Below are 144,179 nucleotides of genomic sequence, written 5' to 3' on the forward strand. Positions count from 1 at the left end.
CTCTAAAACATTAAAGATTACATAATCTTTGCGGAGTATTTCGCTAATGTAATCGATACTTCATTATTTATTCTTATTCCTTGGTGAAGGATGTTGATGCTCGTGGAATTCTTATGAACTTCATAAGATATAAATGATGTTTTCTAGAAAGTTTCGAGTACATCGAAGATAAAAGTGTAAAATCAAATATGTAATTGATTAAGACACTAAGTTCATTATGAAATGGAATTCATTGAGTTGAAACAGATATTTGTAGTTAACGATGGTTAAGTTGTTAACGAAGGATGTACATCATAGCATATTAGTAATATGAATTAACCGAGTAGTATCTACCCCTTAAAATTCACACGTAATAGCTTAGTGCGAAAAGATTCATGATGGTTTTAAAATTTATATATATAAGATATACATATAAATTCTTTAGATGAATTGAGTTATTACTTCATAACTCATTGATACAATATACTCGTTGTTGACTCGTAATGATGTCCACGGTGCTTTCTTGAACTGACGGAGCTTGTGATGTTAGAGGTGCTGCTGATTCTGATGATGTTGACAGCGCTGACCGTGCTGGTGAGGCTAAGGGTACTGTTGATGCTGTTGGTAAAACAAGTCTAGCTTGTATCTTACACCATTCGGATAAGGGTTTCTACTCTATCTGATTTAAGGTTAAGGCTAGAATAGATAATCTCTAAACTTTAGAAATTACATAATTGCCGTAGAATGTTTCTCCGATGAAGTTATGAATCCATACTTCATCGTTTGTCGTTGCTGGTACTTCTTGGTACCTATGGTGCGTATGATGTTGATATCCGAGGTACAAATTGTGATGTTGAGGCATGTGAGGCGGATGTGGTTGTTGGTGGTGGTAATGATCCTGTTGGTGTGGATGATGGTGGTACCGGTTATGCTGCGGGTGCTGTTGCTGGTGTTCGTAACCCTTGTACCATATCCTCCAAAGCCACTTCCCGAGCACGAAGCTCGTTGACTTCTTCTATTATACTGGGATGATCGGTGGTTCGGATGATCGGATAAATAAGATTTATAATATGGGATAGTATATAATCATGATGAGATACTCTGGAAATGAGAGAGAAAATAATATTACGAATAGGTTCGCCGGTAAGTGCTTCAGGTTCTTCGCCAAAAGGTGAATGTGGTGGATGAAAGGGAACACCTTCTTCTTGTCTCCAATGATTAAGTAGGCTACGAACCCATCCCCAATTCATCCAGAATAGGTGATGGCTGATTGGTTGATCCATTCCGGTTACACTTTCTTCAGAGTTCAGGTGAATATCCATATCGGAATAGCTGTCGGAATTTAAGAAATTTGAACTAGATACGGGATCCATCTTGTATAATTAGAGAGATGATTTTTGATATAAAATAGATTATAGAATTTGATTGGTACTCTTCAATACATAATTTACATATGTATATATAATACCAAAATCCCGTAAATTACGGAGAAATTTTCGAAAGATGGCAGTCAAAGTTTACTGTAATAGATATGCCAAGATATGAATTTTGTCTATACACTATCTATGCAATCAATGCAATAAGACGCGTTTAGACTTAAGATGATAGACAGGTAATTTCTGACAAGAAATGATAAGCAAAACTTTTGACATGCAGACACAGTCGAAGTTCAGACTTACTAATGCATCCTAACAACTATCAGTTAGACACACTTATGCAAGACCTGGTTCACTAGGACCAACGCTCTGATACCAACTGTGATGATCGCTCCAAATCCATATGGACAATACGTCATTCATCGATTTCATCGCGAGGTATTTGACCTCTATATGATACGTTTTGTAATCATTGCATTCTTTTGAAAAGGCATACCATAAATGTATATTTAAATCAAAGGTTTTCAACATCTGATGATTTCTACATATAGACAATCACCGTAATAATAGTTTACAATAGTACTTCCGTTGACAATGCAGTCAAAATAAGATACATGATGATGATTTGGTGAATGCAACGTTTCCTTGAAAAAATATGCCATGTAAGACTCCATGCACATAGCTTGTCTAACATTTAAGCAAACAGCGGAAGACTTCTAGGGAACCTGAGAATAAACATGCTAACAAGTGTCAACACAAAGGTTGGTGAGTTCATAGTTTTAATGTTTTGCATAATCTGTACATAAAGGTGGATCACAAGATTTCAGTTGTTTCATCCAGAAACGTTTATCAAAATATTCTACAAGATTGAGCACCCTGGTAACTAAACTCTAACGTTATAATAAGTACCCCTATTTTAACATACATGCAACCAACATGCACAATACACGCAATCTAACGTGTACTAAACTCAAATAGCATACCTCTATTTTATAGTTCAGGCTAGGGTTTCTATACCTGAAACATACGGGGATGTCAAGCCCTATGGATCCATATACAACTACTTGCGCCCACCAGTTCTTATAACCGACAGTTACTAGTTACCAAAGCTAAGGGATTTTCGGTTCAAACTCAGTGTAGAATTTAGTATGTACTTGTATCCATTGCGTTTAAAATAAAGTGCATGTATTCTCAGCCCAAAAATATAGATTGCAAAAGCAATTAAAAAGGGAGCAAATGAAACTCACCTTAGCAGCATATAAAGTCGTTCACCAAAATGTGATCGAAACTCGGATTACCAAATAACCGTAGATCTCAACCTAGAGAACATATGTTTGTCAATAAATGTCTATCAAGCTAGGTCAGGTCATAGTGTATCACAATCCTAATGCTCGAGATCGACATACAAAAGTTATCCAATGTCATTTCAAAAAGTCAATTTTGACAGTTGTTTAACAAAACGAGACGTGCCTTATATAAGGATTCATTTACTCGGTTGGTAATATTCAAAAATCCAAATTATCAATCTCGTAAACGAGTTGTTTAAATCTTAATTGTAGATTCAAAAGCAATTTCAATTAAGGTCAATTATAATTTAGTTGATCATATCTTTTAATCCGTTCATCGAAATTATTCGATATCTAAATGAAATGTTATTGATTTTTCGCCAGCTTTCCAAAAACATGTATATCATATACTTTTTACCATTAATATATGTATTTAATTCGTGATTCATTATATCTATTTAATGACGAAATTTAGCATCAAAGCATATATAAATATATATATATACTTGAGCACTAGACATTGATACACAATTAATATATAAAAGATAAAATATGAGTGCTTACGTATCAATATTGAGATTCAATATTGTAGGAAAGTACGTAGACGTAACAGAGATGATAAACACTAGATTTGATTCATAAATATACCCCCAAACATTACCCATAACCTCCTTGGCAATAACCCATAATTTCCTTAACTCTATCCCGCTCGAAAACATATTTTGAAAGTGACACGCTCATGACCTCGTCGTAGTATTTTAGGTATATATACTACTAATAATAATATTATAATAAGATTAATAATAATAATATTAGTCTTAATAATAATAATAATAATAATAATAATAATAATAATAATAATAATAATAATAATAATAATAATAATAATAATAATAATAATAATATAAAAAAATAATAATACGGAGGAATGAATCGAGCTTTTATAGTATGTGGCCTGCTACAGTACCTCATGCGATCGCATGAGTTTTCAGTATTTTTGCCATGCGATCGCATGGCCGCCTTATCTGTTTTTGTTTTCTAGTTCGTCGACATCAAATAGTGTTTACTGTAGCAAATAGTGTTTACTTTAGCAAATAGTGTTTACTTTAGCAAATAGTGTACTGTAGCAAATCACTGTAGCACTGTAGCACTGTAGCAAAATAGTGTTTCACTGTAGCAAATAGTGTTTCACTGTAGCACTGTAGCAAATACGGTTTCACTGTAGCAAATAGTGTTTTACTGTAGCAAAGTCATTTTACTGTAGCAAATAGTGTTTTACTGTAGGAAAGTCGTTTTTACTTGTACATATATATATATATATACACATACATATAATTGTTCATGAATCATCGAGAGTAGTCAAATGTAATGAAACAGTTCTAAAATTTTGAGATTCAACTTCATAGACTTTGCTTATCGTGTCGAAAACGTTAAATCATTTAAAGATAAAGTTTAAATTTGGTCAAAAATTTCCGGGTTGTCACAAGTTGATTGTAAATCAATATGATAAATTAACAAGAGTTCTCTTTATTAATAACATATCAATTAACTAGATACAAATGATCTTTAACATCAATAAGCATGTTCTTGATTCAAGCATTAAAACTATCACACAAATTACATTCAATACATAAGATTACATCCAATACTTTGGTTATTAATCTAGACAAACATTATAGAACTAGCCAACAATCATGATAACAAGCAAAATAACAATCAAATGATAAGTAGAATTCGTTGTTTGAGAACAAGAAAACAACCTACTAGAAGAATGAATCTTGGATGGAGAAGGTTTTGATTCTTGATTCTTGGATGTTAAGCCTCTTCAAAGAGCTTGAAATTCTCCAATTTTGCTCTCCAAAACGTTCCTAGAACTCCTCTGATCGTATATGCACACTGGTCTCTCAATCATTCACTTTTAAAGTGGTAAAAGTGGGTCAAAAAGTCAAAAGTAGGCTGAAACCTACCCAAATTCTGGATGGCGTCCAGTTGTAAAGGGCTGGACGGCGTCCCACTTCCTTGGACGGCGTCCCGTTGTGAAGATCTGGACGACGTCCAGATTTCTGGACGGCGTCCAGATGTACTGAAGTTCACTGTCTCTTTTTTTCTTTCATATCCCTTAATTTGGACAGAGACCCAACAATTTTGGACGGAGTCCAACATATCTGAAGCCTTGTTTTATCATTTTAAAGCGCTAATTTTACTCTAACTTGTATCGGGATCTACTATGATGATATCACAACTTATAGAACGATCATAATTCATCAAAATTCTTTATAAACCACTTTCCGATACAATTTACATACCTTCGTGCATTACTTATAGAAACCTCCTTAACTATCTTTGATTCGAGAGTATTTCACACGATATTGCGAGAGATATATATGATGAAATCTAGCAATATCACCAGTCCCATGAAATTTCCGGTTCTTTTGCAGCCCAGGTAATTCGATCCTGGACCTGGCTGCTTGATTACGTTCCAGATGGTATACTCTAGCGAAAGTCGGTTTCAATGGTTGGTCTGTAAGCCACGCGTCTTCCCAAAAGCTGGTATCGCCTTCGTTGCCAATTACTCTGATAAACGATTTCCCAAAATTCAGCCCTGTTTTGAAAATGCTTGTACCTGCACGAAGTATATTGGGCCAAACATCCGTCTTTGTAATTGGGCTGGAAATACCCGGTGTGAAATTCAGCCCACTATTCCCATAGATACTTTTTACAATAGTCGCCCTAAGTGATGTAGGCTCGATTTTTACCCCCCAAAACCATTTTCCCAAAAGAGCAACATTTTTTCTCTGAATTGACCCGACGTTTAAACCCCCTTCATTGTACGGTAAAAGAGTATCCTCCCATCTAACCCATGACATTTTACTACACTCACCCGTTCCGCACCCAAAAAAAATTCTTCGAATACTCTCTAAATTATTTAAAACACACGACGGAGTACGAGAGTGAAAAATAATATAACGGTAAACTATTAAGGACCGATTTAACGAGCGTCAATCTTCCGCCAAAAGAAATTATTTTTGCTTTCCAATATGCAAGTTTGGAATTAAATTTATTTATCACAACTTTCCAACTTTCTGCTCGATTCATGTTGCGCCCGATAGGGAGGCCCAAATGAGTGAAAGGGAATTCTCCCACTTTGCATCCAACACGGAGAGAAAGACGATCAATCTCTTCCTTTGTCACCCCTAGCCCGAAAAGGGAACTTTTACTATATTTTATTTTAAGTCCCGACACCCTTTCAAAATAATTTAGGAGTTTCATGAGGTTTGAGAAATTATGTCTACTCCATTCCCTGAAAAACGGTATCATCCGCATATTCACCCGGATTTCGACACCTCTAAAAAGACCAATATGTACAGCTTGTTTTGTGAGAGTATTCAATCCTTTCACCTCTATGATAAAGAGAAAAAGAGATAGAGTAACCCCTTGTCGAATTCCTCTTTCAAGCCTAAATTCATGTGTTGGAGAACCATTTACAAGAACGGATACCGAAGCCGACTTAAGACAAGTTGGTATCCACTTTCGTCATTTTTCACCAAACCTCATTTTCTTCATGATTTCAAGAAGGTATTCTCAACTTATACTATCGAAAGCTTATCGAAGTCGACTTTAAATATGAGACTTTTTCTTTTATTTTTCTTTAGGAATTCAATAGGCTCATTTGCAACTCGTACGTCGTTAAGGATGTATCGCACCTTAATAAACACACTTCGAACTTCATTGATAAGGTCGGGAATCACCTTCCGGATACGATTAGATAGGATCTTTGCTAATATCTTATAGTAAGAACCTATTAAATTAATAGGTCAGAATTCGTTTAGGTGTAACGACCCAACCCTCGTTATACCCAAAAACACGCCTTAAAAAAAATTCTGGGTCAGTACATCTGGACGGCGTCCAGCTCTGAAGACCATGACGGCGTTCAGCCTTTTGGGACGGCGTCCCAATGAACTACCAGAAACTGATCACGGGGTCCAACTTACATGAGCGGAAAACCCGCTTCCCGACACTTTCAAACAAAACCCTTTTTACAACACGACAATATAAGTAAAATTAAAAGATTTCTACAATGAAACCAAGTTTTACAACATCGGGCCCACATCGGCCGTTTTACGACTTTCTTCAAAATTACGAGTTTCGACCTTAAGAGTTTAAATTAAAAACGACACCTAGAACATGGTGTTTGGGGTTAAACTACCCACATCTTGGTCAAACTTCAATAACTAAACTTTCCAAAAGCGTCCCCTATCCAAAACGAGCGGGAGGCCTCTAATCCAATCGCACACCCTTACCCTTGTCCACGCCGGAGCCTAAAAAGAGTAAACAACGAGATGGTAAGCAAAACGCTTAGTGAATGCAATAATTATACACATACATATATAATATACCTACTTGAAAACACTTACACACATACCGCATACACGCTAGCAACATAATTAGCTTATCATCTCAAATACAAAGCTATTAACCTCCGATACCACAAGCTAGCATAACAATAACATATATATAACTCGAACAATGTAATATGCTTACGCTACAACACAATAACCATGGTTAACCAATCGTACAAGGGAATGGCACTCGGGTGGCATCTTAACACCTCGATGCTTCACCCCTTATCTTACGGAGTGGTACCTTAACACCTCGGCACTTCACTCCTAGGTGGCATCTTAACACCTCGATGCTCCACCCCGAGTGGCATCTTAACACCTCGACGCTTCACTCGTCACGTGAAACGTGGTGTCTTAACACTTCGACACTTCACATCTCACGCTACAACAAATAAATACATTATATACCTACGCATATAATTATTCCACTCACCTTATAGTCTTTTGTGAAAGTTAGCCGAACTTGCAACCTTCAACATAACGTACCTATTACATTAGGCACATAATTAAACACACAATCAAGTTGGTCAACCAACTCACTCACCAATCTAGCATCATTTCGGCCCTTGGTGCAATTCCGACCCGTTTGCACACTTAACCCTAAAATTGGGTCAACTTCGACAAAACCCTAACGCTAGCCAATTATGGTCTTAATACCCATATAATCACAAATTTAGTGTGTTAACATACTTATTTAACAACTTAGGTCATCAAAGACCCGTTTGACCCATTTCGAGGTTTACACCCCCATTCGGGTCACCACATACCCATATAACACCCACATACATAACATCTAGGCGTGCTAGTAGTTAACTAACCAATTTAAGGTTCATAAACACATTTAACATTTCAAAACCCTAGGTTAGTCAAATATTTGAGTCCTCATGACTCAAACTTACCCAAAAACCCCCCAAATTACTAACAAATGGGTTTTATGTTCATCACTAACCCAAACCCTAACCCCTAACCAATTAAATTAAGGAAATCAAGGTTAAGACTTACCACTATACTCAAAATGTAGCTAGGGACTAGATGAACAACTTTAAAGCACGCGCCTTGACCCGAAACAAGCTTTTTCCTCCTCGATTTGAGCTTTCTCACACAAGAATCACTCTCTCTCTCTAGAATTGAAGTGGATATGAAGTGGTGGTTGAAAATGGAGTAATGGCACTCCATGAACTGATCTTGTGGCCTTAGATTCGTCTCACAATTGAAAAGACCAAACTAACCCCATTTAATATCTAAAAGAACACAGGTGGCCCGCCAGTTCAACTGGACGGTGTCCAGATTTCAGGACGGCGTCCAGTCCTTCACATTGGGATGGCGTCCTACCTGTTTGGACAGCGTCTCACACTACTGGAAAACAGGATCTTACAACTCTCCCCCACTTGAACCGGATTGCGTCCTCGCAATCCAAGCCTCATGACAAGCAGGAAGATAGACCAAAACAAACTCCTCGGATTCCCATGTAAATTCGGAACATTTACTACGATGCCATTGAACTTTAAAAGTTCTCATCGCTTTATTTCTCAACATTTTCACCTTTTCATCAAGAATTGCCATTGGTTCCTCAACATATTCTAATTTGTTGTTTAAGGAAATCTCGTCCATCGGTACCCACGCTGTGTCATCCGCAAGATACTTACGGAGATGGGAAACATGAAATGTATTATGGATCCCCGCAAGCTCTTCGGGTAACTCCAAACGATACGCAACTTCACCAACCCGAGCTAAAATTTTAAATGGCCCAATAAATCGAGAAGCTAACTTTCCCAGTTTTCGAAACCGAATAATACCCTTCCATGGCGAAACCTTAAGCATTACCATGTCACCTTCTTGGAATTCGATCGGTCGCCTACGTTTATCTGCATACGGATTTTGTCTATCTTGAGCCTTTTTCAAATGAGCCCGAATCATATCAATCTTGCTATTAGTCTCTAAAACCAAATCGGTACTCCCAATTTCTCTTTGACCCACTTCACCCCAACAAATCGGAGTTCGAAACCTCCGCCCATAAAGCATCTCATAAGGTGGCATCCCGATACTAGTATGATAACTATTATTGTACGAGAATTTTACCAATGGTAAGTGCTCATCCCAACTACTGCCGAAATCAATAATACACGCCCGTAATATATCCTCCAAAGTTTAATTCGTACGTTCGGTTTGACCGTCCATTTGAGGATGGTAGGCCATGCTCAATTTCAATTGTGTACCCATATCTTCATGAAACTTTTCCCAAAACCGAGATGTGAAACGAGTATCTCGATCAGAAATAATAGATATAGGAACCCCGTGTCTCGATATCACCTCCTTGATAAACAACTTAGCCAAGGTCTCCGATGATATCGCTTCCCGAATGGGAAGAAATAAAGTACTTTTCGTCAATCGATCAACTATCACCCAAATCGAGTCAAATTGGGTTCTCGCCGTCTTTGGTAACTTTGTGACGAAATCCATGGTAATGTGCTCCCATTTCCATTTCGGAATTTCTAACGGTTGCAACTTACCATACGGCTTTTGGTGCTCAGCCTTAACTTGCAAACACGTGACACATTGTTCAACATACTTTATAACATCACGTCTCATATCCGGCCACCAATACTCTTTCTTCAACTCAAGATACATTTTCGTCGCGCCCGGGTGAATGGAATACTTTGACTTATGTGCTTCATCAAGTAGCACTAGTCGGTAATCACCCATTTTAGGCACCCACACTCTTCCTTGAAAAGACAACAAACCGTGCGGGCCTAAGGTAATAGACTTCGTTTGCCCCACGATTCGTTCCTCATGTTTATTGTTAATAAAAGCTTCAATTTGTATCTCACCGAGCTTTACAAGAAAATCGTTAGTAATAATCATGCGTAACGATCCTACTCGTATCGCCGGATTTTGACTCTTCCTACTTAATGCATCCGCGACCACATTCGCCTTGCCCGGATGATATAAGATTTCACAATCATAGTCTTTCACCACATCCATCCATCTACGTTGACGATAATTCAAATCTCTTTGATCAAAAAGATGTTTCAAACTCTTGTGATCCGAATATATCGTACACTTGACACCATACAAATAGTGGCGCCAAATTTTCAACGCATGAACAACCGCAGCCAACTCGAGATCATGAGTCGGATATCTAGTTTCGTGTTCCTTTAATTGTCGAGAGGCATAAGCGATGACTTTACCTCTTTGCATTAGAACACACCCGAGCCCATTTAAATATGCATCAGAATAAACCGTCATGTCTTCTACACCTTTCGGCAATACTAACACCAGATCTTGACATAACTTTTCTTTTAACAATTGAAAATCAATTTCTTGCTCGTTCTCCCAATTAAATCTCGCGTTCTTTCTCGCCAACTTCGTCAAAGGAGAAGCAATTTTAGAAAAGTCTTGGATAAACCGACGATAATAACCGGCCAATTCGAGAAAACTTCGGATTTCCGTAGACGTAGTCGGTCATTCCCAACTTTTCACCGTCTCAATCTTCCCCGGATCTACTTGAATACCATCCTTGTTCACAATATGGCCAAGGAATTGAACTTCTCTTAGCCAAAATTCACATTTGGAGAATTTTGCATACAATTTCTCCTTCTGCAACGTCTTCAACACACCACGCAAATGATGTTCATGTTCTTTCACACTCTTCGAATAGACAAGTATGTCGTCAATGAACACAATCACTGACTTGTCCAACATAGGTTGGCACACTCGGTTCATAAGATCCATGAATGTCGCCGGTGCATTCGTAAGACCAAAAGGCATAACTACAAACTCAAAATGCCCATAACGCGTTCGAAAGTCCGTTTTCTCAATATCTTCCTCGCGGACCCGCATTTGGTGATAGTCGGACCGTTAGTCGATTTTAGAAAAGTAAGTCGCACCTTGGAGTTGATCAAATAAATTGTCAATCCAAGGCAATGGATAACGATTCTTGATTGTCACCTTGTTCAACTCATGATAATCAATGCACATCCGCATACTACCATCCTTCTTCTTCACGCATAAAACCGAAGTGCCCCATGGAGAAGCACTCGGTAGAATAAAACCCTTTTTAAGTAATTCTTGGGTTTGATTTAACAACTCTTGCATTTCCGTTGGTGCTAAACGATAAGGTGTTTTAGCAATGGGAGTAGCACCCGGAACCAACTCAATGCAAAATTCAACTTGTCTTTCCGCAGGAACACCCGGTAATTCATCCGGAAAAACGTCTTCGAATTCACTAACCACCGGAATTTCATGAATGGATGGTGGCTCTTCAAGAGTATCAACTACATGAACAAGGAAAGCCATGCCACCACTAACAAGAAAACGACGTGCCCGTGCGTAAGTGCATAACGGCACAAGTATTCTCCGTCTCTCGCCATGAATAATTAACTCTCCCCCACTTGGGGTCTTCACATGAATAGATTTTTCATGGCATGCAATATCGGCTCTATAACGATCGAGCCAATCCATACCAACGACAATATCAAATTCACCCAAGGTCATCGGGATAAGATCAATTTTAAACATTTCGGAACCAAACACAATATCACAATCATTACACACATCAACCTCTAGCACCGTCTTACCAACCGCTATTTCGACCTCCACCGGATGACTTAACTTAGCTAGCGGTTTATCAAGCTTAGACACAAAACTTGGAGAAACAAACGATAAATTAGCACCGCTATCAAATAGGATCCTTGCCGGATTAGAGTTAACCATGAAAGTACCTGAGACAACTTTATTTGATTGCTTGGCCTCATCATGGGTCATCAAGTAATTTCATCCCCGAGCCGTACCCGCCGCCTTTTCTAACCGTTTAACATGATCGGTGTTCAAATCGGGACACTCTGACTTTCGGTGTCCTTGCTTTTGGCAATTGAAACATGTAAGGTTGTTTCCGGAAGATGGGTTCGGACAATCACTTGCCATATGGCCCATTTGTCCACAATTGTAGCATGTATAAGAAAAACCCCCGGAAGCACTTTTCTTCACGCTATTGACACTTCCGGAACCCTTCTTGCTCTTGCTCTTTTTGCTTGAAAAGCTCGAATGACTCGAACCTTCAAATTTTCTCTTGGAAAAAGAGAAATCACTTCTTTTTGGAACCTCCTGCTCGAAACCCCGGGCTAACTCAAACAATTCATCAAAAGACTTAGCCATTCCCCGACTAATCTTACACTTCAACTCGTCGCTTAGTGTACGATAAAAATCTAGCATCAACATTCGGTCATCACCTACATACTCCGGACAAAAACGAGTCTTTGACAAGAAGGTAGACTTGAGAGTGACGAAGTCCATTGAACCTTGTCGCAAATCGCGCAACTCGTCCTGGATTTTGTTAAGATCGGATGGAGTCTGATATTCATCAAAGAACTCCTTTTTAAACTCATCCCACGTCAAGCTCATACATTGCTCTTCACCATACAACTTAATCTTATCGTCCCACCACGTCAAGCTCATACATTGCCCCTCACCCCCTTCGCCCCGAGGATGAATGTTTCTAGCTTCTAATGCCTCTTCAATTGCGGCATTCATTCGCTCATTTATTAACTCGGTTACTTGCCCATCAACCGATTCTTGGAAAACCTTTCGGACATCCTCAAGAAATTACGCTCTTTGCTTTTTAATAATGGCCTCAACCTTGGCCGTAAACTCAAGGTCCTCGCTCGTACCTCCTTCATGGTTCTCGGGTCCGTTTCTCGTCTTCATACTATAAAACGGAAATCGGTTAAACAATGAAACGAAAGGACATAACACAAAGTATATATATATATATATATATATATATATATATATATATATATATATATATATATATATATATATATTCACACCGCCCCATCTTGCTCAACAATCGTCGTACATCGCTTGTGTGACACGATTTGAACCCGTAACAATGGTAGCTAATCATTTTTACACGAGCACATCGCATAACTCGCTAGTACAACATCTATCTCGCTTGATGATTGCAAAACAAAACACAAAATAATTAGCGCATAGTTAGTTAACCTAATCCTAGGCACTAACCAATCTCCGGTCCTACCCGTCTCCTACAAGTCCCGCATAAGGCGCATACACAATAAAGTCTAAGTCTAGGCACCTATCTCAAGTCGCCTAAATCCCTTAGACCATGCTCTGATACCACTTGTAACGACCCAACCCTCGTTATACCCAAAAACACGCCTTAAAAAAAATTCTGGGTCAGTACATCTGGATGGCGTCCAGCATTCTGGACGGCGTCCAGCTCTGAAGGCCCGGATGGCGTCCAGCCTTTTGGGACGGCGTCCCAATGAACTACCAAAAACTGATCATGGGGTCCAACTTACATGAGCGAAAAACCCGCTTCCCGACACTTTCAAACGAAACCCTTTTTACAACACGACAATATAAGTAAAATTAAAAGATTTCTACAATGAAACCAAGTTTTACAACATCGGGCCCACATCGACCTTTTTACGACTTTCGTTCAAAATTATGAGTTTCGACCTTAAGAGTTTAAATTCCAAACGACACCTAGAGCATGGTGTTTGGGGTTAAACTACCCACATCTTGGTCAAACTTCAACAACTAAACTTTTCAAAAGCGTCCCCTATCCAAAACGAGCGGGAGGCCTCTAATCCAATCGCACACCCTTACCCTTGTCCACGCCGGAGCCTAAAAAGAGTAAACAACGAGAGGGTAAGCAAAACCCTTAATGAATGCAATAATTATACACATACATAGTTAATATACCTACTTGCAAACACATACACACATACCGCATACATGCTAGAAACACAATTAGCTTATCATCTCAAATACAAAGCTATTAAACTCCGATACCACAAGCTCGCACAACAATAGCATATATATAACTCGAACAATGTAATATGCTTACGCTACAACACAATAACCATGGTTAACCAATCGTACAAGGGAATGGCAGTCGCGAAAGGCCATCGATGTTCATAACATCCATTAGTGTACTTAACACCTCGTATCACTAAACCATCGGGTGGCATCTTAACACCTCGATGTTTCACCCCTTATCTTACGGAGTGGTGCCTTAACACCTTGGCACTTCACTCCTAGGTGGCATCTTAACACCTCGATGCTCCACCCCGAGTGGTATCTTAACACCTCGACGCTTCACTCATCACATGAAACGTGGTATCTTAACACTTTGACACTTCACATCTCACGCTACAACAAATAAATACATTATATACCTACGCATATAATTATTCCACTCACCTTATAGTCTTTTGTGAAAGTTAGCCAAACTTGCAACCTTCAACGTAACGTACCTATTACATTAGGCACATAATCAAACACACAATCAAGTTGGTCAACCAACTCACTCACCAATCTAGCGTCATTTCGGCCCTTGGTGCAATTCTGACCCGTTTGCACACTTAACCCTAAAATTGGGTCAACTTTGACAAAACCCTAACGCTAGCCACTTATGGTCTTAATACCTATATAATCACAAGTTTAGTGTGTTAACATACTTATTTAACAACTTAGGTCATCAAAGACCCGTTTGACCCATTTCGAGGTTTACACCCCCATTCGGGTCACCACATACCCAAATAACACCCACATACATAACATCTAGGCGTGCTAGTAGTTAACTAACCAATTTAAGGTTCATAAACACATTTAACATTTCAAAACCCTAGGTTAATCAAATCTTTGAGTCCTCATGACTCAAACTTACCCAAAAACCCCTCAAATTACTAACAAATGGGTTTTATGTTCATCACTAACCCAAACCCTAACCCCTAACCAATTAAAATAAGGAAATCAAGGTTAAGACTTACCACTACACTCAAAATGTAGCTAGGGACTAGATGAACAACTTTAAAGCACGCGCCTTGACCCGTAACAAGCTTTTTCCTCCTCGATTTGAGCTTTCTCACACAAGAATCACTCTCTCTCTAGAATTGAAGTGGATATGAAGTGGTGGTTGAAAATGGAGTAATGGCACTCCATGAACTGATCTTGTGGCCTTAGATTTATCCCACAAGTGAAAAGACCAAACTACCCCCATTTAATATCTAAAAGAACACAGGTGGCCCGCCAGTTCAACTGGACAGCATCCAGATTTCAGGATGGCGTCCAGTCCTTCACATTGGGATGGTGTCCCACCTGTTTGGACAGCGTCCCACACTACTGGAAAACAGGATCTTACATTAGGCATAAAGGGTCCGCTTTCTTTGGTACAAGGGTGATGAAAGAGGTGTTGCAACCCGGTGATATTTCACCCGTTTCCTAAAACCATCTAAGGGATGCAATGAGATCTGTTTTTATTAGTTCCCAATGGATTTTTAAAAATTTAAATTTATATCCATCCGGGCCAAGGGCTTTTGACACGCCACAATCTTTAATGGCGTCAAGGATTTCGGATTCGCTGAAAAGCATTTCAAGTGCATCAGCTTGGGGTTGAGAGATCTTTTTGGTTGCTGACTCATTGGTATCCCTTGCGAATACCAGTCTATGTGTATCACATTTTTTAAAAAGGGATTCGAAGTGATTGTAAACGGCATTTTTAATATCAATAGGGTCTTCGCACCAATTGCTATCAATACTTAGGCATCGAATGTTGTTTTATGAATATATCCTTCGTATGGATGAATGAAAAAACATGGTGTTTTCATCCCCGTCCATAACCCATTTGATTCGCGCTTTTTCTCTTGCCATATTAGCCCTGAATGGCATGCTTTCAGCAAGGCATTCCCATTCATGCTTCAGTTTCAGACAATGGCCTGCTTTCGGTAAGGAATTCCCATTCATAGGCCTGTTTCCTTAATTCGTTCACTTCGGTATCAAGGTTCCCATGGGATTTCTGACTTAATTCTTTCAATGCCATTTTAGTGTTCTTCATCTTTTTTTCTCAGCTTGGAGTCGAGCTGTTTGGTATTCTCGGCATATTGGTTCCAACAATTTTTTATTACATTGTTTGCATCATCTAAATCCAACCACTCGTCGAACACTTTTGTTGGTTTGGGGCCAAAGTCGATGGCCATGTTACGCAAAATAATCGGGCAATGATCCGACATTTTACGTTCCAAAGCTAAAACTGAAATTTCACCCCACGTGTCCCTAAATTTTTCAGAGACTAGAAACCTATCAAGTTTTCTAAACTTCATTCCGTTTTCACAAAATCGAGTAAACCGTTTGCCACCCATGGGAACATCAATGAATTTTGTGTTGTTTATGAACTCATTAAACCAATCCGCCCTTTTTTTGATGCATTCAAAATTTTGCCTTTCCGAGCTATAGCGAACCTCGTTAAAATCTCCGCAAAGCACCCAATCAATGTCATGAGATCCTGACTATCTTCTCGTTCAAGGCCTAGTTGCTTAGAAAATTCGTCAAGGGGATGCTACTTTCAGAATTTGAATTTGGGTCCGCACCCCCCGTTATGCCTGCAAGACCAAGGGGATTTGAATGCTTTGCCCGACTATCTCTTTTCATAGAGCTCTTCTTGGGGTTACTTCGGTCTGAATTATCGGAATTTGATTTCACCTTCTTCTGATTTGATCTTGCGTGACATTTAAGTCTCATAATTTTTGAGGAACTACCCACAATTGTCCACAGATCCTTCCCTGTATTTACACTCGTCGACTGTCGGGATTTATTAGGCATTTCGATATTGATCCCGTCATCACAAATACCTGCATCCATTGATTCAAAATCCTTATCCGAGATAGTATCGATTGACACGTTTACTAAGTTCGCATTTCTTTTTTTCTACCCGAACTGTTCTTTTTCTTTTTCTTCTTTACTTCTATTTCTTGGTCTGGATTACTGTCGTGGACTCGATTACTTTATTTTGGGCTACTTTCATTAAACATATTCTTTTCATCATTATTTTTGAGCCCATCTGCTGGCTCGGTTTTCGAGACCTGAGTGGATTCTTGGGCTTCTGGGCAGTACCCATCGACACCATTTAACTCTTCACGTGGGCTTTTTTTAGGCCCAAGTATTTCCTTGTTTAGGGTTATGACAATATTAGCATCTGGTTTGGGCCCAACATCTACGTTGATGGGCTCTTCTTCCACCGTATTGGGCTTGGTCTAGTTATCTTCTTCATCTGGATTACCCATCATGTTATTGCTATATCCGATATTGGTGGGCTGGTAGTTTTGGGCCCTCATATTAGCACGTTGCTCAGCTGTACCATATTTAGGGTTATTTGATTTACTTTCTGTAGGAGATCTGACAAGTCTTTTTGAGTTACCCGTGCAATTAATGTCTATTTCTTCATCATTGATTTTGGAATTGCAAGAGCCGCCGACACAATTACTGTTACTCTCATCCCTTACGTAGTTCCCCATGCAGCCTGATCTTTCGTCTACCACGTCCACATGTTCCCGTGAAAATTTTCCTGCCGGTAGGTTAGTTTCAGAATGGTGTTGGTTATCGTCATCGTCGCTGGAACAGTACACCGAATTTGGCTTCTCAGAATTTTTATCATCCTCATCATCACCCCAATCGCTTATATCTGGATCTTGTAGATCAATTTCAACAATATCCCTCACCTCTTCCGCTGCAGTGACATAGAATAGGTTCATGCTTAACCTAAGCATGATTATCTCATTTATCAATTTGGGTCCCCAGACCCTGACTAGAACACTGCCATAAACTAAGTTCCGATCACCTTCTATCGAACAATTTTTCGTCTCGTAAATTTGACCCCACCATTGTGCATTTTTATGGAACGTGGATTTCGACCAATGTTTTAACGGTACTCCTAAGATGTTAATCCATGTGAGACGTCCCATCGATTTGTATGGACTATCACCCGATCTAATATTCTTTAACCAGTTCTTTAGTGGGTGATTGTCCCTGTTAAGGACCTCCTCTACCTGTTTGGATCTTCAAAAGTTGCCATTACCTCAATTCCCCCTAGATATTTGATTTCCACGTTAGTTATACCTTCAGCGTTGCAGATTGACCTGAAATTCTCGAGGTGTTCTAACTTTGTAACTTCACCAATTAAGGATCTCTCCAGGATTTTTTTGGTTATCATCTTCTTTGGAAGAAATGAATACCGTCCGTTCATTGGTGAATCCTTCATGTATCACCTTCTTCGGAAGAGATGAATACCATCCGTTCATTGGTAAATCCTTCGTGTGTATGAGACCCAGGTTTCCTATTAGGAATTGTTTCTCTTACATCCTCTTGGTTACCCTTATTATTTGGTGCATCTCTCAGGTTATTAACCACATGACAGAACCTACGTTCATCATTGAAAGAATGCAGTGTTTGGTGTTTGTTCATGTGGGTGTTAGCATCGCTTGTGACTTTAGGTTTTCTTGCAACGGTATCTGACTTGTCTTCACCTTCATTTGATGGCTTTCTCTCCTTTTCCTTGTAAATTAACAGCATCTTGCCATCAATACGAATTCCTCTCATCTTTGCTAGCAGGATGTCCTCATCAACTACATCCTGGAAACAAGCAAAGGCAAATGGTTTCCCATTTTGCAGTTTCTTTTTCGCAATATAGATATCCTTTACTGTGACGATCCTTCCAAATCCCTTTGGACGAATACATCATTCATTGATTTCATCGTGAGGTTTTGACCTCTATATGATACGTTTTGTAAACATTGCATTCTTTTGAAAAGGCGCACCATAAATGAATATATAAATCCAAGGTTTTCGATGTCTGATGATTTCTACGTATAGACAATCACGGTATATAAAAGTTTACAATACTACATCCGTTTACAATACTGTCAAAATAAGATACATGGTGATGATTTTGTGAATGCAAAGTTTTCTTGAATAAAGCATGTATGACTCCATGCACATAGCTTGTATAACGTATAAGCGAACAGCGAAAGACTTCTAGGAACCTGAGAATAAACATGCTTAAAAGTGTCAACACAAAGGTTGGTGAGTTCATAGTTTAATGTTTCGCATAATTCGTATATAAAGGTGGATCACAAGATTTCAGTTGTTTCATCCGAAACATTTATCAAAATATTCTACGAAATTGGGCATCCTGGTAACTAAACTTAACGTATATATAATTTATACCCTTTATATAATCATCTTAATAAAACATGCAAACCAACGTGTACGCTTCTCAAATAGCATACGTCCGTTAAAAGGCTAGTGCTCTAGCTCGGACGGGGATATCAAGCCCTATGGATTCATATACTACTACTCGCGCCCACCTGTTCTTATAACTGGCAGTTACTAGTTACCAAAGCTAAGGGATTTTCGGTTTAAACTCAGTGTAGAATTTAGTATGTACTTGTATCCATTGCGTTTAAAATAAAGTGCATGTATTCTCAGCCCAAAAATATAGATTGCAAAAGCAATTAAAAGGGGAGCAAATGAAACTCACCTTAGCGGCACATAAGGTCATTCACCGAAATGTGACCGAAACTCGGAATGCAAAATAACCGTAGATCTCAACCTAGAGAACATATGTTGGTCAATACATGTCTAATAAACTAGGTCAGGTCATAGTGTATCACAATCTTAATGCTCGAGACCGACATGTGAAATTTAACAAAAGTCATTTCAAAAGTCAACCTGACCCAATTTGATCTTTAAATCTATACATATTTATTATATTAACATAGTATAAGTCTTGATAGTTGAACGAATTTATAGTTTATCAAACTCAAAACATTATTTATTTCAAGAGTTATATTGTATTTGAATGATCATGGAAATTGGATATATTTTAACATTTCATATAGTTTCCCAATACTCGTAAAACCAGATTTAGTATTTATAAAGCTTTAAAATATGATAAGACAGTCAACTTTGATAATTGGTCAACAAAACGAGACTTGCCTTACATAGAAATTCATTTACTCGATTAGTAATATATAAAAATTTCATTTATCAATCTCTTAGACAAGTTGTTTAAATATTAATTTACAGTTTCAAACATAATTTCAATTAACGTTAACCATGATTCAGTTGACCATATCTTTTAATCTGTACCTCGAAAACACACGATTTCTAAATGAAAAGTTAATAATTTTTCGCCAGCTTTCTAAAAACATGCATATCATATACTTTATATCAGTAGCATATGTATCAAATTCGTAAATCATCATAAACTATCTATCGACAAAATTAAAGCATACAAGCATGCATAAACATATATACTCGAGCACTAGACATGGATACACTATTAATATATAAAAATTAAATTAAGAGTACTCACGTATCAATATTGAGATTCAATATTGCAGGAAAGGTACGTAGACACAACGGAGATGATAAACACTAAATTGACCTCACGAGCATACCCATGAACCATACTCATCACCTCCATAGCTATAACCCATAATTTCCTTAGCCCTATCCTACCCGAAAAATCTATTTTTAAAATTACTCCATCAACACTCCGTCGTAGTATTTTATGTATATACTAATAATAATACTAATACTACTAATAATAATATTAATAATAATCTTTAATAATAATAATAATAATAATAATAATAATAATAATAATAATAATAATAATAATAATAATAATAATAATAATAATAATAATAATATATAGAACAGAGAGATTGAGAGATGTGTGTGTTCTCTCGAGCCAAAAACTGTCGAATTTATAGATGTTGCCAGTAATCTCACCCCATGCGATCGCATGGGTATTGTGAGTGTGTGCCATGCGATTGCATGGACAGTTGTTATGCACCCTATCTCTTTTGTTTTCATTCTGCCGACGCCCAATTCTCATTTCTCATTTGATTAGTATAAATAATATTATTTAATATATAATATATTTAATCTTTAGAATTAATTAAATATTATATTATATTTACGTGCGTAGTAAAAATGTAATTTTTGTTCAAATGACTCGTACGTTGTCACTCGACTCATGTACCACTTTCGGTTTTTCGAGCGCACTTTCGTACGTTTAGAAAACTGGTACTTTACGTTTCGTGTAATGTACCTTTATCAATAACAAGACTCAAATCAATGAAAAATTATCCCACTCAAAGTGTAACTTATTCATTTGAGTGTTTTGGTCATTTGCTTCTATAAATCGACGTCTCATTATTTACCAATATATATTATAATAATACTATTTTAAATCCAAACGTTTTATGACTAAATTATCATTATATTTTATCACATTATAAAATATATATATATATTTTTATTCATGCCTAATATTTGTTCGTGAATCGTCGGTCAAAATCATATAAATTTTAAATTTAAATTTGGTCAGAAATTTCCCGGTTGTCACAGTACCTACCCGTTAAAGAAATTTCGCCCCGAAATTTGAGTGAGGTCATCATGGCTAACAATAAAAATGTTTTCATGACATATATGTGTCGGTAAATAGAGTTTTATCACCGTTTGAATAATATGGATAAAACAATCCAATTACTTGAAGCGTATGAGAGAAGTTATCGTAAAAGTGTGAAATGAAGAATAGAGATTCGTCTTAACTCTTGACGTATTAACGATTGATTTCCGTACTTTAAGGAATAGTAAATCTTCATAAATCTTCATAATCTAAATAAGATTTGATTCTTCAGATTTTATGGAAATTAAGATTTCCTTTGATTAAATGCGTAACCTGCTTCGATTGCTATGTCTGATATTTCGTTATAAATTGACCCCTTCCGTTTCATTTATTTTTCAACACTCATATAATCTTCTTCCTTGTTTCATACTTTCAAAAGATTGTGAAAAATGCTTAATCCAGTTCTGATCCTTGTCCTTATCCTTACTATCGCAACCATCATTCTCCTTTTTCAACTTCCACCGGAGGAATCTGTTTTCTTCTACTTCGCTCTTGGGGTTGTAGTGTTTTTAATTCTCCCGTGTCTTTATGTTGCAATAAACATTGATATATACACGGTTTGTAATTTTTGTGTTGTTATTGGGCTTTATATTCTCCCTTATATTTCGGAGTTCCATACTTTTGTTTTCTCTTCCCGACTTTAAGTCAAGCGAGTAATGGTCCAAAATTTGTAGGTATGAAGTTTCGAATGATCATAACTAAGGTTTTTAAGAAATTGTAATAACATGATCTTGATTGGTTAAATTACCAGAAGTTACGGGAAAAGATAGAACTATCAAAAATATACGTTCTTGATTTGTTTGGAGATTAAGTAAAATGTAAGAGTCGTGTAACATGGCACATGATGACGTTATGATCTGTGAATCATCACGTTCCATTTAGAAACTCAGCATGACTTACTGTAATATAATCACGTTGATCAAGTGTCATTATATTATACTAACTCATGCTTCAGCTCCTAACACCACTTCAAAAATATTCATATTTTAATTTCGAAGGTTTCAGAATTTAGAAACTAAAATAGTTTCTTTTATGATGTAACACAAATATCGCAAGGACAAAATTGATTTCCGATAAGAATGATTATGGAATTATCTCCAGAAATATGGAGGATATTTATAATGAAACATACGATGATATCTTAGAATTTCTAATATCATAGGATAATGAAGAATATTGTCCGCAAGGGTTTAGATTCGGAAGCAAGGTATTCGTTAATGGCTTCAGCAGATACTGAATCATTTGGATTATTTGAAGGCAGGTTTCGTCCTTGTGATTTATCCACAGCCTCCTTCATACTTTGCTCAATCCGTTTTCCAGTTCCAAACTTTCTCTTTTTCTGAGCTTTGCCAGCACACTATCCTTTATCATCAAACTTTTTACTGTTAAGGTCGTTTACAGTTTTTGCTGCTTCATCAGCATTTTTTAAGATTTCGAGATCTAGTTCGTAGTTTAGGGTGTTTTTCAAAAACTTCACATTCGAAGTCTGTAAGTCTTGAAGGTAAACGTTATATGTATATATATAACTGTTGGCGAAAAATTGCTACGAAATTCAAAATACTGATATGCTAATTCCCAGTAGTTGGTATGACAATTATTGTTACAAGTTGTTTATGAGTACTTGATAGAGTTTCAATGAATAATTATCGTGATTTTTCGGAGAGGCTTAATGATCAATGAAGTTGTTGATAAGTTTACTGCTAATGTGGTGGAATATGAAAGGTTCCCCGGTAACAATGATGAAGGGGTAATCGTTATAATAAGGCTTATTCGAATGAACAATTGAAGGTGATTTGCTAGAGTGGTGACAAAATTGTCTATTTTGAAAAGGGATTGAAAAGTTATTTTAGCTAATAAATGCCAAAGGGTCTGACACGGATACGTGTTAAACTATGTCTTTGATTTCGAGGGTTTTTCAGGTACAAGACTGCGGTAACATGTGGTTGGATCATCATCTCGATGATTCATTATTTGAAGTGTCTTCGGGAATTTTGAGGGATTTGAACATAGATTGTAATCGTTAATATTCATATGATGTTCTAGGAATTTGAATGATACAAATACTTTTCTGGGTTCTATGATATTCTAGCACAGTTTTGAAGTCAAAGTATAGCTTCGAAAGATGTAGGAATCTAAGAATGATGTCTTTTGTTAAATCTTGACTTGGATTTTGAATTGTCAAAATCAAAATATGTAATCAAATTTGGATGAGGATGGTTGCTTTGATTTTTATAAAAGAATATATATTGTTGTGAAAGTAGTGAGTATAGTTGATGATTTGTTAAATCAGAATCGAATAATGTAACATATTAATTGTGAATTTATATATCTCTCGGGTATTACCTACCCGTTAAAATATTCTCACCATTAACAGTTTGTACAAAAGAATTTTCTTAATTACAATCTTTATGAAAATATACCTACATATATATTTTCCTTAGATGTAATCATGGATTTAATGAGTTAACATAATATTAATCTCATCTGGTTTTCGACTAGGACTAGAATATATAACCTCTAAAACTTTTAGAAACTACATATTCTCTGCAAAATATTTGTTCGATGAAGTTATGAATCAATACTTCATCGTTTGTTGTTGTTGGTATTCCTTGGTATCTATGGTGCGTATGACGTTGATGTTTGAGGTACAGATTGTGATATTGAGGTGTGGGATGCGGATGTTGTTGTTGGTGGTGGTGATGGTACTATTGGTGTTGCTGATGGTGGTACTGTTGCTGCCGGTGCTGCTGCTAGTGCTTGTAATCTTTGCACCACATTCTCCAAAACCACTACCCGAGCGCGAAGCTCGTTGACTTCTTCTATTACACCTGGGCGATTGTCGGTTCGGACGAGTGGACGAATAAGATCTAGAATTTGAGATAATATATAATCGTGACGAGACACTCTGGAAATGAGAGAGAAAATGGTGTCTCGAATAGGTTCGCCGGTAAGTGCTTCAGGTTCTTCGCCAAGAGGGCAATGTGGTGGATGGAAGGGATCACCTTCTTTTTGTCTCCAATGACTAAGTAGGCTATGAACTGATCCCCAATTCATCCAGAATAGGTGATGGCTAATTGGTTGATCCATTCCGATCACACTGCTTTCGGAGCTCGAGTGAAACTCTAAATCGGAATAGTTGTCGAAATCTAAGGAATTTGAACTAGATACGTGATCCATCTTGTATAATCAGGGAATTGATTTTGATTTGAGATAGATTATAGGATTTAGTTTGGTATAGTCCGATACATAATTTACATATGTATATATAATACCAAAATCCCATAAGTTACGAAGAAATTTTCGGAAAGTGTAAGACAGAGTTTAATGTAATAGATATGCTTAAGATACAAAATTTGTCCATACACTATCTATGCAATCAATGCAGTAAAACGTGTCTAGACTTAGGAATGATAAGCAAAACTCAGTAAAAACAGATACTGTCATAGTCCAGACTCACTAATGCATCCTAACAATTACCAGTTAAACACACTAATGCAAATTCTGGTTCCCTATGACCTCAAGCTCTGATACCAACTGTGACGATCCTTCCAAATCCCTTTGGACGAATACATCATTCATTGATTTCATCGTGAGGTTTTGACCTATATATGATACGTTTTGTAAACATTACATTCTTTTGAAAAGGCGCACCATAAATAAATATATAAATCCAAGGTTTTCGACGTCTAATGATTTCTACGTATAGACAATCACCGTATATAATAGTTTACAATACTATATCCGTTGACAATACTGTCAAAATAAGATACATGGTGATGATTTTGTGAATACAAAGTTTTCTTGAATAAAGCATATATGACTCCATGCACATAGCCTATATAACGTATAAGCGAACAGCGGAAGACTTCTAGGAACCTGAGAATAAACATGCTTAAAAGTGTCAATACAAAGGTTAGTGAGTTCATAGTTTTAATGTTTCGCATAATTCGTATATAAAGGTGGATCACAAGATTTCAGTTGTTTCATCCGAAACATTTATCAAAATATTCTACGAAATTGAGCACCCTGGTAACTAAACTTAAAATATATATAATTTATACCCTTTGTATAATCATCTTAATAATACACGCAAACTAACGTGTACACTTCTCAAATAGCATACGTCTGTTAAAAGGCTAATGCTCTAGCTCGGACGGGGATATCAAGCCCTATGGATCCATATACTACTACTCGCGCCCACCAGTTCTTATAACTAGCAGTTACTAGTTACCAAAGCTAAGGGATTTTCGGTTTAAACTCAGTGTAGAATTCGGTATGTACTTGTATCCATTGCGTTTAAAATAAAGTGCATGTATTCTCAGCCCAAAAATATAGATTGCAAAAGCAATTAAAAAGGGAGCAAATGAAACTCACCTTAGCAGCACATAAGGTCATTCACCGAAATGTGACCTAAACTAGGAATGCAAAATAACCGTAGATCTCAACCTAGAGAACATATGTTGGTCAATACATGTATAATAAACTAGGTCAGGTCATAGTGTATCACACTCCTAATGCTCGAGACTGACATGTGAAAGTTAACAAAAGTCATTTCAAAAGTCAACCTGACCCAATTTGATCTTTAAATCTATACATGTTTATTATATTAACATAGTATAAGTCTTGATAGTTGAACGAATTTATAGTTTATCAAACTCAAAATATTATTTATTTCAAGAGTTATATTGTATATGAATGATCATGGCAATTGGATATATTTTAACATTTCATATAGTTTCCCAATACTCGTAAAACCAGATTTAGTATTTATAAAGTTTTAAAATATGATAAGACAGTCAACTTTGACAATTGATCAACAAAATGAGACGTGCCTTACATAGAAATTCATTTACTCGATTAGTAATATATAAAAATTCCATTTATCAATCTCTTAGACAAGTTGTTTAAATATTAATTTACAGTTTCAAACATAATTTCAATTAACGTTAACCATGATTCAGTTGACCATATCTTTTAATCTGTTCCTCGAAAACACACGATTTCTAAATGAAAAGTTAATAATTTTTCGCCAGCTTTCCAAAAACATGCATATCATATACTTTATATCTGTAGCATATGTATCAAATTCGTAAATCATCATAAACTATCTATCGACAAAATTAAAGCATACAAGCATGCATAAACATATATACTCGAGCACTAGACATGGATACACTATTAATATATAAAAATTAAATTACTAGTAATCACGTATCAATATTGAGATTCAATATTGCAGGAAATGTACGTAGACGCAACGGAGATGATAAACACTAAATTGACCTCACGAGCATACCCATGAACCATACTCATCACCTCAATAGCTATAACCCATAATTTCCTTAGCCCTATCCTACCCGAAAAATCTATTTTTAAAATTACTCCATCAACACTCCGTCGTAGTATTTTATGTATATACTAATAATAATACTAATACTACTAATAATAATATTAATAATAATCTTTAATAATAATAATAATAATAATAATAATATATATATATATATATATATATATATATATATATATATATATATATATATATATATATAGAACAGAGAGATTGAGAGATGTGTGTGTTCTCTCGAGCCAAAAACTGTCGAATTTATAGATGTTACCAGGAATCTCACCCCATGCGATCGCATGGGTATTGTGAGTGTGTGCCATGCGATCTCATGGACAGTTGTTATGCACCCTATCTCTTTTGTTTTCATTCTGTCGACGCCCAATTCTCATTTCTCATTTGATTAGTATAAATAATATTATTTAATATATAATATATTTAATCTTTAGAATTAATTAAATATTATATTATATTTACATGCGTAGTAAAAATGTAATTTTTGTTCAAATGACTCGTACGTTGTCACTCGACTCATGTACCACTTTCGGTTTTTCGAGCGCACTTTCGTACGTTTAGAAAACTGGTACTTTACGTTTCGTGTAATGTACCTTTATCAATAACAAGACTCAAATCAATGAAAAATTATCCCACTCAAATTGTAACTTATTCATTTGAGTGTTTTGGTCATTTGCTTCTATAAATCGACGTCTCATTATTTACCAATATCTATATATATATATATATATATATATATATATATATATATATATATATATATATATATATATATATATATATATATATATATATATATATATATATATATATATATATATATATATATATATATATATATATATATATATATATTATAATAATACTATTTTAAATCCAAACGTTTTATGACTAAATTATCATTATATTTTATCACATTATAAAAAATATATATTTATATATATTTTTATTCATGCCTAATATTTGTTCGTGAATCGTCGGTCAAAATCATATAAATTTTAAATTTAAATTTGGTCAGAAATTTCCGGGTTGTCACATTTACCCATCCATATTGTTTGAAAAGTTTCCATAGATTAACTACCTTCCATTCTTCCGGATAGTTATAAAACATAAACGATTTCAATTGAGATTCCGATTAACGCTAGTTAAGATTCCTAATGTTACCGCTATATGATCATGTCATTGTGTTGACCTTATTGGATCTTATGTCTGTGCGCTCGCAAATGTTTTAACTACAAACTGTTTATTTCTTGAAGACACAAGATAAAATAATGTCTTATTTTGTCTGTAAGCCTGCAGATTTTGGTGTTATTCGTCTTATTATGCCTTATGTTTGCGCACCTGCAAATGTTTTACTGCAGATTGTTAGTTTTCCTTAAAAAAATAAGATAAAAATAATGCCTTATTCTGTCTGCAAACTCTCTGACTTAGAAATATGCTTTTTAGTTATTTTACAGACACAAAAACAAACAATCTTCATTATTTAGTATATATATATTTATGCAACATCTTCTCTACAGACACAGTCCGCAGATATTCAGATGAAAACATTTCAAAATGAAAACACTACCTTAGAAATATTCTTCTCACAGTTGTAGACAAGGTTACAAAATTCAATATTCTGGGATTAATAGGTCGAGACTATGAAAGGAGTAATCTACGACTCAGGGATTATGTAGTGACCCGAACTTTTCCATGTTTATATATATATTAAATGAAATTGTTATTTACATGATTAAGTGTTTCCAACATGTTAAGCAATCAAACTTGTTAAGACTTGATTAATTGAAATAGGTTTCATATAGACAATTGACTACCCAAGTTGACCGGTGATTCACGAACGTTAAAACTTGTAAAAACTATACGATGAAATATATATGGTTATATATATAGTTAACATGATTTTATTATAAGTATGTATCTCATTAGGTATTTTTACAATGAGTTATATACATAAAAATGAGACTATTAATTTAAAAAACTCGAAAACGATATATATAACGATTATCGTTATAACAACGTCTTACTAGGTACATATGAATCATATTAAGATATTGATACACTTGGTTAATTATGTTAAATGATAATTAAATATATTATTAAGTGTATTAACAATGAAATACATATGTAAAAATAAGACTACTAGCTTAATGATTTCGAAACGAGACATATATGTAACGATTATCGTTGTAACGGCATTTAACTGTATATATATCATACTAAGATATATTATATATCATAATATCATGATAATATAACAATTTAACATCTCATTTGTTATAATAAACAATGACTTAACAACATTCAACAAGATCGTTAACCTAATGGTTTCAAAACAACATTTACATGTAACGACTAACGATGACTTAACGACTCAGTTAAAATGTATATACATGTAGTGTTTTAATATGTATTCATACACTTTTAAAAGACTTCAAGACTCTTATCAAAATACTTCTACTTAACAAAAATGCTTACAATTACATCCTCGTTCAGTTTCATCAACAATTCTACTCGTATGCACCCGTATTCGTACTCATACAATACACAGCTTTTAGATGTATGTACTATTAGTATATACACTCCAATGATCAGCTCTTAGCAGCCCATGTGAGTCACCTAACACATGTGGGAACCATCATTTGGCAACTAGCATGAAATATATCATAAAATTACAAAAATATGAGTAATCATTCACGACTTATTTACATGAAAACAAAATTACATATCCTTTATATCTAATCCATACACCAACGACCAAAAACACCTACAAACACTTTCATTCTTCAATTTTCTTCATCTAATTGATCTATCTCAAGTTCTATCTTCAAGTTCTAAGTGTTCTTCATAAATTCCAAAAGTTCTAGTTTCATAAAATCAAGAATACTTCCAAGATTGCAAGTTTACTTCCAAGTTTTCTAAATCCATTCCAAGTAATCATCCACGATCAAGAAACCTTTGTTACTTACAGTAGGGTATATTTCTAATACAAGGTAATAATCATATTCAAACTTTAATTCAATTTCTATAACTATAACAATCTTATTTCAAGTGAAAATCTTACTTGAAATTATTTTCGTGTCATGATTCTGCTTCAAGAACTTTCAAGCCATCCAAGGATCCTTTGAAGCTAGATCTATTTTACTCATTTCCAGTAGGTTTATCCAAGGAACTTGATTTAGTAATGATATTCGTAACATCATTCAATTCATACATAAAAAGCTGTCTTATTCAACGTTATAAACTTGTAATCACTAGAACATAGTTTAGTTAATTCTAAACTTGTTCGCAAATAAAGTTAATCCTTCTAACTAGACTTTTAAAATCAACTAAACACATGTTCTATATCTATATGATATGCTAACTTAATGATTTAAAACCCGAAAACACGATAAACACCATAAAACTGGATATACGCCGTCGTAGTAAAACCGGGGGCTGTTTTGGTTGGGATAATTAAAAGCTAAGAAGAAATTTGATTTAAAAGCTATACATCTGGAAAAATTATTTTTCTTATGAACATGAAACTATATCCAAAAATCATGGTTAAACTCAAAGTGAAAGTATGTTTTTCAAAATGGTCATCAAGATGTCGTTCTTTCGACGGAAATGACTACCTCTTTCAAAAACGACTTGTAACTTGTATTTCCAACTATAAACTTATACATTTTCTATTTAGATTCATAAAGTTAAGTTCAATACGAAACCGTGGCCACCGGAATCACTCAAAACGGATTAGAAACGAAGAAATGGCGAGTAAAACAAGATTGATAAAAACTACTCATTTTACCTACGTGAAAGTTAGTAATAAATCTATTCCAACCATAACATAATCAACTTATATTGTATATTATGTAATCTTGAGATACCATATACACGTATACAATGTTTCGACCTATCATGTTGACCCATCTATATATATATTGCGGAACAACCATAGACACTCTATATGTGAATGTTGGAGTTAGCTATACAGGATTGAGGTTGATTCCAAAATATATATATAGTTTGAGTTGTGATCAATACTGAGATACGTGTACACTGGGTCGTGGATTGATTCAAGATAATATTTATCGATTTATTTCTGTACATCTAACTGTGGACAACTAGTTGTAGGTTACTAACGAGGACAGCTGACTTAATAAACTTAAAACATCAAAATGTATTAAAAGTATTGTAAATATATTTTGAACATACTTTGATATATATGTATATATTGTTATAGGTTCGTGAATCAACCAGTGGCCAAGTCTTACTTCCCGACGAAGTAAAAATCTGTGAAAGTGAGTTATAGTCCCACTTTTAAAATCTAATATTTTTGGGATGAGAATACATGCAGGTTTTATAAATGATTTACAAAATAGACACAAGTACGTGAAACTACATTCTATGGTTGAATTATCGAAATCGAATATGCCCCTTTTTATTAAGTCTGGTAATCTAAGAATTATGGAACAGACACCCTAATTGACGCGAATCCTAAAGATAGATCTATTGGGCCTAACAAACCCCATCCAAAGTACTGGATGCTTTAGTACTTCGAAATTTATATCATATCCGAAGGGTGTCCCGGAATGATGGGGATATTCTTATATATGCATCTTGTTAATGTCGGTTACCAGGTGTTCACCATATGAATGATTTTTATTTCTATGTATGGGATGTGTATTGAAATATGAAATCTTGTGGTCTATTGTTACGATTTGATATATATAGGTTAAACCTATAACTCACCAACATTTTTGTTGACGTTTAAAGCATGTTTATTCTCAGGTGAATACTAAGAGCTTCCGCTGTTGCATACTAAAATAAGGACAAAATTTGGAGTCCATGTTTGTATGATATTGTGTAAAAACTGCATTCAAGAAACGGATTTCGATGTAACATATTTGTATTGTAAACCATTATGTAATGGTCGTGTGTAAACAGGATATTTTAGATTATCATTATTTTTATAATCTACGTAAAGCTTTTTAAACCTTTATTTATGAAATAAAGGTTATGGTTTGTTTTAAAAATGAATGCAGTCTTTGAAAAACGTCTCATATAGAGGTCAAAACCTCGCAACGAAATCAATTAATATGGAACGTTTTTAATCAATAAGAACGGGACATTTCAGTTGGTATCCGAGCGTTGGTCTTAGAGAACCAGAATTTTGCATTAGTGTGTCTTATCGAGTTTGTTAGGATGCATTAGTGAGTCTGGACTTCGACCGTGTTTACTTGAAAAATGATTGCTTAACAAATTTTGTTGGAAACTATATATTTTTAACATGTGAATATTATGTGATATATTAATCTCTTAACGCGTTTGATATTATGTGATAGATGTCTACCTCTAGAATAAGTCCCATTGACTCACCTAATAATAATGAAGAGTCAAATGTAAATTGGAATGATTCGTGGACTGATTCACAAGTTCCCGAAGAGGAACCGGAAGAAGAGTCGGAACCGGAAGAAGAATCAGAACCGGAAGAGGAGGAACCGGAGGAGGAAATAGAACCGGTGGGGGAAATAATAAAACGGTTAAGTAAAAAAAAAATCCTCAACCAACCGACCAAGGTTAATTATGGTCAATGGTGTTTCCGCCAAGGAAGCAAAATATTGGGAGGATTACCAATTCTCCGATGAATCTGATTCCGATGAGAATTCCGATGATGTTATAGAAATTACCCCAACTGAATTTAAAAAGGCAAAAGAAAATAATAAGGGAAAGGGCATAAAAATAGAGAAATCTAATTCCAACCCCGATGAACTTTATATGTATCGTCAACCCCCGAAGCCCTTAAGTTGTAACAATGACCCGGGAACCTCTAAACCACCAGGTTTTTCTAAACCGTTGTGGAAAACGACAGCTAGTATTAGGGGAACATCATATATCCCTAGAAACTTGGCAAAATGAACCAAAACCGAAGAAAAAGAAACGAGCGAGTCGGAATAAGATAGTTGTATTCGTATGGTGTAATATATAATATAGTGTGCTTATGCTTTATGATATATGTAAAAATTGCTTGTATTAATAAGTATTTTTTTTATGAATCTAACTCTTGTCTATTTTACAGTATAAAAACACAAAATGGGTAGACAACCCAATATTTTAAGAGACCTACCCGGAGACATGATTGATGAAATCTTGTCTAGAGTCGGTCAGAATTCTTCGGCACAACTATTTACGGCGAAATCAGTTTGTAAGACATTCGAAGAATGTTCCAAGAATGCCTTGGTTTATAAGAGACTTTCGTTTGAAAGATGGGGGATATCACATTGGGAAACCCATAAGTTACGATGTGTTTACTTTGACGCATATATTGTGCGAAACCCAAATGCTATTTTACGCAACGGGTTAAGAAATTATTTTGACTCAATATATCCGAATATAGGACTTCATGATTTAGAAAAAGCGGCTAACATGCAACATAAAGAAGCATGCTATGCTTACGGGTTAGTAATGTTCGCTTCTCACCAAAGTGAGAAAAAGAACATCGGGCTACAACTATTAAACAAAACATTCCCACAAGTGACGGAGTCGGTAATTGGGGTAAGAAATGAGGTTTTTAGGTTATTACGAGACTGTTGGTCAATACGTAACCCTCGTCCCTTTGACGATCTTACAACACGCTGTCTTATCAACGGCCATAACGGTTATGTTCCACAAGACCAAGGATGGGAAGTAGTCCTAGTAAAACCAGAATGCATGACTTGTTTCTAGACGTATGAATTACGTGTCTTTATTGCCTTTGCTGAACGACTTGTGTACTAGCTAGAATTATCTTCACAACTATCTTGTATCAAAGTTATTGTGTGCTATATTTCATGCTTTATGTAAAATAAGCGGTATTGTAAGTTTGTAAAATATTGTATAAAAGTTTGAACGCGAAATATTATTATAATCAGTTTTTCATATAGAATTGTAGTAGTTGAATTGTATATTAGCTACTAAGAATGAACTTAACGGGTAGGTACTACCCGAATTTAAACTTATAAAATGCTAATGTGAAGAAAAAGCTTTTATAAATGAGTTCATATTATGCTACGAAATACTATTAACTACTCTTAATATTCTGTATGATTAACTTGTTCCATTTGACTATTTGAAGGAAATGGCACCGACTACTCGACACACCGTAAATATGAATGAAGAGGAATTCCGTACTTTTCTAGCTTCAAACATAGCCGCAGTACAGGCTGCGCTACATACCAACAATAACCTTGGATCTAGCAGTACAGGAAATCGTGTAGGATGCACCTACAAAGAATTCACTGCCTGCAAACCTTTGGAATTTGATGGAACCGAAGGACCGATCGGATTGAAACGGTGGACCGAGAAGGTCGAATCGGTGTTTGCCATAAGTAAGTGTACTGACGAGGACAAAGTGAAGTACGCTACGCATGCCTTCACAGGTTCTGCATTAACATGGTGGAATACCTATCTAGAGCAAGTGGGACAAGATGATGCGTACGCACTACCGTGGTCAGCATTCAAGCACTTGATGAACGAAAAGTACCGTCCCAGAACCAAGGTCAATAAGCTCAAGACAGAACTTAGAGGGTTACGAACCCAAGGATTTGATATTACCACGTACGAAAGACGATTCACGGAATTATGCCTATTGTGTCCGGGAGCATTCGAAGATAAGGAAGAGAATATCGACGCGTTTGTGAAAGGATTATCGGAAAGAATCCAAGAAGATATAATTTCACACGAGCCCGCATCCATACAACAGGCATGTAGAATGGCTCACAAACTAGTGAACCAGATTGAGGAAAGAATTAAAGAACAGACGGCTGAAGAGGCCAATGTGAAGCAAGTCAAAAGAAAGTGGGAGGAAAACGGTGATAAGAATCACCAATACAACAACAACAGCAATTACAATAATAATCGCAACAATTATCCCAACAATTCCAACATCAATCGCAACTACAACAAACGGCCCAACAACAACAACAACAACAACAACAACAGCAACTACAACAATCATCCCAACAACAATAACAACCGCAACAACAACAACAATCAGAAGCAGCTATGCCAAAGGTGTGAAAAGTATCACTCGGGGTTCTGCACCAAAATTTGCAACAAGTGTAAAAGAAATGGTCATAGCGCGGCGAAGTGTGAGGTCTACGGACCAGGAGTTAACAGAACAAAAGGAACAAATGGTGTCAGAACGAGTAATGGCGGAGCAAGTAGTGTCGGAGCAAGTTATGCCAATGTAGTTTGTTATAAATGTGGAAAATTGGGCCACATTATTAGAAATTGCCCAAACCAGGAGAACACGAATGGACAAGGCCGCGGAAGAGTTTTCAATATTAATGCAGCAGAGGCGCAGGAAGACCCGAAGCTTGTTACGGGTACGTTTCTTATTGACAATAAATCTGCTTACGTTTTATTTGATTCGGGTGCGGATAGAAGCTATATGAGTAGAGATTTTTGTGCTAAATTAAGTTGTCCATTGACGCCGTTGGATAGTAAATTTTTACTCGAATTAGCAAACGGTAAATTAATTTCAGCAGATAATATATGTCGGAATCGAGAAATTAAACTGGTTAGCGAAACATTTAAGATTGACTTGATACCAGTAGAGTTAGGGAGTTTTGATGTGATAATATGTATGGACTGGTTGAAAGAAGTGAAAGCAGAGATCGTTTGTTACAAAAATGCAATTCGCATTATACGAGAAAAAGGAAAACCCTTAATGGTGTACGGAGAAAAGGGCAATATGAAGCTACATCTTATTAGTAATTTGAAGGCACAAAAACTAATAAGAAAAGGTTGCTATGCTATTCTAGCACACGTCGAGAAAGTACAAACTGAAGAAAAGAGCATCAATGATGTTCCCGTCGCAAAAGAATTTCCCGATGTATTTTTGAAAGAATTACCGGGACTACCTCCACATCGATCTGTTGAATTTCAAATAGATCTTGTACCAGGAGCTGCACCAATAGCTCGTGCTCCTTATAGACTCGCACCCAGCGAGATGAAAGAACTGTAAAGCCAACTGCAAGAACTATTAGAACGTGGTTTCATTCGACCAAGCACATCACCATGGGGAGCTCCTGTTTTGTTTGTCAAGAAGAAGGATGGTACATTTAGGTTGTGTATTGACTACAGAGAGTTGAACAAACTTACCATCAAAAACCGTTATCCACTACCGAGAATTGACGACTTATTTGATCAACTACAAGGCTCGTCGGTTTATTCGAAGATCGATTTACGTTCTGGATATCACCAAATACGAGTAAAGGAGGATGATATTCCAAAAATTGCTTTTAGGACGCGTTATGGTCATTACGAGTTTATGGTTATGCCGTTTGGATTGACTAACGCACCAGCTGTGTTCATGGACCTTATGAACCTAGTGTGTGGGCCATATCTTGACAAGTTTGTCATTGTTTTCATCGATGACATACTTATTTACTCAAAGAATGATCAAGAGCACGAAGAACATTTGAGAAAAGTGCTAGAAGTATTGAGGAAAGAAAAACTGTACGCTAAGTTTTCAAAGTGTGCATTTTGGTTGGAAGAAGTTCAATTCCTCGGTCACATAGTGAACAAAGAAGGTATCCAGGTGGACCCGGCAAAGATCGAAATCGTTGAAAAGTGGGAAACCCCAAAAACTCCGAAGCATATACGTCAATTTTTAGGATTGGCTGGTTACTACAGAAGATTCATCCAAGATTTCTCCAAAATAGCAAAACCCTTGACTGCATTAACGCATAAGGGGAAGAAATTTGAATGGAAGGATGAACAAGAAAAGGCGTTTCAATTATTGAAGAAAAAGCTAACTACGGCACCTATATTGTCATTGCCTGAAGGGAATGATGATTTTGTGATTTATTGTGACGCATCAAAGCAAGGTCTCGGTTGTGTATTAATGCAACGAACGAAGGTGATTGCTTATGCGTCTAGACAATTGAAGATTTACGAGCAAAATTATACGACGCATGATTTAGAATTAGGCGCGGTTGTTTTTGCATTAAAGACTTGGAGGCACTACTTATATGGGGTCAAAAGTATTATATATACCGACCACAAAAGTCTTCAACACATATTTAATCAGAAACAACTGAATATGAGGCAGCGTAGGTGGATTGAATTGTTGAATGATTACGACTTTGAGATTCGTTACCATCCGGGGAAGGCAAATGTGGTAGCCGATGCCTTGAGCAGAAAGGACAGAGAACCCATTCGAGTAAAATCTATGAATATAATGATTCACACTAACCTTACTACTCAAATAAAGGAGGCGCAACAAGGAGTTTTAAAAGAGGGAAATTTAAAGGATGAAATACCCAAAGGATCGGAGAAGCATCTTAATATTCAGAAAGACGGAACCCGGTATAGGGCTGAAAGGATTTGGGTACCAAAATTTGGAGATATGAGAGAAATGGTACTTAGAGAAGCTCATAAAACCAGATACTCAATACATCCTGGAACGGGGAAGATGTACAAGGATCTCAAGAAACATTTTGGTGGCCGGGTATGAAAGCCGATGTTGCTAAATACGTAGGAGAATGTTTGACGTGTTCTAAGGTCAAAGCTGAGCATCAGAAACCATCAGGTCTACTTCAACAACCCGAAATTCCGAAATGGAAATGAGAAAACATTACCATGGATTTCATCACTAAATTGCCAAGGACTGCAAGTGGTTTTGATACTATTTGGGTAATAGTTGATCGTCTCACCAAATCAGCACACTTCCTGCCAATAAGAGAAGATGACAAGATGGAGAAGTTAGCACAACTGTATTTGAAGGAAGTCGTCTCCAGACATGGAATACCAATCTCTATTATCTCTGATAGGGATGGCAGATTTATTTCAAGATTCTGGCAGACATTACAGCAAGCATTAGGAACTCGTCTAGACATGAGTACTGCCTATCATCTACAAACTAATGGACAGAGCAAAAGGACGATACAAACGCTTGAAGACATGCTACGAGCATGTGTTATTGATTTCGGAAACAGTTGGGATCGACATCTACCGTTAGCAGAATTTTCCTACAACAACAGCTACCATTCAAGCATTGAGATGGCGCCGTTTGAAGCACTTTATGGTAGAAAGTGCAGGTGTCCGATTTGTTGGAGTGGAGTGGGGGATAGATAGATTACGGGTCCAGAGATAATACAAGAAACTACCGAGAAGATCATCCAAATTCAACAACGGTTGAAAACCGCCCAAAGTCGACAAAAGAGCTACGCTGACATTAAAAGAAAAGATATAGAATTTGAAATTGGAGAGATGGTCATGCTTAAAGTTGCACCTTGGAAAGGCGTTGTTCGATTTGGTAAACGAGGGAAATTAAATCCAAGGTATATTGGACCATTCAAGATTATTGATCGTGTCGGACCAGTAGCTTACCGACTTGAATTACCTCAACAACTCGCGGCTGTACATAACACTTTCCACGTCTCGAATTTGAAGAAATGTTTTGCTAAAGAAGATCTCACTATTCCATTAGATGAAATCCAAATCAACGAAAAACTTCAATTCATCGAAGAACCCGTCGAAATAATGGATAGTGAGGTTAAAAGACTTAAGCAAAACAAGATACCAATTGTTAAGGTTCGATGGAATGCTCGTAGAGGACCCGAGTTCACCTGGGAATGAGAAGATCAGATGAAGAAGAAATACCCGCATTTATTTCCAGAAGATACGTCAACACCTCCAACTGCTTAAAATTTCGGGACAAAATTTATTTAACGGGTAGGTACTGTAGTGACCCGAACTTTTCCATGTTTATATATATATTAAATGAAATTGTTATTTACATGATTAAGTGTTTCCAACATGTTAAGCAATCAAACTTGTTAAGACTTGATTAATTGAAATAGGTTTCATATAGACAATTGACCACCCAAGTTGATCGGTGATTCACGAACGTTAAAACTTGTAAAAACTACACGATGACATATATATGGTTATATATATAGTTAACATGATTTTATTATAAGTATGTATCTCATTAGGTATTTTAACAATGAGTTATATACATAAAAATGAGACTATTAATTTAAGAAACTCGAAAACGATATATATAACGATTATCGTTATAACAACGTCTTACTAGGTACATATGAATCATATTAAGATATTGATACACTTGGTTAATTATGTTAAATGATAAGTAAATATATTATTAAGTGTATTAACAATGAAATACATATGTAAAAATAAGACTACTAACTTAATGATTACGAAACGAGACATATATGTAACGATTATCGTTGTAACGGCATTTAACTGTATATATATCATACTAAGATATATTATATATCATAATATCATGATAATATAACAATTTAACATCTCATTTGTTATAATAAACAATGGGTTAACAACATTCAACAAGATCGTTAACCTAATGGTTTCAAAACAACATTTACATGTAACGACTAACGATGACTTAACGACTCAGTTAAAATGTATATACATGTAGTGTTTTAATATGTATTCATACACTTTTGAAAGACATCAATACACTTATCAAAATACTTCTACTTAACAAAAATGCTTACAATTACATCCTTGTTCAGTTTCATCAACAATTCTACTCGTATGCACCCGTATTCGTACTCGTACAATACACAGCTTTTAGATGTATGTACTATTGGTATATACACTCCAATGATCAGCTCTTAGCAGCCCATGTGAGTCACCTAATACATGTGGGAACCATCATTTGGCAACTAGCATGAAATATCTCATAAAATTACAAAAATATGAGTAATCATTCATGACTTATTTACATGAAAACAAAATTACATATCCTTTATATCTAATCCATACACCAATGACCAAAAACACCTACAAACACTTTCATTCTTCAATTTTCTTCATCTAATTGATCTCTCTCAAGTTCTATCTTCAAGTTCTAAGTGTTCTTCATAAATTCCAAAAGTTCTAGTTTCATAAAATCAAGAATACTTCCAAGATTGCAAGTTTACTTCCAAGTTTTCTAAATCCATTCCAAGTAATCATCTAAGATCAAGAAACCTTGTTACATACAGTAGGTTATCTTTCTAATACAAGGTAATAATCATATTCAAACTTTAATTCAATTTCTATAACTATAACAATCTTATTTCGAGTGGAAATCTTACTTGAAATTGTTTTCGTGTCATGATTCTGCTTCAAGAACTTTCAAGCCATCCAAGGATCCTTTGAAGTTAGATCCATTTTACTCATTTCCAGTAGGTTTATCCAAGGAACTTGAAGTAGTAATGATGTTCATAACATCATTCGATTCATACATAAAAAGCTATCTTATTCAACGTTATAAACTTGTAATCACTAGAACATAGTTTAGTTAATTCTAAACTTGTTCACAAATAAAGTTAATTGTGATGACCCAGAAAATTCTGACCAAATTTAAACTTAATCTTGTATGATTAACGTTTCCGATACGATAAACAAAGTCTATGAAGTTAAATCTCAAAATTTTGAACTGTTCAATTAACCTTCGATTGTTCTCAACGAAACGTGAACAATTATATATAGATACATATACTATAAGTTGAAAAAGTAACAAAGTGTTGAGGATATGATACTGTGCATTAAACTTATTGGTTTGATTATCTGATTGATATATTTAACTACAGAGTTAAAAGATTATGCCAAACGATTTAAGTAAAAGATATTTACTGAGTCTCTTAAGAATTATGATATTATTACGTGTCTCTGTTGGGAGGTCCACGTTGATTTGAGAAATCATTCATTTTTAACGGTATTCGGAATAAATGGTGAATTATTTGTTTAAATAACGTAATTTGGACACATACAATAATTAGGAATATTAACTGTTAAGAATTTATTTTATGAATAACTTGCGATACGTATTTTAAAACGTGTTTATAAATATTGAGAATAGATATTAACTTGGTTATGAAACGTTTGATAAATACTATTATATTAATAAATAATGAGACAATGATTTATAGAAGTAAATGACCAAAATACTCGAAAATTTAAGATATACTTTGGGTGGTATAATTTAGGGATAATTTAAGGCTATATTTTGACAAAGGTACGTGTCCCAGAATGAAAATTACAAGTTTTCTCAGCGTACGAAGGGACACTCGAAAAACCGGAACCGGGACATAAGTCGCGTAACAACGTACGACTTATCGGAACAAAAATTACAAGTTAACTATGCATGTGAATTTAATATAATATATAATTAATTATATAAATTAATTATATTATATATATTATTAATTATTATGTCGACAAACAAAAATACAAAAAAAATGTGAGCTGGATTTTGGGGCCATGCGATCGCATGGAAAATAGGCATAAAACCCATGTGATCGCATGGGGTCAGATTTCAGGAAAGGTCTATAAATTGAATTCGTTTTTGCTCAGTTTACACACAGTTATTACTCCGTATTTATTTTATTTAAATTATTATTACTATTATTATTATTATTATTATTATTATTATAATTATATTATTATTATTAAATTATTATTAATCTTAATATTTTTAGTAATATTATACATAAAATATTACGACGAGGTTATGAGCATGTCACTTTTAAAAATGAGTTTTACGAGCGGGATAGAGCTAAGGAAATTATGGGTTATTGCCAAGGAGGTTATGGGTAATGTTCGAGGATATATTTATGAATCAAATCTAGTGTTTATCATCTCGTTACGTCTACGTACTTTCCTACAATATTGAATCTCAATATTAATACGTAAGTACTTATATTTTATCTATTATATATTAATAGTGTATCCATGTCTAGTACTCGAGTATATATATTTATAAATGCTTGTATGCTAAATTTCGTCGTTAAACAGTTTATAATGAATCACGAATTAAATCCATATATTACTGGTAAAAGGTATATGATATACATGTTTTTGGAAAGCTGGCGAAAAATCGATAACTTTTCATTTAGACACCGAATAGTTTCGATGAACGGATTAAAAGATATGATCAACTGAATTATGATTAACGTTAATTGAAATTGCTTTTGAATCTACAATTAAGATTTAAACAACTTGCTTACGAGATTGATAAAGTGAATTTTTAAATATTGCCAATCGAATAAATGAATCTTTATATAAGGCACGTCTCATTTTGTTAAACTATTGTCAAAATTGACTTTTTGAAACGACTTTGGATAAATTTTGTATGTCGATCTTGAGCATTAGGATTGTGATACACTATTACCTGACCTAGCTTGATAGACATTTATTGACCAACATATGTTCTCTAGGTTGAGATCTACGATTCTTTGATATACCGAGTTTCGGTCACATTATGATGAACAACTGTATGTGCTGCTAAGGTGAGTTTCATATGATCCCTTTTACTCAATATATTTTTGGGCTGAGAATACATGCGACTGTTTATAAATACTGAAAATACTAGATTTATATGCGTGAGTTTCATTTGCTTCCTTTTTAAATGCTTTTGCAATATATATTTTTGGGCTGAGAATACATACACTTTATTTTAAACACAATGGATACAAGTACATACTTAATTCTACACTGAGTTTGAACCGAAAATCCCTTAGATTTGGTAACTAGTAACTACCGGTTATAAGAACTGGTGGGCGCGAGTAGTAGTATATGGATCCATAGGGCTTGATATCCCCGTCCGAGCTAGAGCACTAGCCTTTTAACGGACGTATGCTATTTGAGAAGCGTACACGTTGGTTTGCGTGTATTACTAAGATGATTATACAAAGAGTATAAATTATATATACGTTAAGTTTAGTTACCAAGGTGCTCAATTTCGTAGAATATTTTGATAAACGTTTCTGGATGAAACAACTGAAATCTTGTGATCCATCTTTATATACAGATTATGCGAAACATACAAACTATGAACTCACCAACCTTTGTGTTGACACTTGTTAGCATGTTTATTCTCAGGTTCCCTAGAAGTCTTCCGCTGTTTGCTTATATGATAGACAAGCTATGTGCATGGAGTCTTATATGCCATATTTTTCAAGAAAACGTTGCATTCACCAATTCATCATCATGTACCGTATTTTGACTGCATTGTCAACGGAAGTACTATTGTAAACTATTATATAAGGTGATTGTCTATATGTAGAAATCATCAGATGTCGAAAACCTTTGATTTAAATATTCATTTATGGTGTGCCTTTTCAAAAGAATGCAATGTTTACAAAACGTATCATATAGAGGTCAAATACCTCGCAATGAAATCAATGAATGACGTGTTCGTCCATATGGATTTGGAGCGATCGTCACAGTTGGTATCAGAGCGTTGGTCCTAGTGAACCAGGTCTTGCATAAGTGTGTCTAACTGATAGTTGTTAGGATGCATTAGTAAGTCTGGACTTCGACCGTGTCTGCATGTTAAAAGTTTTGCTTATCATTTCTTGTCGGAAATTACATGCTTATCATTCTTAAGTCTAGACACGTTTTCCTGCATTTATTGCATAAATAGTGTATAGACAAAAATTCATATCTTAGCGTATCTGTTACTGTAAACTTTTCCTGATATCTTCCGAAAATTTCTCCGTGATTTATGGAATTTGGTATTATATATACATATGAAATTATGTATTGAATAATACCAAACTAAATTCTATAATCTAATTCATATCAAAAATCATCTCCCTAATTATACAAGATGGATCCCGTATCTAGTTCAAACTCTGACAGCTATTCCGATATGGATATTCACCTGAATTCCGAAGACAGTGTAACCGGAATGGATCAACCAATTAGCCATCATCTATTCTGGATGAATTGGGGATGGGTTCGTAGCCTACTTAATTATTGGAGACAAGAAGAAGGCGATCCCTTTCACCCACCACATTGCCCTCTTGGCGAAGAACCTGAAGCACTTACCGGCGAACCTGTTCGAGACACAATTTTCTCTCTCATTTCCAGAGTATCTCGTCACGATAATATACTATCTCAAATTCTGGATCTTATTCATCCGCTCTTCCGAACCGCCAATCATCCCGGTGTAGTAGAAGAAGTCAACGAGCTTCGCGCTCGGGTAGTGGCTTTGGAGAATATGGTGCAAAGGTTACAAGCACCAGCAGCATCACCGGCATTAACAGTACCACCGACAACAACACCAACAGTACCATTACCACCACCAACAACAACCGCATCGCAAACCTCAACTTCACAATCTATTCCACGAGCATCAACGTCATACGCACCGTAATTACGAAGAAATACCAGCAACAATAACCGATGAAGTATTAACTCATTTCCCCTGAAGAAATTTTATGTATATTTAATATATATAAATTTTAAAATCAAAATTAATATTTTCGTACCAAGTTATTACGTGTGAATCTTAACTGGTAGGTACTACTCGGTTAATTCATATTACTAATATGCTATGATGTACATCCTTCGTTAATGACTTAACCATCATTAACTACAATCTCTGTTTCCAACTCAATGAATTTCATTTCATAATAAACTAAGTATATTATTCAATTATATGGTTGGTTTTATATTTTCATTTTCGATGTACTCGAAACTTTCCAGAAAACATCATCTGTGCCTTGTAAGGTTCACAAAAATTCCACAAGCATCAACATCCTTCACCGAGAAATAAGAATAAATAATGAAGTATCGATTACATTAGCGAAATACTCTGCAAAGATTATGTAATCGTTAATGTTTTAGAGATTAATCATTTCTATGTCAAGCCGAAAATCAAATGAGTTTAATATGATATTAACTCATTAAATCTGTATTAGATCTGAAGAAAATATACATACATATATTTTCATAAAGACGGTAATAAAAATTCTTTTGTACAAAGTATTAATTGTGAAATCTTTAACGGGTAGGTACTACTCGAGAAATATTTAAGTTCACAATTAATATGTTACACTGTACATTCTTCAACTTTGATTCAAAAATTATTAACTATGCTCACAGCGATATACAATCATTTCCATACAAATTCAATTACATATTCTGATATTGACAGAGCAGAATCCAAGTCAAGATTTAACAAGTGACATCATTCTTAGATCTCTACATCTTTCAAACTATACTTTGACTTCAATACGGTGAAAGATCCTTTAGCATTGTTATTACCGAAAATAATCTTGCAATTTCTTTTCAAAGTATCCAGTTTTATCACACTTCCAACCAGTCAACTTCAACTTTTCAGATTAAGCCTTATTGTAACCTTGATATATACGTTTTGTTACTGGAGAACCTTTCATGTTCCTCCACATTCGCAGTAAATTTACCAACAACTTTATTAATCCTTGATCTTTCGAAAAATCCTTATACTCATTGAAACCCTATCATGTACTCATCCACATCTTGTAACAATAATTGCCATATCAACCACCGGGAATTAGCAATCAGTATTTTGAATCTCGCAGCATTTTCTACGACAACAGTTATATATAGATAACATCCAACTTCTAGACTTACATACTTCGAATGTGAAGTTTCTGAAAAACATCCCAAACTATGAACTAGTTCTCTGAATTTGGAAAAATGCTGATGAAGCAGCAAAAACTGTAAACGAACTTAACAGTCAAAAGTTTGATGATAAAGAATAGTATGGTGGTAAAGCTGAGAAAAAGAGAAGGTTTAGAACTGAAAAACAGATTGAGTAAAGGATGAAAGAGGCTGTGGATAAATCACAAAGACTAAACCTGCCTTCAAAGAATCCAAATGATTCAGTGACTACTGAAACCATTAGTAAGAACCTTACTTCTTATTCTAAACCTTCACAGACAGATTTTCTGCATCATCCTCTGATATTAGAAATTCTAAGATATCATCGTATCTTTCATTATAAATATCCTCGATATTTCTGGAGATATCTTCATACATATTCTTATCGAAAATCATTCATCTCTTCGCACTATCTGTGTTACATCATAAAAGAAACTATTTTAGTTTCTAAAATCTGAAAAATTCGAAAAAATGGATGTTTTGAAGTAATGTTGAGAACTGAAGCATGAGTTAGTATAATATAATGACACTTGATCAACGTGATTATATTACAGTAAGTCATGCTGAGTTTCTAATGGAACGTGATAAAGGTTCACAGATCACACCCTCATCATGAACCATGTTACATAACTCTTTCATTCTATTTAATCTCTAAATATATCAAGAAAATACTTTTCTTGATGATTCGGTCTTTTCCAGATATTCTGGTAATTTGACAAATCAAGATCATGTCATTACAATTTCTTTCTTAGAACATTAACTATGTTCATTCCCAAATGTATAGCTACGAATTCTGGACCATTATTCGCTTGACTTAAAGTCGGGAAGAGAAAACGAAAGCATGAAGCTCCGAAATATAATGGAAAATATAAAGCCCGAAAACAACCACGAAATTACAAACCGTGTATATCAATGCGTATAGCAATATAAAGACACGGGAGAATGAAAAACAATATAACCCCAAGGTAATAGTAGAAGAAAATAACCTCCTCTGGTGGCAGATGAAAAAGAAGAATGAATGATATGATAGCCAAGAAAATATCAAGAATCAGAACTTGATGAATCATTTTCACAAATCTTTTGTAAGTATGAAATAAGAAAGAAGATTATAGGAGTGGTGAAAATAAATGAAACGGAAGAGGTTAATTTATAGCAAAATATCAGACATAGCAATTGAGGCAGATTACGCATTTAATCAAAGGAAATCCTAATTTCCTTAAATTCTGAAGAATCAAATCTTATTTAGATAATGAAGATTTTCTATTCCTTAAATTACGGAAATCAATCGTTAATATGTCAAGAGTTAAGACGAATCTATATTCTTCATTTCACTCTTTTACGATAACTTCTCTCATACGCTTTAAGTAATTGGATTGTTTTATCCATATTATTCAACGGTGATAAAACTCTATTTATCGACTCATATTCGTCATAAAAACATTTTATTGTTAGCCATGACAACCTCACTCAAATTTCGGGACGAAATTTCTTTAACGGGTAGGTACTGTGATGACCCGAAAAATTCTGACCAAATTTAAACTTAATCTTGTATGATTAACGTTTTCGATACGATAAACAAAGTCTATGAAGTTAAATCTCAAAATTTTGAACTGTTCAATTAACCTTCGATTGTTCTCAACGAAACGCGAACAATTATATATAGATACATATACTATAACTTGAAAAAGTAACAAAGTGTTGAGGATATGATACTGTGCATTAAACTTATTGGTTTGATTATCTGATTGATATATTTAACTACAGAGTTAAAAGATTATGCCAAACGATTCAAGTAAAAGATATTTACTGAGTCTCTTAAGAATTATGATATTATTACGTGTCTCTGTTGGGAGGTCCACGTTGATTTGAGAAATCATTCATTTTTAACGGTATTCAGAATAAATGGTGAATTATTTGTTTAAATAACGTAATTTGGACACATACAATAATTAGGAATATTAACTGTTAAGAATTTATTTTATGAATAACTTGCGATACGTATTTTAAAACGTGTTTATAAATATTGAGAATAGATATTAACTTGGTTATGAAACGTTTGATAAATACTATTATATTAATAAATAACGAGACAATGATTTATAGAAGTAAATGACCAAAATACTCGAAAGTTTAAGATATATTTTGGGTGGTATAATTTAGGGATAATTTAAAGCTATATTTTGACAAAGGTACGTGTCCCAGAATGAAAATTACAAGTTTTCTCAGCGTACGAAGGGACACTCGGAAAACCGGAACCGGGACATAAGTCGCGTAACAACGTACGACTTATCGGAACAAAAATTACAAGTTAACTATGCATGTGAATTTAATATAATATATAATTAATTATATAAATTAAATATATTATATATATTATTAATTATTATGTCGACAAACAAAAATACAAAAAAATGTGAGCTGGATTTTGGGGCCATGCGATCGCATGGAAAATAGGCATAAAACCCATGTGATCGCATGGGGTCAGATTTCAGGAAAGGTCTATAAATTGAATTCGTTTTTGCTCAGTTTACACACAGTTATTACTCCGTATTTATTTTATTTAAATTATTATTATTATTATTATTATTATTATTATTATTATTATTATTATTATTATTATTATTATTATTATTATTATTATTATTATATTATTATTATTAAATTATTATTAATCTTAATATTTTTAGTAATATTATACATAAAATATTACGACGAGGTTATGAGCATGTCACTTTTAAAAATGAGTTTTACGAGCGGGATAGAGCTAAGGAAATTATGGGTTATTGCCAAGGAGGTTATGGGTAATGTTCGGGGATATATTTATGAATCAAACCTAGTGTTTATCATCTCGTTACGTCTACGTACTTTCCTACAATATTGAATCTCAATATTAATACGTAAGTACTTATATTTTATCTATTATATATTAATAGTGTATCCATGTCTAGTACTCGAGTATATATATTTATAAATGCTTGTATGCTAAATTTCGTCGTTAAACAGTTTATAATGAATCACGAATTAAATCCATATATTACTGGTAAAAGGTATATGATATACATGTTTTTGGAAAGCTGGCGAAAAATCGATAACTTTTCATTTAGACACCGAATAGTTTCGATGAACGGATTAAAAGATATGATCAACTGAATTATGATTAACGTTAATTGAAATTGCTTTTGAATCTACAATTAAGATTTAAACAACTTGTTTACGAGATTGATAAAGTGAATTTTTAAATATTGCCAATTGAGTAAATGAATCTTTATATAAGGCACGTCTCATTTTGTTAAACTATTGTCAAAATTGACTTTTTGAAACGACTTTGGATAACTTTTGTATGTCGATCTTGAGCATTAGGATTGTGATACACTATGACCTGACCTAGCTTGATAGACATTTATTGACCAACATATGTTCTCTAGGTTGAGATCTACGATTCTTTGATATACCGAGTTTCGGTCACATTACGATGAACAACTGTATGTGCTGCTAAGGTGAGTTTCATATGATCCCTTTTACTCAATATATTTTTGGTCTGAGAATACATGCAACTGTTTATAAATACTGAAAATACTAGATTTATATGCGTGAGTTTCATTTGCTCCCTTTTTAAATGCTTTTGCAATATATATTTTTGGGCTGAGAATACATACACTTTATTTTAAACACAATGGATACAAGTACATACTTAATTCTACACTGGGTTTGAACCGAAAATCCCTTAGATTTGGTAACTAGTAACTACCGGTTATAAGAACTGGTGGGCGCGAGTAGTAGTATATGGATCCATAGGGCTTGATATCCCCGTCCGAGCTAGAGCACTAGCCTTTTAACGGACGTATGCTATTTGAGAAGCGTACACGTTGGTTTGCGTGTATTATTAAGATGATTATACAAAGGGTATAAATTATATATACGTTAAGTTTAGTTACCAAGGTGCTCAATTTTGTAGAATATTTTGATAAACGTTTCTGGATGAAACAACTGAAATCTTGTGATCCATCTTTATATACAGATTATGCAAAACATACAAACTATGAACTCACCAACCTTTGTGTTGACACTTGTTAGCATGTTTATTCTCAGGTTCCCTAGAAGTCTTCCGCTGTTTGCTTATATGATAGACAAGCTATGTGCATGGAGTCTTATATGGCATATTTTTCAAGAAAACGTTGCATTCACCAATTCATCATCATGTACCGTATTTTGACTGCATTGTCAACGGAAGTACTATTGTAAACTATTATATACGGTGATTGTCTATATGTAGAAATTATCAGATGTCAAAAACCTTTGATTTAAATATTCATTTATGGTGTGCCTTTTCAAAAGAATGCAATGTTTACAAAACGTATCATATAGAGGTCAAATACCTCGCAATGAAATCAATGAATGACGTGTTCGTCCATATGGATTTGGAGCGATCGTCACATTAATCCTTCTAACTAGACTTTTAAAATCAACTAAACACATGTTCTATATCTATATGATATGCTAACTTAATGATTTAAAACCCGGAAACACGATAAACACCATAAAACTGGATATACGCCGTCGTAGTAAAACCGGGGGCTGTTTTGGTTGGGATAATTAAAAGATAAGAAGAACTTTGATTTAAAAGCTATACTTCTGGAAAAATGATTTTTCTTATGAACATGAAACTATATCCAAAAATCATGGTTAAACTCAAAGTGAAAGTATGTTTTTCAAAATGGTCATCAAGATGTCGTTCTTTCGACGAAAATGACTACCTCTTTCAAAAATGACTTGTAACTTGTATTTCCAACTATAAACTTATAATTTTTCTATTTAGATTCATAAAGTTAAGTTCAATACGAAACCGTGGCCACCGGAATCACTCAAAACGGATTAGAAACGAAGAAATGGCGAGTAAAACAAGATTGATAAAAACTACTCATTTTACCTACGTGAAAGTTAGTAATAAATCTATTCCAACCATAACCTAATCAACTTATATTATATATTATGTAATCTTGAGATACCATAGACACGTATACAATGTTTCGACCTATCATGTCGACCTATCTATATATATATTGCGGAACAACCATAGACACTCTATATGTGAATGTTGGAGTTAGCTATACAGGGTTGAGGTTGATTCCAAAATATATATATAGTTTGAGTTGTGATCAATGCTAAGATACGTATACACTGGGTCATGGATTGATTCAAGATAATATTTATCGATTTATTTCTGTACATCTAACTGTGGACAACTAGTTGTAGGTTACTAACGAGGACAGCTGACTTAATAAACTTAAAACATCAAAATGTATTAAAAGTATTGTAAATATATTTTGAACATACTTTTGTGAAAACCCGTCCTAATCCATCCGGACGAAGTCCATATTGATTATAAATGATTCACAACAATTGATTACATCGCGAGGTACTTGACCTCTATATGATACATTTTATAAACATTGCATTCGTTTTTAAAAAGACAATTGAAAGGACCCGTTCATATACATTATAAACGATTCACAATAGTTGATTACATCGCGAGGTATTTGACCTCTATATGATACATTTTGCAAACATTGCATTCGTTTTTAAAAGACAAACTTTCTTTACAACGAAAGTTGACGGCATGCACACCATTTTATAATACATCCAACTATAATTGGCTTAATAATAATCTTGATGAACCCAATGACTCGAATGCAACGTCTTTCAAAATATGCCATGAATGACTCCAAGTAATATCCTTAAAATGAGCTAATGCACAGCGGAAGATTTCTTTAATACCTGAGAATAAACATGCTTTAAAGTGTCAACCAAAAGGTTGGTGAGTTCATTAGTTTATCATAATCCATCATTTCTGTAATAGTAATAGACCACAAGATTTCAGTTTCTATAATTATCCGTACACTCGCAAGTGTATAAAAGTATTCTATAAGTTGTAGGCACCCGGTAATAAGCCTTAACGTTCATGTTTTACCCTCTAAAGTACACCAGATCAGGTGTGTTTAAAATAACCTCGAAGTACTAAAGCATCCCATAGTCAGGATGGGGTTTGTCAGGCCCAATAGATCTATCTTTAGGATTCGCGCCTACCGTACATAGACAAGTAGTTTAATGTTACCAAGCTAAGGGTATATTTCTGGTTTAAACCCACGTAGAATTAGTTTTAGTACTTGTGCCTATTTCGAAAAACATTTATAAAACAGCGCATGTATTCTCAGCCCAAAAATATATTGCAAAAGCAAATAAAAAGGGAGCAAATGAAACTCACAATACTGTATTTCGTAGCAATTATGTATATGACGGCACTGAACAAGTGCAGGGTTTGTCTCGGATTCACGAACGTATCAATATTGTGATTCAATATTGCAGGAAAGTACGTAGATGCAACGAAAATGATATACGTTTGGTTGACCTCACGAGCAATACCCTCGATCAATACCCATAACCTTCATAGCTATAACCCATAATTTCCTTAGCTCCATCTCATTTGAAAACTTATTTTGAAATCGTCTGAATATAACTCCGTCGTAGTATTTTATGTATACTAATTATATCTTGAAATAATACTAAGTAAATATATATATATATATGTAATTCGATTGAGAGAGTTTAGAGAAATATATTTTCAAGTTTCTATAAAATAATGAAACCTATTGAATTCTATTTATAATAGATTTTTGAATTATTAAAGTGAATTATTAAAGTATGAATTATTAAAGTGAATTATTAAAGTATGAATTATTAAAGTGAATTATTAAAGTTTGAATTATTAAAGTGAATTATTAAAGTATAAATTATTAAAGTGAATTATTAAAGTATGAATTATTAAAGTGAATTATTAAAGTATGAATTATTAAAGTGAATTATTAAAGTATGAATTATTAAAGTGAATTATTAAAGTTAAAGTTAAAGTATAATAAAAGTATAAAAACTATGTATGTATAATACGCGTATAAATATATATATAATATTAATTTAAATCATTATATATATTTAATGAAATAAAATATAAATATCGTTATATTTATTATACTGGTTAAGTAATGAGTTATCAAAAGTGATTCTAGATATTTATAAAAGTTATATACGTTTTAATAATAAAGTTCTTTTTAAACTGAAAACGTCTTTGTACGTTTGAAAATAGATTAATAGAATATTATGGAAACCAATTCTCCACTAACTTTTGTCTAACTTTCGTAAATGACACTTTTTGTTTTTATTTATAAATAGCGTTACAAATTATTCTGAATATCGTTAAGAGGAATAGATTTTCTCAAATTATAGTGGACCTCTCAACAGAGACTTGTAATCATAATTTAATGTTTCTGATAATTCAATCATTTAATATATTTTTTTTTAATTTCGTCGAAAATCATATTGAAACAAATACGTTCGTGTAAAGTATTATACGTTTAATACTTTATTAATATTCTCAAGTTATAATATAAATATACATATACATATCTATTTATATATAACGGTTCGTGAATCGTCAGAATTTGGTCGAGGTTATAATGAATGTATGAACACAGTTTAAAATTCTTGAGATTTAACTTAACAAACTTTGCTTATCATGTTGGAATAATATAAAGATTAAAGTTTAAATTTGGTCAGAAATTTCCGGGTCGTCACAGTACCTACCCGTTAAAGAAATTTCGTCCCTGAAATTTGATAGAGGTCGTCATGACTAACAATGAGAATGTTATTATAACGATTATAGAGTTTTATCATGTTCAAGAAGAATGGATAAAATAATTCGATTACTCGAAGCGTGTGAGTGAAGTTATCGTAAATGAATGAAATAAGATAATAGTGATTCGTCGTATCTTTTGACGTCATCACGATTGATCTCCGAAAAGAAAATCTTTGTAATCTATATTGGATTTGATTATTCGGCGATTAAGGAAATTATGATCCTCTTCGAATTAATACGATAATCCATTTTGATTTCTCTGTCGGATATTTCACTATAAATCCACCTCATTTGTTTTCTTACAACTCACACATTCTCAACTCATATTTTAAAGTATTTGTCAATATGCTTCATCCAGTGCTGATTCTTGATATACTCCTCACTTTCATATCTGTCGCTCTTCTTTTTCATCTGCCTCCGGAAGAATCTATTTACTTCTACTATACTCTTGGCTTTATAGTGTTTTTATTTCTCTCGTGTCTTTATATTGCTATATGCATTAATATATACGGTTTGTGATTTCTGGGTTGTTGTTGGGTTTTATATCTTCCCTTATATTTCAAAGTCCTTGCTTCTTCTATAATCATTGTCATTCACAGTTAATGCTCTCTTCTATTTGCTATGATTTATACTCCCATTTCTAGTTCGGAGCTTTGTCCTTTCATTTCTTCTTCTTGCGATTAAGCACCGCTTGTAATAGTCCAGAATTCGCAGATATAAATTTTGGAATGAACATTGTTATTGTTCTAGGAAGGAAATTGTAATGGCACGATCTTGACTTGTCAAATTACCAGAATACCTCGGAAAAGGCTGAATCATCAAGAAATATTTTCTTGATATTTAGAGATCAAAGAGATTACAAGAGTCGTGTAACATAGCACATGATGACGTTATGATCTGTGAATCATCATGTTCCATTTAAAAACTCAGCATGAATTACTGTAATATAATCACGTTGATCAAGTGTCATTATATTATACTAACTCATGCTTCAGCTCCCAACACTTCTTCAAGAATATTCCTATTTTAAATTCAAATTTTTTTTTAGAATTTAGAAACTAACACAGTTTATTTTTATGTTGTAACGCAGATATTGCGAAGAGATAAAAGATTTCGGATAAGAATAGTTGTGAAAATATCTTCAGGAATATCGAAGATATTATAATAAAAGATACGATAATATGGATGATGAAGAAGATTTGTCTGTGAAGGTTTAGAATAAGAAGTAAGGTGTTTGCTAACGATTTCAGTAGATACTGAATCATTTGGATCCTTTGAAGGCAGGTTTAGTCTTTGTGATTTGTCCACAGCCTCCTTCATGGTCTGCTCAATCTGTTTTCCAGTTTCAAACCTTCTCTTTTTCTCAGCTTTACCACCATACTATTCTTTATCATCAAACTTTTGACTGTTAAAGTCGTTTACAGTATTTGCTACTTCATCAGCATTTTTCCAATTTCGGAGAACTAGTTCATATTTTGGGATGTTTTTCAGAAAATTCACATTCGAAGTATGTAAGTCTAGGAGATAGACGTTATATGTATAACTTTTGACGTAAAATTGTCGCGAAATTTAAAATACTGATTGCTAATTCCTAGTAGTTGGTGTGACAATTATTGTTACAGGATGTAGGTGAGTACATGAAGGGGTTTTAATGAATAAGTATAGTGGCTTTTCGGAGAGGCTTAAGTCGAAGGTTAATGAAGTTGTCGATAAGTTTACTGCTAATGTGGCGAGATATGAAAGGTTCCCCAGTAACAATGATGAAGGGGTAATTGTTATAATAAGGTTTATTCGTATAAACAAATGAAGGTGATTTGCTGGAGCTGTGACAAAACTGTCTATTTTGGAAAGAGAATGAAAAATTATATTTGGTAATAAATATCAAATGATCTGACACGGATACGTGTTAAACTATAACTTTGGTTTCAAGAGCTTTTCAGATGCATGACAGTGGGTAATATGTGGTTGGATCATCATCTCGCATGTCTTTAGGAATTTTGAAGTGTTTGAACACATATTGTAATTGTTAATATACATATGATGTTCTAAGATTTTGAATGATACAAATATTTTTGTGAGTTCCATGAATAGAAATGAGGTTCTAGGACAGTTTTGAAGTCAAAGTATAGTTTTGAAAGATGTAGGAATCTAAGAGTGATGATTTCGGTTATATCTTGAATCGAATTATGAGATTTCAAAATCAGAATATGTAATTAGATTTTGAATGAGTATGGTTGTTTTGATTTCTATAAAAGAATGTATATTGTTGTGAAAGTAGGGAGTATAATGGATGATTTGCTGAATCAGATTCGAAGAATGTAACATATTAATTGTGAATTTATATATCTCTCGGGTATTACCTACCCGTTAAAAAAATTTCACAATTAATATTTTGTACAAAATAATTTTATTACAGTCTTTATGGAAATATATATGTGTATATTTCTTCAGATGTAATATTGATTTAATGAGTTAATATTAAATTAAACTCATTTGATTTATGGTTAAGGCTAGGATAGATAATTTCTAAACTTTAGAAATTACATAATCGCCATAGAATGTTTCTCCAATGAAGTTATGAATCAATACTTCATCGTTGTGGTATTCCTTGGTATCTACATGGCGTATGACGTCGATGCTCGTGGGACAGATTGTGAAGTTGAGGTTTACGATGCGGTTGTTGTTGGTGGTGGTAATGGTACTGTTGATGTTGTTGATGGTGGTACTGGTTATGCTGCTGGTGCTGCTGCTGGTGTTTGTAACCTTTGCACCATATTCTCCAAAGCCACTACCCGAGCGCGAAGCACGTTGACTTCTTCTATTACACCGGGGTGATTGTCGGTTCGGACGAGCGGATAAATAAGATCTAGAATTTGGTGTAGTATATAATCATGACGAGATACTCTGGAAATGAGAGAGAAAATGGTGTTTCGGACAGGTTCGCCGGTAAGTGCTTCAGGTTCATTGCCAAGAGGGCAATGTGGTGGATGAAAGGGATCACCTTCTTCTTGTCTCCAATGGTTAAGTAGATTACGAACCCATCCCCAATTCATCCAGAATAGATGATGGCTAATTGGTTGATCCATTCCGGTCACGCTGCTTTCGGAGCTCATGTGGAAATCCATATCGGCATAGCTGTCGGAATCCTAGGAACTCGAACTGGTTGAGGGATCCATCTTGTATGATCAGGGAAAGAATTTTTGGTATGAAATAGATTGTAGAATTTAGATTTGGTGTTCTTTAATACATAATTTACATATGTATATATAATACCAAAATCCCATAAATTACGGAGGAATCTTTGAAAGATGTCAGTCAAAGTTCACAGTAACAGATATGCTAAGATAAGAATTCGTCTATACACTATTATGCAATAAATGTAGGAAAACGCGTCTAGACTTAAGAATGATAAGCAGGTAATTTCCTAAGGATGGTAAGTAGATGATTTCTGACTAAAAATGATAAGCAAAACTTTTGACATGCAGACACGGTCGAAGTCCAGACTCACTAATGCATCTTAACAACTATCAGTTAGACACACTAATGCAAGACCTGGTTCGCTAAGACCACCGCTCTGATACCAACTGAAAGGACCCGTTCATATACATTATAAACGATTCACAATAGTTGATTACATCGCGAGGTATTTGACCTCTATATGATACATTTTACAAACATTGCATTAGTTTTTAAAAGACAAACTTTCTTTACAACGAAAGTTGACGGCATGCACACCATTTCATAATACATCCAACTATAATTGGCTTAATAATAATCTTGATGAACATAATGACTCGAATGCAACGTCTTTCAAAATATGCCATGAATGACTCCAAGTAATATCCTTAAAATGAGCTAATGCACAGCGGAAGATTTCTTTAATACCTGAGAATAAACATGCTTTAAAGTGTCAACCAAAAGGTTGGTGAGTTCATTAGTTTATCATAATCCATCATTTCTGTAATAGTAATAGACCAAAAGATTTCAGTTTCTATAAATATCCGTACACTCGCAAGTGTATAAAAGTATTCTATAAGTTGTAGGCACTCGGTAACAAGCCTTAACGTTCATGTTTTACCCTCTAAAGTACACCAGATCAGGTGTGTTTAAAATAACCTCGAAGTACTAAAGCATCCCATAGTCAGGATGGGGTTTGTCAGGCCCAATATATCTATCTTTAGGATTCGCGCCTACCGTACATAGACAAGTAGTTTAATGTTACCAAGCTAAGGATATATTTCTGGTTTAAACCCACGTAGAATTAGTTTTAGTACTTGTGCCTATTTCGTAAAACATTTATAAAACAGCGCATGTATTCTCAGCCCAAAAATATATTGCAAAAGCAAATAAAAAGGGAGCAAATGAAACTCACAATACTGTATTTCGTAGCAATTATGTATATGACGGCACTGAACAAGTGCAGGGTTTGTCTCGGATTCACGAACGTATCAATATTGTGATTCAATATTGCAGGAAAGTACGTAGACGCAACGAAAATGATATACGTTTGGTTGACCTCACGAGCAATACCCTCGATCAATACCCATAACCTTCATAGCTATAACCCATAATTTCCTTAGCTCCATCTCATTTGAAAACTTTTTTTGAAATCGTCTGAATATAACTCCGTCGTAGTATTTTATGTATACTAATTATATCTTGAAATAATACTAAGTAAATATATATATATATATATATATATATGTAATTCGATTGAGAGAGTTTAGAGAAATATATTTTCAAGTTTCTATGAAATAATGAAACCTATTGAATTCTATTTATAATAGATTTTTGAATTATTAAAGTGAATTATTAAAGTATGAATTATTAAAGTGAATTATTAAAGTATGAATTATTAAAGTGAATTATTAAAGTTTGAATTATTAAAGTATGAATTATTAAAGTGAATTATTAAAATATGAATTATTAAAGTGAATTATTAAAGTATGAATTATTAAAGTGAATTATTAAAGTTAAAGTTAAAGTATAGTAAATGTATAAAAACTATGTATGTATAATACGCGTATAAATATATATATAATATTAATTTAAATCGTTATATATATTTAATGAAATAAAATATAAATATCGTTATATTTATTATACTGGTTAAGTAATGAGTTATCAAAAGTGATTCTAGATATTTATAAAAGTTATATACGTTTTAATAAGAAAGTTCTTTTTAAACTGAAAACGACTTTGTACGTTTGAAAATAGATTAATAGAATATTATGGAAACCAATTCTCCACTAACTTTTGTCTAACTTTCGTAAATGACACTTTTTGTTTTTATTTATAAATAGCGTTACAAATTATTCTGAATATCGTTAAGTGGAATAGATTTTCTCAAATTATAGTGGACCTCTCAACAGAGACTTGTAATCATAATTTAATGTTTCTGATAATTCAATCATTTAATATATTTTTTTTTTAATTTCGTCGAAAATCATATTGAAACAAATACGTTCGTGTAAAGTATTATACAGTTAATACTTTATTAATATTCTCAAGTTATAATATATATATATATACATATACATATCTATTTATATATAACGGTTCGTGAATCGTCGAAATTTGGTCGAGGTTATAATGAATGTATGAACACAGTTTAAAATTCTTGAGATTTAACTTAATAAACTTTGCTTATCATGTCAGAATAATATAAAGATTAAAGTTTAAATTTGGTCAGAAATTTCCGGGTCGTCACAATAATCTTCCATTACATCGAAAGTTGACAACATGCATACCATTTCGTAATATATCTTACTATAATTGACTTAATACTAATCTTGATGAACTCAACGACTCGAATGCAACGTCTTTTGAAATATGTCATGGACGACTCCAAGTAATATTCTTAAAATGAGCAAATGCACAGTGGAAGATTTCTTTCGTACCTGAGAATAAACATGCTTTAAAGTGTCAACCAAAAGGTTGGTGAGTTCATTAGTTTAACATAAATAATCATTTCCATTAATTTAATAGACCACAAGATTTCATATTTCTCATAAACATACGTCCCATACATAGAGACAAAAGTATCATTCATATGGATTGAACACTTGGTAACCGACATTCACAATATGCATATAAGAATATCCCCATCATTCCGGGATCCTCCTTCGGACATGATATAAATTTTGAAGTACTAAAGCATCCGGTACTTTGGATGGGGCTTGTTGGGCCTGATAGATCTATCTTTAGAGTTCGCGTCAATTAGGGTGTCTGTTCCCTAATTCTTAGATTGCCAGACTAAAAAGGGGCATATTCGGTTTAATAATCCAGCCATAGAATGTAGTTTTAAGTACTTGTGTCTATTTCGTAAAACAGTTATAAAAGCAGCGCATGTATTCTCAGTCCCAAAAATATATATTGCAAAAGCATTTAAAAAGGGAGTAATGAAACTCACACATATAAATATTGTAAAACAGTTAATAAAGCATTTGCATGTATTCTCAGCCCAAAAACGTGAAGAGTAAAAGGGATCAAATGAAACTCACGCATATAAATATTGTAAAATAGTTAATAAAGCATTTGCATGTATTCTCAGCCCAAAAATGTATATGAAAAGAGAATAATGAAACTCACGCATATAAATATTGTAAAATAGTTAATAAAGCATTTGCATGTATTCTCAGCCCAAAAATGTATATAAAAAGGGAATAATGAAACTCATCTAATGTATTTTATAGTAAAAATACATATAACGATATTGAACAATGCAGGGTTGGCCTCGTATTCACGAACCTATATCATTTGTATTTTTATTAATACATATAATCGTATTCGAATGAATATATATATAAATTTATTAATTACATTATTTTTATATTAATAACATAAATTTTTAATTTGTATGTACATTCAAATGGTTAGTGTTTTTATAGATATATTAATATATTCACATACATACTTGTTTAATGTTATATTTAAAAATCGATAATTTATTTATTTATTTTTTTGTAAGTGTTTATATAAATAATTTTAGTAGGCTTTATATATGTATTTATGTGTAGTTTTAATATAGGTATAGTATATATAATAAATATATTTTATGTACAAAATATTTATTTGCTTAAAAATAATAGTTTCGATATTAACGATTTACTAATAATAATAATCATAACAATAATAATAATATTAATAATAATAATAATAATAATAATAATAATAATAATAATAATAATAATAATAATAATAATAATAATAATAATAATAATAATAATAATAATAATAATAACTTGATAAATGAACTACCTTCAAGACTCCAAAAAGAATAAGAAACTGATCAAGCCGGGATTCGAACCCGGGACCTCTAGCTTAACTGCAACACCCCTTAACCAATCCACTATCTCAGTTGTTCTATATAATTACCCTTAAGTAAAATCTATATAAGCCGTAAATTGTCTTGGCCCAACATCAATAAATCGTTCATGGCCCAACTGAGAGGAATATGGCCCAACAGTTTCTCTTGATAATAAAAAAAAATTGTAGTGGCCTGGGTTCGAACCCAAGACCTTTCGTATAACACAAACACCACAAACCATTGCTCTGCTTGTACTTATCTGATTTATTTACTATCTTAATTATTTTAACTCGTCTAACTGTCTTCCTCTTCCTAAAACAAATCGATTGAAGATAATCATCACCCAACAATCTCGCAGTCATTATCATCGGTTACTAATATCTTAAGATCAACTTCTTATCTATCACCAACCTAATCATCATTAATAATCTCTTAGCCCAACCGAAATTGAAGAACTTCGGCCCAACATCTCAATTCACACGTCCCATGATAATTACAGTGTTTTTGCTGTGATTCGGCCCAGGAAAAAAAATATATCACACGTTCCTCATTGAATTCAACAGGAACACATAACGAGCTGTAGCAGGGAGTAAAAAAAAAGAAACAGAATAAAAATAATATGGGTTTATTTGCATTGAGTTTGTCGGCCATATATTTTGAATTGTCCCCTATTTTCATTTGACGAATAAATCAATAAGCATTGTAAATTGATATATTCATTGCCATCTTTATTTCATATCCCTTACAACAGTGAACAGCAATGAAGCAAGATACAACAATTTATTTGGCCAATCGTGGTGGTTTGATGTTGAACGTCGACAGAAAGAAGAGAATAAGATAAAAAAAAATACAAAGTGGGGTTATCCTTTTGATGAATGGGAAACAGATGGCAACGTTCATCATTAAAAGAAGATAGCTTCGGTTCACAGGAAAATAAAATAAAAAAAAAAGTAGGAGTAATAAAGCCTGAGTGGTGTTGTGTTGATTGTCCAACGAACCAAGAAACAAAAGCAAGTAGCAGGTGATGGATTTTCATGGTTTTCGATCAACAATAGCAACCAATTGAGTATAGTAGTTGCAGGTACGTGATAGGGTTCTAGGGTTTTAAGGGTTCTGTGTTATTGTTTATGGCTGCAAATGAATAATAGCAATAGCAACATAGTAACTTGATTATCAGGAGAACATCAAAGGTAAATAACTAATGGTGTTTGGTTTTCGAAGAAGAAGAGTTGTGGGTTGAAGATGTTGATTGTTTCTGCCAACGACAACAAAGAGTTTCAAGTGGTGGTGTTCGGGTTTCGAATAGAAAACAAAAACAATGATGTTTGGGTCGGTCCTTGATGATGGTTTTGGTCATGATATGTGTTAACGGTAATAGTTCAGGAGGGTTCTTGATGAGTTCTTGGTCCAGAACAATCAAGGAGAAAAGAATGGTTGAGTGGGTTTGTGTTTGGTAATGGTAATAGATAGTCGTACATATCCTATCTAATATCATGTAGCAATCGTTTATTAATTAATCAAGTGTAGTGGGTAGGCATATGACTAAAAATATAAAAAAATAGATTTGCATCTCTTTTCAACTAATTGGTACGATTAATACTGTTGTGTAACAAGAAACCAAAATTAGACATAGTTAGATAGAGATGTTAAACAGCATTCGATCCTTTTCAGATTCTACGTATCTATAATAGTATTTATTTATTTCTATATATATATATATATATATATATATATATATATATATATATATATATATATATATATATATATATATATATATAGATATTCGAATTTATAAGTATATATCTATCTATATATATAAATTTATATATGTTTAACTATATTATGTATATATATATATACATATTTATTTATATTTGTATATATATATACATATATATATTTTATATTAAATTTTGTATTATTACATAATAATTTATATCATATAGTATATGAATTTATCTCTTGAATATTTAACATTTATATGTTTAATATATGTTACAACATAATAATTATTAATAGAAATCATTTATACATATTTTCTATTATGTGATTTCATAACAATATTATATATGTATTTTTACATTTTCATTTTAATAATAGCTTAATTATGTTGTTTATTATATTAAATTTTAAATTTTCATTTGATTAAAGTATAATTTATTAATTTAAAATTTATATATATATATATATATATATATATATATATATATATATATATATATATATATATATATATATATATATACTATATTTTTAATTTCACACAAATGTTCGTGAATCATCGGGCATAGTCAAAGGGTAACAGTATACATGAACACAGTTCTAAAATCTTCGAGACTCAATATTATAGACTTTGCTTATCATATCGGAAACATATAAATATTTAGTTTAAATTTGGTCGGAAATTCCCAGGTCATCACAGTACCTACCCGTTAAAGAAATTTCGTCCCGAAATTTGAGTGAGGTGGTCATGGTTGACAATAAAAATGTTTTCATGACGAATATGAGTTGACAAATAGAGTTTTATCATCATTGAGTAATATGGATAAAGTGATTCAATTAATCGAAGCGTATGAATGAAGCTATCACAAGAGGTCGAGATGAAGAAATGGAGATTTTTCATAACTTTTGACGTAGTCGCGATTGAATTCCGGAATTCAAGGGATTTAAAGAAAATCTTCGAAATCTGGGAGATTTGATTCGTTGATGAATAAGGAGATTAAAATCTCTATAATTAAATACGGTGATCTGCCTCGATTACTCTGTCTGATATTTCCACTATAAATTAAGCTTTTTCCGTTCCATTATTTTCACCATTTCTATACTTTCTTTCTTAGTTCATGCATCCAAAAGATTTTGAAAATGCTTAATCCAGTTCTAATTCTTGATATTTTTCTAATTATCATTTCTGTCATCCTTCTTTTCAATCTTCCACCAGAAGAATCTGTTTACTTCTACTATTACCTCGGGTTGATACTATTCTTAATTCTACCGTGTCTTTATATTGCTATTCATATTAATATACACGGTTTGTAATCTCCGTGTTGTTATTGGGCTTTATATTTTCTCTTATATTTCGGTGTCCCTGCCTCTGTCTCCTATAATCATTGTCATCCACAGTTAATGCTCTCTCTTATTTGCTGTGATTTATACCCCCCATTTCTATTTCGGAGATTCATTCTTTTGTTTTCTCTTCCCGACTTTAAATCAAGCGAATAATGGTCCAAAATTCGTAGATATAGAGTTTTGAATGATTATAATGTTCTAAGCAGGAAAGAACGTGATAGCACGATTTAATTTTCAAATTTATCAAAATCACGGAAGATAGATCCATCAAGAATACATTTTCTTGATATGTTCAGAAGTTAAGTAGAATGAAAGAGTTATGTAACATGACACATGATGACGGTATGATCTACTGTGAACCATCATCACGTTTCATTAGAAACTCAGCATGACTTACTGTAATATAATCACGTTGATCAAGTGTCATTATATTATACTAACTCGTGCATCAGTTCCCAACACTACTTAAAAAAACATTCATATTTTAGACTCGAAAGTTTACAGAATATAGAAACTAACAGTTTCTATATGATATAACACTGATAGCACGAAGAGATTAATGATTTCAGATAGGAATAATTATAAAAATATCTTCAGAAATATGGAGGATATTTATAATGAAAGATACGATAATATCTTTGAATATCTAAGATCAGAGAATGATGGAGACTATTGTCTGCAAGGGTTTAGAGTAACGAGCAAGATATTCATTAAAGACTTCAGCAGACATTGAATCATTTAGATTCTTTGAAGTCAAACTTATTCCTTGTGATTTGTCCACGACTTTCTTCATAGTTTCGCATAATCTGCTTTTCGGTACTAAATTTCTCTTGAATGTTTCCAATACAATGATACACAGGAAGCACGAAGAGGTATATAATTTCGGACTAGAATATTTTTGAAAATATCCTCAGAAATATCGAAGATATTGATGATGATATTTTGGAATTTCTAAGTTCGATGGTTGATGGAGAATGATTTTCCGCAAGATTTTAACATGACTTCGGAGCAAGATAATCTCTAAAGATTTCATCGGATTCAGAATTACCTGGATTCTTTGAATATAGGGTTTGGTCCTTGTATTTATCCTTGGTCCCCTTCGTGGTTAGCTCAATCCGTTTTCCAGTTCCAACTTTTTTGAGCTTTTCCAACATACTATTCTTTATCATCAAATTTCCGATGATTAAGGTCGTTTACGGTTGTCTATAGTTTCTGCTGCTTCATTCAACTTTTTCAACATTCATAGTATTGATTTGTGACTGAGTGCTTTTCAGAATTTCAGAATGAGAGATCATAATTCTAAGAGATAAATGTCATACATGTAACTGTTGATGTAGATATGCTGTGAGTTTTCAAAGTACTGATTGCTGATTCCCGGTAATTGGTATGGCAGTTCTCGTTACAAAATACGGATGAGTATATGATAGGGTTTCAATGAATAAATATAATGATTTGTCAGATAGATTTAAGCCAAGAAGCAACGAGGTTGCTGGTACTTCTACTGATAATATGGTGGAATATAAAAGAATTCTCAGGTATCAAAAGGGTAATCGTATATATATCTAGATTATAGTAAGGCTACTTCGAATGAAAAGTCGAAGTTGACTTGCTGGAGCTGTGACAAAATTGGCTACTTTGAAAAGGGATCGCAAAATTATTTTTGCTAATAAATGCCAAAGGATCTAACGCGGCTACGTGTTAAACTTTTACTCAGTTGCCGAGAGTTTCTCAGGTGCATAACTATATGCATAAATCTTTTCTCCCGTAAATGAAGTGTGGTTGGTTCATCCTCTCGATTGAGGTGTTTTCAAGAATCATGAAAGTTTTGAACACAGAATGTAATCGTGAAGATACAAATGATGTCTAAGATGAAATCAAGTGGCAACTTGAAGAATTGTTTAGTTTCATATGTTATAAACAATATTTTAATTCATTTTAATTGTCTAATGTTATTAGTCCACAGTCGATAGTCCACAGTTGACAGTCTAATAATTTATATATAGTTTAATATATAATATTCGAATTAATTAATATGTGTCGTGACCCGTATACGTCTCAGACTCGATCACAACTCAAACTATATATATTATTGTAGAATCAACCTAAAACCTGTATAGAGAACTCGATCATTACTGCATATAGAGTGTCTATGGTGATTCCAAATAATATATATAGATGCGTCGATATGATATGTCAAAACCTTGTATACGTGTCTCGATATTTAAAGTGCGTAAAATAAATAACAAAAAATAAAAGACGATAATTAAAGTGCGTAAAGTAAATAACAGAAATTAAATGACATTAAATAAAATTGCGAGAATTAAAATTGCGATAAAATAAATTGCGATAAATAAAATGTAATATGGAATTAACAGTTAACTAGGAATAGTTAGCTAGGATTTTGTTAGCGTGGTTTCTTAACAAAATTTCATATTGTCAATTAGTCTGTTTCTAGTCAATTTTTATTGTGTCAATTATTTCTTCATTATGCCACTTGTTGGATTCTGATAGATCAAAATCCAAATATAAAATTGAATGAAAATGGTTATTTTGTGGTGAACGGATTCGTATAGCGGTGGTTGTAAGTAGGATAGTAAATAACAGTTGAATTAGATTCGTAGAATGTACAGTGTAACTTATTAATGCGAAATCTAAATATTCCTCGGGTATTACCTACCCGTTAAAATATTTTTACCATTAACAGTTTGTACAATAAAAATTTTAATTACAATCTTTATGAAAACATATATACATATATATTTTCTTCAGACGTAATCATGGATTTAATTAGTCAATGTGATATTAAACTCATCAGATTTACGGCTAAAACTAGATTACATAATCTCTAAAACATTAAAGATTACATAATTGCCATGAAGGACGAAGATAGTTGATGTAGAACGATTCGTAGAACGATTCGTAGAACGATGATTATATTCGAGGTACCGAATGAGACGTTGAGGCATGTGACATTGAAACTTGGGTTGTTGGTGGTAATGGTATTAATGTTGTTGCTGAAGCTGGTAAGTTTTGCACCATATTCTGCAAATTGATTACTCGAGCGCGAAGCTTGCTGGCTTCTTTCATTATTCTGGAATGATTGTCGGTTGGAACGAGCGGCTGAATAAGGTTTAGAATTGTGGATAGAATATAATCGTGTTGATATATTCGGGAAATGATGGTGAAAATGGTGTTTCGGACTGGTTCGCCGGTAAGTGCTTCAGGTTCATCGTCAAGAGGTAAATTCGGTTGATGGAGGGGTCGCCTTCTTCGCGTCTCCATTAATTAAGTCGATCACGAACCTATCAGATGAATTGAGGATGGATGATTGTTTGATTCATTCTGGTGACACTGCTTTGGAGCTTAGGTGAATATCCATGTCGGAATAGCTGTCGGAACAACAATCGGAATAGCTATCGGAAACTGAGGGACTCGAACTGGTTGATGGATTCATCTCGTACAATCAGATGAAGGATTTTCAGTAAGAAATAGATTATAGGATGTAGATTAGTATCCTGTAATACATAATTTACATATGCATTTATAATACAAAGATCTCATAAGTTACGGAGAAATCTACGAAAGCTGTCAGGCAAAGATAACAATAACAGATACGCTAAGATATGAATTTTGTCTATACACTATTCATGCAGTCAATGCAATAAGATGTGTCTAGACTAGGAATGATAAGCAGGTAATTTCCTAAGGATAATAAGTAGATGATTTTTGACACGAATGATAAGCAAAACTTTTGACATGCAGACACGGTCGAAGTCCAGACTCACTAATGCATCCTAACGACTTATCAGTTAGACACACTAATGTAGACCCGGTTCACTAAGACCACCGCTCTGATACCAACTGTGAAAACCCGTCCTAATCCATCCGGACGAATTCCATATTGATTATAAACGATTCACAATAATTGATTACATCGCGAGGTACTTGACCTCTATATGATACATTTTATAAACATTGCATTCGTTTTTAAAAAGACAATCTTCCATTACATCGAAAGTTGACAACATGCATACCATTTCGTAATATATCTTACTATAATTGACTTAATACTAATCTTGATGAACTCAACGACTCGAATGCAACGTCTTTTGAAATATGTCATGGACGACTCCAAGTAATATTCTTAAAATGAGCAAATGCACAGTGGAAGATTTCTTTCGTACCTGAGAATAAACATGCTTTAAAGTGTCAACCAAAAGCTTGGTGAGTTCATTAGTTTAACATAAATAATCATTTCTATTAATTTAATAGATCACAAGATTTCATATTTCTCATAAACATACGTCCCATACATAGAGACAAAAGTATCATTCATATGGATTGAACACTTGGTAACCGACATTCACAATATGCATATAAGAATATCCCCATCATTCCGGGATCCTCCTTCGGACATGATATAAATTTCGAAGTACTAAAGCATCCGGTACTTTGGATGGGGCTTGTTGGGCCCGATAGATCTATCTTTAGAGTTCGCGTCAATTAGGGTGTCTGTTCCCTAATTCTTAGATTACCAGACTAAAAAGGGGCATATTCGGTTTAATAATCCAGCCATAGAATGTAGTTTTAAGTACTTGTGTCTATTTCGTAAAACAGTTATAAAAGCAGCGCATGTATTCTCAGTCCCAAAAATATATATTGCAAAAGCATTTAAAAAGGGAGTAATGAAACTCACACATATAAATATTGTAAAACAGTTAATAAAGCATTTGCATGTATTCTCAGCCCAAAAACGTAAAGAGTAAAAGGGATCAAATGAAACTCACGCATATAAATATTGTAAAATAGTTAATAAAGCATTTGCATGTATTCTCAGCCCAAAAATGTATATAAAAAGAGAATAATGAAACTCACGCATATAAATATTGTAAAATAGTTAATAAAGTATTTGCATGTATTCTCAGCCCAAAAATGTATATAAAAAGGGAATAATGAAACTCACCTAATGTATTTTGTAGTAAAAATACATATAACGATATTGAACAATGCAGGGTTGGCCTCGGATTCACGAACCTATATCATTTGTATTTTTATTAATACATATAATCGTATTCGAATGAATATATATATAAATTTATTAATTACATTATTTTTATATTAATAACATAAATTTTTAATTTGTATGTACATTCAAATGGTTAGTATTTTTATAGATATATTAATATATTCACATACATACTTGTTTAATGTTATATTTAAAAATCGATAATTTATTTATTTATTTTTTTGTAAGTGTTTATATAAATAATTTTAGTAGGTTTTATATATGTATTTATGTGTAGTTTTAATATAGGTATAGTATATATAATAAATATATTTTATGTACAAAATATTTATTTGCTTAAAAATAATAGTTTCGATATTAACGATTTACTAATAATAATAATCATAACAATAATAATAATAATAATAATAATAATAATAATAATAATAATAATAATAATAATAATAATAATAATAATAATAATAATAATAATAATAATAATAATAATAATAATAATAATAATAATAATAATAATAATAATAATAATAATAATAATAATAATAATAACTTGATAAATGAACTACCTTCAAGACTCCAAAAAGAATAAGAAACTGATCAAGCCGGGATTCGAAACCGGGACCTCTAGCTTAACTGCAACACCCCTTAACCAATCCACTATCTCAGTTGTTCTATATAATTACCCTTAAGTAAAATCTATATAAGCCGTAAATTGTCTCGGCCCAACATCAATAAATCGTTCATGGCCCAACTGAGAGGAATATGGCCCAACAGTTTCTCTTGATAATAAAAAAAAATTGTAGTGGCCTGGGTTCGAACCCAAGACCTTTCGTATAACACAAACACCACAAACCATTGCTCTGCTTGTACTTATCTGATTTATTTACTATCTTAATTATTTTAACTCGTCTAACTGTCTTCCTCTTCCTAAAACAAATCGATTGAAGATAATCATCACCCAACAATCTCGCAGTCATTATCATCGGTTACTAATATCTTAAGATCAACTTCTTATCTATCACCAACCTAATCATCATTAATAATCTCTTGGCCCAACCGAAATTGAAGAACTTCGGCCCAACATCTCAATTCACACGTCCCATGATAATTACAGTGTTTTTGCTGTGATTCGGCCCAGGAAAAAAATATATCACACGTTCCTCATTGAATTCAACAGGAACACATAACGAGCTGTAGCAGGGAGTAAAAAAAAAAGAAACAGAATAAAAATAATATGGGTTTATTTGCATTGAGTTTGTTGGCCATATATTTTGAATTGTCCCCTATTTTCGTTTGACGAATAAATCAATAAGCATTGTAAATTGATATATTCATTGCCATCTTTATTTCATATCCCTTACAACAGTGAACAGCAATGAAGCAAGATACAACAATTTATTTGGCCAATCGTGGTGGTTTGATGTTGAACGTCGACAGAAAGAAGAGAATAAGATAAAAAAAAAAATACAAAGTGGGGTTATCCTTTTGATGAATGGGAAACAGATGGCAACGTTCATCATTAAAAGAAGATAGCTTCGGTTCACAGGAAAATAAAATAAAAAAAAGTAGGAGTAATAAAGCCTGAGTGGTGTTGTGTTGATTGTCCAACGAACCAGGAAACAAAAGCAAGTAGCGGGTGATGGATTTTGATGGTTTTCGATCAACAATAGCAACCAATCGAGTATAGTAGTTGCAGGTACGTGATAGGGTTCTAGGGTTTTAAGGGTTCTGTGTTATTGTTTATGGCTGCAAATGAATAATAGCAACAGCAACATAGTAACTTGATTATCAGGAGAACATCAAAGGTAAATAACTAAAGGTGTTTGGTTTTCGAAGAAGAAGAGTTGTGGGTTGAAGATGTTGATTGTTTCTGCCAACGACAACAAAGAGTTTCAAGTGGTGGTGTTCGGGTTTCGAATAGAAAACAAAAACAATGATGTTTGGGTCGGTCCTTGATGATGGTTTTGGTCATGATATGTGTTAACGGTAATAGTTCAGGAGGGTTCTTGATGAGTTCTTGGTCCAGAACAATCAAGGAGAAAAGAATGGTTGAGTGGGTTTGTGTTTGGTAATGGTAATAGATAGTCGTACATATCCTATCTAATATCATGTAGCAATCGTTTATTAATTAATCAAGTGTAGTGGGTAGGCATATGACTAAAAATATAAAAAAATAGATTTGCATCTCTTTTCAACTAATTGGTACGATTAATACTGTTGTGTAACAAGAAACCAAAATTAGACATAGTTAGATAGAGATGTTAAACAGCATTCGATCCTTTTCAGATTCTATGTATCTATAATAGTATTTATTTATTTCTATATATATATATATATATATATATATATATATATATATATATATATATATATATATATATATATATATATTCGAATTTATAAGTATATATCTATCTATATATATAAATTTATATATGTTTAACTATATTATGTATATATATATATATACATATTTATTTATATTTGTATATATATATATACATATATATATTTTATATTAAATTTTGTATTATTACATAATAATTTATATCATATAGTATATGAATTTATCTCTTTAATATTTAACATTTATATGTCTAATATATGTTACAACATAATAATTATTAATAGAAATCATTTATACATATTTTCTATTATGTGATTTCATAACAATATTATATATGTATTTTTACATTTTCATTTTAATAATAGCTTAATTATGTTGTTTATTATATTACATTTTAAATTTTCATTTGATTAAAGTATAATTTATTAATTTAAAATTATATATATATATATATATATATATATATATATATATATATATATATATATATACATACTATATTTTTAATTTCATACAATTGTTCGTGAATCGTCGGGCATAGTCAAAGGGTAACAGTATACATGAACACAGTTCTAAAATCTTCGAGACTCAATATTATAGACTTTGCTTATCATATCGGAAACATATAAAGATTTAGTTTAAATTTGGTCGAAAATTCCCGAGTCATCACAACTTTGATATATATGTATATATTGTTATAGGTTCGTGAATCAACCAGTGGCCAAGTCTTACTTCCCGACGAAGTAAAAATCTGTGAAAGTGAGTTATAGTCCCACTTTTAAAATCTAATATTTTTGGGATGAGAATACATGCAGGTTTTATAAATGATTTACAAAATAGACACAAGTACGTGAAACTACATTCTATGGTTGAATTATCGAAATCGAATATGCCCCTTTTTATTAAGTCTTGTAATCTAAGAATTAGGGAACAGACACACTAATTGACGCGAATCCTAAAGATAGATCTATTGGGCCTAACAAACCCCATCCAAAGTACCGGATGCTTTAGTACTTCAAAATTTATATCATATCCGAAGGGTGTCCCGGAATGATGGGGATATTCTTATATATGCATCTTGTTAATGTCGGTTACCAGGTGTTCACCATATGAATGATTTTTATCTCTATGTATGGGATGTGTATTGAAATATGAAATCTTGTGGTCTATTGTTACGATTTGATATATATAGGTTAAACCTATAACTCACCAACATTTTTGTTGACGTTTAAAGCATGTTTATTCTCAGGTGAATACTAAGAGCTTCCGCTGTTGCATACTAAAATAAGGACAAGATTTGGAGTCCATGTTTGTATGATATTGTGTAAAAACTGCATTCAAGAAACTGATTTCGATGTAACATATTTGTATTGTAAACCATTATGTAATGGTCGTGTGTAAACAGGATATTTTAGATTATCATTATTTGATTATCTACGTAAAGCTTTTTAAACCTTTATTTATGAAATAAAGGTTATGGTTTGTTTTAAAAATGAATGCAGTCTTTGAAAAACGTCTCATATAGAGGTCAAAACCTCGCAACGAAATCAATTAATATGGACGTTTTTAATCAATAAGAACGGGACATTTCAGATTAATGAGGGATTCACCAGATTGTATTATATACATTAAATATTAAATTTCAAGAATTATATTTGTAAATATAGAAGAACAACATAAACATAAACATAAAATACAACATAATTGTTTAAAATTGTTCGTTATGTTCAAAAACTCTAAAGTATTAGTTTAAATTCATGTTAAAATGTTGACTAATTTTGACTTTGATTACCAATTCAATTTTGACTCATCAATCAACGTTGACCGATTAATTAAACGAATTTTGAATAATCAGAACAGACTGCTCTTAAAAGTGAGTAATCGGGGAATAGTCGTTAATGCAGACACAATAAGAAATAGTCTTTGATGTTCAGCCTACAAATTCAGACCACATATTCTCTACATATGTGGTTTAGATATCTTTAGACATAACGGCTTAAAAACTAAACAACAGCTAACTCTTATACTACATTCTCTAGTTAAATTTAATGGAAATGAATGGATAATAAAAAAGGAAATAAATCGAATTGAAAGTAGTGATGACAATTCTCACTCGATCTACTAGGTATCCATCCGATTCATCTGATTAGTAATGAACATGAATGATTTACATGGATATGATACTGATATGGATGAACTTATATGGATATGAATGAAAATTTTCATACATTGATATATCTATTAAAACCTGATATACACACATAAATACATAAATATAGATAAATGCATACACAATAACTATTAAAATGTATTTAACATTACAAATACATTTTGCTTTACTCACAATAAAACATGTATATCTGGCTTAGTAAACATACTAATTACACATTCAGTATGCCATAATCTATGTTTAATATTAAAATTTAACAAATTGTGTTCTATTATCGACAAATATTACATATTCTGGTGAAAGGATTTTAATTTATGTTATATTATCTTCGACAACATATTATAAAATTTCATAAATATCCATTGGATGTCCACTAACCCGCTTATTTCTCTAAATATGAATATGGATGGATGAACTGAAATTAAATGAATATAAATATGAATGACAAAAAATTGATATAGATATGAATATGAATATGAATATGAATATTGTCTCACACGATTCATATCTGATACGTTGTCATTCCTAATTGAAAGGATGCATAATTACACTTTTACCTAAGCTTTAGGTTTTTATTTTCAAAATTGAAGGGATTATAAAGTAAAGAAAATTACGTGATTAACAAAATATCATGCAAGTGTACTTTAAATATTTTATATTTTATTAGTCCATTTTTTGACTTAAATAATAAATACTATAAAAAAGGTAACCTTCATCGAAAAATGAAGAACCTTAATTGATACTGACAAGATGAACCGAAAATGCTCGAAACAAGTAAATGACACAATCTGACGCTAACTCTAATCGAACTTAACAAGTATAAATAACGCTACCGAACCTAACCAACACCAAATACGCTAAAACAAAGCAAGCAACAACCAAGAACCAAACACAGATTAATAAACAACGTGAAGTCAAAACAAACAACAATGATTAACCCCACCTCGATCCGCTAGGCCTTGAAAGAAACTTTTATTGACATCGTCAGAATTTACAAAATAATTTGATTCATCAAGTTAGTCATATTCATTTCAATCTTTTGGTTTCATTTTTCCTTTTTCTCATTTTCAATTTGAGTCTCATTCTCTCCCTTGAAAAACTTGAAAAGACATTGTTATATGCTGGACTATTAATTAGTTTAATGTATAACATAGTTAGTTAAATAATCCCAATTTTCAACGATTAGTTGAGATTAATCTTTTAATAATCTCGTTCATGAAAAAGGCTTTTTAACGTATAGTTCAATATTAAATAAAGAATAGGCTCTTATCTCGTGGAAATAATATGATATTTTAAGCTAATTAATACTACATGCATATAAATAACCGTGAGTTTGCCTAAAAAAAATTATAAATAACCAAAGTAAGTTGACCTTCAACGTCCAGTAACATGTTTAAGAAACTGAGATAAGCCTAATTAAACACTAATTAACTGCTGAGTACTAACTAATCCTCAATATTCGTATACCCTTACCCATCAAATCAAACATATACATGATAAACAAATTAATTAAGTAAGGAGTATTAACTATTAAGTATACACTCGATAAAAGAAATACGAAATATAGAATTTGTTCATAATACAGCTGCGAGACAGCACGATAACTTCCATGTCATTTGTCGTATACGTCAATTACGTTTTTTAAAATTTAAAAAACATTTTTTAGAACAAAGTTATTAAATTTTAAACTTTTTAGTCTATGTATTTTAAAATACAATCAATTACGAAGTCTTATTTTCAAAATTTTGGTGCTTTTAACCCCGCAGTTAATTTTTCGTTAGCAAGGGATGTATGGTGTAAAGTGCGTGTGTGGCTTGATTGTAATATGCCCACTTTCTCTACGTGGGACGAAGTGCAAAGTTGGATCAAGAACCTCCAAAATTCTGCTTGTAACAAGTAAAAGTTGGTTGCGGTTGTCATCACCTCGTTATGGGTCATTTGGCATTTTTGAAACGACATCGTTTTCAACGAACAATCTTATAGTATAAATAGTATTTTTGATGTAATTAGATTATTTTCTTTTTGTTAGCTTAAAAATATAGGTCATGTTGTTTCTAACTAAAACACATGGTTGTCTTTTCCGTTGTAATCCTTCTTTAGCGACTTGCTAACGAGCGTTTGATTTATATATAAAAATTTTGACCATTAAAAAAAAGTTTAGACATATGTAATAAATTCGTTATATAAACTATAAGATATGGAATCAACTCTCTGGATCCAGACCCGACTGCAACATTAGAAATAAACTAAAAGCTGTGAAGATTGAACTGAAGAGGTGTAGTGCAATATTCAACAACATAGAAGAAGAAATCCATATCCACTCTAATGCTGCTAATTCCTGGGAAAAAATTGCCGAAACTAGACCACTTTCAGAGAATGAACGTTCGTTGTGACTTAATGAAAGAAAACTGTGGTTCGAAAAAGAGAAGATACATACCAACATGATGAAACAGAAATCTCGGGTTAAATGGATTTTAGAAGGAGATGAAAATTCAAATTATTTCCATAACTTCGTGAAAAGAAGAGCAAAGAAAAACACTATTCGAGGCCTACAAATCAACGGTGTGTGGATCGAAAACCCGCAGGGCCGCAGGACATAAAAAACGAAATTTTCAATTTTTTGGGAATTTTTGTAAGGAAACCGAGATTGAACAGGGACATTTCGATTTGTGTCAAAATGCATTACAGAGGTAGAGAACATTGTACTTGAAGCCAAATTTAGTGAGGACGAAATTAAAAAAGCAATCCAAAGTTGTGGAAGTTCTAAAGCGCTGAGACTCGACGGATTCAACATGAAATTCTTCAAAAAAATCAGGTGGTTAGTGAAGGAGGACATCTGAAGGTGTTCGATTGGTTTTGGGATCGTATGAAAATCTCAAGGGGTTGCAACGCTTCATTCATCACTCTTATTCCAAAAAATGACCACCTTCTCAATCTCTCCGATTATCGGCCAATTAGCCTCATAGGGTGCGTTTACAAAATAATTGCAAAAGTATTGGCTTTGCGGCTCGCAAAAATCATATACATGGTCATCGGGGTAGAACAAAGCACCTTTGTTAGTGGGAGATATATTTTAGATGGTGTTCTTATTGCCAACGCAACCATTGATGAGTTGAAAAGAGAAAAAAAAGAAAGGATTGATTTTCAAAGTCGAATTTAAGAAGGCTTTCGACCGCCTAAAATGGAATTTCATAACCGACACCATTAGGAACCTGGGTTTCAGGGAAAAGTGGATCAATTGGATAAACTCTTGCTTATCTTCAACAACTATCTCCGTACTTGTTAATGGCTCAGCAACTAGAGAATTTAAACCAGAAAAGGGAGTTCGTCAAGGATATCCGATCTCCCCTTTCTTGTTCATAATTGTTGCAGAGGGATTGAACTTGTTGGTAAAAAAAATCAATCGACTCAGGAGCATTAAAAGGAGTTTCGGTTGGTCGAAATAATATTAAGGTTTCCCATCTCCAATATGCCGATGACATGATATTTTTTGGCAATTGGAGTGAAAGGATCACTTTAAACATCTTGAAACTTCTTAAATGCTTTGAGAAACTTTCGGGTCTTAAAGTTAATATCCAAAAAAGTTGTATATTCGGTATAGGTGTCACCGATGATGAAATAAGCAGAATGGCTGAGAGACTAAATTGTGATGCTGGTAATATACCACTCAATTATCTTGGTCTTCCACTTGGCATCAAGATGAATAAGATGGTCTCATGGCAACCGGTAATCGATAAATTCAAGAAAAGGTTAGGTGATTGGAAAGCAAAATCGATTTCATTCGGAGGAAGGTTAACCCTCGTTAAATCGGTGCTAAGTAGTTTACCTCTCTACTTCTTCTCCCTCTTCCGAGCTCCAGCATGTGTTGTCAAGCTTCTCGAATCTCTAAGGTATAATTTTTTCTGCGGCACTCCGGGTGAGGGCAAAAAATTGTGTTAGGTCAAATGAGATAAAGTGATACTTCCTTATGAATCGGGGGGTTTGAACATTGGAACGCTCAATGCCAAAAACCTAGCTTTGTTAGGTAAATGGTGGTGGCGATTCAAAAATGACCAAAACTCACTTTGGGCTAAGGTAATCGCTAGTATATATGGCTCGGGGGGTGGATTCGATGTGACTAACACTAACAGGTGCAAGAGAGGAGCTTCAACATGGCGAAATATTATAAAAGCAGGGTTAACAATTGACTCAATGGGAATAGAGTTTTCGTCATCATTCAGCAAATCAATTGGGAACGGCCAATCAACCAGCTTCTGGCACGACCGATGGGCCTGTTCCAAACCTCTAAAAGATGTTTTCTGCAGGCTTTTCGCTTTGGAATCAAACAACTTGGCTTCTGTGGCAGATCAAATGGTGCAGGCAGAAGGATCCAGCACTTTCGTTTGGGAATAGGGCAGACCCATTCGGGGTCGAACCCAAATTGAGTTTGACTCTATGATTTCGATGATCTCTAATGTGCAGGTCAATAACAGTTCGCCTGATTGTTGGATTTGGAGGCTAAAATCTGATGCAGTCTTTAAAACAAAAACATTGGCTCACTTAATTGACGTGGCAATGTTAAGCAACAACAACTCGTCAAAGACATCTCGAAATAATGCCGTCCCACAATAGGTGGAAATATTCATTTGAAGAGCAAATCTAAAAAGACTCCCGGTACGCTCTGAACTAGACAAACGGGGGATCGACCTAGACTCAATTCTATGCCCTTTATGCTCGAACGATGTCGAATCGGCAAGATCATTGTTTAACAAAATGTGCGAAGGTTTTAGATTTATGGGGTTTAATCTTAAAATGGTGGAACGTCCCAAACTTCATCTCTATTTCGATGGAGCAAGCTCTAGACGATTCATCCTTTCTTCAAAACCCGTCGTCGATGGGTAAAAGCATTTGGCAAAGTGTGAAATGGGTTTGTTGTTATTTCATTTGGAAAGCTCGAAACGAAGTTGTATTCAAGAAGACTCCATGGAATTCGGCTTCTATTTTTGCAAATATCCAATGGACAAGCTACGGGTGGATCTCCAAACGGTTAAAGAATGCTTCGTTGAATTGGCACCAATGACTCATAAATCCGGGTTTCTATGCTTCTTAAACACATTTTCAATCCGGAGTTGGCTAAATTTACTATTTTAGTGTTTATGTAGTTTTATGTAGTATTACTCAAATTTTCTTAGATAAGTTTTTTGGGGTTCCATTCAGGTTCCTATAATTCTCGTTGTAATCGCTACTCTGTATATCTATTCGTTGAAATAAAATGCTTGCTTTGTAAAAAAAAAAAAAAAAAAAGGAAAAAAAAGAAGAAAATTGTTATATAAACTTGTACATGCGTAAATTACGGTTAGGTACTTAAAAGAGAATGTTACCGGCTACGTGTCTTAAACTTATACAGCCACGTTGATAAGATGGATGAATAAGATAATTAATTTATAGTGGTTGGTAGTTTGAGACAAGATTAGCTGTGTCCTCTAGTTCTTGTCTTTCTACATTACTCCTTTTAACTTCACATATTCATCAATAAATCAACTAATTGCCATATAATATTAGTAACACATACAAATGAATTAATAAATAAATTAACATTAAAATAGAGCAATCATGTGTATTTGGTTAACTAAAGAAACGAATATTTGAGTGTACGGAAAATGTTTTTCTGCAGAATAAGAAGATATGTATACAATATTTTACGGAGTAATACTTTAATACTCCGTATAATGTTATTCATGACAAAAAAAAAAAAAAAAAAAAAAAAGTATACCCAATGACTTTAATCTATATTCCATATATGTTATCCGTTTCATTTTAAATATAATTATATTATATATTATATTATATTATATTATATTATATATATATATATATATATATATATATATATATATATATATATATATATATATATATATATATATATATATATATATATATATATATATATATATATATAGGCATGATCAATGGGGAAGTAACCAATCGGGGTAAGCGGGAGGAAGCAAAAATTTTTTTTTTTTTCGTTTTTCTTGAATTTTTTTTTTTACGGCATCAAGATCACACGAAAATATGAACATTTAGAAGAGACACTTCGTGATGAATGTTATTATTTAGGCGGGAAAACGATCGACAAAAATAACATTCAAGATAATATTGTTCGTGAAGAATATGAACGTTTTTTTTTTCCATGTTTTGTGAAGTAAAATTTAGCCCGATTTAGAGTTTAGGGTTTAGGGTTTAGGGTTTGGTGTTTTGGGTTTATTCCATAAACCCAAAACACCAAACCCTAAACCCTAAACTCTAAACCGTTCGTGTTAAAAACTCAATCTAAATCCTAAATCTAAACCCTAAACCCTAAATTTCTAAACCCTAATATTTAAACCCTGTAAACCCTAATATCTAAACCCTAATATCTAAACCCCAATAGCTAAAACCTCAAAATACGCTCGAAAAACACGATAATTGTTATATATTACTTCTTCGAGCGTTTTCCCGCCAAAATAAAAACATTTATCACAAAGTGTCTCTACTAAATGTTCATATTTTCATCTCATCTATAATGTTCGTGAACAAAGTTTTTTCAAAAAACGAAAAAAAAAGTTTTTGCTTCCCCCTGTTTTCCCCCGAATGGTTACTTCCCTTTTAATCATACCACTATATATATATATATATATATATATATATATATATATATATATATATATATATATATATATATATATATATATATATATATATATATATAGTTTCTATTAAAATTCTGTAATGATGATGTCATTATTAGACTAATTACTTTGTTAAGAAAAAATCAAAAAGAAAAAGAAAAAAATCTAAGCCCTTAAGATGATGTCATAAATCTATTTATTTTATAATTAAAATAAATTATTTTAAGAGACATTTGTTATTACGAATAATTATTAATTATTATTAAAAATATAAATGCTTAATTTTTAAGTAAACTTTATTATTATTATTATTATTATTATAATTATATTATAATTATAATTATTATTAAATATCTTTAATATTCAAATATAGGTTCTTTTTACGAGATTAATTACGTTACATATGTATGCGAAAACACATGTTGCAATATGTTTGTAAAGACAACAAATTTTTTAGTCGGAATCGGTGGTTCTACGGGTCATTAAACTAAATGACTTTAGCATTTACATTTACTTAATACCTAAAACATAGCATTCGTTTAAACAAACTCGTAATTCCACGGGTAATTTCACTAGTGTATATATATATATATATATATATATATATATATATATATATATATATATATATATATATATATATATATATATATATATATATATATATAGGGGCAGGATCAATGGGGAAGTAACCAATCGGGGGGAAGCGGGGGGAAGCAATTTTTTTTTTTTTTTTTTTGGAATTTTTTTTTTCCGGCATCAAGATCACACAAAAATATGAACATTTAGAAGAGACACTTTGTGATGAATGTTATTATTTAGGCGGGAAAACGATCGACAAAAATAACATTCAAGATAATATTGTTCGTGAAGAATATGAACGTTTTTTTTCATGTTTTGTGAAGTAAAATTTAGCCCGATTTAGAGTTTAGGGTTTAGGGTTTAGGGTTTGGTGTTTTGGGTTTATGGAATAAACCAAAAACACCAAACCCTAAACCCTAAACCCTAGACCCTAAACCCTAAACTCTAAACCGTTCGTGTTAAAAACTCAATCTAAATCCTAAATCTAAACCCTAAATCTAAACCCTAAACCCTAAATTTCTAAACCCTAATATCTAAACCCTATAAACCCTAATATCTAAACCCCAATAGCTAAAACCTCAACATACGCTCGAAAAACAAGATAATTGTTATATATTACTTCTTCGAGCGTTTTCCCGCCAAAATAAAAACATTTATCACAAAGTGTCTCTACTAAATGTTCATATTTTCATCTCATCTATAATGTTCGTGAACAAAGTTTTTTCAAAAAACGAAGAAAAAAAAAAGTTTTTGCTTCCCCCCGCTTCCCCCCGATTGGTTACTTCCCTCTTGATCCTACCACCATATATATATATATATATATATATATATATATATATATATATATATATATATATATATATATATATATATATATATATATATATTCTTGAATTTAAGCAAGGTTCAATAAATATAACCTGTTAGAAAAATGAATATCAAATTTTCTTAAATGACGGTTATGAGTAACTAATTACTAATGGACGTCCGACCCAACCACTCAATGAGTATATATTAATCTTGTGTTTATATTTAAAAAGTCTAACTGAAAATCCTTGTGCATAAATGATTGAGAAATTTTTAATTTGAAGAGTTTAATGAATTTTTAAAAGTTATTTATCTAAGTATAATTATTTTTTAAAAATGTAAAATAATACTGTACTAAGATATAATTGGACGTATCAAGTCAAGTATAATTTTTAAAAAGTATAATTTTTAAAATAATACTGTAGTAAGGTGTATATATATTATGTATTGGACGTATCAAGTCAAGTGTATATAAAAAGAAAGCCGACATGAAAAGGTAGAGATCGTGCGGTCCAATTCCCAAAGGGTCATAAAAAAACTTGGATGGAATGTTAAACATAAAACATGCATAAACATATATGTACTTTATTTGTTTGTTATTAACTACACTAATTTAATTAAATTATTAAAGCCATAACAAACAGCAGAGTATATGAGAGTGTGGGTCAATTTGGGATAGGTTAAATTCTCAATATATTGGCTCTATTATTTGAGTCAAACAACAAGCGTCGATTTATTAACTACTTGACTGCTGTTTAGAGTCTAAATTAAACTTTAAATATGTTTAAAATCCATGAAAATATGATTGTTGTTGTAATTTAGTAGTTTATAACTACATTTAGTGATCTAATCTATAATTGTAGACTTAAATTTAATAACATAAAGAAGTACTATAAGGAATACTCCGTATATATATATTGAATAAATGGTGCTCTCTCTCTATATCTTCAATGAGCAAACATGATGCTCTTATTTATAGTAATACATGATGGCTAAATTGTAATATTATGTAGGCAACTTGTTTGGTGGGAGGATTGCAGTATTCAACAAAGTCTTTATAGATATAGTAATACATGAAAACTGTCATCCTCTTTTGAATTTTGCTATGCATATATATTATTATAACACTCCCCCTTGGATGACAATTTTTATAAGAGAACAACTAGTACTGCCTCGTTAAAAACCTTGCTAAAGAAAAACTCAGTGGGATAAAAACTTTAGTCAAGGGAAAAAGAGTGCAATATAGAGTTGACTCTCCCTCAAGTAGACATCGCTGAGTCGTCACATCTTTTGAACTTGCCTCATGCCAATATTGTGAACGTGTGTTCTGAAAACAACGATTGACAGTGCTTTGGTATAAAGATCAGTAGAGTTGTTGATTGAACGTATCTCATTTTAATCTGGTTGTCTTTTACGAGATCTTGAGTATATTAGAAGAATCTGAGGTTTTCATCTGAAACTGTATCATCTAAATCTTTTATGTACAAGTTTAGCCCCCGTGATTTGTCTACAGTCTCCTTCATGGTTTGCTCAAACCCTTATTTCAATTCCTATTCCCTTTCAGTCTTTTCTGAGCCTTACCAACATACCATTCTTTTCCATCAAACTTATGACCGTTAAGACCGTCTATGGCTTTGGCGCCTCGTCAGCATTTATATTTTGTTCTGTCACTTTTGATACTCTTCTTTCATTTGTATTATGCAAGCTGCATTATCTTCATATATAGTTGTCGGTGAAGATTGTTGTTGGTCTTTTATAGCGTTCTAGTCCACAAGAATCAATAATGATTTGTGAACCAAACATATTTTCGAGTAGTTTCATATAATGCAATCACTTCGACATGATTTGATGATGTTGCAACAAGTGTTTGTTTTAAGAACGCCATAATTTTGTGGTACCTCCATTTAGGAATACATATCGAGTTTGAGATTTATCTTTATGAGGATTTGATGAATGACATGCATCTGCATAACCAATCAAATCCTGTTTTGATTCGTTAGAATAAAATAATCCTAAATCGGTGGTTCCTCGAAGGTATCGAAATATGTGTTTGATCCCATTCCAGTGTCTTTTGGTAGGAGCTAAGTTGAACCTTGCTAACAAATTAACTGCAAAAGAAATGTCAGGTCTTGTACAATTTGTAAGATATATAAGAGCTCCAATTGCACTAAGATATGGTACTTCTGGTCCAAGAATTTCTTCATGATCTTCACATGGACGAAATGGATCAGCTTCAACATTGAGTGATCTAACAACCATATGAGTACTTAATGGTTTTGCCTTGTCCATATTGAAACGTTTCAAAATCTTTTTAGTATATGTTGTTTGATGTACAAGTAAACCATTAGGCATATGCTCAATTTGTAAACCAAGGCAATACTTGGTTTTTCCGAGATCTTTCATTTCAAATTCTTTCTTTAGAAGTTGAATGGCTTCATGGATCTCTTTATTTGTACCTATGATGTTAAGATCATCAACATAAACAGTTATGATCACATATCCAGATGTTGTTTTCTTAATGAATACACATGGGCAAATAAGATTATTTGTATACCCTTTGCTTATCAAGTAATCACTTAATCGATTATACCACATGCGATCCGATTGTTTCAACCCATATAAAGATCTTTGTAATTTAATCGAATACATTTCCTTGGGTTTTACATTTGATGCTTCTGATACCTTAAATCCTTCAGGTATCCTCATATATATATCACTATCAAGTGATCCATATAGATAAGCAGTAACAACATCCATGAGATGCATTTTTAAATTTTAGAAACTGTCAGACTGATTAAATATTTAAAAGTAATTGCATCCATAACAGGGGAATAAGTTTCCTCATAATCAATTCCTGGTCTTTGAGAAAAACCTTGAGCTACAAGTCTAGCTTTATACCTTGTAACTTCATTTTTCTCATTTATTTTTCGGACAAAAATCCATCTGTATCCTACAGGTTTCACATCTTTAGGAGTGAGAACGATGGATCCGAAAACTTTTCTTTTATTGAGTAATTCTAATTCAGCTCGTATTGCTTCTTTCCATTAAGCCCAATTATGTCTATTTTGACATTCAACCATAGATGTTGGTTCTGGATTATCATCATTATTCATGATGTCATATGCAACATTAAATGAAAATTTCTCATCAAGATTTTTCATTTCATTTCGGTTCCATAATATTTTTGAATATGCATAATTGATTTCAATTTCTGTATTGACATCATCAATCTCCTCTGCAGTAGGAGTACTGATTTGTGGTTCTTCTTGAACACTTTCTTTTACCTCATTATCAGCTGATTTTTCTTTTCGAGGATTTTTATCTTTGGAACCAATTGGTCTTCCACGTTTCAGACGTGGCAAAGACTCATGAGTGATATTATTGCCAGCTTTTAGAATTTTAATTCTAGCTAAAGCATTTATTGCTGATATATATGATTTAGCCACTCATTTTTATATCTGTAAATGCATCAGGTAATTTATTTGCAAGTTCTTGCATATGCATTATTTTTGAACTTTTTTTCGCATTCTTTTGTGCGAGGATCAAGATACATTAATTGAGGTTCACACCATGAAACATCATTTTCTTTATTTTTTATTTCTCCCCCTAATCAAGGGAGCAATGTTTCATTAAAGTGACAATCAGCAAAACGTGCTGTAAAAACATCACCCGTCATGGGTTCAATATATCTTATGATTGAAGGTGTTTCATATCCAACATATATTTCCATCCTTCTTTGAGGAACCATTTGTTGTGGTGATGCAATTAAAAATACACTGCACAACCAAATGTTCTAAGATGGAAAATATTTGGCTCTCGACCAAAATTAAGTTGGTAATGGAGAATATTTATGACTTGCACTTGGTTTAATGCGAATTAATGTCGCATCATGTAAATTTACATGTCTCCATATAAATATTGAGAGTTTTGTACTCATTTTCAATTGTCTAGTTATTAGCTGCAAGCGTTTATCTATTGATTCAGCTAAACCAATTTTGTGTATGCACATGAGCAACTGGATGTTCAACAACAATCCCTGTAGACATATAATAATCATTAAATGCTTGAGATGTTAACTCACCAACATTATCAAGTCTCATTATTTTAATGGTGTAATCACTATAATGTGTTCTCAATTTAATAATTTGTGCAAGAAACTTTGCAAATGCCATATTACGGCTTGATAACACACAAACATGAGACCATTCGCTAGATGCGTCTATTAGAACCATGAAATATCAAATTGGTCCACATGATGGATGAATTGGTTCATATATATAACCTTGAATTCTTTCAAGAAACATTGGTGATTCTTTCTTAATATTCTTTTCATTAATCACCATATGTGCTTTTCATTAATCACCATATGTGCTTTTCATTAATCATCATATGTGCTTTTTCATTAATCACCATATGTGCTTTTTCATTAATCACCATATGTGCTTTTTCATTAATCATCATATGTGTTTTTCATTAATCACCATACGTGTTTTTCATTAATCACCATATGTGCTTTTTCATTAATCACCATATGTGTTTTTAATCATATGCGCTGCGCTTTTCATCATATGCACTTTTCATCATATGCGCTTTTAATCATATGCGCTGCGCTTTTCATCATATGCGCTTTTCATCATATGCACTTTTAATCATATGCGCTGCGCTTTTCATCATATGCGCTTTTAATCATATGCGCTGCGCTTTTCATCATATGCGCTTTTCATCATATGCACTTTTCATCATATGCGCTTTTCGGTGCTACATAGATATTTCTCATTTTCGGTTATCATTGACTGATAATCATATCCATTATGATATATGTAATAGAAACTTAACAAATTTCTCTTTGATTTTGGGAGAAAACAAGACTTTATTTATCAGAAAATTCGTACCATTTGGTAACATGAATTTTTGCCTTTCCCATTCCTTTTATCAAGTTTCCTGGACCTGATATAATATTTATAATTCCTTCATTTGATTTAAATCAATGAAATATTTCTTAGATTTGATCATAGTGTGTATGTTACCACTATCTGCAATACATAGGTCTTTACCACTTAATTAATGTTGTATTTCAACAAGATTCATACTAAAACTCCAAATAAGATAAGCAAATATTTCAGCAAGATAATCAAAATATGTTACATGTAAACTAGTTACAATCTAAAGTACATAAAAGATAACACTTAATAAACACGTCATAGTCTAAAGCCATTTATTTAGGAGTGATACATAATAAGCTAGACATCTTAGAAAATTTAAACCATTCAAGTCTCAAGGTAGCTCAGGGTTTATTTAATCAAGATTTTTCAATAGATTCACTCTCATTTTCTTTTCTTATGGGACTTATTTGTAGAGCTAAACAAGATGTTCATGTATTCAAGAAATACTAGACTGATGGTCCATGTTACCAGATCATTAATAAGAATCTCCGGGATTCTTAAAAGAGCGTCTACTAACATCTTCAATTTTATTCTTTCATGGATCACCGTTATTTCTTGATAATTAATATCGTATCTATCTTTGAGTATTTTCCATAATACACTTGGATCTTCGATCATATAATATGTAGATTCTAAGGACTCGTCAATATGTTTGCTAATAAAAATACTTGCTATAGCTTTCTCTTGTTCGGAACAATTGTTATTTTCATTCAGGGTTTCTAAAATACCGATTGATTCGAGATGTTTTTCTACATTCATAACTCATGTTAAGCCTTTTCTAATTCGATATTTTCTATTATCAAAGATGAACAACATAAATCATAATCATAATCAACTTCTATTCATAGACAAATAATAAAATGAAATCAGAATCATTTTAAATTCATAAGTAGCAAACAACAGAATAATGGCATGATTACAAATGATAAAAACACAAGGGCAGGATAGAATATAGGTTCAACCGGTGGTATATTAATAACAATGACGATAGTTAGTATGACCAATACAATAGGAAAAATCATCCTTGTGTGAATCATCTTTACAAAAAAAACTTTTTGAGAGTGGTAATCTGAGAAAATGAAGATTGATTTGTGAAAATGTGAAAATGGAGATGTTTATTTTATATTTGAAAAAAATATAGTCGTTGTAACGTCGTCAGTTGACGTTAACAACCGTTATGTATATATGACCGTTGTAACGTCGTTAGTTGACATTAACGACTGTTATGTACTCGTTGTATTAATAATAATTTTAATAAAAGAATTTTATTAGTATAAATACGATTACTATAAATACATTTAGTATAAATACATTTAGTATATATACGAAAATTAAGAGAATAAACATATTATGCATAAATAATAAATTTAAGAATAAACATTAGTATGCATGAAATAAATAATGATTAATTGCATATGTAATCATAAATGGTAGATAACATAAATATAAATGTTAGTGAAGTTAATAAGAGTTAGATTATAGAAATATAATTCAGACGGTATAACCGACCATATATAACTTAAATAACATAAATATAAATGTTAGTGAAGTTAATAAAAGTTAGATTACAGAAATATAATTCAGGCGGTATAACCGACCATATATAACTTAAATAACATAAATATAAATGTTAGTGAAGTTAATAAAAGTTAGATTACAGAAATATAATTCAGGCAGTATAACCGACCATATATAACTTAAATAACATAAATATAAATGTTAGTGAAGTTAATAAAAGTTAGATTACAGAAATATAATTCAGGCGGTATAACCAACCATATATAACTTAAATAACATAAATATAAATGTTAGTGAAGTTAATAAAAGTTAGATTACAGAAATATAATTCAGGCGGTATAACCAACCATATATAACTTAAATAACATAAATATAAATGTTAGTGAAGTTAATAAAAGTTAGATTACAGAAATATAATTTTACTTATGATGATAATAATATTTACCTTACTAATAAATAATAGAAGATATCGTTAAAGAATTTCTTACCTTGATTAGTGACTTGTGCTTGCTTAGATAAACCTTGATTATACGGAGCACTTCGTGCTGATAACGTGTTGTAATTTAGTAGTTTATAACTACCTTTAGTGATCTAATCTATAATTGTAGACTTAAATTTAATAACATAAAGAAGAAGTACTATAAGGATTACTCAGTATATATATATTGAATAAATGGTGCTCTCTCTCTATATCTTCAATGAGCAAACATGATGCTCTTATTTATAGTAATACATGATGGTTAAATTGTAATATTATGTAGCAACTTGTTTGGTGGGAGGATGACAATATTCAACAAAGTCTTTATAGATATAGTAATATATGAAAACTGTCATCCACTTTTGAATTTTGCTATGCATATATATTATTATTATAATTGTACCATTTTTATAGCATCTCACATTATTATTTTTTTAATAATTTTTTATGTTTTTAACTTACTTATTGGTCAGAGGTCCATTCGGAAGCAAACTATAAATCCATAGAACATTGAGAGGGAGAACTTTCTCTACTCTTGGGGTGTTTTACTCTCGGTGAAAAAATGACTTATCTTAATTTTAGAATATGGGAAGGATTGTGTATATCTTACCTCTCCCATACTCTAATTATGTGGGATTAGGTTTTGTTGTTGTTGTTGTTGTTGTTCAACTCTCAATTTTTCATCATCCGTAAACCGTAAAGTGAACTTTTTTTTGATTGAATAGTATAAAAACCCATCAAATTAGTAATTTACGTACATTCAAAATTATTTTTTCCACAAGTAGTATAACCGATCTTTTCAAAATCGGTGTAACACATGTGACTTTAAAACGGTGTTCATAAGACAAGTTTAGCCAGCGTGGCTTCCATGTGTCGTGCTGAGAATTAAAAATCATGTACCTAGGTAAATCGGAGTTCCTAAGGCCGATTTATAAGAGGATTTATCTGACACTGTCAACATGGCTTTACCAAGGCCGGTTTCACCATAACTTTTTTGACCTAACAAAACCCTGATTAATTAACTCTGACTAACCCAGTTTTGATAACTTCGATTTTATTCAATCCGACATATGAAGAACATAAAATACGGATAAAAAATATAAGTTTCTCTAAAATATTTTTAATATTAAAATTAGTTTATTTCACTAGTTAACAAATTTTCAAATAAACAATGGGAGATGATTGAGATTTTCTTGCAAATTTACCCGAATATGAATTCTCCGAACTTTTTCCAATCCTTGGCAGTTCATCACAATCTCAAGCGCAACCTCGAACCATAACACCACCACCATCACCACCATCACCCTCACCAGTTCCAGACTGTCATCATGATTACGTTGAACTTGGAAACAAGATTCTAGGTCCGGCGGGTGTTCTCCAGGCTGCTTATCGCGTAGAAGCCAGGTTCAACATAACCATGATGAACATTTGAGGGATACCCAAAATTTTATTAGGGAAGTGCTCGAAGAGGCAGCACATGATGATAGCTTTGAACAGAGTCTGTAGCTTTCTGTGATACATTGGGCATATGTTGATGGTGATAATAATCAATCGTCTTTTGTTTTTCAGTTGTACATTAAATTTTATATATATATATATATATATATATATATATATATATGTGTGTGTGTGTGTGTGTGTGTGTATATATATGAGGAATATTCAAATGAGACCAATTTTTAAGTTGAGATTCAAGGGATCAATCAGATTGCGACACGTGGCGCGATAATCACATGTGATTGGGAAAAAAAATTCAAAAAATTTTTTTTTTTCAAAAAAAAAAATATTCAACATTTTTTTTTTCAATTTTTTTTTTCAATCACATGTGATTAAATTTGACATGCAGTAAATCACATGTGATTGTGCATGTCAATCACATGTTATTGTAAAACACAATCACATGTGATTATTGCATGTCAAATCCAATCACATGTGATTGAAAAAAAAAATCAGTAAAATGACGAATAATGACGAATTTCACTAAATTTGTGCTAAAACTTTCAAACACCAAGTTTTTGATCAAAACTTGATCAAATCACCGAATTAATCAACTTAAATTTGGGATCAATATCTAGTTGCCTGTAAAAAGGCAGAATCGACCAGCTTGTTGGTGTTATCAAGTCTTGTGTACCAAATTCTTTTGTTGATACCCCCTAGTGGCGATCCAACTAATGATTTTATTCCAATGGGGACTCGATAAGAAAACCTTCTCTTCCTCCCCAACGTCCAAGTAGTGATAAAAGTAAGATCCACTATTATTTGAATATTATTATGTGTTCTTATTAATTGGTTAGATATATGCTTACTTTAATTTGTAGGATACTACACGTTCTATTTCAGGTATTATTCATCACAAAATTCTAGAGGAAGTCAAATGTATATATGTTAGATGTGTTATGATAGCCCAAATGCTTTTATATTTCATCAACGATATTCATTATATAGTTCCCTTAACATTACTAGGAAGAACTTGTAGTAATTTTAAATTTAAATGTTATTTGTGCCAGATATTCATGATTATTAATGTTATTTGTTTATTATAGAATATTTGTATTAGATATGATATTGTTATGCTATTTAATATGATTGTTTTGTATGCTTATGTATACATTTCGAATTAATTAAACCTAAACTCCAATTAATCAATTAAACCTAAACCATAATTTTTTTCATTAAACCTAAACCTTAATTAATTAAACTAAATGTCTACTTAATTAAACCCTATTTAATCAAACATAATTCATAATTAATTAAACCCTAAACCATAATCATTAAGTTAAACCTAATTACTTTACTATGTTTAAATCTGATGGAGTTTTCAAACTCAATAGATCTATTGATAGCATTCGCATTTACCTTAACCGGTGATTAACCGTTACCAGAGCTAAGGGTTTTTAGCTAACAACTCACACATAAATAAAGTAAGTATTTATGTCTAGTGTGTAAAACATAAAAATTTGCATGTATTCTCAGCCCAAACAACTCTTAGAAAGTGTAAAATGGGGGCTATGAACTCACCTTTAAGTGTGCAACAAAAGTTTACTGGCAATGTGTAAACGGGTGAACGGGGTACTTAACCCTGGAGTAAAAAATGGTCATTTAGTGGTCAATATTTACCAAGATACTTGAACTAACAAAGTTATGTCACAATCTTAATCCTTAAAGACTCGGGTTCAAGTAGTACACCGTGTGTTAAAGTCATATTTCGAAAACAATATTTTATAAATTTTCTACACGTAACACCTTACTTTGATTACACATAACTCACTCAAAAATAAACAAAATGTTACCAAACTTTCCAGTCCAGTAGGTTATTTAAAGAGCTTTCCAAAAATTTTGGTCTTGTTATCTTATTCATCCTACATTTAAAGTTATAAGCGTTTTACTCGGCTGCGTTTCAAAACCGAAACAATGGCTTTAAAAATTCTTAACTAAATGAGTTTAATCGAAAAGTTATCAATCCAATTGGAGAATCTAAATACTCAAGTCATCTATAACATATACAAATTTCAAGTCCTAACTCTAAATCATTAGTCACAATTGCTTGATTTATACCTGCATGTCAGAATTTCTTTCAGCAGAAAACACTAAACTCTATTTGACCATAACTAATTATGTGACGACTCGGGAATTTTCGACCAAATTTAAACTTAATCTTTATATAATCTCGACACGATAAGCTAAGTCTGTAAAGGTGAGTCTAAAAAATTTTGAACTGCTTTATAAAATCATTTACCTTTGACCATTCACGACGATTCACGAACAACTATTTGTAAATAGATACATATATATTTAAATGTATATATATATATACATATATATATAGGTATATATAATAATTTGAAATAAAATACTATTTAAGTGTTAGAAATAAAAGCGTAAAATAAAATTTATTAAGATACAATAAAGTTGAATCATCAATATATATATATATATATATATATATATATATATATATATATATATATATATATATATATATATATATATATATATATATATATTGTAATATAAAAAGTATAACTATTACATGCTGGAAAAATTTATAACATCTATTATGAAATAACATATAGTACTTAATCATTCTATAAATAATATGCAACCTCATATTATATAAAATGTATGAATATTCAGTATTCAATACATGTTATAAATAAATTATCAAATACTGTAATATTAAATAAGGTGTGATATCAATATATACAAGGTAATTACAGATTAAAAGTATAGTTGTTATATTTAAAATATATATTATTATTACTGTGATGACCCGGAAATTTCCGACCAAATTTAAACTTTATCTTTATATTAATCCGACACGATAAGCAAAGTTTGTTATGTTAAGTCTCAAGGATTTGAAACTATATTCATATATGCATTTAACCTCGACTAAATTACAATGATTCACGAACCACTAAATGAACGTATATGATTAGATATGTTTATGTATAAATATATTAACTTGAAAACGTTACGCGTTAAACTATCTTTCTAAAAAATATATATATATATAAACTTTGAAAAATAAATAGTTTTGAAAAACTAAATGTTATACTATTAAATAAAAGATTTTGGATACAAACTTATATTTCTAAATATGTAACTATATATTTTTACTTAGTCATGAAACGTTCTAATTTAAAATAAAATATTTTAGTAAACAACGAGTCACTGAGTTATAGAAGCAAATGACCACAACGCTCAATTTTATAAGATTACATTTTTATAAGGTAAGTTATTGTTAAAGAAATTCAAATTATTATTAAGGGTACGCGTCGCGTAACGTAAAAGGCTAGTTTTCTAAACGTACGAAAGTGCGCTCGAAAAACCGAAAGTGGTATATGGGTCGTGAGATCACGTCCTTGTCATTTTAGTAAAAATTACATTTTTACTACGCACGTAAATATAATATAATATTTAATTAATTCTAAAGATTAAATATAATATATATTAAATAATATAAAAAAACATATGTGCCTAATATAAGATTTAAGAGTGTCGTTAAGCAAATAGCTGGAAGCATGCCAGCGAAAAAAAAAAAAAAAAACTTCTATAAAGTACCATTGTATCCATTCTCATTCTCAATCTCTCTTCCTCTATGTATTGCTCCGTATTATATATTTATTATTATTATTATTATTATTATTATTATTAAGAATAATATTATTATTAATCTTATGATAAGGAGTATCATTATTATTAGTATTATACATAAAATACTACGACGAGGTTATGGGCAAATTATTTCAAATAAAGTTTTTCGAGCGGGATAGAGCTAAGGAAATTATGAGTTATAGCTATGGAGGTTATGGGTATGGTTCGGGAGTATTGCTCGTGAGTCAATCCAGTGTTTATCGTCTCCGTTGCGCTTACGTACCTTTCCTGCAATATTGAATCTCAATATTGATATGTGAGTACTCATAATTTAACTTTTACATATTAATAGTGTATCCCTGACTAGTGCTCGAGTATATAGGATTATGCATGCTTGTACTTTTGATATTGCCATTAGATAGGTTATGTTGAATCCTGAATTAGTTACATATGTGGTTGAGATAAGGTATAAGATATGCATGTCATTGAAAAACTAGCGAAAAAATAGTTGAATCTTGGTTTAAGAATCGCTTGAATCCAAGTAACGGTTAGAAAGTTATGAAATAAACAAATTGCATAATTAATTTCGTAATTAAAATTGCTGATGATAATTAGTGAACTAATTTTCTGGGTTATAAAAAATGGTTATTTGGATCCTACTCGTCGAGTAGATGAATTTTCATATAAAGCACGTCTCGTTTCGTTGAACGGTTGTCAAGTTATGGACAAAAGATGTTTTGCAAATTTTGATGAAATGTCGAAACGGGAACTGAAATTCTCGCTGATCTGCGTTGTTTCAGATTTAAAAAAAATACCACTGAATTCTTTGGTATAAGGTTTAACAAACGACTCTGGCCGTTTGTCAATTCGAGTCTCGACGATTTTTTTAAAAATCGTCAAAGTTGACTGTTTGGTCACATTTTAAAATTCTGAAAAGAACTGAGACTTTTTTTATTTTAAAATGTCAGTTTTGTATCAGTTGTGATGGTCGACCTGATGTGTGTTTACTTTTGCCAAAAATCTTGTTATATCTTTGTGGTAACGAGAATTTGCAAGCTTTGACCGTTTGTCAATCCGAGTATCTAGGAATTTTCTAAAAATCTCCAAAGTAGGCTACTCTGTCACTTTTGTAAATTTATTAAAACTGATAATTAACTTTGAAACGCCGAAACCGCGTTGGCAACTACGAGTTGTTTAGGTTTAGTTTACTTCTGTAACATTTATGTTTACTTTTTTTTTGATAATGTGTAACTTTTATCTTTGACCGTTTATCAATCGGAGCTCCGATAATTTTTCTAAAAATCGCTGAAGTGGCGCATTTAGTCATGTTTGACCGAAAATCATTTTGTATAAGTTATTGTATATTTGCATGCGACCTCATTTTTACTTTGATCTTTGACTTTTGACTTTGAACTCTGATTTTTTCCGTTAACTTTTCAGTTAAATTTTTTTTTGTTGACTTTCTCTATAAAAAAAAACTAAAATACTATTTTATGATTATGAAACCAATTGTGTTACACACGTCACCTTTTACTAGAATCTTAATTGAGCATGAGTAATATAACATGTTACTATACTGTTGAGTCAGACTCGAGCTATAGGATAGGATTACACTATGCCCTGACCTAAATTGCTATACAAATATTGATGAACATATAAATATATATACTTAATTTAGGTTCGTGAATCCGAGGCCAACCTTTCACTTGTTCAATGACGTTATATGTATTTTACTACAAAATACAGTATGGTGAGTTTCATTTGCCTTTTTACCCTTTATATTTTTGGGCTGAGAATACATGCGCTGCTTTTATAACTGTTTTACGAAATGGACACAAGTAATCGAAACTACATTATATGGTTGAATTATCGAAATCGAATATGCCCCTTTTTATTAAGTCTGGTAATCTAAGAATTAGGGAACAGACACCCTAATTGACGCGAACTCTAAAGATAGGTCTATCTGGCCCAACAAGCCCCATCCAAAGTACCGGATGCTTTAGTACTTCGAAATTTATATCATGTCCGAAGGAGGATCCCGGAATGATGGGGATATTCTTATATGCATATTGTGAATGTCGGTTACCAGGTGTTCAACCCATATGAATGATATTTTTGTCTCTATGCATGGGACGTATGTTTATGAGAAATGGAAATATGAAATCTTGTGGTCTATTAAAATTATGAAATGATTATTTATGTTAAACTAATGAACTCACCAACCTTTTGTTTGACACTTTAAAGCATGTTTATTCTCAGGTATGAAAAAAATCTTCCGCTGTGCATTTGCTCATCTTAGAGATATTACATGGAGTCATTCATGACATATTTCAAAAGACGTTGCATTCAAGTCGTTGAGTTCATCAAGATTATTATTAGGTCAATTATAGTAAGATATATTACGAAATGGTATGCATGTTGTCAACTTTCGATGTAATGAAAGATTGTCTTTTCAAAAACGAATGCAATGTTTGTAAAATGTATCATATAGAGGTCAAGTACCGCGCGATGTAATCAACTGTTGTGAATCATTTATAATCGATATGGACTTCGTCCGGATGGATTAGGACGGGTATTCACAGTTGGTATCAGAGCGGTGGTCTTAGCGAACCAAGTCTGCATTAGTGTGTCTAACTGATAAGTCGTTAGGATGCATTAGTGAGTCTGCACTTCGACCGTATCTGTATGTCAAAAGTTTTGCTTATCATTTCGTGTCTAAAATTACCTGCTTATCATTCTTAGTTTAGACACATCTTACTGCAATGATTGCATGAATAGTGTATAGATAAAATCCATATCTTAGCGTATCTGTCACTGTAGACTTTATTTGGCACGTTTTCTTAATTTTCTCCGTAATTCACGGGATCTTTGGAAGTATGTATAGATATTCTATATATAATTAGAATATCATTCGATATTCGAAAATCATTTCATATCAAAACCCTTTAACTGATCGTGAGAAATGGATCCTACACCTAGCTTGGATTCCATTAGTTCCGAAAGCGATTTCGAGATGTATATTGAAGCAGACTCCGAAGTCAATGAACTAGAAGTGCCTCAACCACTTAGTTATTTTTCTTTCTGGAGGAGATGGGGGTGAGTCCGAGACTTACTCACTCGATGGAGAAATGAAGAAGGCGAGCCCTACCGCGAACCAAACTTACCTCCTAACATCGGAGAAAACGATGTACTCACCGGTGAACCTGTGCGCAACACTGTATTCACCCTTCTTGCTAAAGTTTTCCACCTCGAGGGTCGCATTACTGCAATCTCAGAAAATATTCAACCTCTACTTCCGAATACCAATCGAAGGGGAATATTAGAAGAAGTTAGGGAATTTCGAATTGATAATCAAGATCTATCGAATCAGATATGTGGATGGATAGTAATGATAAAGGGTAGAATAGAAAACCTGACAAGAATGGTGCGTGATTTACAAGCTATACTTACTACACCAACATCATCACCAACCTTAGCACCAACAACACTTGTAGCACCGACAGCAACAGTACCACCACCAGCAGCATAACCAGTACCAACAACAACAACAACAACAACATCATCACACATCTCAACCTCGCAATCTATACCTCAAGCATAATCATCGTTCTACAAATCATTCTACATAAACTATCTTCGTCCTTCATGGTGATTATATAATCTCCAATGTTTTAGAGATTATATATTCTAGTTCTAACGGTAAACCAAATGAGTTTAATATCATATTAACTCAATGAATCCATGATTACATCTGAAGAAAATATATATGTATATATGTTTTCATAAAGATTGTAATAAAAAAAATTCTTTCGTACAAAGTGTTAATTGTGAAAATATTTTAACGGGTAGGTAATACCCGAGGAATATTCAGATTTCACATTAATAAATTACACTGTACATTCTTCGAAGCTGATTTAACAGTCGTTTACTATCCTACTTACATCCACCAATATGTGTATCCGTTCACCGCAGAATAACCATTTTTATTCAAATTCATATTTGGATTTTGATTTATCATAATCCAACAAGTGGCATAATGAAGAAAACATTGGACAAAATAAAATTTGTTAGAAACAAACAAATTAACTATGAGAAATTTTGTTAAGAATCCACGCTAACTGTTTCCAGCTAACTGTTCCTAACTAACTGATTACATTTTATTTATCACAGTTTATTTATCGCAATTTAATTATCGCAATTTTATTTATCGTCATTTAATTTCTATTATTTACTTTACGCACTTTATTTATCGTCATTTAAATTCTGTTATTTATTTTACGCACTTTAAATGTCGGGACACGTATACAAGGTTTTGACATATCATATCGACCCATCTATATATATTATTTGGAATAACCATAGACAATCTATATGCAGTAATGCGGGAGTTAGCTATACAGGGTTGAGGTTGATTCTACAATAATATATATAGTTTGAGTTGTGATCGAGTCTGAGACGAATACGGGTCACGATACGTATTAATTAATTCGAATATTATATATTAAACTATATATGAATTATTGTACTGATTAACTGTGGACTATCAACATTGGACAATTAAAATGAATTAAAATATTAATTATAACATATGAAACTAAACAATTCTTCAAGTTGCCACTTGATTTCATCTTAAATCTTAATTGTACCTTAACGATTCCAATCTGCATTCAAACTTTCATAATTTTTGAAAACACCTCAATCGATAGGATGAATCAACCGCACTTCATCTACGGAAGGAAAGATTTGTGCATATAGTTATGCACCTGAGAAACTCTCGGCAACTGAGTAAAAGTTTAACACGTAGCCGCGTCAGATCCTTTGGCATTTATTAGCAAAAATAACTTTGCGATCCCTTTTCAAGGTAGCAAATTTTGTCACAGCTTCAGCAAATCAACTTCGACTTTTCGTTCGAAAAAAAAAAAAACCTTATTATCACCTTGACTTATATGTATGTTCTTTTATTGTTACCGGGGAACCTTTTATATTCCACCATATTACCGTCAGCGTTTAATCATCTAAAAACACAATTCTCTTGAAATCACCTCGGATCAATAACTAATGATTCAGATATGGTAGCAGTAAATGTAGAGGAATCGGCAATCAGTACTTTGAAAACTCACAGCATATCTACATCAACAGTTATATGTATAACATTTATCTTTTAGAATAATGATCTTCCATTCTGAAATTTTGAAAAGCACCCAGCCTACGAATTAATACATTGAACTTTGAAAAAGCTGAATGAAGCAGCAGAAACTGTAGATAACCGTAAACGACCTTAATCATCGGAAGTTTGGTGACAGAGAATAATATGTTGGAAAAGCTCAGAAACGTTGGAACTGGAAAACGGATAGAGTTAACCATGAAGGAGACCAAGGACAAATACAAGGACCATACCCTATATTCAAAGAATCCAGATAATTCTGAATCCGTTGAAATCTTTAGAGAATATCTTGCCCCGAAGTCATGTTAAAATCTTGCGGAAAATCTTTCTCCATCAACCATTGAACTTAGAAATTCCAAAATATCATCATTAATATCTTCGATATTTCTGAGGATATTTTCATAAATATTCTCGTCCGAAATTATATACCTCTTCGTGCTTCCTGTGTATCATTACATTGGAAACATTCAAGAGAAAATTTAGTACCGAAAAGCAGATTATACGAAACTATGAAGAAAGCCGTGGACAAATCACAAAGAATAAGTTTGACTTCAAAGAATCCAAATGATTCAATGTCTGCTAAAGTCTTTAGTGAATATCTTGCTCCTTACTCTAAACCCTTGCAGACAATAGTTTCTATCATCCTCTGATCTTAGATATTCCGAGATATTATCATATCTTTCATTATAAATACCTTCCATATTTCTGAAGATATTTTTATAGTTATTCTTATCTGAAATCATTAATCTCTTCGTGTTATCAGTGTTACATCATATAGAAACTGTTAGTTTCTATATTCTTTAAACTTTCGAGATTAAAATATGAATGTTATTGAAGTAATGTTGGGAACTGATGCATGAGTTAGTATAATATAATGACACTTGATCAACGTGATTATATTACAGTAAATCATGCTGAGTTTCTAATGGAATGTGGTGATTCACAGAACATACCATCATCATGTGCCATTTACACGACTCTTACATTCGATCTAATCTCTAAACATATCAAGAAAATATTTTTTCTTGATGATTCGGTCTTTTCCGGGATATTCTAGTAATTTGACAAAGCAAGATCGCACCATTACTATTCCCTTATTAGAACATTAACAATGTTCATTCCGAAATTCATATCTGCAAATTCTGGACCATTACAAGCGGTGCTTAATCATAAGAAGAAGAAACGAAAGGACAAAACTCTGAAATAGAAATTAGGGTATAAATCGCAGCAAATAGGAGAGAGCATTAACTGTGGATGACAATGATTAGGGGAGACAGAAGCAGGGACATCGAAATATAAGAAAAGATATAAAACCCAACAACCACCCAAAAATTATAAACCGTATATATCGATGCATATAGCAATATAAAGACACGGGAAAACTAAGAACACTATAAAACCCAGAGTATAGTAGAAGTGAATAAAATCCTCCGGTGGTAGATGAAAGAGAAGAATGACAGATGTGAAAATTAAGAGTATATCAAGGATCAGAATGGGATGTAGCATGTTGACGAATGTCTTAAAGTATAAATTAAGGAGAAAGAATGGAAGGTGTGAGTTGTGGAAAATAAAGAAACGAAGGGGTGGATTTATAGTGAAATATACGACAGAGAAATCGGAACAGATTATTGCATTTATTCAAAGAAGATCCTGATTTCCTAAATCGCCGAAACACTAAATCTTATTACGAAGATTTTCTTTAAATCCCATGAAATCCGGAAATCAATCATAACTATGTCATCGATGAAAACGAATATACATTTATTCATTTCACTCTCTTGCGATAGCTTCACTTATACTCCTCGCGTAATCAAAATTGTTTTATCTATATTACTCAATGATGATAAAACTCTGTTCATCAACTCATATTTGTCATGAAAACATTTTTATAGTTAGCCATGACGACCACGATCAAATTTCGGGACGAAATTTCATTAACGGGTAGGTACTGTGATGACCCGGAAATTTCCGACCAAATTTAAACTTTATCTTTATATTAATCCGACACGATAATCAAAGTTTGTTATGTTAAGTCTCAAGGATTTGAAACTATATTCATATATGCATTTAACCTCGACTAAATTACAATGATTCACGAACCACTAAATGAACGTATATGATTAGATATGTTTATGTATAAATATATTAACTTGAAAACGTTACGCGTTAAACTATCTTTCTAAAAAAATATATATATATATAAACTTTGAAAAATAAATAGTTTTGAAAAACTAAATGTTATACTATTAAATAAAAGATTTTGGATACAAACTTATATTTCTAAATATGTAACTATATATTTTTACTTAGTCATGAAATGTTCTAATTTAAAATAAAATATTTTGGTAAACAACGAGTCACTGAGTTATAGAAGCAAATGACCACAACGCTCAATTTTATAAGATTACATTTTTATAAGGTAAGTTATTGTTAAAGAAAGTCAAATTATTATTAAGGGTACGCGTCGCGTAACGTAAAAGGCTAGTTTTCTAAACGTACGAAAGTGCGCTCGAAAAACCGAAAGTGGTATATGGGTCGTGAGATCACGTCCGTGTCATTTTAGTAAAAATTATATTTTTACTACGCACGTAAATATAATATAATATTTAATTAATATTAAAGATTAAATATAATATATATTAAATAATATAAAAAAACATATGTGCCTAATATAAGATTTAAGAGTGTCTTCAAGCAAATAGCTGGAAGCATGCCAGCGAAAAAAAAAAAAAAACTTCTATAAAGTACCATTGTATCCATTCTCATTCTCAATCTCTCTTCCTCTATGTATTGCTCCGTATTATATATTTATTATTATTATTATTATTATTATTATTATTATTATTATTAAGAATAATATTATTATTAATCTTATGATAAGAAGTATCATTATTATTAGTATTATACATAAAATACTACGACGAGGTTATGGGCAAATTATTTCAAATAAAGTTTTTCGAGCGGGATAGAGCTAAGGAAATTATGAGTTATAGCTATGGAGGTTATGGGTATGGTTCGGGAGTATTGCTCGTGAGTCAATCTAGTGTTTATCGTCTCCGTTGCGCTTACGTACCTTTCCTGCAATATTGAATCTCAATATTGATATGTGAGTACTCATAATTTAACTTTTACATATTAATAGTGTATCCCTGACTAGTGCTCGAGTATATAGGATTATGCATGCTTGTACTTTTGATATTGCCATTAGATAGGTTATGTTGAATCCTGAATTAGTTACATATGCGGTTGAGATAAGGTATAAGATATGCATGTCATTGAAAAGCTAGCGAAAAAATAGTTGAATCTTGGTTTAAGAATCGCTTGAATCCAAGTAACGGTTAGAAAGTTATGAAATAAACAAATTGCATAATTAATTTTGTAATTAAAATTGCTGATGATAATTAGTGAACTAATTTTCTGGGTTATAAAAAATGGTTATTGATCCTACTCGTCGAGTAGATGAATTTTCATATAAAGCACGTCTCGTTTCGTTGAACGGTTGTCAAGTTATGGACAAAAGATGTTTTGCAAATTTTGATGAAATGTCAAAACGGGAACTGAAATTCTCGCTGATCTGCGTTGTTTCAGATTTAAAAAAAATACCACTGAATTCTTTGGTGTAAGGTTTAACAAACGACTCTGGCCGTTTGTCAATTCGAGTCTCGACGATTTTTTTAAAAATCGTCAAAGTTGACTGTTTGGTCACATTTTAAAATTCTGAAAAGAACTGAGACTTTTTTTATTTTAAAATGTCAGTTTTGTATCAGTTGTGATGGTCGACCTGATGTGTGTTTACTTTTGCCAAAAATATTGTTATATCTTTGTGGTAACAAGAATTTGCAGGCTTTGACCGTTTGTCAGTCCGAGTATCTAGGAATTTTCTAAAAATCTCCAAAGTAGGCTACTCGGTCACTTTTGTAAATTTATTAAAACTGAAAATTAACTTTGAAACGCCGAAACCGCGTTGGCAACTACGAGTTGTCTAGGTTTAGTTTACTTCTGTAACATTTATGTTTAATTTTTTTTTTGATAATGTGTAACTTTTATCTTTGACCGTTTATCAATCGGAGCTCCGATAATTTTTCTAAAAATCGCTGAAGTGGCGCGTTTAGTCATGTTTGACCGAAAATCATTTTTGTATAAGTTATTGTATATTTGCATGCGACCTCATTTTTACTTTGATCTTTGACTTTTGACTTTGAACTCTGATTTTTTCCGTTAACTTTTCAGTTAAATTTTTTTTTTGTTGACTTTCTCTATAAAAAAAACTAAAATACTATTTTATGATTATGAAACCAATTGTGTTACACACGTCACCTTTTACTAGAATCTTAATTGAGTATGAGTAATATAACATGTTACTATACTGTTGAGTCAGACTCGAGCTATAGGATAGGATTACACTATGCCCTGACCAAAATTGCTATACAAATATTGATGAACATATAAATATATATACTTAATTTAGGTTCGTGAATCCGAGGCCAACCTTTCACTTGTTCAATGACGTTATATGTATTTTACTACAAAATACAGTATGGTGAGTTTCATTTGCCTTTTTATCCTTTATATTTTTGGGCTGAGAATACATGCGCTGCTTTTATAACTGTTTTACGAAATGGACACAAGTAATCAAAACTACATTAGATGGTTGAATTATCGAAATCGAATATGCCCCTTTTTATTAAGTCTGGTAATCTAAGAATTAGGGAACAGACACCCTAATTGACGCGAACTCTAAAGATAGGTCTATCTGGCCCAACAAGCCCCATCCAAAGTACCGGATGCTTTAGTACTTCGAAATTTATATCATGTCCGAAGGAGGATCCCGGAATGATGGGGATATTCTTATATGCATATTGTGAATGTCGGTTACCAGGTGTTCAACCCATATGAATGATATTTTTGTCTCTATGCATGGGACGTATGTTTATGAGAAATGGAAATATGAAATCTTGTGGTCTATTAAAATTATGAAATGATTATTTATGTTTAACTAATGAACTCACCAACCTTTTGTTTGACACTTTAAAGCATGTTTATTCTCAGGTATGAAAAGAATCTTCCGCTGTGCATTTGCTCATCTTAGAGATATTACATGGAGTCATTCATGACATATTTCAAAAGACGTTGCATTCGAGTCGTTGAGTTCATCAAGATTATTATTAGGTCAATTATAGTAAGATATATTACGAAATGGTATGCATGTTGTCAACTTTCGATGTAATGAAAGATTGTCTTTTCAAAAACGAATGCAATGTTTGTAAAATGTATCATATAGAGGTCAAGTACCTCGCGATGTAATCAACTGTTGTGAATCGTTTATAATCGATATGGACTTCGTCCGGATGGATTAGGACGGGTATTCACAATTACTTTCATTGCCATTATCAATCAATATTAATATTAATATTAGAATCAGTATTATTACTAATATTATAGATATGATATTTGATATATATATATATATATATATATATATATATATATATATATATATATATATATATATATATATATATATATATATATATATATATAATTTTTATATTATTATTATTAATTGTAACTAGTATTATTATAATTAGTATTAATATAATTAGTATTATTATTCTTAATAATAATATAAAGGATATAGATTTTAAAGTTGTTATTACCAATATACTTCAATTATTTATATTATTACCACTATTAGTGTTAGTGTATTATTATTATTGTAAAATTAGTATTATTATTATTAATAATAATAATAATAATAATAATAAAGGGTATTATATTTTATAAAATAAATTAACCTGTATAAATTAAATACAGATATAAACGCACCATTCTCATTATCTGTTTCATTGTATTTTTCTTTCTGATATTATATACAGCTCGTGAACTTCTGTCTTCCCCAAAGTCTCACTAACAGACACCAATTGATATTTTCTTGCCTCCATTCTATTAGATATCAAAATCAAGATCATACGAATTCAGTGTTCATTACATATATGCTTTGTTTTCTTTTGTTTATTTCCATCTGCTGTATTATTTTTTTTTATTTTTCTTGTACGGCATCAGATTCATTGTCGACTATATGACGTATCCCTTTAAGCATCAATATCTAATTTCGATACACAACAAACTAGGATATATTATAGGTATTATTATCCATTCAATCACTCAGACCCATTCAATATTCTCTATAATTCAAAAATTAAACAGAAAATAACGAAGCATCCTCTGTTCTTAAACTTTTTGGGCAAATCATGATTTTCGTATTAAAGTTCAAAATGTATTAATGCAGCTGTGTTTGTAAACTCTATTTCAAACTATCTGCAAGGTTCTAAATTCCAATTTCCCATATCTAATTCAAATTCTTAGGTCAAAGTTTTGGATTTAAAAGTCAAACGATTGATCTTTGAACAAAATTCGGGTTATCTGTTGTAATTCCAGTTTAATAAATGATTTCAGAAGTTTCTATGAGTCATTTTCAACACAATTCGCGTTGTGGTCTTTGTCTAAAACATATTAAAAAGTTGAGATTGAATTTGAGTTCAAAACGAGAAAAACATCAAACTGTTCTTCAGCTATATTTTATTTATTTATTTTATTTTCTTTCATTGAATAATCTTCAAACGTTTATCACTAGCTGTTCTGTTGTAAAAATTTCGATACAATTTAATGATAAGAATGTCTTCTGATCAACTAAGTTTTGAGAAGAAGAAGAAAGGGAGGAAACAGCTAATATACGGTATATATGTATTTAAGTGAGAATTAAATCAGAGAAACAAAATTAGAGGGGTGGCGTGAGAATGGTGTCGTGTTTCGAGAGGTCTCGGGTTCGATCCCTGCTTGGTGCACCTCTTTTTAAGATGAGCTATCTAAGGTAGTTTTTCATTTTTATTATTATTATTATTATTATTATTATTATTATTATTATTATTATTATTATTATTATTATTATTATTATTATTATTATTATTATTATTGTTATTATTTGTATTGTTGTTGTTGTTATTATTATTATTATTATTATTATTATTATTATTATTATTATTATTATTATTATTATTATTATTATTATTATTGGTTTTGTGAGTATTATTGTGTTAATTATTATTATCATGAATATTAATGTTATAAGTATTTTTATCATTATCATTAACATAACTAATATTATTATTATTATCGGTGTTATTATTATTATAAAAATGATAAATGTTATTACTCCTAATATTTAGAATTATCATTATTCATTATTATTAATCAAATTAAGAGTATTATCATAATCGTTATCATTAGTATAAGTGTTATAATTATAATTAGGATTACTATTATTATTATCACTATTATGATTATGATTATTATTATTATTATTATTATTATTACTATTATTATTATTATTATTATTATCAATATTATTATTTTAAGTATAAAAATAAAATAACTTATTATTATTATTAGAATTATTATTTTTATAAAAATATTACAACTTTCTATTATAATATTATTTACCAAATAAAGTATTAGTTATATAACAACATATATATATATATATATATATATATATATATATATATATATATTAATCTTAATACATTATATAAAACTAAACTCAGTTGATTAAATGTGATACATATTAATATATATAAATGATATAGGTTCGTGAATCCGAGGCCAACCCTGCATTGTTTAGTTGTTCAATATAGTCATATGTATTTTTACTACAAAATACAGTATGGTGAGTTTCATTTGCTCCCTTTTTAAATGTTTTTGCAATATATATTTTTGGGACTGAGAATACATGCTCTGCTTTTATAAATGCTTTACGAAATAGACACAAGTGATCGAAACTACATTCTATGGTTGAATCGTTATACCGGATATCGCCCTTATTGAACTTGGTAACCTAAGAATTGGTGTTTATTATAATTGCCACCAATTGATGTGAATCCTAAAGATAGATCTATGGGCCATTGACAAGCCCCAGTCAGAGAATTTGAACTGCTTTAGTACTTCGATATTTATATATGGGGATATTCTAGATGCATTTTGTTAATGTCGGTTACCAGGTGTTCAATCCATACGAATGAATTTTAAACACTTGAGAGTGTATGATTATTAATTAAATGAAATCTTGTGGTCTATTAAAATGATGGAAATGAATGTTTATGATAAACTAATGAACTCACCAACCTTTTGGTTGACACTTGAAAGCATGTTTATTCTCAGGTTTGAAAGAAATTTTCCACTGTGCATTTGCTCATTTTAGAGATATTACTTGGAGTCATTCATGACATATTTCAAAAGACGTTGTATTCGAGTCATTAAGTTCATCAAGATTGATAAGAAGTCATTGATAGATTGATATATTAGGAAATGATATGCATGCCTGTTTAACTTTCGATGTAATGAAGGTTGTCTTTTAAAAAACGAATGCAATGTTTGTAAAATGTATCATATAGAGGTCAAGTACCTCCCGATGTAACCAAGTGTAATGTACTCCTCCTGATGGATTAGGACGGGTCACTTCATGTGGCATCAGATCTGGTTTAACGCCGTTGGTGCGGGTTAGTCGTAAAGGAGGTTCTCACAGTGTTACCTGTGACGAAGCATTGGCTCTTACTCCTTACAATCCCTTACAAGGGTTGGCAGTAACCGAGAGGCAGGCCCTAAAATCAGTATCTGAGGTACACTCAGTGGTCACCAGGCGGTTAGCTGGGAAGGCACTGGGTGGGACGGTGGTTGTCCCTACTGTAATGACATGTGGTATCAGAGCGGTGGTCTTAGCGAACCAGGTCTTGCATTAGTGTGTCTAACTGATAGTTGTTTTGATGCATTAGTGAGTCTGGACTTCGACCGTGTCTGCATGTCAAAAGTTTTGCTTATCATTTTGTGTCAAAAATCACCTGCTTATCATCCTTAGGAAATTACCTGCTTATTATTTTTATTCTAGATACATTTTACTGCAATGATTGCATGAATAGTGTATAGACAAAAAATTCATATCTTAGCGTATCTGTTACTGTAGACTTTATCTGACATGTTTCCTTAATTCCCTCCGTAATTTACGGGATCTTCTGTACTATATTAAATATTCTATATAATTAGAATATTATCCGATAACCGAAAATCATTTCATATCGAAAATCCTCTAACTGATCATAAGAGATGGATCCTACACCTAGCTTGGATTCCATTAGTTCCGGAAGCAATTTCGAGATGCGTATTGAAGTAGACTCCGAAGTCAATAAACCCGAAGTGTCTCCACCGTTTAGCTATTTTTCTTTCTGGAGGAGATGGGGGTGGGTCCTAGACTTACTCACTCGATGGAGAAATGAAGAAGGCGAGCCCTACCGCGAACCAAACTTACCTCCTAACATCGGAGAAAACGATGTACTCACCAGTGAGCCTATGCGCAACACTGTATTCACCCTTCTTGCTAAAGTTTTCCACCTCGAAGGTCGCATTACTGCAATCTCAGAAAATATTCAACCTCTACTTCCGAATACCAATCGAAGGGGAATATTAGAAGAAGTTAGGGAACTTCGAATTGATAATCAAGATCTATCGAATCAGATGAGTGGATGGATAGAAATGATAGATGGTAGGATAGAAACCCTGACAAGAATGGTGCATGATTTACAAGCTATACTTACTAAACCAACATCATCACCAACCTCAGCACCAACAACACCTGTAGCACCGACAGCAACAGTACCACCATCAGCAGCACCAGCAGCATAACCAGTACCAACAACAACAACATCAACACACGTCTCAACCTCGTAATCTATACCTCAAGCATAATCATCGTTCTACGAATCGTTCTACATAAACTATCTTCGTCCTTCATGGCGATTATGTAATCTCTAATGTTTTAGAGATTATGTACTCTAGTTCTAGCCGTAAATCTGATGAGTTTAATATCACATTGACTCATTAAATCCATGATTACGTCTGAAGAAAATATATATATGTATATATGTTTTCATAAAGATTGTAATTAAAAATTCTTTTGTACAAACTGTTAATGGTGAAAATATTTTAACGGGTAGGTAATACCCGAGGAATATTTATATTTCACATTAATAAGTTACATTGTACATTCTTCGAATCTGTTTCAACAGTCATTTACTATCCTACTTACATCCACAGATATACGAATCCGTTCACCACAGAATAACCATTTTCATTCAATTTCATATTTAGATTTTAACCTATCAGAATCCAACAAGTGGCATAATAAAGAAAACGTTGGACAAAATAAAATTTGCTAGAAACAAACAAAATAACTATGAGAAATTTTGTTAAGAATCCACGCTCTGAAGATCGCTCCAAATCCATATGGACAATACGTCATTCATTGATTACATTGCGAGGTATTTGACCTCTATATGATACGTTTTGTAAACATTGCATTCTTTTGAAAAGGCACACCATAAATGAATATTTAAATCAAAGGTTTTCAACATCTGATGATTTCTACATATAGACAGTCACCGTAAATAATAGTTTACAATAGTACTTCCGTGGACAATTGAAAGGACCCATTCATACACATTATAAATGATTCACAATAGTTGATTACATCGCGAGGTATTTGACCTCTATATGATACGTTTTACAAACATTGCATTCGTTTTTAAAAGACAAACTTTTTTTACATCTAAAATTGACGGCATGCATACCATTTCATATTACATCCAACTATAATTGACTTAATATTAATCTTGATGAACTCAATGACTCGAATGCAATGTCTTTCAAAGTATGTCATGAATGACTCCAAGTAATATCCTTAAAATGAGCTAATGCACAGCGGAAGATTTCTTTAATACCTGAGAATAAACATGCTTTAAAGTGTCAACCAAAAGGTTGGTGAGTTCATTAGTTTATCATAATCAACCATTTCCGTAATAGTAATAGACCACAAGATTTCATATACATAAACGTTTTAATAAAAATATTCTAAGTGGTTGAGCACTTGGTAACCATACTTAACATTTAATCAACGTCGCATATTCCCTTTATTATGAAATCTCACTACACTATACCAAGTGTAGTCACTGAAACGAAGTACTGTGCAACCGTTGAATATTGGTCGTCCAGTCCGGTTGGGGTTGTCAGACCCGATAGATCTATCAACAGGATTCGCGTTTACAATACCGCAAGTAAATGGTAGTTACCAAGCTATTAGGGAAAAATATGCAAATTGGTACAACTCAACGTAGAATATGTTTTTAGTACTTGTGTCCATTTCGTAAAAAAGTTATAAAACTGTGCATGTATTCTCAGCCCAAAAATATATATAAAAAGGGAGTAACGAAACTCACAATACTGTATTTCGTAGCAATTATGTATATGACGTCACTGAACAAGTGCAGGGTTTGTCTCGGATTCACAAACCTATATTAAGTATATATATTTATATGTTGGTCAATATCTGTCTAACAATTTAGGTCAAGTCGTAGTGTATCACAATCCTAATGCTCGAGACCGACATGCAAAAGTCAACAAAAGTAAACTTGACCCAAAATGACTTCCAAAATCTATACATGTTTATTATATAACTTATATATAGTCGTTTTATATATTTAAATATATTTATCAGATCTTATTATACTAAATAATACAAGTCATTTATTAATAAATAAAAATTTATATTTAAATTCATATATGATAAAAATATACTTTTATATATCTCAAGTAATAAAATTTATAAAATTCACTTAATATCATAAAAATATAGTGGTATGTATTATTAATGTAATTATATTACGTGTGGTAAAAATATCTTTGTACGCATATTTATTTGATAAAATAATATTGATAATAATAATAATGATAAAAATAATAAAATGATAGTTTCAATAAAAATATTAATTTTTAGTAATAAAGATAATTTTAGTAATAACATCAACTGATAACAATTATAATAATCGTTTTAATAATAATATTAAAATTTATAATAATTCAGTTGACCATATCTTTTAATCGGTTCATCGAACCCACACGATTTCTAAATGAAAAGTTATTAATTTTTCTTTAGCTTTTCAACGACATGCATATCATATACCTTATCTCAGTAGCATATGTATCAAATTCGTGATTTATCATAAACTATTTAACGACGAAACTAAGCATACAAATATGCATAATCATATATACTCGAGCACTAGTCAGGGATACACTATTAATATATAAAAGATAAGATATGAATGCTCACGTATCAATATTGTGATTCAATATTGCAGGAAAGTACGTAGACGCAACGAAAATGATAAACGTTAGGTTGACCTCACGAGCAATACCCTCGAACAATACCCATAACCTCCATAGCTATAACCCATAATTTCCTTAGCTCTATCCCGTTTGAAAACTTATTTTGAAATCGTCTGAATATAACTCCATCGTAGTATTTTATGTATACTAATAATATCTTGAAATAATACTTAGTAAATATATATATGTAATTCGATTGAGAGAGTTTAGAGAAATATATTTTCAAGTTTCTATGAAATAATGAAATCTATTGAATTCTATTTATAATAGATTTTTGAATTATTAAAGTGAATTATTAAAGTATGAATTATTAAAGAAAATTATTAAAGTATGAATTATTAAAGTGAATTATTAAAGTATGAATTATTAAAGTAAATTATTAAAGTGAATTATTAAAGTGAATTATTAAAGTTAAAGTAAAGTAAAAGTAAAGTAAAGGTAAAGTTAAAGTATAGTAAAAGTATAAAACTATGTACGTATAATACGCGTATAAATATATTTAATATTAATTTAAATCGTTATATCATAAAACATTTTAGAAAAGTAGAATTATATATATTCATAATAGGTTTCAAGTTTTTAAATTACAGTCTGTTGGTGAAGCATGGGATAAAATCCAAAGGTTTAATAAACGTATGAAATCAACTTAATGAAAAATGTCGAGTTACTTAACTTGTCGATATCCAACATCTAAGTTATTTACACTCCACGTTCTTACATATAGATCACTTTACCATTTTCTGAATATTGTCAAAAAGAATAGATTTCTTAAATCACAGTGGACCTCATAGCATTGGCCCGTAATCATATCATAATGTATCTGATAATTCAATCATTTGATATTATCTCTTAATTCTGTCGATAAATATATCGAAACAAATACGTTCATGTAAAGTATCATATATCTAATACTTTGTTAATGTTTTAGTTAATATTATATATTATATATACATATCTATATACACATAATTATTCGTGAATCGTCAAACACGGTCAAAGGGTAATTGATTACATGAATGTAGTTCCAAACTTTTTGAGATTCAACATTACAAATTCTGCTTATCGTGTCGGAAACATATAAAGGTTAGGTTTAAATTTGGTCGGAAATTTCTGGGTCGTCACAACAATGCATTCAAAATAAGATACATGGTGATGATTTGGAGAATGCAACGTTTCCTTGAAAAATATGCCATGTACGACTCCATGCACATGGCTTGTCTAACATATAAGCAAACAGCGGAAGACTTCTAGGAAACCTGAGAATAAACATGCTAACAAGCGTCAACACAAAGGTTGGTGAGTTCATAGTTTTAGTGTTTCGCATAATCTGTATATAAAGGTGGATCACAAAATTTCAATTGTTCCATCCAGAAACGTTTATCAAAATATTCTACGAAATTGAGCACCCTGGTAACTAAACTTAACGTATATATAATTTATACCCTTTGTATAATCATCTTAATAATACACGCAAACCAATGTGTACGCTTCTCAAATAGCATACGTCCGTTAAAAGGCTAGTGCTCTAGCTCGGACGGGGATATCAAGCCCTATGGATCCATATACTACTACTCGCGCCCACCAGTTCTTATAACTGTAGCAAATAGTGATTTTCGAAAACACTGTAGATTTTTGGGTATTGTAGCAATTAGAAAATACTGTAGCAAATTAGTGTTTTACTGGTTCATCTTAAACGATTTAGTTAACTTATCTAAATATCAAACAGATAATCAAACTAATAAGGTTAATGCACAGTATCATTTTCATAACACTTTGTTACGTTTTCAAGTTATAGCATATGTATCTATTTACATATAATTGTTCATGAATCGTTGAGAACAATCGAAGGGTAATTGAATAGTTCAAAATTATGAGATTCAACTTCATAGACTTTGCTTATCGTGTCGAAAACGTTAAAGATTAAGTTTAAATTTGGTCAGAAATTTCCGGGTCATCACAGTACCTCCCCGTTAAAGAAATTTTGTCCCGAAATTTGAGTGAGGTCGTCATGGCTAACAATAAAAATGTTTTCATTACGAATATGAGTTGATAAATAGAATTTTTATCACCGTTGAATAATATGGATAAAACAATCCAATTACTCGAAGCGTATGAGGGAAGTTATCGTAATAGAGTGAAATGGAGAATAGAGATTCGTTTTTAACTCTTGACGTAGTAACGATTGATTTCCGGAATTTAAGGAATATAAAATCTTCATTATCTAAATAAGATTTGATTTTTCGGAATTTGCGGAAATTAGGATTTTCTTTGATTAAATGCGTAATCTGCCTCGATTGCTATGTCTGATATTTTGCTATAAATTGATCTCTTCCGTTTCATTTATTTTTACCACTCCTATAATCTTCTTCCTTATTTAATACTTCTTAATAGATTGTGAAAATGCTTCATCCAGTTCTGATTCTTGATATACTCCTAACTTTCATATCTATCATTCTTCTTTTTCATCTGCCGCCCGTGGAATCTATTCACTTTTACTATACTCTTGGCTTTATAGTGTTTTTAGTTCTCCCGTGTCTTTACGTTGAAATACTTATTGATATTCATGGTTTGTAATTTATGTGTTTTTATCGGGCTTTATATTCTCCGTTATATTTCGAAGCTTCATGCTTTCTTTCTCTCTTCCCGCCTTCAAGTCAAGCAAATAATGGTTCAGAATTCGTAGGTATGGATTTTGAAATGAACATAGTTAATGTTCTAAGAAGAGAATTGTAATGGCACGATCTTGATTTGTCAAATTACCAGAATATCCGAAAAAGACCGAATCATCAAGAAATATATTTTCTTAATATATTTAGAGATTATATAGAATGAAAGAGTTATGTAACATGGTTCATGATGAGGGTGGGATCTGTGAACCTTTATCACGTTCCATTAGAAACTCAGCATGACTTACTGTAATATAATCACGTTGATCAAGTGTCATTATATTATACTAACTCATGCTTCAGTTCCCAACATTATGTCAAAACATCCATTTTTTTGAATTTTTCAGATTTTAGAAGCTAAAATAGTTTCTTTTATGATGTAACACAGATAGCGTGAAGAGATGAATGATTTCAGATAAGAATGGGTATGAAAAAAAATATCTTCAGAAATATGGAGGATATTTATAATGGAAGATACGATGATATCTTAGAATATTTAAGATAAGATGATGATGAAGAATATTATCCGCAAAGGTTTTAGAGTAAGGAGTAAGGTATTTGCTAATGACTTCAGTAGACACTGAATCATTTGGATTCTTTGAAGGCAGGTTCAGTCTTTGTGATTTATCCACAGCCTCCTTCATACTTTGCTCAATTCGTTTTCCAGTTCCAAACCTTCTCTTTTTCTCAGCTTTACCACCATACTATTCTTTATCATCAAACTTTTGACTGTTAAGGTCGTTTACAGTTTTTGCTGTTTCATCAGCATTGTTCCAATTTCAGAGAACTAGTTCATAGTTTGGGACATTTTTCAGAAACTTCACATTCGAAGTATGTAAGTCTAGAAGATAGACATTATATGTGTATATATATATATATATATATATATATATATATATATATATATATATATATATATATATATAACTGTTGGTGTAGAATTGCTGTAAAATTCGAAATACTGATTGCTAATTCCCGGTAGTTGGTATGGCAATTGTCGTTACAAGATGTAGATGAGTACATTATAGGGTTTCAATGAGTATAAGGATTTTTCGAAAGATCAAGGATCAATGAGGTTGTTGATAAATTTACTGCTAATGTGGTGGAACATGAAAGGTTCCTTGGTAACAAGAATGTATATGTCAAGATTATAATAAGGCTAATCTGAAAAGTCGAGGTTGACTGGTTGAATGGTTGATAATACTGGATACTTTGAAAAGGGATTGCAAGATTATTTTCGGTAAAAACAATGCTAAAGGATCTTGCACAGTTTTGAAGTCAAAGTATAGCTTTGAAAGATGTAGAGATCTAAGAATGATGTCACCGGTTCAGAGTTATGACTTGGATTCTGATCCGTCAATATCAGAATATGTAATTGAATTTGTATGAAAACGATTGTATATCGTTGTGAGTATTGTTAATAATTTCTTTTTTGAATCAAAGTTGAAGAATGTACAGTATAACATATTAATTGTGAACTTATATATTTCCCGAGTATTACCTACCCGTTAAAGATTTCACAATTAATATTTTGTACAAAAGAATTTTTATTACCGTCTTTATGAAAATATATGTATGCATATTTTCTTCAGATGTAATACAGATTTAATGAGTTAATATCATATTAAGCTCATTTGATTTTCGGCTTGATTTAGAAATGATTAATCTTTAAAATATTAAAGATTACATAATCTTTGCGGAGTATTTCGCTAATGAAATCAATACTTCATTATTTATTCTTATTGATATTCCTTGGTGAAGGATGTTGGTACTCGTGGAATTTTTGTGAACCTTATAAGGCACAGATGATGTTTTCTGAAAAGTTTCGAGTACATCGAAAATGAAAATGTAAAATCAATTATGTAATTGAATAATACACTTGGTTTATTAGGAAATGGAATTCATTGAGTTGAAACAGAGATTGTAGTTAACGAAAGTTAAGTTGTTAAAGAAAGATGTACATTATAGCATATTAGTAATATGAATTAACCGAGTAGTATTTACCCTTTTTCAATTCTTACATAATAGCTTAGTACGAAAAGATTTATGATGGTTTTAAAATTTATATATATAAGATATACATATAAATTCTTTAGAGGGATTGAGTTATTACTTCATAATTCATTGATACAATATACTCGTTGTTGACTCGTAATAATATCCACAGTGCCTTCTTGAACTGGCAGAGCTTGTGATGTTAGAGGCGATGTTGACAGCACTGACTGTGCTGGTGAGGCTAAGGGTACTATTGATGTTGTTGGTAAAACAAGTCTAGCTTGTACCTTACGCACCATTCTTGTCAGGGTTTTTATTCTTCCTTCTATCATCTCTATTCACCTGATTTACGGTTAGAACTGGGATAAATAATCTCTAAGATTTTAGAGATTACCTAATCGCCGTAGAATATTTTTCCGATGAAGTTATGAATCAATACTTCATCGTTTATTGTTGTTGGTACTCCTTGGTACCTATGGTGTGTATGATGTTGATATCCGAGGTACAGATTTTGATGTTGAGGCGTATGATGCGGATGTTGTTGTTGGTGGTGGTAATGGTACTGTTGGTGTTGATGATGGTGATACTGGTTATGCTGCTGGTGCTGCTGCTGGTGTTTGTAATCCTTGCACCATATTCTCCAAAGCCACTACCCGAGCGCGAAGCTCGTTGACTTCTTCTATTATACTGGGATGATTGGCAGTTCAGACAAGCGGATGAATAAGATTTAGAATATTGGATATTACGTAGTCGTTGCGAGCTGTTCTGGAAATGAGGGTGAAAATGGTGTTACGAACAGGTTCGCCGGTAAGTGCTTCGGGTTTTTCGCCAAGAGATGAATGTGGTGGATGGAAGGGATCGCCTTCTTCTTGTCTCCAATGATTAAGTAGATTACGAACCCATCCCCAATTCATCCAGAATAGATGATGGCTAATTGGTTGATCCATTCCGGTTACGCTGTTTTCGGAACTTGAGTGGAAATCCATATCGGAATAGCTGTCGGAATCTAAGGAATTTGAACTAGATACAGGATCCATTTTGTGTAATCAAGGAAAAGATTTTTGGAATGAAATAGATTATAGGACTAATTTGGTACTCCTCAATACATAGTTTACATATGTATTTATAATACCAGAATCCCATAAGTTACGGAGGATTTTACGGAAGATGTCAGGCAAAGTCTACTGTAATAGATATGCCAATATATGAATTTTGTCTATACTCTATCTATGCAATCAATGCAATAAGAATCGTTTAGACTTAAGATGATAGACAGGTAATTTCCAACAAGAAATGATAGGCAAAACTTTTGACATGCAGACACAGTCGAAGTCCAGACTTACGAATGTATCCTAACAACTATCATTTAGACACACTAATGCAAGACCTAGTTCACTAAGACCAATGCTATGATACCAACTGTGACGATCGCTCCAAATCAATATGGACAATACGTCATTCATTGATTTCATTGCGAGGTATTTGACCTCTATATGATACGTTTTATAAACATTGAATTCTTTTGAAAAGGCACACCATAAATGAATATTTAAATCAAAGATTTTCGACATCTGATGATTTCTACATATAGACAATCACCGTAAATAATAGTTTACAATAGTACTTCCGTTGACAATGCAGTCAAAATAAGATACATGGTGATGATTTGGTGAATGCAACGTTTCCTTGAAAAATATGCCATGTACGACTCCATGCACATAGCTTGTCTAACATATAAGCAAACAGCAAAAGACTTCTAGGAAACCTGAGAATAAACATGCTAACAAGTGTCAACACAAAGGTTGGTGAGTTCATAGTTTTAGTGTTTCGCATAATCTGTATATAAAGGTGGATCACAAGATTTCAATTGTTTCATCCAGAAACGTTTATCAAAATATTCTACGAAATTGAGCACCCTGGTAACTAAACTTAACGTATATATAATTTGTACCCTTTGTATAATCATCTTAATAATACACGCAAACTAACGTGTACGCTTCTCAAATAGCATACGTCCATTAAAAGGCTAGTGCTCTAGCTCGAACGGGGATATCAAGCCCTATGGATCCATATACTACTACTCGCGCCCACCAGTTCTTTTAAATGGCAGTTACTAGTTACCAAAGTTAAGGGATTTTTGGTTCAAACTCAGTGTAGAATTTAGTATGTACTTGTATCCATTGCGTTTAAAATAAAGTGCATGTATTCTCAGCCCAAAAATATAGATTGCAAAAGCAATTAAAAAGGGAGCAAATGAAACTCACCTTAGCAGCATATAAAGTCGTTCACCAAAATGTGACTGAAACTCGGATTACCAAATAACCGTAGATCTCAACTTAGAGAACACATGTTGGTCAATAAATGTCTATCAAGCTAGGTCTGGTCAGAGTGTATCACAATCCTAATGCTCGAGATCGACATACAAAAGTTATCCAAAGTCGTTTCAAAAAGTCAATTTTGACAATAGTTCAACAAAACGAGACATACCTTATATAAGGAGTCTTTTACTCGGTTGGTAATATTCAAAAATTCATTTTATCAATCTCGTAAACAAGTTGTTTAAATCTTAATTGCAGATTCAAAAGCAATTTCAATTAACGTCAATCATAATTCAGTTGACCATATCTTTTGATTCGTTCATCGAAATTACGTGAATTCTAAATGAAAAGTTATTGATTTTTCGCAAGCTTTCCAAAAACATGCATATCATATACCTTTTACCAGTAATATATGTATTTAATTCGTGATTTATCATAAACTGTTTAACGACGAAATTTAGCATACAAGCATGCATAAACATATATACTCGAGCACTAGACATGGATACACAATTAATATATAAAAGATAAGATATGAATGATCACTTATTAATATTGTGATTCAATATTGCAGTGAAGTACGTAGACGCAACAGAGATGATAAACACTAGGTTTGATTTGCCAATAATACCCACGTACATTAGCCATAACCTCCATAGCTATAACCCATAATTTCCTTAGCTCTATCCCGCTCGAAAACCCATTTTGAAAGTGACACGCTCATAACCTCGTTGTAGTATTTTATGTAATATAACTAATAATAATAATAATAATAATAATAATAATAATAATAATAATAATAATAATAATAATAATAATAATAATAATAATAAGATTAATAATATTAATTTTAATAATATATATATATATATATATATATATATATATATATATATATATATATATATATATATATATTAAAGAGACAGAGAGATTGAGAGATAGATTTATGATTGAATTCGTCCGAAAAACTGATCGAGCTTTATAGGCATTCCTGTCCAGCCATCCCATGAGATCGCATGGGTCTGAAGAGGAATGGCCTTGCGATTGCATGGCCTACAGATCCAGCTCACAAACCTTTTTACTTCTAGTTTGTCGACATATTATAATATAATATATATAATATATAATTTAAATTAATTAATTATATATTATATTATATTCTCGTGCATAGTTAATTTGTAATTTTTGTTCCGATAACTCGTACGTCATTACGCGACTTATGTGCCGGTGCCGGTTTTTCGAGTGTCCCTTCGTACGCTGAGAAAACTTGTAATTTACATTTTGGGACACGTACCTTTGTCAAAATATAGCCTTAAATTATCCCTAATTTATATCACTCGAAATATAACTTATACATTTGAGTGTTTTGGTAATTTACTTCTATAAATCATCGTCTCGCTATTTGTTAAAATACATTTTAAAATAGCATTTACTGTAGCAAAGTTACTGTAGCAAAGTTTTTTTTTCACTGTACCAAATAGTGATTTTCGAAAACACTGTAGCTTTTCGGGTATTGTAGCAATTCGAAAATACTGTAGCAAATTAGTGTTTTACTGGTTCATCTTAAACGTTTTAGTTAACTTATTTAAATATCAAACATATAATCAAACCAATAAGGTTAATGCACAGTATCATTTTCATAACACTTTGTTACGTTTTCAAGTTATAGCATATGTATCTATTTACATATAATTGTTCGCGAATCGTTGAGAACAATCGAAGGGTAATTGAATAGTTCAAAATTTTGAGATTCAACTTCATAGACTTTGCTTATCGTGTCGGAAACGTTAAAGATTAAGTTTAAATTTGGTCAGAAATTTCCGGGTCATCACACACGCTAACAAAATCCTAGCTAACTGTTCCTAGCTAACTGATTACATTTTATTTATCGCAATTTATTTATCACCATTTATATTCGCGCAATTTTATTTATCGTCATTTAATTTATGTTATTTATTTTACGCACTTTAAATATCGGGACACGTATACAAGGTTTTGACATATCATATCGACGCATCTATATATATTATTTGGAATAACCATAGACACTCTATATGCAGTAATGCTGGAGTTAGCTATACAGGGTTGAGGTTGATTCTACAATAATATATGTACTTTGAGTTGTGATCGAGTCTGAGACATGTACACGTGTCACGATACGTATTAATTAATTCGAATATTATATATGAATTATTGAATTACTAACTGTGGACTGCCAATATTGGACAATTAAAATGAATTAAAATATTGATTATAACATAAGAAACTAAACAATTCTTCAAATTTGCCACTTGATTTCATCTTAAACCTCATTTGTATCTTGACAATTACAATTTGAGTTTAAACCTTTCGTGACTCTTGAAAACACCTCAATCGAGAGGATGAACCAACCGCACTTCATCTACGGAAGAAAAGATTAATGCATATTGTTATGCACCTGAAAAACTCTCAGAAACTGAGTAAACGTTAACAAATATCTGTGATAGCTCCTTTGGCGTTGTTATTACCGAAAATAATTTTACAATCCCTCTCCAAAATTAGTCAATTTTGTCATAGCTCCAACAAATCAACTTCGACTATTCGTTCGAAACAACCTTATTATAACTTTGGTATATATGCGTGCTCTTTTATTGTTACCGGGTGACCTTTTATATTCCACCATATTACCATTAGCGTTTAATCATCCTAAAAATACAATTCTCTTGAAACCACCTCGGATTGATAACCAATGATTCAGATATAGTAGCATTAAATGCAGAGGGAACAACAAAATTGTAGATGGTCTAAACGGCCAAAAGTTTGATAATAAACAATGGAAGGTTGGGAACGCTCGATAGAAAATGTAGTACTGAAAAACGGATTGAGCTAACCCTGAAGGAGACCACGGACAAATACAAGGACCAAACCCTATATTCAAAGAATCCAGGTAATTCTGGATCCGATGAAATCTTTAGAGAATATCCTGCTCCAAAGTCATGTTAGAATCTTGCGGAAATTTTTTCCTTATCAACTTTCGAACTTAGAAATTCCAAAATATCATCATAAATATCTTCGATACTTCTGAAGATATTTTCATAAATATTCTCGCCCGAAATTATATACCTCTTCGTGCTATCTGTAATACATTATATTGGAAATTTCTGTAAAATCTAAGTATAAACTATGAATGAACTCTGAAGTAGTGTTGGAAACTGAAGCATGAGTTAGTATATTATAATGACACTTGATCAACGTGATTATATTACAGTAAGTCATGATGAGTTTCTAAATGGAACGTGATGATTCACAGATCATAATGTCATCATGTGCCATGTTACACGACTTTTGTATTCTGCTTAACCTTAAACATATCAAGAAAGTATTTTTCTTGATGATTCGATCTTTTCAGAGGTATTCTGGTAATTTGACAAATCAAGATCGTGCCATTACGATTTCCTTCTTAGAACATTAACTATGTTCATTCTGAATTTCATATCTATAAATTCTGGATCATTATTCGCTTGACTTAGAGTCGAGAAGAAAATAAAAAGGCAAAGAGCTCCATGTAAGACCTGGATTCTGATTCTGCCCAGTCGCGCGTCACCGCGCCATATGTCGCTGGCAGACCCCTTTTGTAATTTTAGAGTTTTTAAAAGGGCATTTCGGTCTTTTCACGTTTGAGCCACATTTGATGACTTAACCTCCTCCACCCATTTCATTTATTCTTTTCTTTTTCCTTTTCTTTTCATATTTCTCTCAAGAACTCAAACACCCATTTGATTCAAAGGGATTTTTGGAAAGGAAGAAGCGGGTTTTGATCTTTGGCGTAGTAGACAAGTTTGTTCTCCTCGTTCTTAGCTACGCGGTGATACTAGTGGTAAGCTCTAACTCCGATTTTCGTTTTTGTGTTCATCATTCAAATTTGTGGCTTTTGATTGTATGATTCATAGATGGAACCCATTTAGTTGTTAATTGAAGATTAACACCAAGATTCGGGTTTATAAGTGTTAAAAGGCGGGTTTTGGGTTGGTTAATGATTTAACCATGTTTAAGACTTGAGAATGGTGTATAATTACTAGTATTAGTGATTATTGATGTATTGGAGACCTTTAGGGTTCTTGTGGTTGACTAATTTTGACTAGAGTTAAAATTAGGGTTTGTTGATGATTATGACCCGAATGTCGATTGGATGAGGTTTATAAACTTAAAATGGATTAAGTTGAAGTATAAAACCGAGTTATATATGTTTTGGTGTCAAAACTTGTAATTGGTGAGATTTTGACTTTATGGGTCAAAATTAGGGTTTATGGGCGTTTTTGAGAACGATAAGTGTTTAACACTTGTGTTTGGGTTTAATTGGCATATTAGGACCATTTTCACTTGCGTTAGTGAATGTTGGTTAGTTTGGGCGCGGTTTGTGCTTGAAAGTGCATTTGGATCGAAATTGCACTAAGTGTCGAATTGGGTTGGTTTGTAAATCCATCCTAATTGTGTTGTGGTATTTATGATTATGGAATAGGTGCTTTCCATTGACGAGTTGCGGATTATTTGGAAGCGTTTCATCAAGGCGACAAGGTGAGTGTTAATATCCTATGTGCATATGTATGTGTAGGATGGGTGCGGGTCGGGTGAAGTGATTCTCGGCTATAGAGCTCACTTCACATATAGGTGGTTTTGATGGACTTGTGTATAGGTCCAATTGGCACGGTTGTGCATTTTGGTTGATCACCTTTGGCGAAGTACACATTTGGTGTGTACATTATCACACGTGGTTGTGATGTGGATGATATAACCCCAATGGCGAAGGGTTTTGATGTTGAGAAGTGAGTCGCGTGTAGTTCGGATTCACGATGACACGTGAAGTTCGGTCATCTTATTGAGGTAGTAATCTCGTGTGGTTTCGGATTACTAAGGCTCGTGTAGTTCGGCCAACCTCGATGTTGTCTTGTTGAAGATAGTAATCTCGTGTGGTTTTGGAATACTAAGGCTCGTGTAGCTAGGCCAATCTTCATTGTGGTGTTTGGTATTCAGTAATGGGTTAAGGAGTTAACCTTATTCGTTTATATATTGTTATATATATATATATATATATATATATATATATATATATTATATATATTGTTGTGTTGTTGTCTTGTAGCTAACCCTCCGGGTGTAGCTTATTGGCGTTGTTCACATCGTCGTTGGTGAACTTACACTTGTTGATATATTTAGCTTGTTGCTTAGAGATCGTACGGTATGCTTAGTGTAGTTGCCTTATACAGGGATGCTTCGGTATACGATATTTGATATTTTGTGTGGCGTGTCCATTTTATACATATATATGTATGTAGTACGTTATCACTCACTAAGCGTTAGCTTACTCTCTCGTTGTTTACATTTTTTTAGATCGCATGAATGCGGTGGCTCGGGTAAGCGGCGACTAGTGGACTCGCGTAGTTGCTTTAGAAGGCTTGCTTTTGAATTGATTAGGATTGGGTAGCGTATCCCCAATCGCCATGCTCGGCTTTATTTTTTATTAAAAGTCTTGTAGTCGAAAACTTGTAATTCGTACTTTAAGGGTAATTTGGGCATAGGTGGGCCCGGCATTGTAAAACCCTTTTTATTAATGGAACATGTTAGTTTTACATATTTGAATATGTGGTGAAAAGCGTGTTGTCTAATTATGTCGGGAGGTGGTCAAACATTTTCACGTTTTTGACTTTTTGGGACAGCAGCCTGTCCAGGCCTTTCTGCGCGGCGCGCCAAGAAGCTGTGCAACAAAATAAAAATTTTTTTGTGTTATTTTAAGCGGGTTCGAACGTGGTTTGGTTTGGGTTGTTACAAGTGGTATCAGAGCATGGTCTAAGGGATTTAGGTGACTTGAGATAGGTGCATAGACTTAGACTTTTGTGTGTGCTTATTTGTTGCGGGACTTGTAGGATTACGGGTCGGAATGGGTTATAGTTAGTGCCTTGTTTGTAGGTGAACCAACGTTTATATTAGTAATGCGGGTATTATTAATATACTTTTGTGTTGTGATAATAATTCTCGCGTGTGTTTATATCACGTAGAATTTTGTTTGTGTTTGTTTATATCATCGAGCGAGACGGTCGTTGTACTAACGAGTCGATATGGCTTGTGTGCGTAATAAGGATTTGCAAACCTTATTACGGGTGCAAATCGTGTCTAACAAGTGATGTGCGACGAGTGTTTAGCAAGATGTGGGCGGTATTGTGTGTGTGCTTTATACGTTCGTGATCTAATCGCTTTTGCATTCTTTAGAATGGCGACGGGAAACGGGATCGAGACGAACGATTTGGATTTTAACGCTAGAGTTGCGGCCGCCGTTGCGGAGTAAATGAGTGCGTTACGAGAAGAAATGGATAGAAAGTATTCCGAACTTCAAGGTAGTAGTGGAATGGAGCGTTGTCTTAAGAGCTTCATGAGGACTAAACCCCCGATGTACGACAAAAAACCGGATCCTTTGATAAGCACAACTTGGATCTCGGATGTCGAAGGGTGTTTTCGTACTATTGAATGCCCTCCTGAGAAGAGGACAAGACTCGCTACTAGTTTGTTGCGGGGTAGGGCAAAGGATTGGTTGAATGGTAAGATTGATTTTGTCGGTGGTGAACCGTTTATGGCGTTATCGTGGGACGAGTTTAAAAAGGAATTCTTCGAGGAGTTCCGGACTTCGGCCGACTTGTCGGAATTGCGTAATGAGTTGCGAAATTTGCAACAGGGTTCTATGGATTTGAATACTCTCAAGACTACCTTTATGTCGAAGGCTCGTTTTTGCCCGGAGTATTTAGGGAATGATCGTTTGTTGATGGAGGGTTTCTATCGAACCTTGAATGATGACTTGAAAAATAAGATTAGCCGGGGTCACGCGAAATTGTTTGCGGAATTATTAGCCGTGGCTAGAGGTTTCGAGTCGTGTTCACAATCAAAGAAGGGTGAACCTTCAAGTTAAAGAAGGGTTGTTTCTTATGGTGCTCCAAGTAAGAGGACTAAGGGTCCGAGTGTGAGCACGGGTGGTACACGGACGGGTATATCGGATGCTAGCATGTCTAGGTGCTACAATTGTGACATGAGGGGTCACAAGTCTTGGGAATGTTCGGTACCAAAGGGTGATGGCATGGTGTGCTTCAATTGCCAAGAAGAAGGACATCGTAAGTCGGAATGTCCCAAGTTAGCGGGGACGGGTGCGGCAAGGAGACGTTAAGGTACGTTTCATTTTAATAAATATATCCTTTGATTATTTATTATGTGCCGATGAGTTTGAGTTTACTAGATGCATTGTTTGGGCATGTTATTGATATGGGTAACGTTCCTAATGGAAGTACCCTATGGTGACATTTGATTGTCGGGCGAAGGGCGTAAGACATGGTGCAACCAAGCGTTCCTTGGTATTTGGGAAATGTTTCTACCAAGCCATGGAAATGGGTTTTGGTGTTCAGTTGTTAAGGGCATGTTCGATTGTGTGATGAAGTTGATGAACCATGAGGTTCGACGGGTGGGATGAAGCCCGAGAAATCGAGTGTTTGATGTCGATGTATGATTGGTAAAGGAGTCTACGTGACGCGACATTAGGTGCCTCTTTTATACCTACTAGCGTGGTGATTCGACTCCGATTGTGTTGCGGTTACATTGTACTTAGGGTACCGAAGTGAAACCCTTAGGTACATGAGTGACTGGGTGAAAGTTGACAAACTATAGCAATTGAATGATTGCTAGGGTATAGTTTGTGTAATCGTGGTACACTTTTTGTTTGAAGTGTTTAAGGATAGCTTAAAATCCTTCGGATGCTCAGGGTTGGAGCAAGTTATGGTGATGGGTCGTGTGAGCCCAATTGTTGGTAAAGTCTACCTTTGGTAGCATTGTACGGTTGTACGAGTTGTGGATATGGAACGTAGTTCCAAGTGGGGGAGTTGCACTCCCGCGCGAGGAGGTTTTTAGTTTGAGACTTCGGATGATACTTTTGGTAGATCCGGAAGTTTGCATTGGGACCTAGTTTTGGTCGATTTGTGGTAAAGTACAATTTTGGTTAAATTGTACTTATGGTTTTGGATGTAAGTTACCACCGAGGTGGTAATGTGGTAAATCTCGTTGAGAGATAAAGGACGTGTTTGACGAGCAAGGTGAAATCCCTCGGTTAAGGGATGTGCGTATCGGATTCTCTTCTAGAGAATTATTGTTTTGTACCTATGTTTGATATAGGTGGTTCTTGCTCGATTGTGGGAATGGTTAGTGGTATCCGTTAGGATTCACTATGGCGTAGTAGAGCGCGATGTTACGCTACTCGTTGTTCGAGGCCAAAAGGGGATCGTTGACTGGTGAAGCATGACCTTTGGGGTCCTCTGACTTCATCATGAGATCATTGATTGATGAATCATGACCTTTGGGGTCCGCTGACTTCATCATGGGATCGTTGATTGGTGGAGCATGACCTTCGGGGTCCGCTGACTTCATCATGAGATCGTCGATTGGTGAAGCATGACCTTCGGGGTCCGCTGATTTCATCATGGGAGTATGTGATTGGTGGAGCATGACTTTCGGGGTCCGCTGACTTCATCATGAGGGTGGTGCTATATCGGTGAAGCATGACCGTTGACGGGGTCCGCTGACTTCATCCGGTGTTGAGATTGGTGGAGCATGACCTTTGAGGTCCACTGACTTCATCATGGTAGTGGATTGCGTGTGGTTTCGGATTCACGATGACGCGTGTGATTTCGGTCATCTTATTGTGGAAGTGAGTCGCGTGTAGTTCGGATTCACAAATGACTCGTGTGGTTTCGGTCATTGTATTGAGGAGTGAGTCTCGTGTAGTTCAGATTCACAAATGACTCGTGTAGTTTGGTCATTCCTCTGGGATATTTACTCTCGTGTAGTTCGGATTCACTAAGGCGCGTGTAGTTTGGCCAATCCCGATTTTTGTTGAGGTGAAGGTAGTGAGTCCCGTGTGGTTTCGGATTCACTAAGGCGCGTGTAGTTTTTGGCCAGCCTTCGTGTTGTGTGATCTGTCGGTTGTTTTATACACCGATGGTGGGGTCGTAAGGACCATGACGTTTGATCTATTGGTTGTTTTATACACCAATGGTGGGGTCGTAAGGACCATGTGTGATCTATCGGTTGTTTTATACACCGATGGTGGGGTCGTGAGGGCCATGATGTTTGATCTATTGGTCGTTTGATACGCCAATGGTGGGGTCGCAAGGACCATGTTGTATGTTTAGTGATACGATAGCCGTGTTTCGCTCACATGTTATTACGGGTGTGACAATATTCGATTTTGTACACCTCGGGATCTAGCGTTTCCATAGTCGTTTTGGGCGCTATCGGTTCTAACCGTTGGATTATGATGTTACGGTAGTTGCGTATGGTTCGTATTGCGCACTACAAGGGATGTTTAGTGGTAAGTGTTATCCGTAAGGATTTACTTCTTCTCAGTCTTCATCGGTTTAGATGGTCGACCTTAAGTTTGGTATGTGGTTACTTTGGCATTGTACTTGGTAATGGTATGCTAGGGGTTGATATCTCAGTTAGAGATTGGATGAGTTTTCCCGATGCGAAGGAATGAGCAGGGTTTTAGTGCTCGGATTGTAGACTTGATAAATCGCGGGTGACGATTTAGTTGTTAAAGGTAAGTGGGGAAGTATTGTCTAGGAAAGTTCGGATTGGGATATGATTGAGGACCGTTGAGTGGGTCCGAATTGGTTAAGTGGTGAAGATCACGAGGACGTGATCGATTTTAAGTGGGGAGAGTTGTAAGATCTGGATTCTGATTCTGCCCAGTCGCGCGCCGCGTGGGGTTATGGCGCGCCGCGCCATATGTCGCTGGCAGACCCCTTTTGTTATTTTAGAGTTTTTAAAAGGGCATTTCGGTCTTTTCGCATTTGAGCCAGATTTGAGGACTTAACCTCCTCCACCCATTTCATTTATTCTTTTCTTTTTCCTTTTCTTTTCATATTTCTCTCAAGAACTCAAACACCCATTTGATTCAAAGGGATCTTTGGAAAGGAAGAAGCGGGTTTTGATCTTTGGCGTAGTAGACAAGTTTGTTCACCTCGTTCTTAGCTACGCGGTGATACTAGTGGTAAGCTCTAACTCCGAATTTTGTTTTTGTGTTCATCATTCAAATTTGGGGCTTTTGATTGTATGATTCATAGATGGAACCCATTTAGTTGTAAATTGAAGATTAACACCAAGGTTCGGGTTTATAAGTGTTAAAAGGCGGGTTTTGGGTTGGTTAATGATTTAACCATGTTTAAGACTTGAGAATGGTGTATAATCACTAGTATTAGTGATTATTGATGTATTGGAGACCTTTAGGGTTCTTGTGGTTGACTAATTTTGACTAGAGTCAAAATTAGGTTTTGTTGATGATTATGACCTGAATGTCGATTCGATGAGGTTTATAAATTTAAAATGGATTAAGTTGAAGTATAAAACTGATGTGCAGCGGGGTAGTATATAAAATAGCTTATATTTTTACAAGGAAAATACTATTAAATACGATACATTTTTACACAAGATATTTATTTATTTAGAGAATGGATATACTTAAACCTTGCTACAACACTTATAGGCAGTGTACCTAATCGTACAGTAGTGTAGTTTTTAGTAAGTCCAGTTCGTTCCACAGGGAATCTTTTTTTAGACAAAGCTCAACGCTATATTAGTTTACTTTTATAAAAATACAAATATATATATAAGTAATATTATTATTATAAAAGGGGGGTTTTTACCGTTTAATGACCGGTTTGTCGATTTTAAAACTTTAGTCGCAGTTAAAACCTAATGTAAAATATTAAATAAATAAAAGACTTAATTTAAAGCGTAAAATAAATAACGATAATGAAATTGCAATAAAAGTGCGATAAAATAAAATTGCGATAATTAAAAAGTACGATAATTAAAAGTGCGATTAAATAACAATAAATAAAAATGCGATAATTAGAAGTGCAATTAAATATAAAATAAAGGAAATTAAATATGAAATAAAAGAATTATGCTTATTTAAACTTCAGTAATCATGATGTTTGACGTGTTGATTTTAGTTTTATGCTCATGGGTTAATTGTCCTTTGTCCTGGATTATTTAATATGTCCGTCTGGTTTTGTCCATAACAGTCCATCAGTCATAAATATAAAATGCGAGTGTCCTCGTCAAATTATTCTTATACCCGAAGTTAAATATTCCAACTAATTGGGGATTTAAACTGTAACAAGATTTTAATACTTTGTTTAATAATTACACCAGGATGTCGACTGAGTGTAACCCAAGATTTTAATATTTTGTTATCAATTATACCAAGTTTCCTTTGTACATAATTTCACCCCTGTTTTAATTATTCTAGTGGCTATTAATCCATTCCCGTGTCCGGTTAAATGAACGATTATTCGTACATATAAATACCCCGCCCATCGTGTCCGATTGAGTGTATATGGTAATTTATAGGGACGCCCAATTGTAAATCTTTATATTAACATTAACAAACTATCATTTAGTTAAACAAATATAAAGCCCATTAATAGCCCATAGTCTAATTTCCACAAGTGTCGTTCTTTTGTCCAAACCCCAATTATGGTACAAAGCCCAATTACCCAATTTTAGTAATTAGCCCAACATCATGATTACTTCGTTTTAAATAAGCATAATAATAACTTAGCTACGAGACATTAATGTAAAAAGGTTGAACATAACTTACAATGATTAAAAATAGCGTAGCGTTACACGGACAGAATTTCGACTTATACCCTTACAACATTTGCTAACATACCCTTATTATTAGAATTATAATTAAAATTAAAATTAAAATATAAATTATATATATATATATTTTACATATATATGAGAGAAGAAGAAAAAGATGATGAAAATGCGATCAAAATTCGGTTGGCTTTATAGGCAGTTTTTCATTTTGGGGCTCCGCGACTCGCGGCCAATTTTGCCTTCAAACTCCGAGAGTCGCGGAGTTTACTTTTACAGCTCACCCCTTTGGAGTCTTTCTCTGCCGACGGTTTTTATTTATAAATATAATATATATATAATTAATATAATTAATTATATATTATATTATATTTATATACATAGTTAACTTGTAATTTTTAGTCCGTTGCGTCGAGCGTTAAGAGTTGACTCTGGTCCCGGTTCCGGATTTTCGAACGTCCTTGCGTACAATTTAATATCTTGTACTTTGCGTTTTGAATCTTGTACTCTTGTAATTTCGAGACGTTTCTTATCAATAATTGGAACCTTTTTGATTGTCTTTTGTACTTTTGAGCTTTTTGGTCGTTTGCGTCTTCAATTTGTCGAATCTGTCTTTTGTCTTCACCTTTTATTATTTAAACGAATATCACTTGTAAATAGAACAATTGCAACTAAAAGCTTGTCTTTCTTGAGGAATAATGCTATGAAATATATGTTCGTTTTTAGCATTATCAAATATTCCCACACTTGAGCGTTGCTTGTCCTCAAGCAATATCGTCTTGAAATACTAGAATCACTTCTTTATTCTTCACACTTTGTACATCAGTGATTTCTATACGACGGTATAAACAATGGTAGTAACGATATGGTTTACAGTCCCACATGACTATAAAAATTTAGATCCATTAAGGAAATTGGATCTTTATGAAAACATTTGATCTTTTAAAAATTAAATCTAGTTTTTACCCTAGATAAGTTTTCCGGAATAACCCTTTACCGGTGTTTGCAAAATATTTTTGTGGGTTTGGTGGGTTTCAGATTTGAAAATTTTAGCTCAAAACTTATGGTTTTGTGTCACCCACTTGCTAACCTTGTATTTGGAAAGCAACACGTCCAGTTTACTTGTCCCGTATATTACCTTTCGGTAAACTACCGTCCGGTTGTAAAGGAAAGCGTTGAACAAGCAACTGTTAAGGCAATGTCCCCTGACATGCTTTTAATTATGGTCTATAACGTGTCGGACGCAATTACTATCTTTGGTAGGAGCAATAGTAAAGCTCACCCTTATAATTTTTCGGTCTGGCACAAGGTCCTGTCTTTGACCACTATGCAACCACCGTTCTTACGGTTGACACCCGTTTTAGTTCAGGTGACCTAATGAATTCCAGGTGAATTCCTAGGATTTTACGTTCAATGGTAATGAACGTATTGAAAATAGGGTTTTCAGAAAATAAATCGGTTTGTAATTTTGATCAAAATATTTTCTCGTTCAAGCTCGAGTTTAGATATCATTGAATTCCATGAGTTTGTAATTCTCAATCTTTAAGGTCAATCTCTAGGATTGAGTAAAATAATGATTAAAAGCTGATTTTTAATCTTTAAGGAGATTATCCTTTCTGGGGATCTGATTCATTAGTCTTATCCAGCTAATTTGCATGGTGCCCCCCATTGTACGAGATAAATCCTTCTCATGGTTAGGATAAATCTTACCACTTGGCGACCCTGTTTGATGCTGAGGTCCGTGGATTTCCTGCTGATTTTAGTGATGACTTTTCTAGATTTTTCGTCAACCTACAGCTGGTCTGGACGACAACTTCATGACCTAAATCAAGAAGCGCGTGTCTTTTTCGGAAGACTTTACTTCCTTTTAATGATGGAATTGATTCATCGTGTAGATCCATCTTTTCTTTTCTTTCATCGGGTAAAACAGTTTAGTTTAGTCCAAAGCAAAAGTATTTTGAGTTATTTGTTACAGATATATGTGACATATGTTTAAGATAACTTGGTAAATTTTCCCACACTTGGCTTTTATTTTCCTTTTTATCGTCCTCTATTCCATTTTAAATGAATTTTAACATTTTGGTTTTGTTTCTCAATTTATGTCCTTTTTGAGGTAACAATAATTTCGGTGTTAAAACCTAGTTTTATCGTTCATAAATATGTATAAACATGATTTTTAGTTCATTTAATTGAAAATTTTGAAAATTTTTACTAGAATTGGGTAGTCAGTATATAAGACCAGGGCTGTTCTTTATTATCAGAGAGCACTAGATTCTAATACAACTACTGCTTTACGAGTATTTTTAATGGTAACCAAGTGTATAAAGTAAAAAATTTTAAAATCCGAAAGAATTTAACCCCTTCCCACACTTAAGATCTTGCAATGCCCTCATTTGCAAGAAATCAGGAATAATTTAAATTATTGAGGGTGATTTGTGTGAAAATGATTAAATTTTTACCAAAGTTTCCAAATATATTGGCGTTTGTTTGCTGAATGATAAATGGTGCACATCATTTGTTCATTCCGTCTTGTTGTTATTTCACATATATTTTGCATCTTGTCATCAAAATTAGTTGCTTTTGCTGAACTTAATGCCAGTCTTTGAAAATGCGTTGTTTTACCCTGTTGTGTACATAAGATAAACTGCAAACATATATACATATTTTTGAAGTTTGGTATATTACCCCACATTCAAAAATTATTAAAATCTAAGAATAAAAGTTAGATAATTATAAAAATGATTACAATATTAACAAAAGTATTAAACGTATCAATAATTACAAATTAAAAAAAAAATAAAAAATAAGTATACTAGGGATGATACTGGTACCAATAGGGGTTCCAGGCATAACCATAGGTGCTATAGAATGCTTCGGCAGGGTCATACGTAGGATACGGTGGCTGCATCTCTATAGACCAGGGAGGGAAGATGGGTTTCGGTGTAGGAATATAGTTTCTACCTATATGTTGGCAATGAGCTATGATTTGGTTCTGATGAACTTGCCAATCTTCAAATGCTCTCTGTCTAGCATTTTCGTATTCCTGAGAAGCTATAAACCTTTGCATTTCTTGCATCTCATTCCCCCCTCCTACATTACCTTGCTGTTGGTTTCTCTCCACCTGTGGATGTCTACCATGGTATCGTACTGCGGCGTTATTTCGCCTCTTCAAAACTTTCGCACCATGGTATACATTTAAACCTATAGTATCGCGGGGTTCCAGTTCTTCTACTAATAATCCCCCCCGACTTATATCCACACCGAGATATTCACCAATCAAAGTAATAAAAATACCACCTCCTATTATGCTATGCGGTCGCATCCCCCGAACCATAGCTGATAAATAATAACCCACACAATATGGTATACTTACAGCGCTTTGTGGGTCTCGAATACACATATGGTAAAACAAATCCTGTTCATTTACTTTTTCCTTGTTCTTACCCCTTTGTGTAATCGAATTAGCTAAAAACCTATGTATCACTCTTAATTCGGCTCTATCTATATCCAAATAAGAGTAATTTCCCCCTTTGAAACGGTGATGGCTTGTCATTTGACTCCACACACCGTGTGTATCAAAATTTTCATCTATCTTTCTACCGTTTAGTATCAATCCTCTACAATCGGCAGACGCTAACTCCTCAGGCGTATATATACGTAATGCCTGAGCCATGTCCAGTAAAGACATGTGGCGCATCGAACCGCCTAACAAAAATCTAATAAAAGAACGATCGGTTAAACTAGCTACCCGATCATTCAACTCTATACTACATAACAATTCTTCACACCATACTTTATATACAGGTCTACGCATGGTGAATAAACGTACCCAGTCATTAAAAGAAGAATTACCATACCTCTGTACAAGTAATTCCCTAATTGGCCCGGCCAATTCTACAGCTTCTAAGGGTCCCCATTCTATGACCCTTGGTACTTCAACAACCTTAGAATGAAGAGTATGCAAACCCCTTTGATATTTTGGATAATCTATCCAAAGTCTGTCAAATCTCAGGTTCGGGTGCAACTCTTCCAAGTGCATATCGGAAAAGGTCATGACTGGATGAGGTATATCCTGCTTGTAGTAGTTATCCACCTCCTGTTGTTCTAAATTCTCAGCAGGAGCATTGCGGGCTTGGGATGAAGATTCACCCCTTTCAGTCTGCAAAACACATCAAACACAAATTTTGTGCATACAAATATGCATTAGTGTCAGCAAAATCATCAATCAAAATAATTACAATGACATTATCAATTTATATCAAACTTAAGCTCATTTTCATATTTTCATCAAATCTACACTTTTTCAAATAAGCATATACGAAAATGTTTGCCAAGTTCATAAGCATTCAACTCAAATAACATGTCAAAATAATCATTACTAGCAATTAAACAAGTCTCAAATGGCATTATCTTTCAAAAATCAAGTTCATGAATTTTAGACTTGAAAAAGTCCACTTTAATTCTCAAAATCATGTTTAGGCTCAAAGTTTGGATCATTTAACTACCTAGACATGTTACACTACTCAATTTAGCAACAATTCATGACAAAAATCGGCCATAACCTGTTTATATCAAAAAGCCCCAATTTGCTCAAGAACACAAACCCTAGATTACTCAAAATTTGAAGTTTAAGGCTTCTAATCATGTTAACTAGCATCAATCTAGGTTATACAAGCATAATACATAAATAATTTAAGCATAATTACACTAAAAAGCATCAAAATCAAATTGGGGAAAAAAATGGCTCAAGAACACTAATTTCGGATTAAATGGTATTTAGGTGTAGAAATTTACCGTTTTTCTTGAGTAATTCTTAGATAGCATCCTTCTCAACATGATTTTAGCAAAAAATTTGGTGATTAACGGTTAAAAATTGTGATTTTGGGGGTGTTTTTGGTGTATTTTCGCGCAGTATTTCGCTGTGTTTTTGAGTTTTGGGTTGTGTGGACTGAAACTGATCGTTCAGCTCTTTTTATTTTTTTTCTGATTTTCGGTCCTTCCGCGACTCGCGGGGATTAACCCTCCAAACTCCGCGAGTCGCGGAGTTTGGTAATTTTTTTTTTTTATAAACTTTAACTTATTAAAACAATTAAGTAATTAATTTTAAAATTTTGTTTCCCTTGTTATTTAGGACGAGGTCGTTTCGGATCGATGTCCTAGTCCGTCCCTCGACAAAATTTTAAAATTTGTCTTTTTGTAGCGATTGTTTTAAAAGCTAAGATTTTTGGGGTTTTTTAATGTTTTTGGCATACTTTAATTCAATGGGATTAAAAATAATGATAATAAAAGTTCTCGTCCCTCTCTCGGGTAAAGCAATTTCGGTTCAAAGACCTAGTCTTCAACTTACGACGAATTTTAAAAATCATATTTTTAACTTAATGAGATAAAGTAAATTTTTGTTTTTAAATTCACACAACTTAAATATAAAATTCAAAATTAATATTAAAAATTCACACCAAACTTAAAATTTGAAATGCATAAAATTAAAAATTTATATTTTAAAAATTCACACCAAACTTAATTTAAAAATTCATATTATAAATTCACACCAAACTTATATTATGGTTCAAATATTTACAATTTTAAATATATTGTTTTTATAAAGTTTACAATATTAATTTAAGATTTAAATATTAATTTTAAAAACATGGTAAAAATAAAATTAAAAATCTTTTTGTCTTTTTATCCCACTTTAATCAATCAAATATTATCAAAAATATGCGCCCCTCTTTTCGGTAAAGTAATTTCGGTTCCAAAACCTAATTTAACTCATGACGAATTTTTGAAATATTTTGGGTTGATTGTTTAAAGATATTTATACCTTAAGAATAAACGTTAAATTTCGCAGTGATGTTATAAATTTTTGAATGATATCAATAATTTCGGTCGCCAAACCTAATTTTATTCAATACCAATTTAATACTTTTTAGCGAACAAATTAGCGTTTATTATCAAAAGGTTAAAAATAAAAAAAAAAAAAAAAAACTGTACAGACATACCTGTGAAATATATTTCTTAGTTATATGATCTATCCCATTCATAAGATAGTCGGTTTAATTGGTTTTCCATGGCTACATAGGCGTAACCTCGAGCATTCAGTGTCTTTTCTTTTAAATATATGAACGATCCGTCTCTGCATAAAGTAACAAATTCGGTATTTGAATAGGTTTGATTATTTGAACATTTACCTCCATGTGACCATTTTCCGCATTTGTGACATCTTTCTAGGTGTCGTGCTCTTCTTTTCGCTGCGGATTTTGATTTTCCTTTACCAAATTGTAATTTATTATCTTCGCATCTGGATTCTTTTCTAACTCCGTCCATTCTTTCTCTGATTACTGATACTATTTCACTCGGTAGTATGTCATTATTACGTTTAGTGATCAAAGCGTGTAGCATTAGACCATGGTTTAGTTCACAGGCAGTCTTCATTTTGTAAAAACCTAAAAAAAATAAAAATTCAGAATGGGGGGAGAAGACTAGTTCTTTAGGGTCTGCTAGGGAAAGACCATTCGGGTTCCATTTTTGAGAACTATATGAAAACAGATAATCTAACTCTAACAGAAATACATATTATCCTTTAAAGACTTGATTCTCCCCACACTTAGTTAGCTGTTGTGTCGAAATTGTGATTAACTTCGTTGTCGACTTCCATCGGACCATGTATGTAATGTTTAACTCTGTGACCATTAACTTTAAATTCAATCCCATTTGAATTTATCAATTCTATCGTTCCGTATGGGAAAACTCTTTTGACTATGAATGGTCCAGACCATCTTGATTTCAATTTTCCTGGAAATAGCTTGAATCGTGAATTGAAAAGAAGAACTCTGTCTCCTTCTTTAAATTCTTTTGAACTTCTGATTCTTTTATCATGCCATTTCTTCGTTCTTTCTTTATAGATTAACGAATTATCGTATGCTTCATGTCTTAATTCTTCGAATTCGTTTAGTTGACTTAATCGTAGACGTCCGGCTTCATGTAAATCAAGATTACATGTTTTCAAAGCCCAAAATGCTTTGTGTTCAATTTCTACAGGAAGATGACCTGCTTTTCTATAAACAAGTCTAAAAGGTGTGGTTCCAATTGGAGTTTTGTAGGCTGTTCTAAAAGCCCAGAGTGCATCCTCCAATTTAATGGACCATTCCTTCGGATTTGATCCTACGGTTTTCTCTAGAATACGTTTTAAAGCTCGGTTGGTATTTTCAACTTGTCCACTTGTTTGTGGATGATATGCGGTAGAGATTTTATGAGTTACTCCATATCTTTTAAGAACTTTCTCAAGTTGATTATTACAGAAATGAGTACCCCGATCACTTATTAAAGCTTTCGGTGTTCCAAACCTTGCAAAAAGACGTTTTAAAAAGTTGACTACAACTCGTGCATCGTTAGTTGGGAGAGCTTGTGCTTCCGCCCATTTAGATACATAATCAATGGCTACGAGTATATATAGATTATTATGAGATTTTGGAAATGGACCCATAAAGTCAATACCCCAAATGTCAAATACTTCACATACTTGGATGACATTTTGTGGCATTTCATCACGTTGACTTATTTTTCCTGCCCTTTGACATGCATCACAGGATTTGCAAAGAAGGTGTGCGTCTTTGTAAATTGTAGGCCAATAGAATCCAGCATCATAAACTTTTCTTGCTGTTAGTTGAGGCCCATAATGCCCTCCTGTTGGTCCTGTGTGACAATGGTTTAATATTTTACTGGCTTCATCTCCGAATACACATCGGCGTATTATTCCATCTGGACAACTTTTAAACAAATGTGGATCTTCCCAGAAATAGTGTTTTATATCACTGAAGAATTTCTTTCGTCTTTGGTACGTTAATCCTTTTTCAAGGAATCCACAAACTAAGTAGTTTGCATACTCTGTAAACCATGGGATTTCTTTATAATCTATCTTCAATAGATATTCATCAGGAAAGTTGTCTTGTATGGCCGATTCATTTAGAACTTCTAACTCAGGATTTTCAAGACGAGAAAGATGATCAGCGGCGAGATTTTCTGCTCCTCTTTTATTTCGGATTTCAATATCAAACTCTTGTAAGAGTAAGATCCAACGGATTAATCTTGGTTTAGCATCTTGTTTTGAAAATAGGTATCTAAGAGCAGAATGGTCGGTATAGACCACCGTTTTTGCTAGAACGAGATATGATCGAAATTTGTTAAAAGCAAAGACAATAGCAAGGAGTTCTTTTTCAGTAGTTGTATAGTTTGTTTGTGCTCCTTGTAACGTCTTACTAGCATAATATATAGGTTGAAATCGTTTTTCAATCCTATGTCCTAAAACGGCTCCCATTGCAAAATCACTTGCATCGCACATTAGTTCAAATGGTAGATTCCAATTTGGTGTTATCATGATCGGCGCATTAGTGAGTTTTTCTTTAAGAATATTAAAAGATTTGATACACTCATCTGAAAAGATGAATGGAGCATCCTTTTCTAGGAGTTTATTCATAGGAGTGGCAATTTTAGAAAAATCTTTTATGAAACGTCGGTAAAAACCGGCATGCCCTAGAAAACTCCTAACTCCTCTAACATTGGTGGGATGTGGAAGTTTAGCAATTACATCTACTTTAGCTCTATCCACCTCAATTCCTTCTTTTGAAATTTTATGTCCAAGAACGATGCCTTCTTTAACCATGAAATGGCATTTCTCCCAATTAAGTACTAGATTTGATTGTTCGCATCTAAGAAGCATTCGTTCAAGATTAACTAAACATGATTCAAAAGTATCACCGAAGACTGAAAAGTCATCCATGAATACTTCCATGCATTCTTCTATCATGTCGTGAAAAATCGCCATCATACACCTTTGAAAGGTTGCAGGGGCGTTGCAAAGTCCAAATGGCATGCGTTTGTAAGCAAAAGTACCATAAGGGCACGTGAATGTGGTTTTCTCTTGATCTTCGGGTGCTATTGGAATTTGAAAATATCCGGAAAATCCATCTAGAAAACAATAGTAACTATTTCCTGCTAATCTTTCCAACATTTGATCTATGAAAGGTAAGGGAAAGTGATCTTTTCTGGTGGCGTCATTTAATTTTCTATACTCAATACACACACGCCATCCTGTTACAGTCCTAGTAGGAATAAGCTCATTTTTCTCATTTGTAATGACAGTCATGCCACCCTTCTTAGGTACGCATTGAACTGGGCTTACCCATGGACTATCAGAAATTGGATATATCAAACCTGCATCTAGCAGTTTAATAATCTCTTTCTTAACTACATCTTGCATATTAGGATTTAGTCTTCGTTGGCGTTGCACATACGTTTTATGACCTTCTTCCATAAGGATTTTATGTGTGCAATACGAAGGACTTATTCCTTTAATATCATGAATCTTCCATGCAATGGCTGGTTTATGAGCTTTCAACACAGAAATGAGTTGTGATTTCTCATTTTCAGTAAGAGAAGACGATATTATTACAGGTAATTCAGATTCACCATGTAAATAAGCGTATTCCAAATGGTTTGGAAGTGGCTTTAACTCTAATTTCGGAGGTTCTTCTATCGATGATTTGTATCGATATCTGTCTTCTTCTTTTAGCATTTGAATTTCTTCTGTTGTTGGTTCATATCCATTAGCTATAAGTGTAGCTAACATTTCAGCTTCATCAATTGGTTCATTACCTTCTCCTAAAGAACATTCTCCTGTTCCTTGTAATTCTGGAAATTCTTCTAATAATTCTGCATGTGCATCTATAGTTTGAATATAATAACATGTATCATCTGCAGATTGTGGTTGTTGCATTACTCTATCAACTGAAAAGGTAACACTCTCATCCTCTATACTTAGGGTCAGTTTCTTACCGAACACGTCTATCATTGCTTTAGCTGTGTTTAAGAATGGTCTTCCTAATATGAGAGGAACTTGAGAATCTTCTTCCATGTCCAAAACAACAAAATCTACTGGAAATACTAAAGTACCAACTTTAACTAGCATGTTCTCCATTATCCCTCTAGGATATTTTATTGATCTATCGGCTAGTTGTATGCTTATTCTGGTTGGTTTCAATTCTCCAAGGTCTAGTTTAGTGTATAGTGAATACGGCATTAAATTTATACTAGCACCTAAGTCTGCCAATGCTTCTATTGAACTAAGACTACCCAGAAAACATGGAATTGTGAAACTTCCTGGATCAGATAATTTTTCGGGTATCTTATTCAACAGCACTGCTGAACAATTAGCATTCATAGTAACAGCCGAGAGTTCTTCCATTTTCTTTCTATTTGAAATTAGATCTTTCAAGAATTTAGCATATCTAGGCATTCCTGAAATCACATCAATGAAAGAAAGATTTACATTTATCTGTTTAAACATATCCAAGAATTTGGATTGCTCGGCTTCAAGTTTCTCTTTCTTCATTTTACTCGGATAAGGAAGTGGTGGTTGATATGGTTTAACATAAGGTTTATCCTTAACTGTGTTATCTTCATTAACCTTTTCAACTACCGGTTCTTTTTCCTTATCTTGATCAGGTTGTGGTTCTTGTGGAGTAGGAATAGTTTCATCAGAAGTTACAGGTATTTCCGGTGGTTTAAGTGTTGTACCACTTCTTGTGGTAATAGCTTTAGCTGTTTCATTCCGGGGGTTAGCGTTTGTATCACTAGGTAGACTTCCCAATTTTCTTTCACCTATTAACCTTGCTAGGTTACTTACTTCTTGTTCCAGATTTTGAATAGAAGCTTGTTGATTTTTAAATGCTTGAGCATTTTGTTCATTGGTTTGTTTCTGAGATGTGAAAAACTGTGTTTGAGTTTCAACTAGCTTTGTCATCATATCTTCTAAATTCGGCTTTTTATCATCGGTTTGTTGTGGTGGTTTGTTTTGAAAATTAGGTCTTTGCTGATTATAAGTATTATTGGATACTTGTTGATTGCTAGGACCTTGTTGGTTGTTGTATGGAATATTTCGGTTATAATTTTGGTTTTGATTGTAAATCGGTCTTGGCGGTTGATAATTATTCTGATAATTATTTCCAGGCCTTTGGTTTATGTATGAAATATTCTCTCTTTGTTCCATTGTTAATTCAATACTGAGACAATCTTTTGTCAAATGTGGTCCTCCACACTGCTCACAACTAATTCGTATTGAGTGAATATCTTTAGTCATCTTTTCCATTCGTCTCTCCACAACATCTATCTTTGCGGAAATGGAATCTAAGTCATGGCTAGAATCGGCTCTAGCTGCTTTAGATGATCTAACGATGTCTTTTTCTTGGTGCCACTCATGTGAGTGGGAAGCAGTGTTATCAATAATTTTGTAAGCATCAGTTTCGGTTTTCTTCATAATAGAACCACCAGCTGCTATATCTATGTCTTTCCTTGTAGTGATGTCGCATCCTTGGTAGAATATTTGTACTATTTGACAGGTGTCTAAACCATGTTGCGGACATCCTCTTAACAACTTTCCATATCTTGTCCATGCCTCATATAGAGTTTCATTTGGTTTCTGTGTGAACGTAACAATTTCTGCTTGAAGTCTTACGGCTTTAGATGCAGGAAAGAATTGTTTAAGAAATTTGTCAACTAAAACATCCCATGTATCGATCGCCCCTTCAGGTAACGATTCCAACCAATCTTTGGCTTCTCCCTTTAAAGTCCAGGGAAATAACATGAGATATATCTGTTCATCCTCCACTTCTCGGATTTTAAATAGTGTGCAGATCCTATTAAAGGTACGTAGATGTTCATTTGGATCTTCCTTCGGCGCACCACTAAATTGGCATTGATTAGTCACCATGTGTAGAATTTGTCCTTTGATTTCATAATCTGGTGCATTAATGTCTGGATGAGTAATTGCGTGACCTTGGCCAGTGCGTTTAGCTCTCATTCGGTCTTCCATACTTAAAGGTTCCAGATTCTCCATAATTGTATTTGTTGAATCGGAATCACTAGAGGATTCTGATTTAATGGTTCGTTCCTCAACAATCTCTGTTTGAATAATTGGTGGTTCCGGAGGAAAATTTAATGGTTCAGGATCTACGAACCGTTCCTGAATATTTTCCGGATTCTCAATTGTGAGGTCGGGTTCAAAAAATGGATTATCGGAAATTTGAACTGAAGTACTTGGTCGACTGGATGATGATTCTAAAGAAAAATCAACGGCGGTTATATTTGCTAAATGTCTTGATCTAGTTACAGGTGGTGAACGTACAAAAGGTGGTGAACGTCTTGCTCGGTGCATTCACTGAATATCCTATTAGTTTTTAAAAGGAAAGAAAAATTATAATAAGTTATCCAACCAATAGACTTTTTTGATTTTGCCCACGTTTTGAATAGCCAAAAGATGCAGCAGAGGGGCAGGATTCGTTTGGTCTCAATATAATTGAGGACTGTTTGGCTCCAATAACCCGGTCCACGTACAAATCCAACTATTACTACGAACCAGAAAATTTTGATGTCTATTAATTTAACCACTTAAAATAAATTTTCGTAATTTTAAGAAATTTAGATAAGAAGTAGAATAAAAATCTATGTCCTAAAACTAGAATAGCGAGAAATAAGAAAGAAAAAGAGTTCGTCGAAAAAGGTCGAAAAAGAAAAATGATTGAAAAATAAAAGGTGACGAAAAAATAAAAGAAACTTATAAAACTTAAAAATACTTGACTAACCTAACCTTATTACTACAACTAACTTAAAATTATAATCGCAAATTGAAATTACTAATTGGAATGATAATTGATACATAGTAAAAGGTCGTCTAAAAATATTAAAGCTTACAGGAAAAACTATATCCCAAATGGAAATAACTTAAAAAGAAACTAAAACTTAAAAAGGCGTCGCAAAATTCTAAAGTATCTAAATCTTAGTCTAAAGAAAAAGCACTTAAGGAATTCTACGGCAAAGCCTAAAAATCTAGGAGTAAAAATGACTATGGCAAAAACTAAGTTTAAAATTAAATATGAGCTAAAAATACAAATATTACGCTAAAACGATTAAAAAGGGACAAAATATAAAAATATACAAAAAGTTGTAAAAAGTACAATTTTTATAAAAATATTATTTTTATATTATTTATTTAATAAAACTATTAATTTAATATTTTAATTAAACTAATTAATACTAAATATATATAAATTAAATAAAAAGTAAAAGTAATTATAATAATAATAATTAGTTAGGGTTATAATAATAATAATTAATAATTAACCGTAATTAATGCTGAATTAGGGCTTCTGTCGGCGTGTCAGGTTATCTCCGCGAGTCGCGGTATTTAAAGCATCAAACCCCGCGAGTCGCGGGGTTCAGAATTTCAACTGACAGGTTTAAAAAATTCGACGCGTTTTTCTTTATTTATTTTTTTTATTTTCTGTTTTCTGTTTTTATATAAATAAAAGATATTTAAATAAAACTTATATTTTTATAAACTAAAATAAAAATAAAGAAACTTATAAAACTTAAATATTTAACAAAATCTTAAAAATACTTATATTTTTATTTTTCTTTTTATATTTTCGAATATTTAAAACGTATTTTTACAAAAGCGACTTTTAATAGAAGTAAACTAAAAATCTCTTTTTTTTATTAGCGTTGCGCTTCCGGCGTTTAAGAGAGGTCCCCGGCAGCGGCGCCAAAAATACTTGATGTGCAGCGGGGTAGTATATAAAATAGCTTATATTTTTACAAGGAAAATACTATTAAATACGATACATTTTTACACAAGATATTTATTTATTTAGAGAATGGATATACTTAAACCTTGCTACAACACTTATAGGCAGTGTACCTAATCGTACAGTAGTGTAGTTTTTAGTAAGTCCGGTTCGTTCCACAGGGAATCTTTTTTTAAACAAAGCTCAACGCTATATTAGTTTACTTTTATAAAAATACAAATATATATATAAGTAATATTATTATTATAAAAGGGGGATTTTTACCGTTTAATGACCGGTTTGTCGATTTTAAAACTTTAGTCGCAGTTAAAACCTAATGTAAAATATTAAATAAATAAAAGACTTAATTTAAAGCGTAAAATAAATAACGATAATGAAATTGCAATAAAAGTGCGATAAAATAAAATTGCGATAATTAAAAAGTACGATAATTAAAAGTGCGATTAAATAACAATAAATAAAAATGCGATAATTAGAAGTGCAATTAAATATAAAATAAAGGAAATTAAATATGAAATAAAAGAATTATGCTTATTTAAACTTCAGTAATCATGATGTTTGACGTGTTGATTTTAGTTTTATGCCCATGGGTTAATTGTCCTTTGTCCTGGATTATTTAATATGTCCGTCTGGTTTTTGTCCATAGCAGTCCATCAGTCATAAATATAAAATGCGAGTGTCCTCGTCAAATTATTCTTATACCCGAAGTTAAATATTCCAACTAATTGGGGATTTAAACTGTAACAAGATTTTAATACTTTGTTTAATAATTACACCAGGATGTCGACTGAGTGTAACCCAAGGTTTTAATATTTTGTTATCAATTATACCAAGTTTCCTTTGTACATAATTTCACCCCTGTTTTAATTATTCTAGTGGCTATTAATCCATTCCCGTGTCCGGTTAAATGAACGATTATTCGTACATATAAATACCCCTCCCATCGTGTCCGATTGAGTGTATATGGTAATTTATAGGGACGCCCAATTGTAAATCTTTATATTAACATTAACAAACTATCATTTAGTTAAACAAATATAAAGCCCATTAATAGCCCATAGTCTAATTTCCACAAGTGTCGTTCTTTTGTCCAAACCCCAATTATGGTACAAAGCCCAATTACCCAATTTTAGTAATTAGCCCAACATCATGATTACTTCGTTTTAAATAAGCATAATAATAACTTAGCTACGAGACATTAATGTAAAAAGGTTGAACATAACTTACAATGATTAAAAATAGCGTAGCGTTACACGGACAGAATTTCGACTTATACCCTTACAACATTTGCTAACATACCCTTATTATTAGAATTATAATTAAAATTAAAATTAAAATATAAATTATATATAATCTCCGCGACTCGCGGCCAATTTTGCCTTCAAACTCCGCGAGTCGCGGAGTTTACTTTTACAGCTCACCCCTTTGGAGTCTTTCTCTGCCGACGGTTTTTATTTATAAATATAATATATATATAATTAATATAATTAATTATATATTATATTATATTTATATACATAGTTAACTTGTAATTTTTAGTCCGTTGCGTCGAGCGTTAAGAGTTGACTCTGGTCCCAGTTCCGGATTTTCGAACGTCCTTGCGTACAATTTAATATCTTGTACTTTGCGTTTTGAATCTTGTACTCTTGTAATTTCGAGA

The sequence above is a fragment of the Rutidosis leptorrhynchoides genome, chromosome 5 (assembly GCF_046630445.1).
Source record: "Rutidosis leptorrhynchoides isolate AG116_Rl617_1_P2 chromosome 5, CSIRO_AGI_Rlap_v1, whole genome shotgun sequence".
Taxonomy (NCBI): Eukaryota; Viridiplantae; Streptophyta; class Magnoliopsida; order Asterales; family Asteraceae; genus Rutidosis; species Rutidosis leptorrhynchoides.